Source organism: Oncorhynchus gorbuscha, linkage group LG03 (assembly GCF_021184085.1).
Source record: "Oncorhynchus gorbuscha isolate QuinsamMale2020 ecotype Even-year linkage group LG03, OgorEven_v1.0, whole genome shotgun sequence".
In the NCBI taxonomy this organism is placed as follows: Eukaryota; Metazoa; Chordata; class Actinopteri; order Salmoniformes; family Salmonidae; genus Oncorhynchus; species Oncorhynchus gorbuscha.
The window spans coordinates 77,361,535-77,477,570 of NC_060175.1; the positions used below are offsets into that span (position 1 = coordinate 77,361,535).

Genomic DNA, 116,036 nt, shown 5'->3' on the forward strand with positions numbered 1-116,036 from the left:
AGCAATATTAAAAGGTCCAGGGAGGGGGTGTCAGACAAGGACAGAGGGGGTTGCTCCATCTCTCACTGCTGGTCTGGATGGAGGTTTCATTTACAGACTTTCTGCCGCAGTTTTATACTCTAATGATCTGAAGGGATATTGGGACTCCAACCCTCCCAGCAGACGAAGAGAAGTGGAACATTTCTATTGTTTTAATGAGTCAGTGTTGCCCCTGAGGTTAGTGTCGGCCGTGAAGCGTGGCACTGACTGAAGCATTCTGGGAGCTCTCACATATGTTAGCAATCATCGCACTGGGCCCTTAGGAGTCCTCAGCAAAATAGGCACTAATCTGTAAACCCAAACTGAGGTGGGGGGGTTACGACAACCTTTTAAACCCCCCTTCCGTCATCCGCTCTCTCCCCATCCACACTGGACACGTGGAGCTAAAGATGGGGTTCAAGTCTGAGCTCACCCCCCCCAACCAACCCTCCATCAGTGCAGCAACAGTCTCCAAACCTCCACCCTGTCCTCTGCTGTGTCCCACCCTGTAATCAGCTTGCCCACAGCCGGCACACTGCAGCCTTACTGCAGCCCCAGGCCAAGCACTTTTACTGGGGGTTATATTTAACCCTCTGAGCTACTGAGATGGAATCTGGGCTTTAAATATGGCCCGGTGTCTCCTTCTACTGTATACAAGGGAACTGACCTACAGTTCAGCTGTGATTACTGTAGGAAAGTTACAGTAGTGTGAGAGACTCCAAGTGGGCCTCAAGTAGCTTACCTAGATAATGGGCTAGGGATAGCTTTCAACCAGTTCTAAACTTAATCGATAGACTTGTGGTTCTAGAGCTGTGCTTAGAGTCAGGTCCCGTCTACAGAAGACTCTAATGTATTTTTTTCCTTCTCACAGGGTCTAAGGAAGCCCACCCTGGAGGAGTTAGACCAGGGGAGGAAAGACATTGTGACCCCCTCCCTGTTCGGCAGTGCTCTGGAGGAGATCATGGAGCGTCAGAGTGAGCGGTTCCCGGAGCGCAGGCTCCCCTGGGTGCAGGTGCAGCTGTCCCAGTACGTCCTGGCCCTGGGAGGGGCCCAGACAGAGGGAATCTTCAGGTGAGTAGTCACACCAGCACACCAGGCTGGGCTGCAGACAGAAGGGGTGGAAGGATGTAGGGGGGCAATGTTGGTGGCAATGGATAAACATAGGGTACCAGAAACGGTCTCTGCAGATGAGGATCCCTCTGAGGTATGGGGTAAGTGATGTTATGGGGGTAAAGAAAGACAGGCGTGTAAATACAGTTTAGCCTAGGTGGCAAACATGGGATGCAGAATAAGGGCCAGATTCAATCTGATCTCGTTTTGTCTGCTATACACGTTTTAAAGGGAATGTTCCCGCATTCGGGGAGACCACATTCACGGTAAACGCTGAATATGTCAGCTCAATCGGAAATTACCTTTAAATGTCAATCAAGGTATATGGTCCGGATTGAATCTAGGCGAAAGACTGGGTCAGAGGCTTTGCTTCATCAGTAAGAAGCAGTACAGTCAGGGCTGCTCCTGTTCTGATACTCCTGTCCCAGCCCAAGGCCAGCAGCATTACGGGACCCGCCAAAAGCCTCTATCACATTACAGCATCATTGCGCAAAATGTTTCGCAGCATCATCTTGGTATGTGTGCAACAAAAGTTCATCATTCACCTTCTGCTACTATTTCTGTCAAGCCGTCTACGCATCCAGCTGGATAAATCCAACGTTATGCACCACACAGAACGCTCTGCCTGCAACTGCCTCTGCAACGCAATGCTGCAATGCAAACACAGTGTTCCATTGGAGATGAATGTACGTCTGTACCAAAACGCAATGGCACTGTCAGTGTGATCGAGGTGCGAGACTCCCATTGGCCGGGAGGGGAGCAAGTTAGCCTGAAATTAGAAGAGAAAGAGTCTATGTTAAATCACTTAAACAAACACAGCATCTCTTGAAGGGGTTTACTACAAAGCAGGATCAATGAGTTAGTCAGCAAATGTTGATGACCAACCAGAAAATAACTATTGACTTTCTGGTTCATTAAGAAAGATCAACTTGGATATGTGTTTTTGGTTGTTGAGTGGATTAGCCCATTCCTATTTCAAGCTCATCTTCCTAATGTAAGAACACTTAGGCCAGTTAGTGCTAACTCATTGATCCTGCTTTGTGGTATACCCTTCAGGACCTATGGGCTTTGGTAAACAAACAAGCCATCTGGTTAAACCTGGGGACGTTAATCATTCACTGACTGGGCTGTGGAGAAGAGGAGAGGACTGCACCCTGTTCTCTCTGATTCAGACTCTCTCCTGGAGCATCCATATAGACGTCTGCAGCTCTGACGACCCCCCCCCCCCCCCGGTCTGGCTCAGACTGAGACAGGGTGGTCATCCAGAGAGGTGGTAGTTCAAACAAACATTAATATGTTTGACTTCTACCAAATGATACATATTCAGACTAAATGCCTCTCGCATAACAAAGAGTGAAAATGCACCAGATAAAGCTCTTGCCCTGTCATGCTTCAGATAACATCTAGGTAGTTTTTCCTAGCCACCGTGCTTCGTGCTTCTACACCTGCATTGCTTACTGTTTGGCGTTTTAGGCTGGGTTTCTGTACCGTACTTTGAGATATCAGCTGATGCAAGAAGGGCTATATAAATACATTTGATTTGATTTGATAACAGCATCCAGTAATTAAAGACATTGTTTTATGCGTGTGTAATGTAAATACAGTGGATATAGTTTCCCCTTTCTCTCCCATTCTGTTTGTATTGGAGTACGTTTAGACGCAAGTGTTTTATCTGCACACAATCTCTGTATAAGTTCCTCTTTGTCTAAATTCTCATCACAGACTGACAGATTGTGGACTGTATATAGAACAAACAGGAGATTGATATGAACAAATGTGCACATTATTATTTTAAGCCAGTTCTCATTTTATGAGTCACATCTCCCTTTTGTCGGGTGTGTGATTTGAACATTGACAGGAAATCTACCCTGGCAGTTTATTTTAAAAACCATGCTATGGAAGGATTGTCTTTATTTTTATTTTCTTATTTAGCTTCAGGGTTTATTTATTTTTACTAGACATGGGTCCCTGTGTCAGGGATATGACTGATGTTGTCCTTGTGGCTCTGTGATTTTGCTTAGGTTTTTCTTCTTGGCACAATCAGTTCCCTTGTAATAGATACCTCCGGACGTGTAGCACTGCTATGTCCATGTCTGCGGATATGAAATTACTTTCATACTAATTATATATAAATGGTATTGCATAACCATGTCCACCTGGGTTCACATATCCCCCATGTGTGGACTAGACCTTGGCAACATGCTAAAGTCATGCTGTGGTTGTCCCTGGGCTGCTTAACGGCGTTGCTGCACCACCTAGTGGGGCTATGTCACAATCCAAGAACAATGTCAATACTCTCATACAAGTATTCAGTCATATTGAAATAGGAGATAAAGCTATTGCTTCCTAGTCTCTAGGGGCTGTTATACTTCTATCTGCTGTGTGTCTCTTCCCTCAGGGTGCCTGGAGATATTGACGAGGTGAATGCACTGAAGCTGCAGGTGGATCAGTGGAATATTCCCGAAAACCTTGGCGACCCCAATGTCCCAGGTAAGAAAAAAATCCCTGTCGTTCAGGCTCTATTTCTCCTCTTTGCTGATGTCTTTCTTGGGGTGGCAGGGTAGCCTAGTGGTTAGAGCGTTGGACTTTAGTTAGTAAGCGAAAGGTTGCAAGTTCAAATCCCTGAGCTGACAAGGTACAAATCTGTCGTTCTCCCCCTGAACAGGCAGTTAACCCACTGTTCCTAGGCTGTCATTGAAAATAAGAATTTGTTCTTAACTGACTTGCCTAGTAAAATAAAGGTTAAAAAATCAAATCAAATAAATAAAAAATTGAGCAACTATCTATTGCCTCTTTTCAAATATGTGTTGTAAAGGCTGGAAACACTACTGTATATCATGCAGGCTGCACACCATTGTGTATTGAAGGGAGTGTTTCTCTCTCCTCTAGCGTCTCTGCTGAAGCTGTGGTACAGGGAGCTGGAGGAGCCAGTCATCCCTCAGAGCTTCTATAAGCAGTGCATCAGTAACTATGAGGATCCAGAGGCAGCGATCAGTGTGGTGCAGTCTCTGCCTGAGCTAAGCAGGCTGGTGCTCTGCTACTTTATACACTTCTTACAGGTAACCCTCCTACATATAGGCCTCTCGTCTCCCCTCATTATCGCTCTCTCTCTTTACAGGTTTATCTGTCACTTTGTATGTTTTGCAGTTATAACTACATAATAACTGTAGGTTTTAATATAAACACAATTAACAAACACCACATAAATGTCTCTGAGCTTCATTTTCGCCCTAAACTCACTCCCTCGCTCTCCTGCAGGTGTTTGCCCAGCCCGTCAATGTGAGTAAGACCAAGATGGACGTGAACAACCTGGCCATGGTGATGGCTCCCAACTGTCTCCGCTGCCAGTCGGATGACCCGCGCATCATCTTTGAGAACACACGGAAGGAGATGTCCTTCTTACGCATGCTCATTGTTCACCTGGACACCAGCTTTGTCAAGGGCATCATCTGAGGAGGCCTCCTCTCGACCGCTCACACCACTCTCTACCGCCACCTCACCCACAAGCCCGCTGTTCCTTCACACATGTCACATGTCAACCTTCTCTCTGGTTCACTGACACCACATTCTGAGGACTACAGACAGTGGACTGCCCGGAAAGTGACTGGACATCAAGACAGATTTCCTGCTCTGAATCATCTCGTTTGAGACGTTGGGACAAGCTCACATGTGATGGTAATGGGAGACCGTTCATCAGTTTTAAAGCACACTGCAGGACATACTGTACATACTATATGTATCTCCCCATGTTTCTGCTCCAAACACTGGACCGTGCCGGCGTGAGATTCATATGAAGAGCAGTCACAATAGGAGACTGTGATGCACATTAAGCCAGAGTGCAGGGAGAAATCAAGACAAAATCTCATTTGTAAATATGGGTTTTTAAAGGATTACTTCCTGCTATGATCGCCACATACATATCTGACACTATGGTCATGAATTATGTCTCGTCATGTGTTCTGAAATAACTAAATGAGGGGAAACCCACTCTGTATTATCACCATTCTCTTTCCTTTATTGTAATAGTGTATTCAAGCAATGTTTTCCTTCTCATTCTAAGTTAATTTGGAATGCTTTTTTTGTCTAATTTAATATGAATTCTGTCTGGGTTGACAGAGCTGCAGGATGAGTTGACAAAAAAGGTTTATGCTACTCCTGACCTCTCCACTGGCCTCAGAGACAGGTTCACTCTCGAGGTTAAAAAAAACACATTTATTTCTGAATTAAAGTTTCTCTAGCAGGAAAAATGATTCCCAATCAGTAAGGCATAGATGTGTGTACATGTGTTAGAGATACTGTCTTGGACTAAAATCATTAGGAGCATTTCTTGTAGCACTTTCAGCTGTTTTACTCCAGACACATACAGTGGGCTTATTTCCCATCCGTTCAGAGAAACACAATTATACCTTTGATGGAGCTTGTAAAAAAGCAAAGTTGAGCTATTAGCAGGTCAGGGGAAAAGAATGCAGGAGAAAATGAGAGTGCTGTCGCTGCCTGTAGCTAAAGCCTCACCCACGCCAACAGTTGTGAATTTACAGTGCGAGCCATAGGGAGGGGCCATCTGGCAGTGGTTTGAGGGTCTGAGGTACATTAGTGCCATAGACTGGGAGGAAAACCATTAAGACAAAACACAAGCTGATTTACTATTTTTAGACAGTGTTGCCTAACAAGGACTTTCCTATTCCTCTAAATCTCGTGCCTCATGAGGGGAAGAGGGTTTAAAATCCATATTTCAGCTGTCTTAACGGCCATGCTGTCGCTGTTATATTTAGCAGTGTTGTCAGGGTTTGGGTTTTAGCACCCCACATGTTTTCTCTGTGTCTACCTCATCTTAGTGATGGGCTCTGTGCTGCAAGGCTGTCCGTGTTTGCGGGTGTGTGCGGGTTTGTGTGCACGTGTATGTACGTTTTTGCACATCAGTGTGGGTGTTTGTGTATCGACTGTACGTGTGTGTGTGTGTGTGTGTGTGTGTGTGTGTGTGTGTGTGTGTGTGTGTGTGTGTGTGTGTGTGTGTGTGTGTGTGTGTGTGTGTGTGTGTGTGTGTGTGTGTGTGTGTGTGTGTGTGTGTGTGTGTGTGTGTGTGTGTGTGTGTGTGTGGTATCAGAGATAGAGAAGCTTGTGTTCATACAGCACACTCTCCCTAATTCCTGGAAGCTGGAGCCCCTAAATTAGAGGGTGTGTTTAGCCAGAATAATGTATCTGGAGGCTAGATGGTTGTTAACCCCTTTTCTGCAGTCACAGCTTTTACAGCGGCCGTGACTCTGTGCCTCCATTTCTGCTTTACTGTTCATCTTTTGAAAACCTAAACCCCCAGGGTTGAGTACTCCATAGCCACATTGGAGGATATAACCAGTTTTCCATCACCTCCAGCCAGCAGGGGCAGTGCTGAGGTGGGCAGGGTGCACAATGCCGGTATTTCTGGGAGTGCATCAGGGATATACAGTTGAAGTTCACATACACTTAGGTTGGAGTCATTAAAACTCATTTTTCAACCACTCCACACATTTCTTGTTAACAAACTATAGTTTTGGCAAGTCGGTTAGGACATCTACTGTGTGCATGACACAAGTAATTTTTCCAACAATTGTTTACAGACAGATTATTTCACTTATAATTTACTGTGTCACAATTCCAGTGGGTCAGAAGTTTACATACACTAAGCTGACTGTGCCTTTAAACAGCTTGGACAATTCCAGAAAATTATGTCATGGCTTTAGAAGCATCTGATAGGCTAATTGACATCATTTGATTCAACTGGAGGTGTACCTGTGGATATATTTCAAGGCCTACCTTCAAACTCAGTGCCTCTTTGCTTGACATCATGGGAAAATCAAAAGCCCTTATAAAAAACATGGTAGACCTCCACAAGTCTGGTTCATCCTTGAGAGCAATTTCCAAATGCCTGAAGGTACCACATTCATCTGTACAAACAATAATATTCAAGTATTAACACCAACACCGTCATACCGCTCAGGAAGGCGGCTCGTTCGGTCTCCTAGAGATGAACGTACTTTGGTGCGAAAAGTGCCAATCAATTCCAGAACAACAGCAAAGGACCTTGTGAAGATGCTGGAGGAAACCAGTACAAAAGTATCTATATCCACAGTAAAAACTAGTCCTATATCGACATAGCCTGAAAGGCAGCTCAGCAAGGAAGAAGCCACTGCTCCAAAACCACTATAAAATAAGCCAGATGGTTGCAACTGCACATGGGGAAAAGATCGTACTTTTTGAAGAAAGGTCCTCGGGTGTGAATAGACAAAAATAGAACTGTTTAGCCATAATGACCATCGTTATGTTTGGAGGAAAAAGGGGGAGGCTTGCAAGCTGAAGAACATCATCCCAACCGTGAAGCACGGGGGTGGCAGCATCATGTTCTAGGGGTGATTTGCTGCAGGAGGAACTGGTGCACTTCACAAAATAGATGGCATCATGAGGGAGAAAAGGATATATTGAAGCAACATCTCAAGACATCAGTCAGGAAGTTAAAGCTTGGTTGTAAATGGGTCTTCCAAATGGACAATGACCCAAGCATACTTCCAAAGTTGAAGCAAAATGGCTTAAGGACAACAAAGTCAAGGTATTGGAGTGGCCATCACAAAGCCCTGACCTCAAACCTAGAGAGAATTTGTGGGCAGAACTGAAAAAGTGTGCGCGAGCAAAGAGGCCTAGAAACCTGACTCAGTTATACCAGCTCTGTCAGGAGGACTGGGCCAAAATTCACCCAACTTATTATGGGAAGCTTGTGGAAGGCTACCCGAAACGTTTGACCCAAGTTAAACAGTTTAAAGGCAATGCTACCAAATACTAATTGAGTGTATGTAAACTTCTGATTCACTGGGAATGTGATGGAAGAAATAAAGCTGAAATAAATAATTCTCTCTACTATTATTCTTACATTTCACATTCTTAAAATAAAATGGTGACCATAGTAACTGACGTGAGACAGAGAATATTTACTCTGATTAAATGTCAGGAATTGTGAACTGAGTTTAAATGTATTTGGCTAAGGTGTATGTAAACTTCCGACTTCAATTGTATGCTGAGCATGCAGAACAAGGAGGAAGATGTCATGGACAGAGCCCATACTCTTACGCACTGAACTCCCAAAGCTCTGGTTTAACTCGTCTCCATCCTATGCTCTTCTGTGGATGACGGCTGTACATATTCAGTTTGATATGTGAATAGCAGTATGGTCTTTGGTCACTGAGTGTTCAAACCAATTAGTTATAACATGATTCAACCATATTGTTAAAAAATATCAACCTAATGTTCCATTCTACAGTAATGTCATTATTCACTTCATTTGACTTAAATGCTCGTGGTGCAACTCATCAGTGTCATTTTTCAATTTGATAAATAGCCTAACCTTTGACACGGTCTTCTTTTTTCGTCCTTGGAATGAGTGTTGATAGTGGTTGTTGAGATGATAGAATAACTTAGGTGTGTGATGTTTACACTGTGTGTGGTTACAGTTACAACATGTGTGTGCACCTCATCCATTGCACTTCTATCTCTAATCCCCGGTCCTCACATGATGGATGCTATTGACTATTGTTGTAAATATGCTTGCAGGTCTTTGGGGTATGCTGTTTGAAAAACATTAAAAACAGCAATGGCCATCGTGATTTTGCAGATGCATTTATTTCATGAAATGATTGAAAAAAATCAAATGGACAGTAAAGAAATGTGCTCATTTTGCACGGATATGTGTATTTAACTCTTAACTTTTGTCCCCCATTGACATCAATATGCATTTCACAGTCCAAGTTTATTTGTGACCAACAGAAACATTGAGTAGATGGCTAGAGGCCAGCGCTTACGCAGGATGTGGTTCTGGGTGCCATTAAATCTATGTGCTAATGGTAGAATTATGTCTTTCACTGCATCCAACACATCCGGACCCTGACACATCTGAACGTATGTGTCCCATAAGTAATAAACGTAAACACAACCCCAACAGCAGCCATGGTATCTCCGTGTTAAAGCACACATACAAACCTCTGGACAGTTGTATGCAGGAGGCCAAGTAAGTATGATAAGCAGACCTGCAATTTAGGCTCAGCTGTATTTTCTAAGTGTAGGTGTTTATGTATAGGACACAATTGTTGCAGGGCCAAATCGCCCCCAATAAAGGGAGAGAAAGTGGATGTGTGTTCTTTACCTTTTGTCCTGTAGGCTCTCCGTGAGGTGAGCCAGTGTGGCCCCGTCACATTCCAGGTAGTGTGGGGGCCTTGGATTTTGGTGTGTGAAACAGGAGTTACTTTGACTGTTGGTGTCTCTGTCTCTGTCACATCAGCTGTTCTTGTCCCTTGTTTGTTGCAACCTGCAAGCACAGCATAAGCATGCACAACTCCACAAGGATAAAGCTCAAATTATCTACAGGTTTTCTGTAAAGTATTTGAAAACATTAATGAATTCTGCATAATGCCCATTTCATTTGCTAGCTAGCACAGTGACTAAAACACAATCAAAGGAAAATACAAAAGCACAACTTTGAAGTGGCTTTTAATACACTAAGTTGAGAAGTGGCTGGAAATAACATCTAAAATAACACACTTATGATCAGTGGTTAAATTGGGATTTGGGAGGTGGAGGGTGATATAATTTACTAGCCTAAGTAATATGACACTGACAAACGCACATATTACAGCATACAACAGGTCACGGAAGTGAATGAAAATAAAATGATGCTGACATCTAAAATGTAATTTCCCCCTCCAGAAATGAGCCCAATAATATATTGGTCCATATTATCAGGAAGGTGTCCTATTTAGCAATAATCATTATCACCTGATGTTACCCACCTAATGCAGAATAGTGGCTAGAAATAAATAGGGGTTTTCCATCTGCATTTATCCCAAACTCTAAACATTAGACTCTCTTGTTGCTAGTTAGAAACATATTGATGATTGAATGTCCCCCCCCAAAAAACATTCCACTGGCACTCAGCCAATCATGTACTGTGAATATAATGTAGGCCTAGCAGTTACACCTGACCCTTGTTACATTTATCTTCGGTCTTCCATGTGTATTCATGCCACATACAGTGCCTTCGGAAAGTATTCAGACCCCTTGACTTTTTCCACATTTTGTTATGTTACAGCCTTATTCTAAAATGGATTTTTTTTTTATCTGGAGCAATCGACAAAGTGAAAACAGGTTTTTAGACATTTTTGCACATATTAAAAATACAAAACAGAAATACCTTATCTAAGTATTCAGACCATTTCCTATGAGACTCAAATTTGAGCTCAGGTGCATCCTGTTTCCATTGATCATCCTTGAGATGTTTCTACAACTTCATTGCAGTCCACCTGTGGTAAACTCAATTGAATGGACATGATTTGGAAAGGCACACCTGTCTATATAAGGTCCCACAGTTGACAGTGCATGTCAGAGCAAAAACCAAGCCATGAGGTCGAAGGAATTGTCTGTAGAGCTCCGAGACAGGATTGTGTAGAGGCACAGATCTGGGGAAGGGTACCAAAAAATGTCTACAGCGTTTGAAGGTCCTCAAGAACACAGTGACTTCCATCATTCTAAATGGAAGAAGTTTGGAACCACCAAGACTCTTCCTAGAGCTGGCCGCCAAGAGAAACTGAGCAATCGGGGGAGGTGGTCAAGGAGGTGACCAAGAACCTGATGGTCACTCTAACAGAGCTCTAGAGTTCCTCTGTGGAGATGGGAGAACCTTGCAGAAGGACAACCATCTCTGCAGCACTCTACCAATCAGGTCTTTCTGGTAGAGTGGACCGACGGAAGCCTCTCCTCAGTAAAAGGCACATGACAGCCCACCCGGAGTTTGCCAAATGGCATCTAAAGACTCAGACCATGAGAAACAAGATTCTCTGGTCTGTTAAAAACAAGACTGAACTCTTTGGCCTGAATGCCAAGCAATCATGCCTGGAGGAAACCTGGCACCATCCCTATGGTGAAGTATGGTCGTGGAAGCATCATGCTGTGGGGTTGTTTTTCAGCAGCAGGGACTGGGAGACTAGTCAGGATGGAGGAAAAGATGAATGGAGCAAAATACAGAGAGATCCTTGATGCCTGCTTCAGAGCATCAAGGACCTCAGACTGGGGTGAAGGTTCCCCTTCCAACAGGACAATGACCCTAAGGAACACAGCCAAGACAACGCAGGAGTGGCTTTGGAACAAGTCTCTGAATGCCCTTGATTGGCCCATTCAGAGCCTGGATTTGAACCCGATCCAACATCTCTAGAGAGACCTGAAAATAGCTGTGCAGCAACACTCCCCATTCAACCTGACAGAGCTTGAGAGGATCTGCAGAGAAGAATGAGAGAAATACAGGTGTGCCAAGCTTGTAGCGCCGTACCCAAGAAGACTTGATGCTGTAATCGCTGCCAAAGGTGCTTCAACAAAGTACTGAGTAAAGGGTCTGAATACTTATGTAAATGTGATATTTCAGTTTTTTGTTTTTAATACATTTACAAAAATGTCTAAAAACCTGTTTTTGCTTCGTCATTATGGGGTGTAGATAGACAAGAAAGAAAAAAACAATTTAATCCGTTTTAGAATAAGACTAGTCAGGATTGAATAGAATAAGGCTGTAACGTAACAAAATGTGGAAAGGGTCAAGTGGTCTGAAAACTTTCCGAAGGCGCTGTACATCATGCAGCTGCTTAAAACTCCAGTTCTAAAAACTCAGGTTTTAAAAAAAAACAATTTTAGGCCTACTCATTAATTGAATTTTACAAATATGTGTAGCCTAGTAACACTAGACATCTCTGTGATCCTCAATTAACAGTGGCCATCAGAATTGCTTTCAAAGGTGTGTTTTCCGACTGCATTAAGAATGAGGTTTAGAAATTCTGTAGTTGTTCAATGACTGGGCATGCATATTTCTCTCCCTGTGCGGCTCTCGCAACAGACACAAAGTCAAAATTGTCTATATCGTAAAAAAATGTGTGTTATTAAACATTAGGCCAGACAACTTGATTTACTGTTTACGGCAAAGAACCACAGGCTGAAATAAAACTTTTGTATTTACTTATCAATTTTGAGATTTGTTTGTATTTTGGTCCATTCATTTGAGTATTTTCAAAAAGTATATATAAAAATGTTGTCACGGATCCCTCCAGAAATGTCATTACACACACCTGTCCCCTATTCCCACTTGTTAGTATTTGTATATATGTGCCCTTCGGTTTCCATTGGGGGGGTCGATTATTGTTACAATGTCCGTTGGTGCGTGTGAGTACCTGTGCTGTGTGTTTTGGCTTTCGTGCCATTGTGGATTGCGCAGATGATTACGGGTCTCGTCCCGTGTGTTAATCATTATGCAAGTGTGTTATTTATTCAAGGTACTCCTCACTCTTTTGTTTAGGGTTTCTACCCTGTGTTTTGTTACGTGTTTGTTTGGTCTTCGTCCCCGTGCCTTACACGGCACGCCGTAATTTGGGTAAAAAAATGTAAAAAACTATAACGCATTCCTGCATCTGTCTCCCGAATCATATATACCAACGTGACAAATGTAAAAATAAATAAATCAAATCATATCAAATTACATTTCTCACTATTATAGATATTTAGCAGATGGTATTGGGGGTGTAGCGAAATGCTTGTGTTCCTAGCACCAACCGTGCAGTAGTATCTAACAATTCATAACAACACACACAAATCTAAAAGTAAAATAATGGAATTCAGAAATACATAAATATTAGGATGAGCAATATCGGAGTGGCATTGACTAAAATACAGTAGAATCGACTACAGTATATCCATATAAAATGAGTAAAGCAGTATGTAAACATTATTAAAGTGACCAGTGATTCTATGTCTATGTATATAAGGCAGCAGCCTCTAAGGTGCAGGGTTGAGTAACCGAGTGGTAGCCGGCTAGTGATGGCTATTTAACAGTCTGATGGCCTTGAGATAGAAGCTGTTATTCAGTGTCTCGGTCCCAGCTTTGATGCACCTGTACTGACCTCGCCTTCTGGATGATAGCAGGGTGAACAGACCGTGGCACGGGTGTTTGATGTTCTTGATGATATTTTTTACCTTTCTGTGACATCGGGTGCTGTAGGTGTCCTGGAGGGCAGGCAGTTTGCCCCCCGGTGATGCATTGGGCAGACCACACCACCCTCTGGAGAGCCCTTCGGTTGCGGACTGTGCAGTTGCCGTACCAGGCGGTGATACAGCCCGACAAGATGCTCTCAATTGTGCATTTGTAAAAGTTTGTGAGGGTCGTAGGGGCCAAGCCGGATTTCTTCAGCATCCTGAGGTTGAAGAGGCGCTGTTGTGCCTTCTTCACCACACTGTCTGCGTGGGTGGACCTGTCCGTGATGCGTACAGAGGAACTTGAAGCTTTTCACCTTCTCCACTACTGTCCCGTCGATGTGGATAGGGAGGTGCTCCCTCTGCTGTTTCCTGAAGTCCACGATCAGCTCCTTCGTTTTGTTGACGTTGAGGAAGAGGTTATTTTCCTGGCACCCATCCGCCAGGGCCATCACCCTGTAGGCTGTCTCGTCATTGTTGGTAATCAGGCCTACTACGGTTGTGTCATCTGCAAACTTGACTGAGTGATGATTGAGTTGGAGGTGTGCTTGGCCACACAGTCATGGGTGAACAGAGGGTACAGGAGGGGGCTGAGCACGTACCCTTGTGGAGCCCCTGTGCTGAGGATCAGCAAAGGGGAGGTGTTGGTGAGAAAGGGGTGAGGTGAAGAGAAAGTTTCTGCAAGGAATTTACAACCTGTCGTTAAGTCATAACAACTGACCAACATCTTCCCCTCCCCTCCTTCTCCTGTGGAAGAGAGAGAGGGTCATTTGATCCATAGTCAGGACCATCATGACACTATATATATAAAACATGGGTTTGAATAAGAACCATAGGAATACAGAGGTAGCAATTCAAAATGGTCCTGCTCCATTTTTTTTAAGCTACAAGATCAACTTTAAAACATTCAGGCTATCACATTCTTTAACACTTTTATAAACTTATAGCTATATAAATGTCTACAAATCTGCATAAAATAACCCACCAACAGTAACTCTTGAACCGTGCAAGCTAGGGACACCAAACCAATTTTCACGTATTCAGCCTTTCATATATTCAAATTCTCTACAACATTTGTCAACTATATCTGTTTAAATTAACATAAAACAACCCACCAACAGTAACTCTTGAACCGTTCAAGCTAGAGAACTAAACCAACTTTTACACGTTCAAGCTATTCTTACTTCAAATTCTTTAAAATGCTTAAAATGCTTACCATCCTACCGATCCTCGACTTCGGCGATGTCATTTACAAAATAGCCTCCAACATTCTACTCAACAAATTGGATGCAGTCTATCACAGTGCCATCCGTTTTGTCACCAAAGCCCCATATACTACCCACCACTGCGACCTTCTACGCTCTCGTTGGCTTGCTTCTTACTCGTCGCCAAACCCACTGGCTCCAGGTCATCTAAAAGACCCTGCTAGGTAAAGCCACGCCTTATCTCAGCTCGCTGGTCACCATAGGAGCACCCACCCGTAGCACGCGCTCCAGCAGGTATATCTCCCTGGTCACCCCAAAGCAAATTCCTGATTGGCTGCCTTTCCTTCCAGTTCTCTGCTGCCAATGACTGGAACAAACTGCAAAAATCTCTGAAGATGGAGTCTCATATCTCCCTCACTAGCTTTAAGCACCAGCTGTCAGAGCAGCTCACAGATCACTGCACCTGTACATAGCCCATCTGTAAGTAGCCCATCCAACTACCTCATCCTCATACTTGCACATTCATCTTATGCACATCTATCACTGCAGTGTTTAATTGGTATATTGTAAATAAATCACCACCATGGCCTATTTATTGCCTTACCTCCCTTATCTTACCTCATTTGCACACACTATATATAGACTTTTTCTACTGTATTATTGTTTATTCCATGTGTAACTTTGTGTTGTGGTATGTGTCAAACTGCTTTGATTTATCTTGGCCAGGTCGCAGTTGTAAATGAGAGCTTGTTAACAACTCGCCTACCTGGTTAAATAAAGGTGAAAGAAAAAAAGAAAAAAAGAAAAACAGTTGTTGGTTAGCTAGCTAGCAAATGTTTACCATATGCATTGAAATGAAATCATTCAAAAGATTAAACGAGATGAAATGAGCCACTTATGATTCCTCACATGGCAGTTTCTTGTCATTCTTCCTAGTAATCTGATCATCCAGAATCACAAAATCCGCTGACTTCTGCCTCATGGAAGCACACACATCGTTTTTGTGATGTTTTGAGGTAACCCAACTATTGTGGCTACCATTAAAACAGGGTTGCCAACTTTTGAAGAAAATGAGACTCTGTGATCAAACCATACTAACCGTAATATTTGTGATGTGAATTGAGTATATAGTATGCTAATTGGTCAATGACTTAAATGTAAATGTAAATAGTATGGATATAGTTAGTATGTCAAAAGTTCCCAGATTCGTACTAGATTTGCCAAAATACGAAGTATACGTTCAGTGGACACTATTTCCGTACTTTTAGGGCCCATAATATAATTCTTCAGAAAATGTGCGTGACTTCACAACTTTTTCAGATTTGAAGAAAATGGATGAAAATATGCAGCCAATAAGTCCAACAAGAGAAGATACAAATTCATTGCTTTAACTATAGTAATTATGTCAAATGTTAAGAAAATGTTGAGCAATGTAATAATGTAATAACTTTTCAAACTTTTTTCGTTACACGTTATGTTGGCAGACAATTTGCCCAGCTACGCTATCCTTACGAACCGCATAGAATTACAGCAGTATGTACCGGTATGTTAGCTAGTTACCTAACGTTAGTTGGCTACTCAAACTTGCCAGGCAGTATATTAATTATCGTTATCTAACTAACATCCCAACGTTGATTGACTTGATTATTTACATCATTCTTAGCTAAGTGGTATAGTTGTTGTGCGTTTCAATGGACATTGTTAATTCTGGCTATCTACTCTGCTTTCAGAGCAACACCCATTGAATATGGCCGGTGTAAGTAAACATCCGCAAAAAAAAGTGCAATTAAATTATTGCCAACAGCACAGTTACATTCACCAATGCTCTGGATAACATGAAACAGCCAAACTAGCTCTGCTAGGGCGTGAAAAAATGGTCAGAGTGAGGTGTTCCCTCATTTGTGTCTGGAAGCAGCTAGCCAACGTTAGCCAGTTAGCTTGGGTATATGACTGCCGTTAAATGCTTGGATCAACCCTACTCCTAGGCCAGAGAGTCCATTGTGTGCTTTGAACGCTACAAGAGCAAAATTATCTGAATTTACGAACAGACAATCTGACAATGCTCTGGATTTATAAACACACAGACTGCACTCAGGCACTCCAGATTAAATTTACGAACACACCTGAAATCATAAAACGTTTAGCTAGTCATTTGTTATGCTAACAAGCAAGCAAGAGGTTGCATAGAAACAGCATCAACTTCCAGTAGACAGGCGAAGCTCTAGAACACTCAACGGAAACGATACCATTAATTTACAGTATACTAAAATGAACTAGTATGTAGTATATACTCATTAAGTATGTGGTATATGGTATGTTAGTATGGGTATTCGAATACAGCCATGCCTAGAGTGGGGTCGAGGTGTCCTCCTCCAGGAAAATGTATTTTTACATGGCTTAGCCCTAAAAAAATAAAACACAGGCCAGGGGTACTCAGAATGCTTTGAACATTAAAGGGACACTCAAAATTCGATGCCTTTGTTACTTTGCGATTTTGGGGGGATGAGATTTGAAGTTTTAGGTGGTTTGACACTTTATTCAGACAGTAATGAACTTAGATGGGGAAACAGGGAAATGTGAGTAACAGTGGGAAGGTCTGAAGCAGGGATGGATGTGTATGTGTAAAGCTGTATGTCCTGGCAATGTTATCACTATACCATGTGTCAAACATATTTTCGCATGTACTTGATTGATGAGTTACGATCACTAATTAGTAAAGAACTCCCCTCACCTGGTTGTCTAGGTCTTAATTGAAAGGAAAAAAACTCAAATCTGCAGACACTAGGCCCTGCATGGAATGATTTTGACACCCCTGCACTACACCAATGATCTGCACAGGAAATACTAATCATAAATAATAAATAATAGATAAATAATAGATTGTAGTCTCCTTGTCCATAGACTGCTTTCAAAGTAAGGATACAAACATTTTGTATTTTGTCATTTTGGTGAACTACTGTATCTCTTTAAAATAGGGCTGGAAGAAAATCCTGCTTCCCCTCCAGGAGGGTTGGCCACCCCTGATCTAAGTTTCCCAAGTGCTGGGTGTTTGAAAATGTTCTTGTGACAATTAATTTCTCAAAATCGCCCAACCTTGAAGAAAAATGATCAATTATGAATGATCAATATTCAGGTGGTTTATGCCTACTAATTGAAAATCCTTGCCATCATCTTACTCTTCATAGACAAAATGCTATGTTTTTATGAGTTATGAGTCCCCCTAACGTTACAATCTCTACCTAGCATGTGCACAATGCTAAAATGTCAAACAGTATATTTGAGGTCTGGGGCATTTAATATCCAATGCTTAGTTGTAGGACTTATTAAAAAGTGTCCATGAGAGGCTGCAAAAATACATAGCCTCATATAATTAATTTTCAAAGACACAAGCAGGCATATCAGATTTGAAATATGTGATTTCACTGGCAAATTTGGGAAGACGTGGAATAATAAAATACTGTAAATGTGGGGAGTGTTTTTGCTGACAATCACACTAATTACCCTTTATTTTAGACCATTGCTAAGAATTAGAATTGTTCTACTGATCAGACTAAATGTATTAAATTGATAATAACATCTCCTGAAGACATGTTGACAAATCTGCCCCTACACCTTAACCACGTATCATTTCTAGTCATGTTGAAGAGATGAAGAATATTCCTGGAGTGATTGATGCACGTCGGCTGAACTCAAGTGCAGTTAGGATATATCAACTACAGAGTCAGAGCATTTATCCCAATACCAATGCAGTGGGATCATTGTAAAGCTTTTGGTCATGTTTCATGTTTCATGTTTCAAGTGCAGAAGGGTGAAGCCGAGATGTCCAAGTTGTGGAAAAGATCATATTATGTGTTATAGAAGTGATGAAAATGTGACATGTTTCAATTGTGGTGGGAACCATGAAGCCACGTCTTTTAAATGCCCCACAAGGGTGATAGAGAATGAGGCATCCAAAGTCACAGGGGTGTGAATGGTGCACTTGAAGAGTCCATGGTGGTGAATAGGCCCCCACTGCAGGCAGCAGGCTGCAGGGTTTTCCTTTCACTAGCAGGGTCCTGACATTTTAAAGGTTAAGAAGGTGGACATAATAGCGATGGTGATAGACGGAACTGCCAAGGTGGAGAGAAGATTCAGGAATATAGAAATCATTGTGGAAGCGGCAGAACGGTTCCTGGGGCTGAAAGATTTATCGGAGAAGGAGTTACATGGAATATTGTCACAAGCCCTAGAGCCTGAGAAGGGAGATATGGAGAATTGAAAGAAGGAAAAAGTGAGCGTTTTGTTTTGTCAATGTACTATTTTTATTTGGGTGGTTTAAGTTAGTTTCCCTATCATGTATGGATTTTTTTTATATTTTTTATCTTGATTTGGTTTCAACCCTTCCAGTTGGTGGCGGCAATACACATGTTTGGGTTGTAATCTGCCATAAAACCCACAGAAAAAGAAGAAGAAGAAGAAGAAGAAGAAGAAGAATGAAAAGACCAATCATTTGCTTGAATGTGCATTGGTTCCTTGTTCTGTGGCATGACAGGACAATGATGGAGGTTCTACTCGTGATGTTACATTGCAGTCGCAGATGTTCCGATTTCGAAACGACGTGTCTCACAGTTGAAATGTTAACGTACCATATAGAGATATAAGAGGTGTGAACGTGAGAAGAGGGACAAATGCGTGAGAGTTGGCAGCTCTGATTACATCTCCATCTAGTTGTCGCATTGGGGATAACAGTTGTTGACAACTTCAGCATTTGAGCTAAACTTAACTATTTTTCTAACCTTAAACTCAGTCTCCTAACCTGCAACGTTAATTATCCTAACCGGCTGTCTAAAGTAACCACCAGTGCCGATAAACCATCAGCATCACCACAAGAGCCAGCCTAATTTAACCGGGGTTTATGATCGCAAAACTGGTAGTGTTAGCAAGGAAATATGTTTTAATTAAGTGAAAGCTATACTGCTCTCTGGTGGACAGAAGTGTTAGATCGTTTGTTTACATGTAGACCTTGGTGTCAGAATAGGGCGTTGGGCCGCAAGTACCGCTTCAATGCACCTTGGCATATATTATAGGGGAGGTTACAAAAGTATCCGTACTGGGTGAGCTCCATATGTGAGCGCACCGTAGCGGCTTTGGGTTACAATGTGCTAATTTGTATGTATGCGCCAACTGGAAAAGCACACGATAATTTATCGTGGTAAAAAAAAACGCTCTGATTGGCTTGGTAAATATTATCGGTAAAATAAGCCATTTCAACCATGTCTGCATCAAATAGGGCCTATGTATGCTGCTGAGACAAGGTTGTTTAAAACATGTTCATGGTGACAGCGCTTCAAACAACAGCTCCCCAAAACAAGTCCACGTCGAAGCAAAAACTGAAAGGTCAATTCATGTGCTTTGCATTGCTTAGAATACACTTGGTTATTCCTAATATTTTTAATGATTATTCTGTTTCTTATTATTGGGGGTGCGATTGAGGGAGGGGGTAGATTAGTTACATAGTCATTAAAACACATTTTTCATATCATTTATTGTGGAAAACCCTTAGCAAAATAGTTCTGTTCATAAATATGGATTCCCCCTGTTAAGAAACGTACCGCAAGCGACGCGTGTCAATGTTCAGATTGAGGTTGGGGCTCTTAACAAAACTACCCCGTATAGAAGATCCCTTCATCCAATGACTCTTATGGGTAATGCAGTGGTCACTGACTGGTCGATCTCCAAGGCATTCCTTGTCAATCAACAAATATTTCTGTAAAAAAAACAACGATAAAGCCTTGTGTTTAAAACATGTTTTATTATACTGAACAAAAATATAAACACCATATGCAAACATGTTGCTGAGTTACAGTTCATATAAGTAAATCAGTCAATTTAAAATAAATTCATTAGGCCCTAATCTATGGATTTTAAGATACCTTAAAAAAATGGTAGGGGGTGGATAAGAAAGCCAGTCCGTATCCGGTGTGACCACCAGTTGTCTCATGCAGCAAGACCCGTCTACTTCGCATAGAGTTTATCAGGCAGTTGATTGGGGCCTGTGGAATGTTGTCCCACTCCTCTTCAATGGCTGTGCAAAGTTGCTGGATATTGGCAGGAACTGGAATACTTTGTTGTACAGGTCAATCCAGAGCATCCCAAACATGCTCAATGGGTGACATATCTGGTGAGTATGAAGGCCATGGAAGAACTGGGACATTTTCAGTTTTCCAGGAATTGGGCACTGATTCTTGCGACATGGAGCCGTGCATTTTCATGCTGAAACATGAGACAATGGCGGCGGATGAATGGCACGGCAATGGGCCTCAGAATCTCATCACAATATCTCTGTGCATTCAAAATGCCATCAATAAAATGCTATTGTGTTCGTTGTCCGTAGCTTATGCCTGCCTGCCTGCCCATACCATAACCTCACCAACACGGGGCACTCTGCTCACAACATTGACATACGCAAACTGCTCGCCCACAAGGCGCCATACACACGGTCTGTGGTCGTGAGGCCGGTTGGACGTACTGCCAAATTCTCTAAAACTACGTTGGAGGTGGCTTATGGTAGAGAAATAAACATTTACATTTTCTTGCAAGAGCTCTGGTGGACATTCCTGCAGTCAGCATGCCAATTGCACGCCACCCTCAACTTGAGACATCTGTGGCATTGTTGTGTGACAAAACTGCACATTTTAGTGGCCTTTTATTGTCCCCAGCACAAGCTGCACCTGTGTAATGATCATGTTGTTTAATCAGCTTCTTGATTTGCCACACCTGTCAGATGGATGGATTATTTTGGGAAAGGAGAAATGCTCACTAACAGAGATGTAAACATTTTTGTGCACAACATTTGAGAGAAATAAGCTTTGTGCCAGTGGAACATTTCTGGGGTCTTTTATTTCAGCTCATGAAACATGGGACCAACACTTTACATGTTGCCTTTATATTTTTGTTCAGTGTAGCTTCACACTGTTGGGGGTAGGTGCACTTGATTCAGCAGCCCGAACGCCGGGAAGGCAAAGTGTTCCCATTTTTAACCATTTCATGTGTCTGAAGGTAGAACTCTGCCTACCCAGCAGGCCCAGTGAGCAAATCAAGTGCACCTAAAAGCCTACCGCGTGCCAATCCGATAGCTCAGATCACCGTTGTCCGCAGTTTCCCTGAGCCATACACTGTAAAAATAAGTTTTGAAAGCATGGCAAAGTTAATACTGTGAGATTTCAAAACATTTAAAACCATGATGAGATAGAGACTCAACAAATACAATAATGAGCTGCTGTTTTTATGAGTAAGTTTAAGTTGTTATTCAGTACTGTCAACACATTTACGCCATAAAATGCACGTTCTCCCTACTTCCACTCACGCCATAACCAGCACTGCAGCTGCAATGAATGAGTATAGCAAAGTATTACAATAAGCTTGCGTTGTTATTATTAGTGGCTTGTGTCTTTTTTAATATCAAGGAATATTTAACCTTCTCCTGTCATAGGAGTAACATGAATTGGTGCGTGAGGCAGAAATCATGCAGTGCGACTTGAGATTCACCATTAGCTGGAAGACTGTGTCCCCTTTCCCGTGGAGGCAGGGAGAGTGGAGATGCAGCCTCACTGCTGCTCCCTCCTTCCCCTCAGACTGACCATGAGATGCAGGCCATCAGTCCAGTAAAGAGTAATACACAAATGTTCTATTACCAGTGTGATCGTAATACCAAATGTTTTAACATATCATTTCAAAATGGTCTGAGAAGAACAACATTGGCAGGGCAATTCAAGCATAGCCAATATACAGTGATAATGTATTGGGCCTAAAGTCTACTGCACAAACCTCATTGCTAGGGAACTGTATTTCATTGTTCATGTTGCATAGGCTTACGTTTTTTAAGTCATGTTTAAAAAAATCTGAGCGGTAAGAGCTCGGTTTGCATTTTGACTCACAGTGATCTCAGAAAAGGTTGGTGACCAGAGCCGCCAGATCCCTCACTTAGTCAAGTGTTTCCTTTATTTTGGCAGTTACCTGTACATGTACAATGTAAAACACAAGTCACTCAAATTATGACTACTGAATTTCAATGAAAGTGGACATAAAAAACATTATAGTTCAAGTGTAGGATTAAGGTAAACATTTTTCTTAAGGTCTTGATAGGTTCATCATGCCATCTACCAAAGCCTGTACAGTAGTACAGTGGGATATTTTAGCACAAAGGGGAATTCAAATGGAATAGAATAGAAAAGTAAACTAAACAAATGTATGAATCACCATCACTGTGTAGACTATATTTTCTTTCTCTCTCTCTCTCTCTCTCTCTCTCTCTCTCTCTCTCTCTCTCTCTCTCTCTCTCTCTCTCTCTCTCTCTCTCTTCTCTGAGACAAAAATAATGAGAGCAAGCAATGTGAACCCCATTAAAAACAACTTAATTCTCTACAAAAAAAGTTACATTTCATAATAGAAAGAAATCGAACATTCTAGATCCACTTCTTGTTCTTGAGCTAGGAGGCAGATGAGGGGAATAGCAGTTGCGCACGCGCAGAGGATCGCCACTTGGTAACGGAGGCAGCGCTGTCGGAGTGTGGACGAGAAACAAACTGCGTTGGCCGAGAAGCACGTTGCTCCAAGGAAGGACTTGCAAGTGAAGTAGGCTTCATCCACGAGAAGAAACAACTAGGAGCTCGAGGTAAGCGTCTAGTTTCTTTGTAATGTCAATATGTATCATGTCTTACACAATGTATCATTTAAATGTTAAACTACAATGACATGTTTTTGGTGGCAGACATGCTTCTTCTGTGGATATTAAACTTGTCCGCACGCGTGCGGAATGTTCTGTTTCATGATGGAGTATTGTTAGCTAATGTAACGTTTGCTAGTTACAGCAAACTCATTTGTTTACGTTAAAGTTGATAAACTCAAGTGAAGCATCGAATTGCATTGATTATTTTTGTTTGCGGCATGTTGCAACTCTTCTTCAGATATGGAGTTTTCTGTGTGTTCTCGAGCCGTGGTTAATTGCTTACTCTGCAACTAGACAGTACAGCAGAAGCAGGTCTACAAGGCCCGGGCAAAGTAAATAGCCAATTGACAGCGGCTGCGTCCTATGAAATGTCTGTCTTCGGATCTGTCATCAGCTTCTACCCAATGAGCTTATTCGACATCGGCGGCAGCTGCATTAGCAAAACGCGGACTAGCTTTTTGTTTTTACATAATTATATGGTTTTCACTGTTTAACATCATAATTACGTTATGAGGTTAACGTTAGTGAAGAAAGCGTTATTTGTAAAGGAAATAGTTGTGCGGCAGTTCTGTCGACGTTACACGCACGTTTCATCCGCGAGCTTGTTGAGTCAGATAATTATATAATCTGATCTGTCGCTGTTTTTGAGAACTCAGATTTATTAAAAAAAATGCTATTTAACGTCATCTTAAATGCGCTGTATAATTGCATTTTTTATTCTCGTTAAATCAGTTTTGTTAGAGCTTCTGAGAACGTAAACAACATTGGAACTCATTGTGCGCCATTTGCGTTACTTTTGTCAGGCTTGTTCTATCACTCAATGCTGCGCATGTCATAACAAACTACAGAGGCCTATCATGGCCAGTTTTGGTGTGATTTGCTGCTTTATAAATACTAGCAGAATGTTGTTACTTTCTATTCCTCAAAATGTATTTGATTCCAGTCGTGTCAATGCTTAAAATGGCTAAGCATCACTCATGTACAAATCAGTGTCAGAATCAGCTACACGTCTCCAACTGAAGGTGTCAGTTGCGCTGAACAAAGGAAATCCAACAGTCAGTAGACCCACTGTGGGTATTATGAAATCATTGTTTATGCTAAAATTAAACCAAGTAGCTTTTGCTTTTCATTATAGATATATTGGATTGTTTAAACTATTACCCTGCTGACAGAGAGGATTTGTTTTGTTTGTTGGTTGAAGCCGATCAACTGGCATTCTCCACAATTTATGGCCTGATTGCACAACCTCTTGCTGAAATAAGGTCTAGTCGGCATGTTTGGGAAAATATATTTGATTTGATTACTTCGAAATGAAAATGATTTTGATTTGGTGCAGCAGTTGAATGGGTGTATTCAGTCTGAGTAACAGATAAGTGCTGTTTTAGTTCTCTGCTGACAGTATCATCTGAGCCCAGACAGACATTCCCAGTCAATAAGGCTGCATTTATACAGGCAGCCCCATTTTGACCCCCCCCCCCCACCAATAATTTAACTTTTTACCAATCACATCCGATCGATTTCAGAGCTGATCTGATTGGTCCAAAGACCAGTTAGTGAAAAAAAGATCAGAATTGGGCTGCCTGACATGCACAGCCAAATGCATGCTTTAGTTCTACTTATAACCCCAGTAACACCTCGATCACACCGACAGCGTCATTGTGTTTTGATACACCAGAAGTACATTAATTTCCAATGGAACGCTGCGTTTGCCTTGCTGCATTGCAGAGGTAGATTCAGTGCGTTCTGTGTGGTGCATACGTTGGATTTATCGAACAGATGCGTAGACGGCTTGACAGAAATGGTAGTTAGAGGTGATTGTTGAACTTTTGTTGCACACATCCAGATGATGCTGTGTACCATTTTGCGCAATGACTCTGTAGGTGTGATCAAGGCTTAAGCAGTGTCAATTTACACTTTAGCTAAAAGCATGGGAGTACTGTGTTATTTTGGAGGAATAGCTGTGATCAGCACTTTTACCTGATGTGTTGTGCTGTTAAAAATTCTAGAAGAAAGTTGCTGTTGGGGTAGTAGTTAGGAATATGCATCTTTCCTTTTCAAGATGCGTATCTAGAGACATGGGCTCCGGTAGCATACAATAACGATAAGTTTTAGTTTGAAATGATTCAGTACGATTCGATGCACTAGGGCTGGGCAGTATACTGTATCTACTGGTATTGATGCACAGACCGGTTTAGGTTTTTACTTCACCTTCTATAACAGTATTTGAGTGTTTGGTTTGTTAAATGTGATTCGGTGTGTAACATCCATTTTTATAGTTTACTTTGCTACTTTGAGTCATTTCTCACTGCTCGCTTTCCACGCAGACCTAGCCCCGCCCCCTGTCACTCAAGGAGTGCATTTGTTCCTCGACCACGAAACACGTGCGTTCAGTCTGTATGGTCAATGCAGCACATGCAACAATGTTGATAACAATGCTATTTTCCCTTAGCTTCTTAACTTCTTGATGCTACCTATCCCGTTAGCAGGATAATTCTCATCAACCACCGCTGAATTGCAGAGCGCCACATTCAAACAATATTACTAAAAATATTTATATTCATGAAATCACAAGTGCAATATAGCAAAACACAGCTTAGCATTTTGTTAATCCACCAGTCGTGTCAGATTTTGAAAATATGCTTTACAGCGAAAGCAATCCAAGCGTTTAAGTTTATCGATCACTAGACAAAACATTATGAACACCTAGCATCAAAGTAGCTTGGTCGCAAAAATCAGAAAAGCAATCAAATTAATCGCTTACCTATGATCTTCGGATATTTTCACTCACAAGACTCAGTTACACAATAAATGCTCCTTTTGTTCCATAAAGATGATTTTATATCCAAAATACCTCAGTTTGTTTGGAGCGTTATGTTCAGAAATCCACAGGCTCGAGCGGTCACGACAACGCAGACAAATTCCAAATAGTATCCGTAATGTCCACAGAAACATGTCAAACGTTTGTTTATAATCAATCCTCAGGTTGTTTTTAAAATATATATAATCGATAATATCAAACGGCACTATCTTTTTCAGTAGGAGAGGGAGAGACGATGGCTGCCCAACCTCTGTTGCGCAAGCAAAACTCATGCGAACACATGACGCAATGTTATCTTTCTCGCTCATTTTTCAAAACAAAAGCCTGAAACTGTCTAAAGACTGACACCTTCAGGAAGCGATAGGAAAAGGAATCTGGTTGATATCCCTTTAAATGGAGCGAAGGCAGGCTATGGAACATGGGGCTTTCAAAATAGAAGCCACTTCCTTGTTTGATTTTCCTCAGGTTTCGCCTGCAATATCAGTTCTGTTATACTCAGACAATATTTTGACAGTTTTGGAAACTTTGGAGTGTTTTCTATCCTATTCTGTCAATTATATACATATTCTAGCATATGGGCCTGCGAAATAGGCCTTTTACATTGGGAACGTTATTTTTCCAAACATAAAAATAGTGCCCCCTAGCTGAAAGAGGTTAATATACACCCACTAGTGTTTTATAATTACCCTATTAGTTTGTTACTTACATCTGCAAAAAAATTGTTGGTCTTTTCTTACCAAGTTGGGCTTAAATTGTGTTAGCTGCTAAGCGCTATTTAGTTAGCTGGCTAGCTAGCTAATAAATGTACTGAGTCAGAGCAAAGGTAACTAGCTAAACAAGCATATAATACCAGTAATGGTGTTAACCTAAAAGAGCATGTTTGTGCAACTGCATCTTCTAAATCAAAGAGGAATATGCAAAGCATGAGTATGTTGGCTACTTCATAAAGTAGCTAAGGGAACATTCAATGTAGCCAAAGATTATAGGAAACACTTATCAACACTTTGGTTCCTACCCTGCCACAATGACTCCTCTCTGGCATTTTAATTTGTTGTCATGTCAAACACAGTGCCCATTAGAATAATCATTCTATTTCCATGATTCCAACAGTTCACCAAGGTGTTTTGCTCTAAATCTCAAGTCAAATCAAAATGGCAACATTTGGTAAAAAACAAAGCCTAGATTGTTGGCCCATATCGTGCAGCCCTACGTGGCAGTGTGGAAACGATCTCAAATGAGTGCAGTAAATGTAGAAATTGAAAATACTGAATTATTTGTACTTGAATTGAACAGTAGCCTGTTTTTTGTCTCCCCACTGGTTCTGAAATCACCATCACCCACTAATGAACTGGTCAGATTAAGTGTTTGCGCTAGTAATGTATCAATATTTATTGTTTACAAATTAGCTATGACATGGGCAGTGAATATGTAGCAAAATTTTGGATTTCGTCCGGATCTCAAAATCTAATGTTTGTGACGAGTTTAACGTTTTTACAGAGCGCTTCTTTTCTCCTCTCACTGCGGCCATGTAGTGTGCCTCGCAAAACTGATGGTTCTTTATGGAATTATCAACTTTACACTATGTATATATAAAAAATACTTTATTTTAACTTTAAAGAAAAATTATAGCTGATGTTGAACCTGAACAATCAAAATAACATTTATTTTAATCCCTGTTCAGCAGATGGCCTATATCCAAATCAGAATTGTCTCCCATAGCATATTTTTATTCCAGTGAAACACAATTTAACAGCGCATATATATCAACCTAGCAAATTACATAGGCTTTATTAGAGTCACGACCTAATGTCACCCAAGCCATTTTAGCATTTTAATGCTGAAGGTGTAGCATAGATGTGCAAGATCAGGAACAGGCCGCCTACCTTGCTTTGGTCAGCATGCGAACACTGGGCACTGTTTGACTAGATTACTGATATTGCCTGTGGTTGTTTGGCAAGCATGCAACATCGCTTGTAAATCTATGACTGTCAATGCAGTTACATCAGGCCATGCTCCAGGATGACATGCCTGAGGGGCATTTTAAATCCATGGGGGTGGCGCAACTAGTATTGCTTTAGAGCCTTAACAATATAAGGTATATTGTCCTACTGCTGTTCAAATGTACAAAAACGTACAGTGCATTCGGAAAGTATTCAGACCCCTTCTCTTTTTCCACATTTTGTTAATCTAAAATTGATTAAATTAATGTTTTTCTCATCAATCTACACACAGAACCCCATAACGACAAAGTGAAAACAGGTTTTTATACATTTGAGCAAATACCTTATTTACATAAGTATTCAGGCCCTTTGCTATGAGACTCAAAATTGAGCTCGGTGCATCCTGTTTCCATTGATCATCCTTGAGCAGTCTCTACAACTGGATTGGTGTCTACCTGTGGTAAATTCAATTGATTGGGCGTTTTTTTGGAAAGGCACACTCTTGTCTATGTAAGGTCCCACAGTTGACAGTGCATGTCGGGGCAAACACCAAGCCATGAGGTCGAAGGAATTGTCCATAGAGCGCCGAGACAGGATTGAGACAGGATTGTGTCATGGCACAGATCTGGGGAAGGGTACCAACATATTTCTGCAGCATTGAAGGTCTTAAAGAGAACACAGTGGTGCCCATTCTTAAATGGAAGAAGTTTGGAACCCCCCCTAGACTTTTCCTAGAGCTGGCCACCCGGCCAAACTGAGCAATTGGGGGAAAGGGCTTTGGTCAGGGAGGTGACCAAGAACTCGATGGTCACTGGCAGAGCTCCAGAGTTCTTCTGTGGAGATGGGAAAACCTTCCAGAAGGACAACCGTCTCTGCAGCACTCCACCAATCAGGCCTTTCTGGTAGTGGCCAGGCATAAGATACTCATTAAAAGGCACATGACAGCCTGCCTGGAGTTTGCCAAAAGGCACCTGAAGGACTCTGACCATGAGAAACAAGATTCTCTGATTTGATGATGCCAAGATTGAACTCTTTGGCCTGAATGCCAAGCGTCACATCTGGCAGAAATCTGGCACCATCCCTACGGTGAAGCATGGTGTTGACAGCATCAGGATCGAGTGGAAAGATGAACGGCGCAAAGTACAGAGAGGTCCTTGATAAAAACCTAATCCAGAGCGCTCAGGACCTGAGACTGGAGCCACGGTTAAACTTACAACAGGACAACGACCCTAAGCACACAACCAAGACAATGCAAGTCTCAATGTCCTTGAGTGGCCCAGCCAGAGCCCGGACTTGAACCCAATCAAACATCTCTGGAGGGACCTGAAAATAGCTGTGCAGCAACGCTTCCCATCCAACCTGACAGAACTTGAGAGGATCTGTAGAGAAGAATGGGAGACACTCCCCAAATACAGGTGAGCCAAGCTTGGTGTCATACCCAAGAAGACTGGCAGCGATTACAGCCTAAGGTGCTAAAACAAAGTACTGAGTAAAGTGTCTGAATACTTATGTAAATGTAATATTTTTTTTTTTATTCATCTGCAAAAAGTTCTAAACCAGTTTTTGCATTGTCATTATGGGTTATTGTGTGTAGATTAATGAGTGGGGGGAACATCCATTTCAGAATAAGGCTGTAACGTGAAAAAGTGAAGGTGTCTGAATACTTTCCAAATGCACTGTACACAATTTATACTTTCTAGTTTAAAAGTCGGTGGAAATATCTGGGGTCAAGAAACAAATGGGTTCGTCTACCAAAATGGCAACCTCAACCCCTTAAGTTACTACTGATGCTAGCTTTAGCAACGCCATTTCGCTAGCTTTAGCTGAACAACAAGACCGGATGGAGGTGGTGGCTCAACGTGCGGTTGGTGCAGCAATTCAAGGAGTAAGGGAACAAGTTGCTACCTTGAAAGATAAGTTGGACACCCACATGGGATCAGTTCGAGCGCTAATAGAAACGGTGGATTGCATTCAGACTGAGGAAAGGGGTCTAAAAAGGGATGTGAACCTCTGCACTTTGGAAGTTGAGAAGATGTGGTTCAAAATGGTGTTGTTTGAGGATCAACACAGACACAACGTGAGGGTCTCTGGGATTGCTACAAACCGGGAGGGAGGTGATAAAATTGCTTTCCTGCAATAAATCCTTCCCAAATGGATTCCCTCACTTGGTACTATTCCGATTCAAATGGAACGGGTTTACAACCAAAATGTAAAGGACAACCCCCAGACACATGGTCTTCAATGTTTTCAGATACCAAGACCGCAACAATATTCTACAAGGACCCTGTTGAAAAGGGCAAGAATGAATGCGCCCATCCAAGATGCCTGGAGAACCATACCTTGTTATGCGGACTACAGTGCCTTCACAAATCGGCGAAGAAAAGCATTTGCAGATGTCCAGAGGGAATTGTACCTGTAGGGCATACCCTCAATTCTGATCTATCCTGCCACCCTGCAACTTACTTTCAATGTTGATCAGCTCTCCTTCTGGTCTACAGGCTCCCCCTACAAGCAGTGTGCAACTGGTGCTTTTACATACATTTAAGTCATTTAGAGACGTCTTAGGAAGGGCATTCACCTTAGACATCCAGTGGGACAGTGTGCATCTAAAACTTAGGGGGGTGGGGTAAAGATGCAGCTAACCGGCTAGTTAATGTTTAATTAACTACTAAACTCTTATCCATCTTTGTTTTGGAACTTCAGGAACTTCTCCTAGTACCGGGACTGAATAAAATCTATTCCAATCACGGTATCCAAACAAAAGAACTAAAAAGTAGAAAAAAATGAAAGACTATATAGTCAAGAGAAATTACACTTGAAGGTGTGAAGCCAAACTGGAAAACAAAAGTGGTTTAGGGAAATGGACACATTAAGTGATTAACGTTAATCACCCCAAAAGCTAGCAACATCAATCTCTACTAATCACGTTAACTTCAACATACCTCCATTTAAATATCGGTGAAACTTTATTTTTTATTTTATTTAACCAGGTAGGCAAGTTGAGAACAAGTTATCATTTACAATTGCGACCTGGCCAAGATAAAGCAAAGCAGTTCGACACAACGACACAGAGTTACACATGGAGTAAAACAAACATACAGTCAATAATACAGTATAAACAAGTCTATATACGATGTGAGCAAATGAGGTGAGATAAGGGAGGTAAAGGCAAAAAAAGGCCATGGTGGCAAAGTAAATACAATATAGCAAGTAAAACACTGGAATGGTAGATTTGCAATGGAAGAATGTGCAAAGTAGAAATACAAATAATGGGGTGCAAAGGAGCTAAATAAATAAATGAAATACAGTAGGGAAAGAGGTAGTTGTTTGGGCTAAATTATAGGTGGGCTATGTACAGGTGCAGTAATCTGTGAGCTGCTCTGACAGTTGGTGCTTAAAGCTAGTGAGGGAGATAAGTGTTTCCAGTTTCAGAGATTTTTGTAGTACGTTCCAGTCATTGGCAGCAGATAACTGGAAGGAGAGGCGGCCAAATAAATAATTGGTTTTGGGGGTGACTAGCGATATAACTGCTGGAGCGTGTGCTACAGGTGGGAGATGCTAAGATAAAGGGGGACTTTATCTAGCAGGGTCTTGTAGATGACATGGAGCCAGTACTACTTTAGGTAGTCCGAAGATTGCTGCAAATTCATGGGTTCAAACAGTGAAAACATTACCATATTTTTTAAATAATACGGTACTAAATAATTACATCAAATAATGAATCCAAATAAAGTCAACATGTTGAACCAGCCTCCAGCTCCGCTAGCCAGCTAATGTTAATCCTGGGGTGCTGGATGGCAGTACATGCAGAACTGATTTCAACCATTAGTCAGACACCTGTTGATTTCTGAATTGGCCCTAGTGACTTGGATGATCAACAGACGTATAGTACGTTTTCAGTTGAGTGATGTCAGCAAATGGTGCTTCAAAGATGGGATGTCTTCATAACTCCAGACTGTTTTTGTTTTCCCGTTGAACTTATACAACGTGATGTGTGGCAATGCACTTCCTGCAGTTATGGCCAGTTCATGTGGAGATTTGACATAATGCTAGTCTCTTGTTTGGATGTTCTTCTGCTGTTCTACAGGTAGGCCTTGAATGTGCCCATGATGACCAAGACTCCTCCCGACAGAAGAGGGATCACCTTTGAGGTGGGAGCACAGCTGGAGGCTCGCGACAACCTGAAGAACTGGTCAGTGTCATTTCCATCTGATTACTGTCTGGCCAGGTTTCTAATGTTCATGTCCTATTGTTCTTGTCTACCATTATCAGTCTTATTGAACATCATAACTCTCTACTGCTCAGGTACCAGGCCAGCATAGAGAAGATCGACTATGAGGACGAGAAGGTTCTGATCCACTACCGTCAGTGGAGCCACCGCTATGACGAGTGGTTTGACTGGACCAGCCCATACCTGAGGCCCCTGGACAGGATCCAGTTGAGGAGAAAGGGTCTGCAGGACAAACGGCCCAGCTCGGTGAGAGAGACTAGTACTCTGACATAATGTTGTTATCCAAGTAGTCCCATACCCCTTCAAACATTCATCCTCCAGCTGCGTACCCCTTCTAGCACCTGTGTCACACACACTATACAATACATTTATTAAACATAAGAATGAGTGAGTTTGTCACAACCCGGCTTGTGGGAAGTGACAAAGAGCTCTTACAGGACCAGGGCACAAATAATAAGGTAATAATAATCAATAATTTTGCTCACTCTTACATGGGTATGTGGTTGCAAAGGGCATCAGTGTCTTAAATTCTTATGGCGGAACCCATTGACAACATTCCGGTGAAAAGGCAGCGTGCGAAATTCAAAAATATGTTGTAGAAATATGTAACTTTCATACATTAAGTGCAATACACCAAATGAAAAACTTTTAATTTACCCATTGTGTTCGGTTTCAAAAAGGCTTTACAGCGAAAGCACAACATGATTGTTAGGTCAGAGCCTAGTCACAAAAACACAGACATTTTCCAGCCAAAGAGAGGAAAAATGAATCACTAACCTTTGATCTTCATCAGATGACACTCGTAGGACTTCATGTTACACAATACATGTGTGTTTTGTTCGATAAAGTGCATATTTATATCCAGAAGTCTCAGTTTACATTGGCGTGTTACGTTCAGTAATGTTTTGTTTCCAAAACATCCTCTGATTTTTTTCAGAGCCACATCAATTTACAGAAATAGTCATCATAAACTTTAATATAAGATACAAGTGTTATGCACAGAATTAGAGATATACTTCTTCTTAATGCAACCACTGTCAGATTTCAAAGAAACTTTACGGAAAAAGCAAACCATGCAATAATCTGAGTACGGCGCTCAAACAACATAAATCCATACAGATATCCTCCATGTTCGAGTCAACAAAAGTCAGAAATAGCATTATAAATATTCACTTACCTTTGTTCTTCATCAGAATGCACTCCCCGGAATCCCAGTTCCACAATAAATGTTTTGGTAAAGTCCATAATTTATGTCCAAATACCTCCTTTTTGTTCACGCGTTTAGCCCAGTAATTAATGCGCGATCGCTTAGTTCAAAGTCAAAAAAGTTATTAGTTTGTAGAAACATGTCAAACGAAGTATAAAATCAATCTTTAGGATGTTTTTATCATAAATCTTCAATAATGTTACAACCGGAGAATTCCTTTGTCTTCAGAAATGTAAAGGAACTCAAGCTAACTCTCACGTGAATGTGCGTGACCAGCTCGTGACACTCTGCCAGACCACTGACTCAATCCCCTCTCATTCCCCCCTCCTTTACAGTAGAAGTATCAAACTAGGTTATAAAGACTGTTGACATCTAGTGGAAGCCTTAGGAAGTGCAATTTGGCAAAGAGTTGAACTACAAACCTCAGATTTCCCACTTCCTGTTTGGATCTTTCTCAGGTTTTCGCCTGCCATATATAAGTTCTGTTATACTCACAGATATCATTCAAACAGTTTTAGAAACTTCAGTGTTTTCTATCTAAATATACTAATAATATGCTTATACACTGCTCAAAAAAATAAAGGGAACACTAAAATAACACATCCTAGATCTGAATGAATGAAATATTCTTATTAAATCCTTTTTTCTTTACATAGTTGAATGTGCTGACAACAAAATCACACACAAATTCTCAATGGAAATCAAATTTATCAACCCTGGATTTGGAGTCACACAAAATTAAAGTGGAAAACTGCACTACAGGCTGATCCAACTTTGATGTAATGTCCTTAAAACAAGTCAAAATGAGGCTCAGTAGTGCGTGTGGCCTCCACGTGCCTGTATGACCTCCCTACAACGCCTGGGCATGCTCCTGATGAGGTGGCGGATGGTCTCCTGAGGGATCTCCTCCCAGACCTGGACTAAAGCATCCGCCAACTCCTGGACAGTCTGGTGCAACGTGGCGTTGGTGGATGGAGCGAGACATGATGTCCCAGATGTGCTCAGTTGGATTCAGGTCTGGGGAACAGTCCTTAGCATCAATGCCTTCCTCTTGCAGGAACTGCTGACACCCTCCAGCCACATGAGGAACCCAGGGCCAACCGCACCAGCATATATTCTCACAAGGGGTCTGAGGATCTCATTTCGGTACCTAATGGCAGTCAGGTTACCTTTGGCGAGCACATGGAGGGCTGTGCGGCCCCCCAAAGAAATGTCACCCCACACCATGACTGACCCACCGCCAAACCGGTCATGCTGGAGGATGTTGCAGGCAGCAGAAAGTTCTCCACGGCGTCTCTAGACTCTGTCACGTCTGTCACATGTGCTCAGTGTGAACCTGCTTTCATCTGTGAAGAGCACAGGGCGCCAGTGGTGAATTTGCCAATCTTGGTGTTCTCTGGCAAATGTAAAAACGTCCTGCATGGTGTTGGGCTGTAAGCACAACCCCCACCTGTGGACGTCGGGCCCTCATACCACCCTCATGGAGTCTGTTTCTGACCGTTTGAGCAGACACATGCACATTTGTGGCCTGCTGGAGGTCATTTTGCAGGGCTCTGGCAGTGCTCCTCCTTGCACAAAGGCGGAGGTAGCGGTCCTGCTACGGCCTCCTCCACGTCTCCTGATGTACTGGCCTGTCTCCTGGTAGCACCTCCATGCTCTGGACACTACGCTGAGACACAGCAAACCTTCTTGCCACAGCTCGCATTGATGTTCCATCCTGGATGAGCTGCACTACCTGAGCCACTTGTGTGGGTTGTAGACTCCGTCTCATGCTACCACTAGTGTGAAAGCACCGCCAGCATTCAAACGTGACCAAAACATCAGGCAGGAAGCATAGGAACTGAGAAGTGGTCTGTGGTCCCCACATGCAGAACCACTCCTTTATTGGGGGTGTCTTGCTAATTGCCTATAATTTCCACCTGTTGTCTATATTCTCCACTGGCTTCCAGTTGAAGCTCGCATCCGCTACAAGACCATGGTGCTTGCCTACGGAGCTGTGAGGGGAACGGCACCTCAGTACCTCCAGGCTCTGATCAGGCCCTACACCCAAACAAGGGCACTGCGTTCATCCACCTCTGGCCTGCTCGCCTCCCTACCACTGAGGAAGTACAGCTCCCGCTCAGCCCAGTCAAAACTGTTCGCTGCCCTGGCCCCCCAATGGTGGAACAAACTCCCTCACGACGCCAGGACAGCGGAGTCAATCACCACCTTCCGGAGACACCTGAAACCCCACCTCTTTAAGGAATACCTAGGATAAGTAATCCCTCTCACCCCCCCTTAAGTTTTAGATGTACTATTGTAAAGTGACTGTTCCACTGGATGTCATAAGGTGAATGAACCAATTTGTAAGTCGCTCTGGATAAGAGCGTCTGCTAAATGACTTAAATGTAAATGTATTCCATTTGCACAACAGCATGTGAAATTTATTGTCAGTGTTGCTTCCTAAGTGGACAGTTTGATTTCACAGAAGTGTGATTGACTTGGAGTTACATTGTTGTTTAAGTGTTCCCTTTATTTTTTGAGCAGTGTATTAGCAACTGGTACTTGCAGTAGCATGCAGCATGCAGTACTCTGGGCACGCTTTTCATCCAAATGTGAAAATGCTGCCCCCTATCCCAAACAGGTTAACAGTGCGATTTGCCAAGGCAAGAAACTGTGAGCTCAGCCCTATCCAGAAATCTGTCAGTGGCTTCTGATTTAAATTCACAGAACTGCTTGTTTCAATTTCGATGAGGCTCTCTTGTTCAGAAATCGGTAAGTGGACTGGAGGCAGGGCATGAAAGGGATAACAAATCCCGTTTGTCGTCCATTTTGGGAAAGTACCTGCGTCATTGAGTACCCAGCTCACTTGCGTCACTATATCACATTTGACATTGTCCGTAAGCTTGTTCATTTGCACACAAATCATACAATGATGGAAAGACCTGTCTGTTGTCCTTGTTAATGCAGACAGAAAACTGCTCCAACTTATTTATTTATAGCCTTAATTTTATCCCGCACATTGAATATAGTTGCGGAGAGTCCCTGTAATCCTAAATTCAGATCATTTAGGCCAGGGGTCCCCAAACTTTTTCCTGTGAGGGCCACATAACTTTTCCCTTCTCTGATGGGGGGCCGGTGTCAGTTAGTAACAGAAAAAGTGTGACGATCGTAGGGGAGCTTAAAAAATGTATTGTTTTCCAGAAAGCCACACATAACCAAATAACCCTTTCCAGGTTCTTTACAGAAAAAAAGTCAGGAAACAAATAATAACACTATTAATGAAATAAATAATAACTAAATAACCCTCTCTGAGTTCTTCACAGAAAAAACAGGAAATAAATAATAACTAAATAACTCTCTGGGTTCTTCATAGAAAAAAAAGCCATGGAACATTAACTTTCTGTCGTGCCATGCACAATCTTAACAGATAAAAGTTCAGCTCAGTTGTCAGAGCAGAATCTCTCTGACACATATGAGCAGTCTCTTAAAGTTCTTGTGTTCCTTCCTTATAATCCTTTTGTAGGTTCCAGTAGGCTTGTAGACACTGCTGTTTGCAGCTCTCTCTCATCAACTTCCCTGTGAAAACCACAAAAGAAGCAGGTTGAGAAACTGAACTAAGTGATACAGCACCTACACAGCACAATACATTTCACTACCAGTATGGTTGTAAAGATGGATTTTATCCCAGTAGATTTTATTATGATTATATTTGTTTATGCTCAGAATGACTCATTCAAGTCAGAAAAGTGAGCTTACCTATGTATGTTCATCAGTGTGAACTGTGGGCCTGCATCTGGCTGGTGAGAAGTTGAATATCAGGTTCCATTCTAGTTACAGCCAGTCTCAAGCACTGATGCAAATGTTCATCTGTCAATCTTGATCTCATCGGGGTTTTCAGCAGTTTCATGCGAGAAAAGGTTTTCTCGCAGATATACGTGCTGCCAAAAACTGTGGACATTTTCATTGCGTGTTTTTTGATGTTTGGATATGTGTCGTTTGGGAGGGCGGCATAGAAGTCAATGAGACTGTTGGGCTTGAATGCGTCTTTCAGAACATCAGTTCTGTAACTCAGCCAACTCAAACTGATATGAAGGCTGGGCTTCATCAATGTCGGCAACAAAGGGGTTCTGAAAAAGACGGATTTCTTTTGCATGAACATGTAGTTCACTGAATCGCACACCGAACTCCGCCTTCAGCATTTCCAGTGCTTCCACGCACTTTTCAGCTGGGAACGGGACCGCTGGGTTCTCTGTCGACAGGTTTTGGGTAGCAGGAAGATGGACGAAGTTGCGCTTTTTCACTTGTTCCAAAAGCAGCGCTAATTTCACCTCAAATGCTTTTATGTGTGAATACATGTCGCAAATGAGTTTCCCCTCGCCTTGTAGCTGCAAGTTAAGACTGTTAAGTATTTCTGTCACGTCTGTTAAAAATGCGAGGTGCCATTTCCATTTTGGGTCGATCAGCTCTGGGACCGTTTTGTCTTTTAAATGAAGAAATGCGTTAATTTCGGGTAGCAGCTCGTAAAAACGCCTCAAAACTCTGCCCCGGCTCAGCCATCGGACCTCTGTGTAGTACAGCACATCTCCGTGCGTAGACTCCAGTTCAGACAGGAATTATTGGAACTGCCTGTGTTTAAGTCCCTTTGCTCTGATGAAGTTTAAGCACGACACCACAACCTTCATTACAGAATCCCACGTCAACACTTTGCAGCACAGTGCTTGCTGGTGAATTAGGCAGTGGACTCGTAGCGGGGCGGTGAGACCCCTTTTTTCCAACTCCCGGTTCATGCATCCTATTAGACCGCGAGTTTCGCCCACCATGCTAGGAGCCCCGTCAGTCGTGATGCTAGCTAGCTTTGACCAGTCCAGGTCCAACTTCTCCATGGTTTGACACACTTTGTCAAAAATATCCTCTCCCGTTGTAGTCCCTTTGAGACTTTGGAGGGCTGCCAGCTCCTCGCATATCTCAAAGTTTGCGCTAACTCCACGAATAAAAATGAGCAGTTGCGCTGTGTCTTGCACGTCCGTGCTCTCATCCAGTGCTAATGAAAAAAAGTCAAATTCTTTCGTCTTCTGCTGCAGCTGGGCATATACATTACTCCCGATTTCTTCAACGCGTCTGGTGATTGTACTCGCTGACAGACTTACGGCATTAAATGCATCTTTCTTCTCGGGACACACCTCCTCCGCGACAGCATCCATACATTTCTTAACAAACTCTCCGTCAGTGAAAGGCTTACCGCTTCTTGCTATCAGTTTAGCAACCCGAAAGCTGGCCCGAACGGATGCCTGGTTCAGCTGAGCTTGGCGTACAAATGTATTCTGCTGAGATAGTAGTCCACTTTTTAGCTTTGAGAGTTTGTCTGCTCGTATTTGGCCTTGCAAGCTATCGTACTTGTCTTTGTGACGGGATTCATAGTGTCGGCGAAGATTGTATTCTTTGAATACCGCCACCGTCTCTTGACAGATGAGACAAACAGCCTTTTCTTTGCATTGAACAAAAAAATAATCGTTTGTCCACTGCAGGTTAAATACCCTGCATTCTGAATCAATTTTTCTCTTACCTAACCTTTTCGCCGTTATTCCGTTCTCTCTTTGACAGGGCCGGGCCTAGGATTTTTTTTCTGGAGGCCAAATAGGAAAAAAATTCGATAGAGTCTCTGGTATTGTTCAGAGGGCCGGGCCAAATGTGCTGACGGGCCGTATCCGGCCCGAGGGCCGTAGTTTGGTGACCACTGATTTAGGCAAAGAAAAAACATAATCCATTTAAGCCAGTTGTCTGAGAAACTCGTCATCATGCAAGCTGTCAGACAAGTGGAAATTATGGTCAGTAAAGGGAACTTTAAGCTCATTTCTCAATTCAAAATACCTTGCCTCTTGATAACCAGCGTATATTGTAAAAGTGTTACATGGTCTCTGCCCATATCAATGCATAATGCAGAAAATACCCGAGAGTTCAGGGGCCTTGCTTTTAAAAAGTTAACCATTTTAATGTAGTGTCCAAAACGTCTTTCAAGCAGTCAGGCATTCCCTTGGCAGCAAGAGCCTCTCGGTGGATGCTGCAGTGTACCCAAGTGATGTCGGGAGCAACTGCTTGCACGCGCATTACAACTCAACTATGTCTCCCTGTCATGTCTTTTGTGCAATCAGTACAGATACCAAGACATCTTGACCACAAGTCCATTTTATGTCACAAAGCTGTCCAGTACTTTAAAAATATCCATTCATGTTGTCCTGGTTTGCAGAAGAGGATGTCTTCCTTAATTGACCCCCCCATAAACTTAACGTACATATACCAGGAGCTGTGTCAGGCCCGCCACGTCTGTCTCATCCAGCTGTAACATATAATTTACTGGCTTGTATGTGAAGCAGTAATTGTTTCAAAACATCTACTGCCATGTCACTGATCCGTTGTGAAACAGTGTTTGATGAAGGCATAGTCTGTATAGTTTGTTGGCCTCTTCCTGGCAGCAGGAAGAATGAAGTCCTCCATAATAATGGTATGGGGCTTGCCTGTCCTAGCCACTTGGTAGCTCACATTATAAGACTCTTCCAGCCCCTTCTTATTAATGGTATATGTTGCTTTTTTACAAGTCTTACTACTCGAGAGCCGTCTTAAAATCTCGCTCAAACTCCCGTGGCTTATTTTTCAAATTGTCATGTTTAGTTTCTAATTGTCTGCGCAAGAGTGAAGGTTTCCCATGAGAGAGTAACAGTTATGGGCTTTTTTATTTATTTTTTATTTGTATTTTTACACAATTACATGTAGATTAAAACAATTTTTTTAAACTTTTATATTTGTTGTACCCCCGACGGCATTGCGCGTACCCCATTTAGGGAATACCTGCCCTAGACGATATCAGACGTTAACGCAGAAAACCTAAGATTAAACTGATTAGACGACGACCACAGAGTCTGGTTGAACTTCAGATTAGTGTTTAACCTTTCTTTCCCTTCCAGGTGTTTCGGGTGAATGAGAAAGTCTTGGCCTGTTGGGTAGACTGCCACTACTATCCTGCTAAGGTTCTGGAAGTCAAAAGAGATGGTGGGTCCTACACTTCCACTGGATGGAATCAAATGTTTAATCCGAAATGCATTGCATTCTAGTTACATTGGACAAATATTCTGACCACGTTTGTTCTCTCTTCAGCTTCCTACACTGTGAAGTTTTTCGATGGAGTTGTCAAGACTCTTAAGCCAAACAAAGTAAAGCCATATAAGAAAGAGGTGAGAGCTCCATGTGATTGTTAGTTCATAGTGTGAGAGGATGGTTGATGGGGTTACCTTACAGTTTTCTGTCTCAATGTGAATAGAATGGGAAGGCCAGGGAGAGGGACAGAAGTCAACGTGAGCAGAGCAGTGGGAAAGAGGAGAACGGGAAAGCCCTGAGCGACGAATCCAAAAGCGGCTCTTCAGACCTGGATGGAGAGAGCAACGGAGAGGAAAAGGAGAGAAGAGAAGACGGAGAGGAAAAAACGCTGAATGGCAACTTTGAGACCTGTGGACAGAAAGGGAGCCTAAACGGAGAAAAGGGGGCAGGAGGAGGGAAGAGAGAAGAGCCACAAACCAAAGAGAATGGGCAGGTTGTCCAAACTAAATCGGAAGATGTGAATGTAGAAGGGGAGCGAGTGATGCGCAGTACCAAACAACAGGGGGAGAAGAAAGAAGATTGCGCATCGGGACAGAGTCCCCAGCTGCCCAGGGGGAACCGGTACCGACCCTCTGAAGGTATGTAAGTTACTGTAAGGCTTGGACAGTGAAACAATGGAAAACTCTTTAAAACCTTTCAGAATCATTAGATTGAAATTGAAAGTGTCCCATGGTTGTGCTCAAGTCCTAACGGGGAAGGAAAGATGATAGCTTGGCTTATGGCTTCGCTTTTGTGAAAGTTAAATTGAATCGTTAGAGCGTATTAGGACCGGTTCAGTATCTTGTTGCTTGATGGTTAAGTGAATTAATTCCGTCTCACTGACCTTTCGGTTCTTGTTGTTTACAGAAAGTCAACGTGAATTGAGGAAGAGGAGGGTGTCTCTTGTACAGATGCCACCACCAAAGAGGAGAAGGCCAGACACAAGTAAGGGTCTGCATCTAAACTATGACTTGTTGCGTGTTACTGACATTCAAAGCCCTATGTCCTTTGTTTATAACTCCTGCCCTTCCCTCTCCAGACAGAAACAGCCAGTCTCAGCAAGCAGGATCAGATTCCGTCCCAGCGTCCCCAGCATTAACTCCAGACCAGACAAACACCCAGACACCCACAGACGCTGGTATCGAAGCCCCATCAGATATAGGTAAATAAGATGGAGATGAATATGCTCATAAATAAGACAATCAGCAGGTGTTTAGGAGACTTCTTGAGCTGTCCTAACAACTTCTGCATATTTGAATATGGGTAGGAGTGCTGCTATAGGATACATTTAGCTTTTTAGATAATAATGAGTAACAGAACTTGGACAGGGGGGACCTGATCCTAGATCAGCACTCGGACTGAGTAGCTTTATGAATACAAAAAGCTACAGTTGATCTATTGTGTGTTTCTTTACAGAATCAATACTGAAACGCCAAGTCCATCTGCCTACCACCCACAAGTACAGCAGAGAGCCATGTGAGTACAGCCTCATTCACACACACACACACACACACACACACACACACACACACACACACACACACACACACACACACACACACACACACACACACACACACACACACACACACACACACAACTTCCATTAAATGACATGTTGTTCCTTGTATCTCTACCTTAGTGTATCGAGTCATCAAAAACCAGCCGCCCCCAATCCTCTCCATTGAACTGGACCACAACCCCTTCAAGTGCAAGGCCCCTGGCTGTCTGAAGTCCTTCCGGAAGGCCTCTCTCCTGCACTACCACGTCAAGTACTACCATGCAGACAGCGAGCATGCCTCTGAGGGCAGCATGCAAACCCAGGCCTCAGAGAAGCAGGTTGGCTCTCAGGAGACACCCAGGAGGAGACGCACCATGTCAGGTTCTATACGTGAGTAGTAGCACTCCGCCCCATGGATCAACAAACCTGAGCTCAATCATACTACAGTTACAGTTGAAGTCGGAAATGTACATACACTTAGGTTGGTGTCCTTAACTCGGTTTTTCAAACACTCCACACATTTCTTGTTAATCTTGTGACTCTCAAACCCGGGTCCGGGAGCGTAATCACTGCCTGACACTAATTAGCATAACGCAACGGACATAAAACTTCCTAGAAAATCTTCCTATACATGACAAATCACAAGTGAAATCGATTGGAACACAGCTTAGCCTTTTGTTAATCACCCTGTCATCTCAGATTTTCGAAATATGCTTTACAGCCAAAGCTAGACAAGCATTTGTGTAAGTTTATCGATAGCCTAGCATAGCATTATGCCCTGCTAGCAACAGGCAACCTTGTCACAAATCAGAAAAGCAATCTAATTAAATAGTTTACCTTTTTAACTTCGGATGTTTTCATTCACGAAACTCTCAGGTAGATAGCCAAAGTTCATTTTTTCCCAAAATATTATTTTTGTAGGCGAAATAGCTCATATCAACCGGGACAGTTGGTTTCTCAGGAGAAGCGATTGGAATAATGGCTACCTCTGTACTTTAGGTGAGATTTTCTCCGGGAGCATCATGTGACCACTTGCGCAATGTAGCCCCCTACGGGTGTTCTTCAACATAAATGCGTAAAACTATGTCACAATGCTGTAGACACCTTGGGGAATACGTAGAAAGCGTAAGCTGGTTCATAGCATATTCACAGCTCAATAGGGACTCATTGGCACGCAGCGCTTTCAAAATATGGGGCACTTCCGGATTGGATTTGTCTCAGGCTTTTGCCTACAACATCAGTTCTGTTATACTCACATAGAATATCTTTACAGTTTTGGAAACGTTAGTGTTTTCTATCCTAAGCTGTCAATTATATGAATATTCTAGCTTCTTGTCCTGACAAAATATCCCGTTTTTAAAACGGGGACGTTTTATTCCTCCAAAAAATGAAAATACTGCCCCTAGAGTCGCAACAGGTTAACAAACTATAGTTTTGGCAAGTCTGTTAGGACATCTACTTTGCGCATGACACAAGTAATTTTTACAACAATTGTTTGCAGACAGATTATTTAACTTATTCACTGTATCACAATTCCAGTGGGCCTGAGATTTACATACACTAAATTGACTGTGCCTTTAAACAGCTTGGACAATCCTAGAAAATGATGTCATGGCTTTAGAAGCTTCTGATAAGCTAATTGACATCATTTGAGTTAATTGGAGGTGTACCTGTGGATGTATTTCAAGGCCTACCTTCAAACTCTGTGCCTCTTTGCTTGACATCATGGAAAAATCTAAAGAAATCAGCCAATACCTCAGAAAAAAAATTGTAGACCTCCAAGTCTAGCTCATCTTTGGGAGAAATTTCCAAGCGCCATGTTCATCTGTACAAACAATAGTACGCAAGTATAAACACCATGGGACCACACAGCCATCATACTGCTCAGGAAGGAAATGCATTCTGTCTCCTAGAGATGAATGTACTTTGGTGCAAATCAATCCCAGAACAAAGGACCTTGTAAAGATGCTGGAGGAAACTGGTACAAAAGTATCTATATCCACAGTTAAACGAGTCCTATATCGGCATCACCTGAAAGGCTGCTCAGCAAGGAAGAAGCCACTGCTCCAAAACTGCCATAAAAAAGCCAGACTACAGTTTGCAACTGCAAATGAGGACAAAGATGTACTTGTACTTTTTTTGGAGAAACTGGTCTGATGAAACAAAAATAGAACTGTTTGGCCATCATGACCATCGTTATGTTTGGAGGGAAAAGGGGGAGGCTTGCAAGCTGCAGAACACCATCACATCCGTGAAGCACGGGGGTGGCAGCATCATGTTGTGGAGGTGCTTTGCTGCAGGAGGGACTGGTGTACTTTACAAAATAGATGGCATCATGAGGGAGGAAAATGATGTGGATATATTGAAGAAACATCTCAAGACATCGGTCAGGAAGTTAAAGCTTAGTCGCAAATTTTATTTTTTTATTTTACCTTTATTTTACTATGCAAGTCGGTTAAGAACAAATTCTTATTTTCAATGAAGGCCTAGGAACAGTGGGTTAACTAACTGCCTGTTCAAGGGCAGAACGACAGATTTTGTACCTTGTCAGCTCGGGGATTTTAACTTGCAATCTTTCGGTTACTAGTCCAATGCTCTAACCACTAGGCTACCCTGCCGCTCCAGGGTCTTCCAAATGGACAAATGGACCCCGAGCATACTTCCAAAGTTGTGGCAAAATGGCTTAAGGACAACAAAGTCAATGTATTAGTGGCCATCACAAAGCCCTGACCTCAATCCTATAGAAAATTTGTGGGCAGAATGAAAATTTGTGGGCAGAACTGAAAAAGTGTGTGTGAGAAAGGAGGCCTACAAACCTGACTCCGTTACATCAGCTCTGTCAGGTGGAATGGGCCAAAATTCACCCAATTTATGGTGGGAAGCTTGTTGAAGGCTACCTGAAATGTTTGACCCAAGTTCAACAATTTAAAGCCAATGCTACCAAATACTAATTGAGTGTATGTAAACCTCTGCCCCCTGGGAATGTGATGAAAGAAATAAAAGCTGAAATAAAGCATTCTCTCTGCTGTTATTCTGACATTTCACATTCTTAAAATAAAGTGGTGATTCTAATGGACCTAAGGCAGGGAATTTTTACTAGGATTAAATGTCAGGAATTGTGAACAACTGAGTTTAAATGTATTTGGCTAAGGTGTATGTAATCTTCCGACTTCAACTGTACGTTATTAACTGACCCAGTTGCTTGTGTGCTGTATATCCATCCATGAACAATAGATCCATCACATTTTATCTCTGTGCATTGCTCCACTGTACCACAGACTCTCCCCTGGGTGACAGGCAGGCTGCTAATGGGATGAACAGTAATCGTCGGAGATCACTGAGTGAGAAACGGAAGGAGAACCAGCAAACCAACAGCAGACCCCATGAAGAAAGAGAATGGAGCGCCAGTGAAACTGGTGAGGGACATTTTTATCTCCGATTTTTACCATCGTTCTTGACTGAGAATATCAACTTGGGTGTTGAACTACTTTTTATATCCCTGCTTTGCTTACTCAGTTATTTTGTTTACTTCAGGGGAAAAGATTAGAGGGAAGACTGAAAGAGACTTCCTCTTCAATAAACAGAAGAAAAGGAAGAAGACTGGGAGGTCCAAGTCAGGTAAAATGTTGTTGAGTGACAAAATAAGTGTGTCTGGAGCCTTTATCAGTTGACAGTACTTCTTTAGTGGAATCTGATTTGCCTAAATCTATCTGCCTTTAGAAAGCTGGCCACATTCTAACAAAATATATATTTGGTTTGTAATTCTCAGTTAATGTTCCAGATGATTCAGTATTCCACATGAGCTTTGAATGTACTGACCCAGTCTCAAACCTGCATGTGCTTTCCCCCCTGACAGAGAATACGAATGGTGAGGAGAACATAGGCATCTCCTTATTTAACTCCACTCAGTCCAATCTGGTATCCAAATTCTCCCTCTTGCACAAACACAAGTTATCTTACGACTCAAGTCCAGAACACATCACAGATCAGGTGCAAGAAGACGGTGGGTACCAAGACCTTACATCTTCTTTATACTCCTCACTCTGTCCTTTTTGCTTTATTCAGGTTAGCTATTATTCCCAATCCTCCTTCCTCTCCACTCAGGCTTGAAGTGGTATCATCATGTTTTAGGGCCCTAGTGTTGTCCTATAATCAGCTAATTTAAAATATTTTAAAATGTTAGCCTGATTGTCAAACTACAAATGCTTGGCATATTTGTTTTTCGGTCCACTCAAAATCAGACAATTATGTCAACTAAACATGGTTTTGCTTTCGATCCTCTGAATAGATGAAAGTGATTGGTCCACTGTCAGTGCTGAGTGGAGTGATGAGTACATGGAGGCGGAGTTGGATGTGACCACTCCCATGTCGGAACAGAATGTATCCATGGTGACCAAGGGCTCTGACACAGTGCGCTGTGTCTGTGAGGTGGAGGAGGAGAATGATTTCATGATTCAGGTGAAGCACACAGAGACTCACGTTAGTCACAGAAGAACCTTTAACACAACACTGTTTTGTTGCTTTTAGTTTTTCACGTGTTTTTTCCATTGCATAATCATATGTGAAGTGACAATGCCCTGTCCCTTTCCTAGTGTGATGAATGTCTGTGCTGGCAGCATGGCACCTGCATGGGCCTCTTTGAGCACAATGTGCCTGACACTTATAGCTGCTACATTTGCAGAGACCCACCAGGTAATCACACAGTAAACACCTCAATATAGTATTAGATCGCCAATGGGTTTCCGGTCTTTGACAGTGTACATGAACGTATCTTGCCTGTTCTCTCAGCCCAGAGACCGAGCCAGCGTTACTGGTATGACAGGGATTGGCTGAGCAGTGGTCACATGTATGGCCTGTCTTTCCTGAATGAGAACTACTCCCACCAGAACAGGAAGAAGTTAACGGCCACTCACCAGCTCCTGGGTGACGTTCACCATGTCTTTGAGGTGCTCAACGGCCTGCAGCTTAAGATGAGCATCCTCCAGTGAGTACAATGGAAGTTACTGCAAATACTTCCCATATATGTAATGTTTCACCATTTTGGGTGTGACTGGTTCTTGGATGATCCATCTTCAGTGGCTGTGAATTAGCTCTCACCTCGCTCTATCGTCCTCTACAGGACTCAGACACACTCTGACCTGAAGCTGTGGTGCCAGCCCTGGAAGCAGGAGGAGAAGCTTGGTATGAGCTGCAGTATGGCGACCAGCAGGACCCCTTCACCTGCAGCCAACGACCGAGAGGGAGGCGAAGCGCTAAAGGCAATGTCAGTCTCCGCCCTCTCTGAGAAGGCCAAAAGGGTTCAGATGAGCCCAACATCCTTCCAGGACTCGAACGCTTCCTACATCAGCAGTGAGCACTGCTACCAGAAACCGCGAGCGTACTACCCAGCGGTGGAGCAGAGGCTGGTGGTGGAGACACGGGGAGGCTCTGAGCTGGAGGACAGTCTGAGGAGCACAGAGAACCTGCTCGAACAGGAGCAACGCTATGGTGGCCCACTGGACCCAGACAGAGCCAAACTGTACCCCAGCTCCCTGCTGCAGGACCGGGCCAAGATTCACCCCATTACCCTACAACCAGACGAGGTCTGTACTCTTTCTCTAAAATGATTGTATGGTGAAACAAGTGGTGAAGAGATGTTAGCCGTAAGCTAAAGTCGCTGGATTTATGACAAACCAGTTTCCATTTGACTTAGATGGCTTGTTTTGTTCTTTTTCCAGGGTCTGGATTTGTATAAGAAGGTGTATGTGGGTAGGGAGAGTGAAGTAGAGGTGAAGACTGAAGAGGCTGAACCCAGCCCAGACATAAAGCCAGACCCAGAAAAAGACTATGTGCTGCATCAGCAGTGGCAGATCAACCTTTTGGATCACATAGAGGCCATGCAGAACCAAGTCACACACAGGATGGACCTCATTGAGAAAGAGCTCGATGGTGAGACTTACGCCACACAGATTCTTCATTTATAAAGATACTCAAAAAAAATCCTGTCGAAGAAAGATACATTTCTCATGGATGTAAGGTTTATAGAACTCTTATTTCTCGCTCTTTCGGTCTCTCCCCTTTTCTTCTACCTCCTTCTGATGATTTATCTGCAGTGTTGGAGAGTTGGCTTGACTACACAGGGGAACTGGAGCCTCCCGACCCGTTGACCCGGCTGCCTCAGCTCAAACACCGTATCAGACAGATGCTCACAGACCTGGGCACGGTGCAGCAGATCTCCCTCTGCTCCTCCTAAACATGAGGGCGCCACTGAGCTCAGCACTTCACCACATGCATCCATGTATGGTATCTTGCAACAATGATACAGGATAAATTGGACTACTTTTCTGAAATGCAAGAAAAATAAGAACATAACCATGTTCAGCGCTTTTGATTGTAAGTTAACTCATCCTAATAATGTAGTTCTTGTAAAAAATGATTAATACTTGCTTTGTTTTTGCTAAAATAATCTATCTGCTTTTTTGATTAAAGTTCATGAATGACTTTGCTAAAAGGTTCAAATAAGGTTGAAATGTAGGCCACTATAGGCTTCATTCTACTGTAATTCTATTAAGATTTGTGTTACCTTACCAATTTTTGTTCAATGTAAGCAAATAGGATTTGATGTAGATATTCAAGTTCAAATGCATATTTTGGATCAGGGTTGCAGTTAAATGCATATTTTAAAAAATAGCTTAATGATGTGTTTTAAGATCATAAAATAAGTATTGAAAAAGAGCGAAAGTTTCTTTTTTAAAGGGAGGGAAACTATTTTCATATTTGCAAATAAATATTGTCCTGTCTTGAACTAGTCCAGAATGTTCTTGAACTTAATAAATGTTCCCTTCCTCATAAATATTGATGTAGTACAGTAAGAGTTATTCTTTAAAGTACATTGTTTGCAAAAGCCTCAATGTTGGCAAACTAGATTTTGTAAATTGTAATATTTCTCAGATTTTTAGATATTTAGTTGTGATGTTTGGTTTTTTGTATGTTAGAGAAGTCAATCTTACTGGTTAAGTATCCAGAACTTATTTCATGTTTTTCCATGTGGGCACTGTGCTCTTGTCTTTATTTATTGTGATTCAGAATTTAATTCATGGTTTTTCTTTTTTTTTCTCTTTGTCACACAGTAAGTAATGTGTATGGCACAAGGTGCATAGAGTATAGGACTGTCACAGTATATTTAGTACTGCAATACCTAGTACATGGCCTGTACACTAGTGACTGATGGGTCAGCTTTTCTGTTCACCCGCAATTTCTATTGACTCATCCGCAATTGCTAATAACCCATCTGTAACCACCCGACTGTCCTAAAGAGAAAATCTGAGACCCGCACCCGACCCTAACCTGTAAATATAGAAAGATGTGTAGGTCCCTTTTTCTCTTGAACAATTACATTTTTGTTAAACATTTCTTGAACATTTAGGCCTATTGAATGCCTAATGTTTTGTAGATGTTTTTTATTTTTCTCCCCCAAACAGTAGCCCAACTTGGCACCTTGCGCAAACTTACGCACTATTGCTCGATTAAAAATAAAATAACCTCTACGTAGCCTATAGATATGAATTATACATGTATGAATTCTTTATCTTTGCATGTGAAATGGGTATTGGACATCTGACTTTATTTTGACCCATTTCAGACTTCTTTGTTGTCCCTTACTGTTTGTTTGAATGGTTAATATTTTATTTCAGCTGTACGTTGGCATACAGTGTCAGTTATTTAGATTGTTTTTCAAGAGTACTGAGATGTAGCTTTACCCAGAGTCCCAACACTAGAATGGTGCTGTTTTTAAACTAGTAAAGGTGCAGTAACTCCAGTCAACTGTGGTATTTTGGACGCAGCATACTGCACTGGAACTGCACTCTTTTTATAAGGGTTTGTTTAAGAAATAATTATTTCAGATTTCCATGCAAGAAAATAAACCAGTTTTATCTAAATTACCTGTAATCTGTATGTTGTTACTCTTGAAATGTGGTGAATGAATCAGACTAATACACTATATACAAAAGTATGTGGACACTCCTTCAAATTAGTGGATTTGGCAATTTCAGACACACCCGTTGGTGTATTAAATTGAGCACACAGCCATAGTATCTCCATAGACAAACATTGGCAGTAGAATGGCCTTGCTGAAGAGCTTAGTGACTTTCAACGTGACATCATCATAGGATGCCACCTTTCCGAATGAGCTGTTTGACAGAGCATGTGTCCACATACTTTTGGTCATGTATATCATGCAAATGATCTTACAATACCCAGAATTAGACTAGGGAAATTAACTAAGTCATACAGGTATTCGATTTAAAAACATTTTATTGTACAGGACAGATTTAGACTGCTGAGAGAAGTCATAATATAGCTCCTACCACACTCGTTCTGGTCATGCTCCAGGGGTGGTGAATGAAAAATCATGGGAGCTGCCCCCCTCCCTTTCCGCATTGAAAAGGTCCGCCTTGAATGTATGTCAGTTTAGAGTAGTGTTTTCAGTTGGCATATTGGAATCGAGTGATTCAGAGCACTACGAGACAGCCAGGCAGACCTTGCTATTTCCACGGTTTTATCAAAAGTCAACGGGTGAGTAACATGGCACAAAAGGTAAATTATTGGATATAAAGAGCGTGTAGCCACCTTAAAAGGGCTTCCTAGTGTTACATTTGTGTGGCAGTAGCTATAACGTTAGCTCGCTGATTTTGTTAGCCAAAGGTTTGGTGAAGTGCGTTCTCAAGCCAGCTAGCTAGCAGCTACAGTATGTGTTAGCTAGCTGGTTGTTGCACTGGTTGTTGGTGGCTGGTTAACTATCTGGTTATGAAATCTAACGTTTTTGTCGATCTCATTAATTTACTGTCATTTTCACACATGGTGGTTTAGTTGTCTTGCTACTAACGTCCAGTCGTTACTCAACGGACTATAAATAGCTAACAGTAGAACAGCACAGCAGAGGTTGGTTGGATGAGCATGTTTTTGGAGCTTTTCTAGCTAGCTATTGGACTTGAGATGCTAGCTAGGCGACAGTACACTCCTGACATTAGCCATTTCCCCTATAACTAGGCCCATCTTGGTTGTGTATTAATCTATAGGGTGATAGGTTATTTCTTTCATGATATTCAGAACACCGAGCAAGTCCTATGGGGAGGTGGACTGTCACTGTCTGGTTAGTTAGAGCAAGCCCTTTGCAGAAGAACAATGATGCCCTTTAATAAGTAACTGCCAAAATAAAGGACATTTATTGAGTAAATGAGGGATACAAAGTATATTGAAAGCAGATGCTTTCATACAGGTGTGGTTCCTGAGTTAATTAAGCAATTAAGATCCCATCATGCTAATGGTCATGTACATAACATTTTATGAAAATGTATGCACTCACTACTGCATTTCGCTCTGGATAAGAGTCTGCTAAATTATTTAAATGTATAAATATGCCCAGCTGCCATTTTTTGGGGGCTACCATGGCTAGAAGAGAGCTTAGTGACTTTGAAAGAAGGGTCTCAAAAGGGTTTATACAGTGTGTGTGTCATTAACAAATGATGGATTTTCTCGTGGAAGAATGTAATCGCATCTCTCCAATAGAGTTCCAGACAATTGTAAAGTCTATGCCAAGGTGTATTGAAGCTGTCCTGGTGGCCCAATGCCCAATTAAGACACAAAGTTTGTGTTTCCTTTATTCTGGTATTTACATGTAGTTATGGCATTTGATCCCCCAGTAATGTGTCCCTTGGATTGTGTATTCATGCTGCTAACCAAGATAAATTGAGATCAAAAAACAAATGCCAGCAAAGTCGATGCGATTAGTGACAACTGTTTAGGAGTCCAGATGGCCTCTGCTACTTACCCTACAGTAACTCTACAAACAATTGCCCTTGATGAGGTGTACAGACACACAGGGACTGTTGTTTTTTTTGTACTTTTAAAATATACACTTGTTTGCTTGGGTAATGCTTGGAACTGTTAATGGTCGTGCAACTCGCACTGAATGTGGATATAGCGTTCATCTGGAAATCGCTCAGCCCGCTGTTTTAGGGACCACCCGCTGGAGACGTGTGATTGACACATTGTTTTGTGATTCTACATGTACAATCTGCACTCGGTTCACAAATTACGTTCAGAGGTGCTCTCGGCCAGCAAACGCTATTGGTGTGTCTGGGCTAGAGGTTGACCGATTAATCGGAATGGCTAGTGACGTTAGTCCAACGGTTAACTCTAACCATTGCACTCCACGAGTGGCCTGCCTGTTACGCGAATGCAGTAGAAGCCAAGGTGTAAATTGCTAGTGGCATTAAACTTATCTTATAAAAAACAATGGATCATAATCACTAGTTATAACTACTAATCCAGTTTAGCAGGAAATATTAACCAGGTGAAATTGTGTAATTTCTCTTGCGTTCATTGCACGGAGAGTCAGGGTATATGTAACAGTTTGGTCTGCTTGGCTCATTGAGAACTAATTTGCCAGAATTTTACTTAATTATGACATAACATTGAAGGTTGTGCAATGTAACAAGAATATTTAGACTTAGGGATGCCACCCATTAGATAAAATACAGAACGGTTACATATTTCACTGAAATAATAAACGTTTTGTTTTCGAAATGATAGTTTCCGGATTCGACCATATTTATGACCAAAGGCTCGTATGTCTGTGTTATGTTTTAATTAAGTCTGATTTTGATCGAGCAGTCTGACTGAGCAGCAGCAGGCCCATAATCATTCATTCAAACAGCACTTTAGTGCGTTTTGCCAGCAGCTCTTCGCAAGAACAGCACTGTTTATGACTTCAAGCCTAATGGCTGGTGTAAATCAATGTGAAATGGCTAGCTAGTTAGCTGGGTGTGCGCTAATACGGTTTCAAACGTCACTCGCTTTTAGATTTGGAGTAGTTATTGCCCTTGCGCAGCGGCTTTTGTGGAGCGATGGGTAACGATGCTTCGAGTGTGGCTGTTGTAGATTGTGTTCCTGGTTCGAGCCCAGGTAATGGTGAGGTGGGGGATGGAAGCTATACTGTTACACTGGCAATACTATAGTGCCTATAAGAACATCCAATAGTCAAGGGTATATGAAATACAAATGGTATAGAGAGAAATAGTCCTATAAATACTATATTGACTACAACCTAGAACCTCTTACCTTGGAATATTGAAGACTCGTGTTAAAAGGAACCACAAACTTTCATATGTTCTCATGTTCTGAGCAACAAACTTAAACGTTAGCTTTTTTACATGGCACCTATTGCATATTGGCATATATTACTTTCTTCTCCAACACTTTGTTTTTGCATTATTTAACCAAATTGAACATGTTTAATTATTTATGAGGCTAAATTGATTTTATTGATGTATTATATTAAGTTAAAATAAGTGTTAATTCAGTATTGTTGTAATGGTCATTGTTACCAATTAATCTAACTATTTTTATTTATTTGTATCTGCTTTTTTGGTCCTCCAATAATCGGTATTGGCGTTGAAAAATCATAATCGGTCGACCTCTAGTCTGGGCCCTTACTTACGCTCTACCCAGAACAGGTGGGAGTTTTTGGCAATGGCAAGCGATTATGCCCCCTCCCTCCTCTGCTACAGAAACACGCAAAACCTTCTCCTGTACTTGCTCTGAATTTTCCAGGTTTCTGATTTTGTGTGTTAGTTGTTGCAGTTCTCTGGTGTAGGAAATCTGAGTGGGGATTTGGACTGGGTCCAAATCCCACTCCAAATCTGCCGCTGCTACAACATATGTCCACTAATCCTTCAGTATGTGTAATGTTTGTTTATTTTATAAACCTGGCCTCTCTTTACTCTGCCCATCCTTTCACCTGCACCCTGGCCATGTAGAAGCTGTTGTATGGTCTCTTTCCATTCCATTGGCTGCCCTTGTTACCTCCTCCATCCTTGATTCTATTTCTGTTGCTGTCCTTGGGGAGGTCTTTGCCAAGCTCTGCTCTGAGCTGGTGGGGTGGGGGAAGAAGGCAAGACTACTGTATGTAAACAATAGTGAAAATGTTATCCTCTGGTCCAGATTACATAATGTTGTTCATGTGGTTTATTCGTTTACATTTTTTTCTGTTAACTGCTGGGGCTGGTTGATAGCTGTAATTTTAAGAATTGTGATTAAAGGCTGATCTTGTACCCTTCAGAAATGGACCCTACAGAGCGCAGCACAGTGTTGCAATGTCGCTTTTCATCATAAAAGGGCCGGCATTCAACTTTTTTTTACCTGGAAAATGAGAGCTGATTTATTATTATTATTATAAAGACTGGTCAAGGGAAATACCTAGTCAGTTGTACAACTGAAATGTCTCTTCCACATTTTAATCTGGATCAGAGAGGTGCAGGTGGCTGCCTTAATCCACATCCACATCTTCGGCGCCCGGGGAACAGTGCCTTGCTCATGGGCAGAACTACAGATTTTTACCTTGTCAGTTAGGGGATTCGATCCATCAACCTTCCGGTTATTGGCCCAACGCTCTAACCACTAGGATACCTTCCGGGGCAGTATTGAGTGAGGTTTGCAACAAAGTCCCGCCCCTGTGGCTACATCTTTTTCAATATCCCTTCTGGTATAAACACGCAATCAATGTAGGTCGTGCTACTACTTACTATTCTACTTGCAAGCTTCCTTTTTTTGTGATTTTAGTTTGAGATTTGCTACGTGCAATTATTTTGTGCCTGTGTTATCAACATGATTAGCAGGGCTAGTTCAAACATTTGAAAACAGACAATGGAGTGTGTGCATGTATTAATTAGTTTGAGATGTTTATGGACTCCGTTCCTTTGATGAATCATTTTAACTCTAAGGAGCCCATGGCGATGTTTAAAAGTTATTGCGACGTATTCTAATATATTCACCATCTGCTTTGAGGTGGGTGGTGCTTTTTGCAGCTCATCTAGGGTGGTTCATTGCCCCTTGGTTAATCATCTCCCCGGCCTGGTTCATCTCTATCAACCTCTGACCCAGCTCCAGTGGCCGGAAGAGGAAGACAGCTGAGGATCCTTTGCAGCGGGTGGAAGAGTTACAGAAACAACAGCAGCCGTGTCCAGCAAAGGCAGTCTATGACGTCCTGGTACCATGGCTGGTGTCTACTCCTCCTGAGCAATGTCTCCCAGTTGTCAGGGACATTATGTTTTCCTTTTCTGGGATTTCTTCTTGTGATAGACATTTGCAGACCTTTTTAGATAGTTATTTGTACTAAAACTACTACTGTTCTGAATCAGTCACTCTGTAATTGTGTACTGCTTTGTACATGAGCTAGATGAGGCTAATTTCTTTGGGTTCTGTCCTTATTGTCTGAAGCTGGACACTCATTCTCTCCCACAGGAAGGTCTCCTTTGAAAGGCCAGTACACATGAAAATGTACAGCCTTGTGTTATGTTGATTGGTAAATGTCTTTAGAGTCTAGCCTTACTGTCTACAGCTGGACAACCATTTTCACCCATGTACCATAGCAGGATGCATATAATTGTCTATGTTGGTATACTGTGTGACAGTCTTAACCCCCAACAGAGATGTTCCTTTGATAATATTCATGGTAACTGTTGGGTTATATATGAAGATGTACAGTGCCTTAAAGTATTCAGACCCCCTGACTTTTTCCACATTTTGTTACGTTACAGCCTTATTCAAAAATTGATTTTAAAAAATGTAAAAATCCTCAGCAATCTAATGTCAAAGCGAAAACAGGTTTTTATACATTTTTGCAAATGTGTTATGTAAATAAGGTATTTTGTTTTTAATGGAAGTATTCAGATCAATCAGGGGGAGAAGGGCCTTGGTCAGGGAGGTAACCAAGACTCCAATGGTCACTGACAGCGCTCAAGAGTTCCTCTGGAGATGGTTGTCCTTCTGCAAGGTTCTCCCATCTCTGCAGCACACCACCAATCGGACCTTGATGGTAGATTGGCCAGGCAGAAGCTACTCTTCTATAAAGGCACATGTTAGCACGCTTGGAGTTTGCCAAAATGCACCTAAAGGACTCAGACCATGAGAAACAAGATTCTCTGGTCTGATTAAACCAAGATTGAACTCTTTGGCCTGAATGTCACGTCTGGAGGAAACCTGGCACCATCCCTACGGTGAAGCGTGGTGGTGGCGGTATCATGCTGTGGGGATGTTTTTCAGTGGCAGGGACTGGAGCGAAGATTCACCTTCCAACAGGACAACCACCCTAAGAACACAGCCATGATGATGCATTTGTGGCTTCGGGACAAGTCTCTGAATGTCCTTGAGTGGCCCAGCCAGAGCCCGGACTTGAATCAGATCGAACATCTCTGGAGAGACCTGAAAATGGCTGTGCAGCAACACTCCCCATCCAACCTGACAGAGCTTGAGAGGATCTGCAGAGAATAACGGGATAAAATCCCCAAATACAGATGTGCTAAGCTTGTAGTGTCATACAGAAGATTCTGCTGTAATCGCTGCCAAAGGTGCTTCAACAAAGTACTAGGTCAAAGGTCTGAATACTTATGTAAATGTCATAACATTTGTAAAAATTTCTAAAGCTGTTTTTGTTTTGTCATTTATAGGGTATTGTGTGTAGATTGAGGGGGGGGGGACTTTTTAATCCAGTTTAGAATAAGGCTGTAACCTAACAAAATGTGAGAAAGTCAAGGCATCTGAATGCTTTCCGAAGACACTGTATATGTCATAAATTGTAAAGCTGTTGACACAAGCTGGAAGTCAAATCTAATGAGGACTGTTAAATGTGCTATTGACCTGCAAACTATATGAAAACCTTGCCCCTCACACACAGTAAAATCAAGCTGGTGTGAATGAGGGGGAGCCCAGTGCTGGTGTTTTTAACAGAGATCTGTTTTCTCCATCTCCTCTTGAAGTGTTCAGTGGACGAACCTTGCCTTTTCTCTGTCGAGTTGTAAGAACTTTTCAAGCTGTTGCAATTCATAGGGACATGTTTCCTAGGCTAAAAAGTAGTGTTGAAGCATAGAACACCAGACATGTAAAAATCAAATTTGTCACATTCACATAGTTAGCAGATGTTAATGCGAGTGTCTCAATGCTTGTGCTTCTAGTTCCGACAATGCAGTAATAACCAACGAGTAATCTAACCTAACTATTCCAAAACTACTACCTTATACACACAAGTGTAAAGGGATAATGAATATGTACATAAAAATATATGAATGAGGGCTGGTACAGAGCAGCATAGGCAAGATGCAGTAGATGGTATCGAGTACAGTAAATACATGTGAGATGAGTAATGTAGGGTATGTAAACATTATATATATTAAGTAGCATTGCTTAAAGTGGCTTGTGATATATTTTACATCAATTCCCATTATTTAAAGTGGCTGGAGTTGAGTCAGTGTGTTAGCAGCAGCCACTCAATGTTAGCTGCTCTTCAGTCTCTCGGTCCCTGCTTTAATGCACATGTACTGATCTCGCCTTCTGGATGATAGCAGGGTGAACAGGCAGTGGCTCGGGTGGTTGATGTCCTTGATGATCTTTATGGCCTTTCTGTGACATCGGGTGGTGTAGGTGTCCTGGAGGGCAGGTAGTTTGCCCCCGGTTATGCGTCGTGCAGACCTCACTACCCTCTGGAGAGCCTTACGGTTGTGGGCGGAGCAGTTGCCGTACCAGGCAGTGATACAGCCCGACAGGATGCTCTCGATTGTGCATCTGTAGAAGTTTGAGTGCTTTTGGTGACAAGCCAAATTTCTTCAGCCTCCTGAGGTTGACGAGGCGCTGCTGCGCCTTCTTCACGACGCTGTCTGTGTGGGTGGACCAATTCAGTTTGTCCGTGATAAGTTCCTTGGCATACAGAACTTACTACCCTCTCCACTACTGTCCCATCGATGTGGATAGGGGGGTGCTCCCTCTGCTGTTTCCTGAAGTCCACGATCATCTCCTTTGTTTTGTTGACATTGAGTGTGAGGTTATTTTCCTGACACCACATTCCGAGGGCCCTTGTCGTTGTTGGTAATCAAGCCTACCACTGTAGTGCCGTCCGCAAACTTGATGATTGAGTTGGAGACGTGCATGTCCACGCAGTTGTGTGTGAACAGGGAGTACAGGAGAGGGCTCAGAACGCACCCTTGTGGGGCCCCAGTGTTGAGGATCAGTGGGGTGGAGATGTTACCTACCCTCACCACCTGGGTCGGCCCATCAGGAAGTCCAGTTGCACAGGGCGGGGTCGAGACCCAGGGTCTCGAGCTTGACGACGAGTTTGGAGGGTACTATCTATGGTCTTAAATGCTGAGCTGTAGTCGATGAACAGCATTCTCACATAGGTATTCCTCTTGTCCAGATGGGTTTTGGCAGTGTGCAGTGTGGTTGAGATTGCATCGTCTGTGGACCTATTTGGCCTGTAAGCAAATTGGACTGGGTCTAGGGTGTCAGGTAGGGTGGAGGTGATATGGTCCTTGACTAGTCTCTCAAAGCACTTCATGATGACGGAAGTGAGTGCTATGGGGCAGTAGTCGTTTAGCTCAGTTACCTTAGCTTTCTTGGTAACAGGGACAATGGTGGCCCTCTTGAAGCATGTGGGAACAGCAGACTGGGATAAGGATTGATTGAATATGTCCGTAAACACACCAGCCAGCTGGTCTGCGCATGCTCTGAGGGCACGGCTGGGGATGACTTCTGGGCCTGCAGCCTTGCGAGGGTTAACACGTTTAAATGTTTTACTCACGTCGGCTACAGTGAAGGAGAGTCCACATGTTTTGGTTGCGGGCCGTGTCAGTGGCACTGTATTGTCCTCAAAGCGGCAAAAAAAGTTATTTAGTCTGCCTGGGAGCAAGACGTCCTGGTTTGAGACGGGGCTTGTTTTCTTTTTGTAATCCGTGATTGACTGTAGACCCTGCCTCAAACCTCTTGTGTCTGAGCCGTTGAATTGTGACTCTACTTTGTCTCTATACTGACACTTAGCTAGTTTGATTGCCTTGCGGAGGGAATAGCTACACTGTTTGTATTCGGGCATGTTTCCGGTCACCTTTCCCTGGTTAAAAGCAGTGGTTCGCGCTTTCAGTTTCATGCGAATGCTGCCATCAATCCACGGTTTCTGGTTTGGGAATGTTTTAATCGTTGCTATGGGAACGACAGGTGGGTAGCTAGCTAGCTAGTTAACATTTTAACATTTGTAAACAAAAAGGCATAACCACCGGATCCGGAAGTTTGAATGTCGTCACTAGCTGCAGAGTGCCTTCTTGCTTGGTAAGCTAGTCTGGTTCCCCAATGGCCCCCTAATGGATATACACTAGACAAGGTGGACTTCCTCTGGGTGGAACGCAACGACGATGTGGACAAAAGTGCCCATGCGAGTCGTTCGACTGAGGAAAGCTTGTAACTACCTTAAGCCTACAGTAATGGCAGCCTCAATATTACACTTTGACCTTGTGGAATTGTTTGATACACAATGGAGGTTGACAATCAGTGTGTCATCTCCCCAGGAGTCCTGTGTTGTCCTGAGCTCCAGCTGTTGGGCCTTGGGAAAGGACGCTGCTTGTGGGGAGGTAGCCCAGCCTGTCACATCGGTAGCCTGATATTCCCGCTCTATTTTGCCAACTGAGAATCTCCTCTTCCCCTTTAGGATAACTCCCCAGTGTCAGAGATTGTCATACAATCAGACGTATCAAATTGTCCCCCAGCACCCTGCTAAGGATCTAAAGCCACAGGAAGCGGATCTACCAGTAACGGCACTGCACACAGGTGCCAGGTATGGAGCTGTGCTGTGGCACTTACCAATTAGGCTACCCAAACAAGACTGTTTTGCGCAGTGTTTGTCTTACAGAATAAAGGAAACACTGGCTACTTCCTGACAGTAGCTGAAAAGCTAAAAATAAATCCACATGTAATCTACACTGAGCACAGTAATTTGATTTCTATAATTAGATTTTTTCCTAACCAAATGGCAAACTTGTCAGTTTTGCACTGGAGAAAAAGGTCCCTGGGCTTGTGTATCAGTAAGCCCAGTTAATCAGAGCGACGGGGTGGGGAATTCAAAGCAACGCAAAGGAAGGAGCTAACATTTACACATTACCCTGCGACTCATAATGAATATTCTGTTTTGCTTGACGTTTCACATAACCTTGTACCTCCCCTGTGGCCTATCCTGGCTGCTTTGTGTCAGTGCTAGTCTACCTCTCCTTACCTTAATGGCAGGAATTAACTATTATCCTAACAAATCCAGTGTCTCTATTTTGCCAACCTTTCCACTCTTTTGAAGTAGATATCCAAGTTTCTTCAAAATCCACTAACACTCATAGTGTGGAGGGTTTGATTGAACAGATATAACTGGAACCCTGATCTGCACTGTTGTGTCTTGAATAACAACCTTCAATATTATTGTAGATTATTCGCTTTGCAGTGCTTAGCCTGCCACCCATATGCTACTTGCATCCTGGCTGTCCTGGCACTCATACAGACATGCCCCCTCATAATTTGTATTTTTTATTTAACTAAGCAAGTCGGTTAAGAACAAATTCTTATTTACAATGATTTCCAAACCTGGACAATGCTGGGCCAATTGTGTGCTGCCCTATGGGACTCCCAATCACGGCTGGTTGAGATACAGCCTGGATTCGAACCAGGGTGTCTGTAGTGACGTCTCTAGAACCGAGATGCATTGCCTTAGACCACTGTGCCACTCGGGAGCTGACTATTGTTTTCCCCGGTGGCAGTAGCATACACAGGTGCTTGGCAGCTCTCCACAGGTGGATCCTGTCCTGTGCCCTGCTCTGAGAACATGACCCGGGCTGTCACAAGGGAGCCGGAGGCAAAGAGAAACCTGAGCTCGACCTTGAGCTTAACTCTCTTGGCTGCTGCTTGGCCAGCACATCTGACCCAGGGGAGAAGGGCACCATTTGAAGGGGCTGCACTGGAATAAAGAAGCCCTGCTGTTGAGTGTGACTTGGGTGTTAAAGGGATGGAGCTGGTGAGCTTGCTGGAGTGAAGGGCTACTCTGGCCTGCACTTCTGCTGAGGGGCTGTTAAATATTGTATGGAATACTGATAGTGTGGCTTCAAGTTATAAAAATAAAAAATCTCTATCCAAAATCCAGCCCTTCTACTGAATTTTATTTTGATCTTGCTGTATCTGTGGAATGACAGTTCTTCTTTTGAAATGAACTCCATGACAAAGTGGTTGAATGTTAGTCTCTTTCCCCTCATGCGATGCTAATGGTAACCACCCACACACAGACTTATTTAAGTTAGCCTCTGTCTTCGTCATCTCCCCCCTGGCCTCCATACATCTTTAATAAAGTAACGTGGCACTGGGCTTCAGCCCATACACTGGGTCCATTTACTTAAGCAGCTATGGTTGACAGACGGAACACCTCAACACTAACGGCAGTTGCCGAGCTATTTCACACACTGGTTTGTTTATAGTCTGTGTATATGCCCAATGTTTCTCTTCAAGCCAAGAAGGATCTGTCACATGTATTTTAGGACAAAATATGATGTCTGTGAAATGGGTTTTGACAGTCTGTAAGGTCTCATTATTTTCTAGGCTAAAATGTGGCCAAAGCAGGTTTTGACATGAAGGGAGAAGCATTCGACTGTTAAACAGGGTGTGAATGAATGACTCAGTGGTGTCATAATTCTCATGGAGAAACAGTGAGGGGGAAAAAGTATTTGATCCCCTGCTGATTTTGTACGTTTGTCCACTGACAAAAATGATCAGTCTATAATTTTAATGGTAGGTTTATTTTAAGTGAGACAGAATAACAACAACAAAAATCCTGAAAAATGTATGTCAAAAATGATATAAATAGATTTGTATTTTAATGAGGGAAATAAGTATTTGACCCCCTCTCAATCAGAAAGATTTCTGGCTCCCAGGTGTCTTTTATACAGGTAACGAGCTGAGATTAGGAACACACTCTTAAAGGGAGTGCTCCTTATCTCAGTTTGTTACCTGTATAAAAGGCACCTGTCCACAGAAGAAATCAATCAATCAGATTCCAAACTCTCCACCATGGCCAAGACCAAAGAGCTCTCCAAGGATGTCAGGGACAAGATTGTAGACCTACACAAAGCAAATAAACTCTTAAAGACCTAGTAGTATTTTACATCAATAGCAGTCAATATTAATCGTCACCTTAATTCGGTTTCATCTGAAAGTTGTAAATTCTTGGTTATCTTCACGAACCCTGGCTAACAAGTTGAATCAGCAATGCAAAATTGGGTTTAATTATTTATTTACTAAATACCTAACTAATCACACAGAATTACACATACACATAATTAATCATAACTTGATTACAAATTACGTCATAAAGGAATTCGTCCCTAGCGGGCGGAACAGATATGACAGCTTGTTACACAAAAGAAAAGGGGCTGGGTTTGAGTGAAAGAGCGGGAAGAGAGTAACAAAGGAAGAAGCTGTGCTATCGTAAATACAGTATCTTATGCATTCTAAATTACTGCCCATTTGGAAAAGGAAAATGCAATAAATATTTACTCTGAGCTGGGCTTCAGTAGGTTGGTGGTAGATGGAAGGCTGTGTTGCCAAACAGTCCTTTGTCCTTTGAAGAATGTCTCTGGTGGTCAATTGTATACGTTGTAGTAACGTCGGTGTGTGATAGACGGGATACTCTTGTCTGTTCCTTCCTAACCCTCGTTTGCAGCTGCTGTTGCTAACTCAACGGCTAGGAGGTATCACTTCTGTAGTGAATAAGAGTTTAAAGTTCATAACATTCACAACCAAAACTCACGCTGATGTTTGCTTCGTTCTGTAGTTATTAGCTGATCCATTCTGACATCGGACCGTCGTCCTCACATCCTCGAAACAGGAGGTCACATAGTCGTCATATAGTGGAGCGAGAAGGGTGTGTCTGAAAGGTTTTATAACCCATGACTCTTCACAGGGGTGGGCCACTGATTGAGCAGAGCCCTAACCTTATGAAAACCCTATTCTCACATTTTAGAAGCTAAAATCACATTTCATCCCATGATTTCATATTCAAACATTTTAAATTGAACAATTCCATGTGAATCCGATAACTCTGTGTAGACTTTCCACTGTAGAGTTTGTCATCTTATCATTGATGAGAATGTCTCAGATGACAACCGAACTGACATCATATTCATTAAGTACCACTGCATATGTTCAATTGGTCCGATTACCAGAATATAGTTCATTCCCCCCCCACCTTCTGATGTTAACCAAGGGGTTTGCAAATGTAACATCAGTAGGGTAGAGAGAGGAAAAAGGGGCTGAGGTATTTATGACTGTCATAAACCTACCCCCAGGCCAACGTCATGACACCGGTGATGTCTGGTGAGGACTTGCCTTACAACAGGCCTACGAGCCCTCAGTCCAGCCTCTCAAACACGTATTGCGGACAGTCTGAGCACTGATGGAGGAATTGTGCGTTCCTGGTGTAACTCGGGCAGTTGTTGTACCGATCCTGTGCAGGTGTTGTTACACATGGTCTGCCACTGCAAGGACGATCAGCTGTCCGTCCTGTCTCCCTGTAGCGCTGTCTTAGGGGTCTCACAGTACGGACATTGCAATTTATTGCCCTGGCCACATCTGCAGTCCTCATGTCTTCTTGCAGCATGCCTAAGGCATGTTCACGCAGATGAGCAGGGGCCCTGTGCATCCTTTATTTGGTGTTTTTCAGAGTCAGTAGAAAGTTCTCTTTAGTGTCCTAAGTTTTCATAACTGTGACCTTAATTGCCTACTGTCTGTAAGCTGTTAGTGTCTTAACGACCGTTTCCTCGCCCCTGCCTGGGCTCAAACCTAAATCTTACGTAAATACCTAAATGTTTCAAGCAGACCACCATAGTCCTTGTGCCCAAGAACAACAAGGTAACCTGTCTAAATGACTATCGACCCGTAGCACTCACATCTGTAGCCATAAAATGTTTTGAAAGGCTGATCATGGCTCACATCAACACCATCATCCCAGACACCCTGGACCCACTCCAATTTGCATACCACCCCCACAAAGCCACAGATGACGCCATTGCACTCAACACAGCCCTTTCACACCTGGACACAAGTAATGCCTAAGTGAGAATGCTGTAAACTAACTACAGCTCAGCATTCAACACCACAATGCCTGCCAAGTTCATCACTAAGCTAAGGACCCTAGGATTAAACCCCTCCCTCTGCAACTGGATGCTGGACTTCCTGATGGGCTGCCTCACAGGAAACTGAGGGCTGAGGGCTGAGCTTCAAGTTCCTAGGCGTCCACGTCACGAATAACCTACCATGGTCCAAACACATCAACAGTCGTGAAAAGGGCACGACAACTCCTTTTCCCCCTCAGGAGGCTGAAAGGCTTTGGCCCTCACATCCTCAAAGTTATACAGTTGCACCATTGAGAGCATCTTGGCTGGTTGCATCACCACTTGGTATGGCAACTGCTTGGCATCCGACTGCAAGTCGCTACATAGGATAGTGCGTATGGCCGAGTACATCACTGAGGTCGAGCTCCCTGCCATTCAGGACTTCCATGCCAGGTGGTGTCAGAGGAAAGTCCTATAAATTGTCAGACTCCAGCCACCCAAGTCATAGACGGGTCCCTCTGCTACTGCATGGCAAGCGGTACCGGAGCGCCTAGTCTGGGACCAAAAGGCTCATGAACAGCTTCTACCCCCAAACCATAAGACTGCGGAACAGTTAATCAAATGGCTACCTGGGCTATTTGCGTTGACCACCTTTTTGCACTGACATGCTTGCATTGGCTCTATGCACACTCACTGGACACACACTGACACTCCAACACACACACGCATACATATTGAAGCCACGCTTAGACGCACTTTCGAACTGGTACCATACGCTGCTTCTACTGTTTATTTATCCTCATTGTCTAGTCACGTATAACCTCAACGACCTGGTACCCCTTCACATGGACTTGGTACCGGTAATCCTTGTATATAGCCTCCATATTGTGTTTCTATTTGCAATGGAATAACTTTTTAACTGTTGCTAACGGGGATCCAAATATAAAGTTAATTGAGAGGAAATATTGCTGCCATTTCAGACTATTAGAAGTCAGACAGGTTATCAACCAGTAAAGCCTGCTGTGATGGAGTTTTTTGTTGTTGTTTATTTTGCACTGGGTCATTAGCCAGGATTTTCCTTGCATTGTGGTGGAACCCTTCAGGGCAAGCTCAGTGGGGGTGAGGGTTAGGGGACCCGGTCCATTGACCGACAAGAGCTCAGACTTAAACCTATACTGTCCCCTGCGCTCGTTTGGTACAGTTTCTAATTTTAAGCACAGATGCAGACTGACAGTGGGCCAGGAGAAGTTCAAATGGGCTCTGATTGCACACTGGGTCCAGTGAATGAAGGTAATTGACCACTAGCAGTGCCAGTGGTCCTGCCCCTCTACCCCACGACTCTGACTCTGTCCCTCCCTTTGGTCTGTCTCCCGCCCAGGCCTACAGGGCAGTGTGCTGAGTGGGGAAATTCTACTTTTTGGTCCACCAGCCACTGTGGCAGGTAGATGGAAAAAAATATACCAGTCACTAGTGAAAAGTTAAACAGTTCTACAACTGAACAACAAAATGCTGAGTGATACGGCTTATTATTATTATTATTAGTTCAGGGCTCTAACGCTGACATTTTTTTCAAGGAGTACGGAAGTTGATGTTTACAATTATTTAAGTGTTTTAATTATAATAAATGACAAAGTTGAATGAATTAAAGGTTTTTGGACTGTTCCATGCTCAATTAAGCACAATTTACCCCAAAATATTTGAGTCTTTAGCTGTCCCTTTTTAAGTGGCAGGCCATTATCGTGGTAACTGCACTCAGTGTCTATCAGTGATGTCTGTTCTACTAGCGGTCTTTTGAAGCAAATTTCAAACGAATATTGAAAAACAACCTAGCGTGTGACTAGCCAATTAACACTAGGACAAAGTCACAGTTTTTAGTGACCTATCAGCTCAATTCAACCAACTTCTACATTTGGGCTTTGGATCGAAAATAAATAAATCATGTTCCCGAAAATTGTGACCACCCGCCAATGTGGCCGGTGAAATAGAAATTCTTACCCGCCAATGTGGCCGGTGAAATAGAAATTCTTACCCGCCAATGTGGCAGGTGAAATAGAAATTCTTACCCGCCAATGTGGCCGGTGAAATAGAAATTCTTACCCGCCAATGTGGCCGGTGAAATAGAAATTCTTACCCGCCAATGTCAAAATCTACCCGTATGTGGCGGGTGTTAATAACGCACCCTAGCAGTGTGACCGAGCCATCAGCCCTGTGATTAGGCTGGCAGATTACTGCACTTTAATTGCCCTCTGTCTATATATTGTCTTTGCTTCTCTCTCCTCTCTAGTTTTTCCCCGTCCCGTCTTTTAACATTTCGGTTCCTCTTCTTAATTTCCCTTTTTCATTAATAGAGGTCCTTTAGAATCTAAATTGTGTGGTTGGGGAATGGGGACAACCAACAAAGTCTCTTCTCGTGCCTGATGATGATTGGTCACCATGGCAACTGCCCGCAATGTTTCGTTCGGATAGATGTTGAAATCTGTCTGAAAAATTGGGTTATCAGTCACCATGATCTATCCCCCAGTAGGAATAACCCGATTTGTCCATCTCTGTATGTCGGTCATGACAGGAAGTGATTGATTGGTGCTCCTTAGCTAATGTCTTTAGTCTTATGAATTGTGCCGGGCTGAAAGGGAGGGTAAAGGAGAGACATATACAGTAGGCAGAAGACTGGCTGGGGCATAGATTGGGACTGTCTGGGAAAGGCCTATTACAGCGGCACTGATTGTCTGCACTGGAGTCTCAACTCTGTGTCTCCAACAGTCCTGGCACTGACCCTCTACTGTCTGCTTCTCTCAAACTCTCATTATCAACTCAGCTGACAGACTATTTTAGTCTTCTTATTCTTCCTTTATGAAAATGATGCTATATTAGATTACAATTGACATGTGAGCAGCATACCCTGTGTTGAAAGACATCATGGACAGGACATTAGTGTATATGACTCATGGTTTGTGATTGACATGTTGGGAAATGTAAGTTGTGTGATCTTTCTATGAGAAAGGTAATCTCAGTCGTGTGTGTGTGTGTGCCCTGATTTAGAGGGCGGTCTGTGTTATTCTACCATCACTGACTGACTCATCCAGGGCTCACAGCTTCAGACAAAGTGTCTCTGTTGCTGTGACTCCAGAGCAATGAAATGTGTATGCCATCACTCGGGCAGTGTGTGTGTGTGTGTGTGTGTGTGTGTGTGTGTGTGTGTGTGTGTGTGTGTGTGTGTGTGTGTGTGTGTGTGTGTGTGTGTGTGTGTGTGTGTGTGTGTGTGAGAGAGCTGGGCGATATGAACAAGAATCCATATTGCAATAAGTTGCCTGAATTGATGCGATAATGATAAATACACAGAACAAAAATATAAAAGCAACATGCAACAATTTTAAAATATTTGACTGAGTTATAGTTCATATAAGGAAATGAGTCAATTGAATTAGGCCCTAATCTATGAATTTCATAGGCCTTGGAATACAGATATGCATCTGTTGGTCACAGATACCTTACAAAAAAGGTGTGGATTAGAAAACCAGTCAGTATCTGGTGTGACCACCATTTGCCTCATGCAGCATGGCATATTTCCTTCACATAGAGTTGATCAGGCTGTTGATTGTGGCCTGTGGAATGTTATCCCATTCCTCTTCAATGGCTTTGCAAAGTTGCTGGATGTCGGAGGGAACTGAAACACAATGTTGTTTGCGTCGGTCGAGAGCATCCGAAAAATGCTCAATTAAGGAAATGTCTGAGTATGCAAGCCATGGAAGAACTGGCCATCTCCATAGTATCTCTGTGCATTCAAATGGCCATTGATAAAATGCAATCGTGTTGATTGTCTGTAACTTATGCCTGCCCATACCATAACCCCACCCCCACCATCGGGCACTCTGTTCACAACGTTGACATCGGCCCACCGCTCGCCCAAAGGGGTCCTAAAATTCTAAACCAAATAGCTAAATGTGACCATCCTAAAACAATTCCACATGTTAGCTTAGTACCCACCCCCAAAGGCTTTGACTTTTAGAGGTTAAGTGCAGTCGGATGTAAGGTGGATGATTGTCTTCTCTGTCGATGTAGATTCTCCACCCATGTGACTCGTCATATTCCAGCATGATCCAGATGCTTGCGAGATCCATCGACTTCACTCTTATTCTTTTATTTTTCTACACGTTTTTTTCTCTCCGCAAGCTGCTGTGGCTATTTACTCTCTTGACCTGTGTTGTCTTAAACTAATTTCTTTGGATGCCATCCATTCAGAATTGTTCTCCTTCTGAAAAGCGAATCACTTAGCATAGTCTGACAGAGCCATTGAGCTCATTTTAACATGGTGGGAGAAATAATGGATTCTTCAGAGCATCTCCAATGATCTGTCAGTAGTGTAGGCAGGCTGATTGGCTGTGAGTAGACTGTTTTATGATTCATTTTTTTATCAACCGCCCCTTCCATCCCTCTTCAGTAGCACAAATTATACAGAGTAAGCTCATTTATGGTGCTAGTATACGATATTTTAGAAAATTGCTATTTCAGAAATGTATTTTCTATGTAGTTTGGTTGAAATGGCACTACCCCAAGTGGCCACCCGTGGAAAATATTGGCGTTTTGGTTTCGTATCTCAGCTTCTGTTTGAACGTGCCTATTCCAATTGTTGGGAGGGGCAAAATACTTTTTTAAATGTATCTGTTATTTTACCAGGTAAGTTGACTGAGAACACGTTCTCATTTACAGCAACGACCTGGTGAATAGTTACAGGGGAGAGGAGGGGGATTAATGAGCCAATTGTAAACTGGGCATTATTAGGTGACCATGATTGTTTGAGGGTCAGATTGGGAATTTAGCCAGGACACCGGGATTAACACCCCTACTTTTACGATAAGTGCCATGGGATCTTTAATGACCTCAGAGAGTCAGGACACCTGTTTAACGTCCCATCCGAAAGACTGCACCCTACACAGGGCAGTGTCCCCAATCACTGCTCTGGGGCATTGGCATATTTTTAGACTATAGGAAAGAGTGCCTCCTACTGGCCCTCCAACACCACTTCCAGCAGCATCTGGTCTCCCATCCAGGGAGTGACCAGGACCAACCCTGCTTAGCTTCATAAGCAAGCCAGCAGTGGTATGCTGACTTGGATACTCCACATTCTTTTAGCCTCTTTCTGACAAGAACTTCTACAGGCTTTCATACCAAATGTGAGGTGAAAGCCTGGTGGAGTCTATAGTAACCTTCATTTTCTGGGTCAGGGCATCCATCCTCAGCCCCACTACAGATGTCCCCCTGGCTGTGTCCAACTTTAGCTCTGCCACATTGAAGGAAATGTGGGATCCCACCTCCAATCCTTGAAAGCATGTGGAATATTGCCTCATCTCCTCCAATATCCAGTATACTTGGCTGATCTGGTTTTAGTTGAGATTTGTTATATTTTCCTTTGCCCCCGTCCACTTATAGCTTGCTGTTGACTCAGTACTATGGAAAGAGATTTGAGTGGTAGGCTCTGTTGACTTCTCTGCCCTCTGGTAAGAGCAGCAAAGCTGAAGAGCTCATCAAAGCTCCCATCTAAGCTGCCTTCTATTTTCAGCCTACACTTTCAAATCAGTTGTTTTTTTTCTGTCTGGAAAAAATGCATTCCAGATTATGTGTGAGAGAGCTTGTGAGGGAGGGACTGTGTGACAGAAGCATGCTGGCAGTTATCATCAGGGCAAGTGTTCATCTTGCTCTGGCTCTACACAATGAGTGCTCATCTACCCCACATATAATTGTTTCCCACTGAAATCTGGGAGGGGACTGTGGATCTGTCTCCGTTCGTATGTTAGTCACACGATATCTACAACAGCACTGGGGCGATTTTGACAACTTGGGTGAATGATGCGTCTTGCCTTAGAGATCTGGCATATACAAAATTACACTGATTGGCGGGAGCTAAAGTAATTATTGTCCAATGTGACTTAGTCATGCACGCATACATTTAACATATGGGTGGTCCTGGGAATGGAACCCACTACCTTGGCATTACAAGCGCCATGTTCTACCAACTGAGTTACAAAGGACCAGTTAATCACATGCTGCATAATTTGTGTTGGACAACATGTTCACTGTTGCCTTGTTAGATTTGGAACTGGAACAGACTTGGCAATGTTCACTAAGAAGACAGAGCAGCACAGAGAGAGAGGCGTGTTCACAAAATCACTGGACATTCATCACAGTAAGGAGGACATCCACTGCTTGTGATCCTGTTTCACCAAATTGTTGTCCCATTCTCTTCTGGCTCATTTCACCTCTACTCTACCATTCAGACATTGGTCACACACGCTGTCATATACTCCCCTACTGCGACAGGACAGGGAGATGACGTTGGCTGTCTGAGCACAGCGTTGTCTGCAGTTGGTATGTCAATCAGTGTAATTTATTTTCCCTTTCTTAGTGCACCCTCAGTGTGCAATAATATTAGAGATCCTGGTGCACTGTGAGTGTTCAAATGTCTGCCAGTGAATTGCTGAAAATTGCCCTAGTGTTCCATTTAGGGTTTTACATAAGTAGGCTGTAGTACGGCAATTGAATCTCATTCACATTGGAAATAAAATGGAACTGAGTTATACTGACAATATACAGTGGAGAGTTTGATGGGTCTCCTTTTAATACTTATGCTCCCATCAAAGCTTCCTTTCCATGTTATTACTTCATTTATGTTCTCCCTAGTGCTCTCCATCACTCTTTAACAGGATTCTTCCTGCGCTCTCTTTCACTAATTCCTATTTCTTCAGTTTTCCTCTCACTCTGTGTGTACTAGAACTTCAGAAATATTCAGTCAACACCACTGGGTCGTTCCACCATCAAAAAGCACAAGACAGAGTATTTTGACACCCACTATATAAATATGTTTCTGTAGTTAGAAACTGGTAAGATTGGCATTCCTGACACATTTTTTGTTTAAATAACATTTTATCGCTGAGAAATTAAACTAATTGATTGCACCCAAATTGGCAATTTTAATTCATAGGATTCAGATCATATTCAATAAATACTGTACCCAACATCTGATTTGGACAAAACTTTTTGCTACAAATGAGTAAGCCATGAGAACCCCATCCAAAACGGGAAAAAGCCACCCACGGACACCCCATGCAAACTCAGCCCAATCGGTATACAGTATCAGTTTTCTGATTAACAAATAGTAGAAAGCTGTAATGTATTCCCTATGAATCTGGTGACTGGCTGTGTCTGTCCGTCTGTATTCAGTCAGCCACCAATTGTGCAAGTTCTCCCACTTAAAAATATGAGAGAGGCCTGTAATTTCCATCAATGGTACACTTCAACTATGACAGACAAAATGAGAAAAAAAATCCAGAAAATCACATTGTAGGATTTTTAATGAATTTATTTGCAAATTATGGTGGGAAATGAAGATGCCAATCTTACCTGATTCTAAGTACATAAACTATTTAAATCTGAGATTGTGGGTGTCTTGGCTTGCTGAAATGACATCACTGGAGTCGTTCCATATGTCATCCCTTTTCCTATATTGTCAGTGAACAATGTTTTTAAAGGGCTCCATTATCAAATGTTGGCTGTGTGCCACACTGTGTCCATAGCAACAGAGCCGCTGGTTTCTCCTTTGTTGGAGTTTGCTGTCCTCCTCTTCAGACTTCTTTTGATGATGGAAGGATAGTGGATATCATTTATCGAGTTGACGCCAGGGAAATAAGTTAGTGGTGGTAGTAGTAGCTTACAACTGCTTCCTGTGAAGAAGACTGACACTCCTCTCTGTCTTCCCCAAGTGTGATTGACAGCTGTCAGACCTAAGTTACGATGGATGAGCTCCAGGATGTGCAGCTGACTGAGATCAAGCCCCTGCTCACAAATAAGGTGAGTGGACAGAAAGATCACACAAATGTACATTTTAGTCATTTAGCAGATGCTCTTATCCAGAGCGACCTACTTAGTGAGTGTATACATTTTCATACCGGTCCCCCATGTGAGTCGAACCCATAACCCTGGCATGGCAAGTGCCATGCTCTACCAAGTGAGAGAGAGATACGCGCGCACACACACTTTCCTTAACACTTGCTAGAGAAAGTTGTCAGCTGTCTTCATTAGCATACGCATCAGATTCATCTACTGTGATCAACCTAAATAAATACCATCGAAAAAAACAATTGATTGAATGTAGTCATGTCTTAAGAATATTTTGTTTATATTGAATAATGATATATATTTAATTTTTTGAAGGACATAAAATGCATGTAAGTATATGTTTTATTCCACAAAGAAATAGGCTACTGCAACATGTAGGCCTCGCATTTTTTTGTTTCTCTTACATTAAAAACAGTGTAATACATTTAATTTAATTTGTAGATTCGATTAGTACTTGAGTTACAGTAAGTAATAGTCTTGTTACAGCGAAACGAAGTAGAAACGAAAGAGTTTATAAGCAACGGGAGCAGGTCAAATTATTTGTCGTTTAGGTAGGCCTTAACACCAATATTTGATAAATAGCCTAGTGCATAAACAATTGTATGCATAAACAATAGTGTTGCATGGTATTCTGAAACTTTTGAACGGTTTGGTACTATAATTTTTGTTACTTTTGGTACTTCTGTGCTGCCCATTTCCCCCTTATAGGGTGAGCACTCTGGTCTGCGTGGGCTGCATCACTCATGCTGCACAGAAGTTGACACACTTGCGACACGTAATGTAGAACTGAAACCGTTAGGACATTGTTTTGTGAACAGTAACTAACAGGCTAGAACACTTTACAATGCAAGAAGATAAGCTATTGGTAACTTTTCTTGCTAACTTACAGCTGAAGCTAACCTCAATTCACTACCCCTAGTACCTTGTTTGTGATAATAGGCAAACCATAATGCAAAATATGCTAATTTCAAAGCTGATTTGCCCCAAACTCTTTATTAAGGGAAGATGAAGGGAAGAGGAAGAGCAGTTTGCGCTGCTGCCACAATTCTTACACTATTGTTCTAAATTCAATCACCCTCTTCATCCTCACCATTCAGTTAATTCAATCGTGAAGTCATGCACAATTATTGTTTTCGATCTGGTTTCTGTCACCCATTCATCCATTGACGTCATTCATTCAGTGTGGTGTCGTGACTTTACTTACATTCAATCTTTTAAATTAATCATGTAACAATTAACTCATTAGGGATTTGGGGCACCACGAGCGGTTGTTTAAGGAGTTACCATCTCCCGAATGAAACTCTAAAGGTCTACCTATCACATCCATAAAACAGTCAACGTAAACTTTGTAACATTCTTGGATCTGCAAAAACCCAGCCTTACTCATGACTCAGTACTACACAAATTGGTTTAATTATTTATTTACTAACTAGCTAAATAATTACACAGGATAACATACACTTAATACATGAGAACAAGGTCCTTAGTGGACTGACACAATTGACACTTATTGTTGATACATTTTAGAACTATTCTCACAGTAATCATATACTTTGCACATGAACCGCTACTTGTTTGGAGTAAGAAATCATGAATGTATTTATGTGTGAATACCGTTCGGCCTTTATCTCTGTCGGAACCAGCCCTCCTTAGGAAGTTTGATGGCCTTTTCAGCGGCATGCTTGTAAGGCTTTGATTGTCCGAAGGGTCCGGACCCTTCTCTTCTACTGTTGTTCACTCTGGAAGATGCTCCTGGCAAGAGCTTGGCTAGCCAGCCGTGTCAATGGTTCCCACTGGGTGATGAGAGTAGCATAATAAGGTGATTTGAGAAGAGTTGTACAGCAGGATAATTTGAAGAGTAGTAGGATGGTCCCACTTAGTCGCTTTTCTACATATTTGACTTAAGACAGCTAATCAGCTGTACCAGTGATTGTCTGAGAGAGGAGTTTTCTCCACCTTGGGTCGAAAGTCAGATTTTGAACCACTTTACAATCGCAGCTGCAGCCTGGCGATGTTCTGGTCTAGTCTGGGAGGTGAGTTGATTTTCTTCCCCTCATGTTGAGGATCAAAGTTCCAACCATTTAAAAAAAAAAATGTAGGCTACTGCCTCACATTTTTCTGGTGCAATATTAATTTCTGTTCCAACCCTTTTTTGCACGCTGGCTGTTCCATCAGTCTGACATGCTCTCTGACCTCACTCGGGCATGGCTACTTACTGTGCACAGTTTATAGAAGACGAATGCTCTTATGGCTCCTAAAATCACATTCCTCAAAAATAATTTAATGTTTTATATTTCATATACAACGTTAAGGATGGAAAGGGAACATACTTTCCAAGGTACAGTATTTCCTTTATAATGACATCACAAAATATAAACCAATATGATATTTGTTTTCTGTAGATCATCTCTGACCATTCCCCACATTCTTATGTTAGAAATATTGTTCCAGTATTCGCTTTAGAAACTGTTAGTCTTTCCACCGAAACACTATCTGTTAACAAAGACATTCCTTTGATTAATACTGGAGTGGAAAATAGTCTTCTTTAATTTATTACAGGCTGTGAGCTGTCAACCCCCACCAGCTCGCTCCCTCCCATCTTCTGTGGGTGAGAGAGGTTTGGTTACGGTCAACCATTGTCAAGCTGATCTAACCCATTGGCTCCTCACAGGACAGTCATGACAGGACACATTAACGCCTGGGTACCAACGCCTTACGCGGCATTTGTCTTGACCCCTTAAGGTAGTAATAGGTCTGTGGGGGGGAACTGGCAAATAACCTCAATACTTTTCTGCTTGTGATTTTAAACAATTCTGACAACTTAAATAATGTAAAATACAAATATTTAGGTAAAGTAAGGGAAGGAGCAGAGTGCCCTTTGGTGGTTCTAGTGTTAACTATCACTTTCACACTCCTTTACTCCCACATAGGTTCACCTTTCACTAGCCTCGCTTGATCATTTAGCCATTGCAAGAACTACATCTAAACAGAGGGTCCATGCACTGCTCTGTCAATCTCCACATCTACATGTTATCAGTCTGCTGACATAGCCCATACTGCTGCTCCGTTGGTAACCTTTGGAAACCAGGCTGGAGGAGATGATATGAGAGGCTGAGCCAAAGTGTAATGATATTGGCTTTACATTTGCTCAAGGGCACATCGACCGAGTTTTCATCGAGTCGGCTCGGGGATTCGAACCAGCAAACTTTTTGGTTAATGGCCCAACGCTCTTAACCGCTAGGCTACCTGCCGCACTAGAAGTAATGGTAGATTAGATGAGACTGTATTGGTAGTTAGCAGGTACTTGGAGCTGATAAAAGATTGACATTGTCAGGAAGAGGGCTTGCATAGTGGGCTATATTTGATCTCACAGTGAATCAACCATAAGTTTTAAAACAGCATCTCACTTTGCTTACTACACTATGGTGGGTGGCTGAGGCACTTGAACCACTCCTCAAGCTTAAACCCCTTGACCCTGCCTTGTTAGATATGGCCTGACTAACTGTAGTGGGGAATGTGACCGTGAGTGAGAGCATGTTTGTTCTGACTGTGTAAGGGTCTGCAGTAATGATCCTGTATTAGCTCTGCGACATCTGCTCAGTGTCTCCACTCTCCTCTCCAGCAGTACATCACTGTTAATGATGAGGGTGGGTGGAGGGCTCAGTATGAGGACAGTAATGACACAAACAACACAGGGTGAAACACACACACAGAGAGAGAGGCAGGACTTGGCATCAGCCACTAGAGGTAATCTACTCTACACAGTGATCTGAGACGGCTCGTGGTCCCCTCAGCCTCCGAGTGAAGGCTGTGGCTCTACAGGCTCTTCAGAAGGCCTTGGAGCAGAATGGAGTACTGAGGGATAACGAATGAGGAGAGAAGAGGAGCTTTTTACCCTCGTGCTTACTCGGCTCTCTTTTTCTCACACTCTAGATTAGAAGGTTAAGAGATCTGGCACTCGTTTATGACTTAAACTCATCAATAAATGTTCTTCTCTCTGCAGAATGGGCGGAACTTCCAGGACTTTGACTGTCAGGTGAGTCAAACATCTCTTAGATGTATGAAATGTGCCTAAAATATCATGGAATGGCTGGGCACATTTGGGTCCAGGCCAGACTGCTCTCTCTGGATCTAGGGCCTATTGGCCAGGAGTGTGTTGTCTACGTTAGGCTGGTCAGTCTGTGAGATTGTTGCAGCTTTGATGCTGTGCTAATTACTCTTGTCTTTGGAGAAAGCACAGTTGTTTTGTGGTTTCTGGGTGGCAATCTGACCAACACCATCATGGTAAGTGATAATGGCTGTGTTTTCAAAGGCAGCCTAATTCTGATCTTTTTTCACAATTGAAAATATCAGAATTGCGCTGCCTGTGTAAACACAGCTATTGTAATGTGCATCTATCTACCTGATAGTTAGCTTTGTTTCCTTCTCCTTATGATACATGGTTGACTTATTTCCACGCGCACACTCTCTCCTCTCATGCGACCTTGTAAGACACTTCTCTGATTGGTGATTGATTGGCCAAGCAATACTTGTGGCAGATTTGACAGGGGCGCTGTATGTTGTTAGCTCAGCCACTCGTGTCCGCTGGGTTGGTGTGCTGTAGATTGCTGTTATTAGACAGTGGATGTATTCACTGAATCCTAACAACCCATAGGCTTTGCAGTGTAATACAGCCAACCTAACCACCTACAGGGGCCTTGAGAGAAGCCTTGCTGGATCTCATTCCGTTAATGACTCTCCTCTCCCAGTCCTTCAGTGCTATTCGGCTTCCTAAATGAACATCCTGCGCCTCAGCTGGCTTCTGAAGCATCATTTATTTCGAAGTCTACCTCGTCTTCACGATTTCCGAGACGGATAGACCCAGGCATTAATGGAACAGAAAATAAACAGCCTTGCAAGTTGCCAATCCCATCAAGGGCTGGAGCTAAATATAGCAGCAGGTAGGGAGTTGCGTTGAATCTTGAGTGTGCTCAATAGAGCATTCTCTGTTATCTACTCCTCGTCTCGTCAGCAGAGAGCAAGGACGTCATGGCAACGCATGCCCTATGGATGAGGGGTGACGAGGGATGTTGCAGTGACCGTATTACCGCCACACTGGCAGTCACGAGTCATGAAGGCAGTCAAATTCCACATGACCGTTTAGTCACAATACGGCAACTGCACCGCAGGGCTCTCCAGAGGGTGGTGCGGTCTGCACAATGCGTCACCGGGGGCAAACTACCTGCCCTCCAGGACACCTACAACACCCGATGTCACAGGAAGGCAAAAAAGATCATCAAGGACAATAACTAGCCAAGTCACTACCTGTTCACCCCGCTTCCATCCAGAAGGTGAGGTCAGTACAGATGCTTCAAAGCTGGGACAGAGAGATTGAAAAACAGCTTCTATCTCAAGGCCATCAGATATTTCAACAGCCACCACCTCCACAGAGAGGCTGCTGCCTACATAGACTTGATATCATTGGCCGCTTTAATAAATGGAACACTAGTCACTTTTTAATAATGCCACTTTAAGAATGTTTACATATCTTGCATTACTCATCTCGTATGTATGCACTGTATATTGTATCCTTCACTATCTATTCTTTACTATCTATTGCATCTTAGCCGCTCTGTCACTGCTCGCCCATATATTTTATACTTCTCATCCCGTTCCTTTATTAGATTGTGTGTATTAGGTCTTGTTGTGGAATTGTTAGATACTGCTGCACTGTCTGATATAGAAGCATAAGCATTTCGCTACACTCGCAATAACATCTGCTAACCATGTGTATGTGACCAATAAACTTGGATTTGATTTGACAGTAATTAGGTTTCTCCAAGCTCTGATGCTGGTCATTGGTAGCCTACCAAACTTGCTAACTTCCTGGTGCTCAGCACTTTTTTGTCGCTCTAATCACTCTGACATCAATGCAAATGTGTTCGAAAATCTCATCAAACAGCCCATGAGCTCATGTTGCTCTACATTTCTATAGGTTATACAATTGCGTGAGAAAACCAACTGATGGCCGCTAATAGAAAGACGAGGTTCCCATCAACTTTCTACAGGCTAGACCTACTATATTTATTTTTCAACTTTCCCAATATTAAGCACAATGCTTATATTTTACAACAGAAGTAAAGCCTACCTGGCTGGCATGAAAATGAACCATGTGGAAAGTGTCCTCCATTTGCTATTTAATTGCATAGATTACATGATTACATTTTTTTCCCCAGCTGCCCCTGTTTCCATACAGGTGCATGATAATGGTCCATTCTAAATCAAAACAAATGTCATACATATATTATTTAGTATAGAGTACCAGTCAAAAGTTTGGACACCTAGTCATTGCAGGGTTATTCATTATTTTTTTTACTATTTTCTAAATTGTAGAATAATAGTGAAGACAACAAAACTATGAAATAACACATATGGAATAATGTCGTAACCCAAAAAGTGTTAAACAAATCAAAATATATTTGAGATTCTTCAAAGTAGCCACCCTTTGCCTTGATGACAGCTTTGCAAACTCTTGGCATTCTCTCAACCAGCTTCACCTGGAATGCTTTTCCAACCGTCTTGAAGAAGTTCCCACACATGCTGAGCACTTGTTGATTGCTTTTCCTTCACTCTGTGGTCCAAGTCATCCCAAACCATCTCAATTCGGTTGAGGTCGGGTGATTGTGGTGGCCAGGACATCTGATGCAGCACTCCATCACTCTCCTTCTTGGTCAAATATCCCTTACACAGCCTGGAGGTGAGTTGGGTCATTGTCCTGTTGTAAAAACAAATGATAGTCCCACTAAGCGCATACCAGATGGGATGGCGTATAGCTGCAGAATGCTGTGGTAGACATACTGGTTAAGTGTGCCTTGAATTCTAAATAAATCACTGACAGTGTCACCAGCAAAGCACCATCACACCACCACCTCCATGCTTCACGGTGGGAACCACACATGCGGAGATCATCCGTTCACCTACTTTGCGTCTCACAAAGACACAGCAGTTGGAACCAAAAATCTAAACTTTCGACTGCAGACCGGAGGATTCTTGGTGATTCTTGGCCCAAGCAAGTCTCTTCTTATTATTAGTGTCCTTTTAGTAGTGGTTTCTTTGCAGCAATTCGACCATGAAGGCCTTACTCACATAATCTCCTCTGAACAGTTGATGTTGAGGTTTGTCTGTTACTTGAACTCTGTGAAGCATTTATTTGGCCTGAAATCTGAGGTGCAGTTAACTCCTCCTTTCCTGTGGCGGTCCTCATGAGAGCCAGTTTCATCTTGAAGAAATAGTCTAAGTTGAGTTTTTCCGGATTGACTGAGCTTCATGTCTTAAAGTAACGATGGACTGTTATTTCTCTTTGCTTATTTGAGTTGTTCTCGCCATAATATGGACTTGGTCTTTTACCAAACAGGGCTATCTTCTGTATACCACCCCTACCTTGTCACAACACAACTGATTGGCTCAAATGCATTAAGAACTATGAAAAATCCACAAATTAACTATTACAAGTCACACCTGTTAATTGAAATGCATTCCAGGTGACTACCTCGTGAAGCTGGTTGAGAGAAGCAAAGAGTGTGTAAAGCTGTCATCAAGGCAAAGGGGGGCTCCTTTGAAGAATCTCATTTGATTTGTTTAACACTTTTTTTTGGTTACTACATGATTCCATATGTGTTATTTAATAGTTTTGTTGTCTTCACTATTATTCTACAATGTAGACAATGGTAAAAATAAAGAACCTGCAATGACTAGGTGTGTCAACTTGACTGGTACTGTAGGTAAAGACAACATTAAATCAAGAATAGTCTGATGGGTGACAATATTAGCCTACCACTTGTGAATGATGACCAGTATAAGAAAGAATGCCTTTTTTTGTGCGATATGTTTTAATACGGTTTGTATCAAGGTTTGTAACTTAAGTGGCCAAATAACTTGTTCGAATTTAGCACATTAAATCGCTTTTCAAGGGGTGTAGAGCCTAACTGGCAAATGTTTATTTTATTTTACCTTTATTTAACCAGGTAGGCAAGTTGAGAACAAGTTCTCATTTACAATTGCGACCTGGCCAAGATAAAGGAAAGCAGTTCAACACATACAACGACACAGAGTTACACATGGAGTAAAACAAAAATACAGTCAATAAAACAGTAGAAAAATAAGTATATATACGATGTGAGCAAATGAGGTGAGATATGGGAGGTAAAGGCAAAAAAAAGGCCATGGTGGCGAGGTAAATATAATATAGCAAGTAAAACACTGGAATGGTAGATTTGCAGTGGAAGAATGTACAAAGTAGAAATAAAAATAATGGGGTGCAAAGGAGCTAAATAAATACAGTAGGGGAAGAGGTAGTTGTTTGGGATACGTTATAGATGGGCTATGTACAGGTGCAGTAATCTGTGAGCTGCTCTGACAGCTGGTGCTTAAAGCTAGTGGGGGAGATGCGTGTTTCCAGTTTCAGAGATTTTTGTAGTACGTTCCAGTCAATGGCAGCAGAGAACTGGAAGGAGAGGTGGCCAAATGAAGAATTGGATTTGGGGGTGACCAGAGAGATATACCTGCTGGAGTGTGTGCTACAGGTGGATGCTGCTATGGTGACCAGCGAGCTGAGATAAGGGGGGACTTTACCTAGCAGGGTCTTGTAGATGACATGGAGACGGTGGGTTTGGCAACATAAAGAAGCGAGGGCCAGCCAACGAGAGAGTACAGGTCGCAGTGGTGGGTAGTATATGGGGCTTTGGTGACAAAACGGATGGCACTGTGATGGACTGCATCCAATTTATTGAGCAGGGTATTGGAGGCTATTTTGTAAATGACATCGCCGAAGTCGATGATCGTTAGGATGGTCAGTTTTACGAGGGTATGTTTGGCAGCATGAGTGAAGGATGCTTTGTTGCGAAATAGGAAGCCGATTCTAGATTTAACTTGGGATTGGAGATGTTTGATGTGAGTCTGGAAGGAGAGTTTACATTCTAACCAGACACCTAGGTATTTGTAGTTGTCCACATATTCTAAGTCTGAACCGTCCAGAGTAGTGATGCTGGATGGGTGGGCAAGTGCAGGCAGCGAACGGTTGAAGAGCATGCATCTAGTTTTACTTGTATTTAAGAGCAGTTGGCCACGGAAAGAGTTGTATGGCATTGAAGCTCGTCTGGAGGGTTGTTAACACAGTGTCCAAAGAAGGGCCAGAAGTATACATAATGGTGTCATCTGCGTAGAGGTGGATCAGAGACTCAACAGCAGCAAGAGCGACATCATTGAGGTATACAGAGAAGAGTCGGCCCAAGAATTGAACCCTGTGGCACCCCCATAGAGACTGCCAGAGGCCCGGACAACAGGCCCTCCGATTTGACAAACTGAACTCTATCAGAGAAGTAGTTGGTGAACCAGGCGAGGCAATCATTTGAGAAACCAGGGTAATCGAGTCTGCCGATGAGGATGTGATGATTGACAGAGTCGAAAGCTTTGGCCAGGTCAATGAATACAGCTGCACAGTATTGTTTCTTATCAATGGCTTTAAGATATCGTTTAGGACCTTGAGCGTGACTGAGGTGCACCCATGACCAGCTCTGAAACCAGATTGCACTTGGCTTTCAAAGACCTTAGAAAGGCAGGGTAGGATAGATATAGGTCTGTAGCAGTTTGGGTCTAGAGTTGGGTCTAGAGTGTCCCCTCCTTTGAAGAGGGGGATGACCGCAGCTGCTTTCCAATCTTTGGGAATCTCAGACCACACGAAAAAGTTTGAACAGGCTAGTAATAGGGGTTGCAACAATTTCGGCAGATCATTTTAGGAAGAAAGGGTCCAGATTGTCTAGCCCGGGTTATTTGTAGGGGTCCAGATTTTGCAGCTCTTTCAGAACATCAGCTGACTGTATTTGGGAAGGGGGGGAAGGCTTGGGCGAGTTGCAGTGGGTAGTACGGTGCAGTTGACCGTGGTAGGGGTAGCCAGGTGTAAAGCATGGCCAGCCGTAGAAAAAATGCTTATTGAAATGTTCAATTGTAGTGGATTTATCGGTGGTGACAGAGTTTCCTATCCTCAGTGCAGTGGGCAGCTGAGAGGAGGTGTTCTTATTCTCTGTGGATTTTAGTGTCCCAGAACTTTTTTGAGTTTGTGTTGCAGGAAGCAAATTTCTGCTTGAACAAGCTAGCCTTGGCTTTTCTAACTGCCTGTGTTGGGTATATTGGTTTCTAACTTCCCTGAAAAGTTGCATATCACGGGGGCTGTTCGATGCTAATGCAGAATGCCATAGAATGTTTTTGTGTTGGTTATAAGGGCAGTCAGGTCTGAAGAGAAACGAGGGCTATATCTGTTCCTGGTTCTACATTTCTTGAAGGGGGCATGCTTATTTAAGATGGTGAGGAAGACATTTAAAAAATAAAATAAAAAACAGGCATCCTCTACTGACGGGATGAGATCACTATCCTTCCAGGATACCCCGGCCAGGTCGATTAGAAAGGCCTGCTCACTGAGGTGTTTCAGGGAGTGTTTGACAGTGATGAATGTAGGTCCCTTGACCGCTGACCCATTACGGATGCAGGCAATGAGGCAGTGATCGCTGAGATCTTGGTTGAAAACAGCAAAGATGTATTTAGAGGGCAAGTTGGTTAGGATGATATCTGAGGGTGCCCGTGTTAACGGTAGGTTCATTTGATAATTTTATATATATTTTTAGCAGTGCTTGTGTTTCAAGTTTGGAGAAGAACATTTTCACCATTAAAAATGTACCTTTTTTATAAGAAAATAATTACATGCATAATTGCATTTGTGGTCACTTTTGATTGCGTTTTCCTGCTAATAGAACATTTGCACTTTTAGCCTACTACCATGTGCGCATTATTGTGCTTATAATGTGAAGAAATAGCCTAATCGTTTATCAAGATTTTAAACTAAACGTTCTGATCTGTTGCATTAGCCACATTGCTTAAAACTGTTTTTTGATAGTGGTTGTATTACTCTGGGATCTATCGCATCCCACAACTGTCTCAGCCTATGTTTGGAATATTTATTTATTGCACAGAATAGAATAGCCGACTTTTGCACTATGGGGGATAGTAGATTGGCATAGGCAAGTGCTTTTGCTGTTCGTTAGGCCTACTCATCTTGTTGGCTGACAAAGTACAGGTGGACAGTTCTTCCAATATCTTAAATATGAACCTAAAAATTGGATAAGGACACTTGCCTTTGCATCCCCAATGTGTCTGTCTTCACTTGTAGCCTGTGAGAAAGACCCGATAACGTGACAGAGAGGCTTGTGAGTGAGAGGCGCTTCGGATTGTGCAGCACACTCAAGGAGAATTGTATTCTTCATACTATAAAATATAAAAATAATCCCATGGAATTATAAGCAAATCTTGTCTGCTAAATGAAGCCTGCAGCTATTTGGCATATCCACATCAGGACCTAACGTAAGGACAACTCAAGAGTATGCAATTTTTTTTATTTTGAAATAGACCACATTTTCTTCATGCTTCTTTAGATCTAAAATAAATAATGGATTTATTGTGAAAGTTTAGGCTATATTACATATATTTATTAGAATCTTTTTAAATGGCATGTAGACTATGTGTGGAAGCCAGGAGATGCTAAATGTGTTTGGTAATGAACAGTCAATTACCTACAGTTATTTGCTTGACAATCACCGTCTGACAAAATTTAATCACGGCCACAGCCCTAGGGGTGACATCTAGGGTTGCACATTTTGGGAAAAATATGGGAATTAACAGCAATGCATGCAAATTAATATTAATACCATTTAAATGTAGATGTTTTTTGCATTGGATATGTTTACCATGTAATATGGAGACAGAAACATATACCGTATCGTAAGTAGACATAATTGCAAATGATTGTATCCTTCCAAAATAAATAAAACTATTTAGTTACGAATTGAACTTAAATTAAATGAAATTGACTCTCCACATGGGGGATGATTTCACTCAACAACAAAAGGGAATATTGAATGATCCCCAATGTTCCATGTCCCAAAAACGTTTTCAACATACATCTAAAAAATGAAATGAAAATATAATGAAAGTCAAGAAACTAACGCTTTGGTTGTCTTCCTCTCTCCCTGGACCTCCTCAATGTTCACCTCCTTAAACATCAGCCTGAGGCCTCATCTTCACTGTCACTTTCCAACCTTGTTGAGGATGGCTCGTTGTCAGGCTCAAAAAGCCTCAAATTTGCCCGGATAGCCACCAATTTTTCAACCCTTTTATTGGTCAGCCTGTTGCGTGCTTTGTTATGTGTGTTCCCAAACAAGGACCAGTTACACTCTGAGGCGGCTGATGTCGGTGGGATTCGGAGGATGATGGAGGCAACAGGGGAAGAGCCACAAAGTCCCTTCCATCAGGTGGCTGACGAGATATGTTGGCACGACTGCCATATTGCATCTCCATCCTAAAGCCCTTGCTTGGAAGTATAATTCGCCAGACTCAAGAACATTGCCCTCATCCAGGCCAAGGTGGCGAGACATGGTAGTGATGACACCATAGGCCTTGTTGTTATTTCAGAACTGCTTGGAGCAACAGTGAAGTGGGCAGGGCAGTATGGATTTCTTATCTTATATCTGCAAGCAGAGTCTGAACATCAGACAGGATGACATTGAGGGAGACAATCTGTACAATGGCTACTGCTATAGGTTTCAGGAGTTTCAGGCTGCTTACCACTCTCTCCCAAAATACATCATCCAGGAGGATGCTCTTGATGGGGCTGTCCATATCGGCAGACTGTGATATGGCCATTTAAAAAATAAAAAAAATGTACCTTTTATTTTACTAGGCAAGTCAGTTAAGAACAAATTCTTATTTTCAATGACGGCCTAGGAACAGTGGGTTAACTGCCTGTTCAGGGGCAGAACGACAGATTTGTACCTTGTCAGCTCGAGGATTCGAACTTGCAACCTTTCGGTTACTAGTCCAACGCTCTAACCACTAGGCTACCCTGCCTCCCCATTTTCTTGGAGAGACTCCTTCCCCTCCAGGAGACTGTCTAGCATGATGACATCACAACGTCAATGGGTGTTGCGGGCAGCTTATTCTTCTCGCTTTGCTAATTGAGGTAGATTGCTGCTGCAACTTGATGACCCTTCACATACCTAACTATTTCATTGGCTCTCTTGTAGAGTGTTTCTATTGTTTTCAGTGCCTTGAGGAACAGATTCATGATGTGAGGGTAAGTCTTCTCCACTTTAGACCAAGCATCCTTCATGTTCGCAGCATTGTCTGTCACCAGTGCAAATACTTAATATATAATAATAATAATAATACTTTCAATGGTCCAAGGTCATTGACTGCCTTCAGCTCATCTGCAATGTAGAGACCAGTATGTCTGTTGTCCCTTGTGTCTGTGCTCTTGTAGAAATACTGGTTGAGGAGTGGAGATCTAGTTAATTATTCCTTGCCCACAAACATTCGACCACCCATCAGAGATGATTGCAATACAGTCAGCTTTCTCTATGACTTGCTTGACCGTCACTTGAACTCTGTTGAACTCTGCATCCAGCAAAATATTAGATAAAGCATGTCTAGGTTGGAGGGTGCAGAGTGAAGAACATTCAGAAATATCTTCCAAAACACGTTGCCTGTGAACATCAGAGGTAAACCAGTTGCAGATAAAGCTCAAGCAAGACATTCATCAGCATTTCTCTGACTACGTTCTTCCATTGAGTCAAAAAAACTGATTCCAGGAGGACCATGAGCTGTTGCTACCGATAAGGTGTCTGATTCATCATTTTCACCTCGAATAGAATTAGGGGGACTTTTGTCAGATGTTGTGAGTGCTGAGGGAATTGTATGCACTTGGCCAGATGATTCTGCATCTTTGTTGCATTCTTCAACAAATGTTTTGGCACAGTATTTGCAAACGTACCCAGCTTTTCCTTCTACATTAGCTGCAGTGAAATGTCTCCACACATCAGATAGTGCCCATGGCATTTTCCTGTAAAGATTTTATTTATTTAAATGTAATAAAAAAACAATACCATTCCATGTTACCCTCCGATCCAACAGGTCCCAGACATGCTCAATGGGATTGAGGTCCGGGCTCTTCGCTGGCCATGGCAGAACACTGACATTCCTGTCTTGCAGGAAATCACGCACAGAACGAGCAGTATGGCTGGTGGCATTGTCATGTCAGGAGGAGCTGCAGGAAGGGTACCACATGAGGGAGGAGGATGTCTTCCCTGTAACGGACAAAGTTTAGATTGCCTGCAATGACAACAAGCTCAGTCCGATGACGGACTCTCCACCTCCAAATCGATCCCGCTCCAGAGTACAGGCCTCGGTGAAACGCTCATTCCTTCGACGATAGACATGAATCCGACCATCACCCCTGGTGAGACAAAACCGCGACTCGTCAGTGAGGAGCACTTTTTGCCAGTCTTGTCTGGTCCAGCGACGGTGGGTTTGTGCCCATAGGTGACGTTGTTGCCGGTGATGTCTGGTGAGGACCTGCCTTACAACAGGCCTACAAGCCCTCAGTCCAGCCTCTCTCAGCCTATTGCAGACAGTCTGAGCACTGATGGAAGGATTGTGGGTTCCTGGTGTAACTTGGGCAGTTGTTGTTGCCATCCTGTACTTGTCCCGCAGGTGTGATGTTCGGATGTACCGATCCTGTGCAGGTGTTGTTACATGTGGTCTGCCGCTGTGAGGACGGTCAGCTGTCTGTCCTGTCTCCCTGTAGCGCTATCTTAGGCGTCTCACAGTGCGGACATTGCAATTTATTGCCCTGGCCACATCTGCAGTCCTCATGCCTCCTTGCAGCATGCCTAAGGCACGTTCACGCAGATGAGCAGGGACCCTGGGCATCTTTCTTTTGGTGTTTTTCAGAGTCAGTAGAAAGGTCTCTTTAGTGTCCTAAGTTTTCAAAACTATGACCTTAATTGCCTACCGTCTGCAAGCTGTTAGTGTCTTAACGACTGTTCCACGGGTGCATTTTCATTAATTGTTTATGGTTCATTGAACAAGCATGAGAAACAGTGTTTTAAAACCTTTACAATGAAGATCTGGGAAGTTATTTGGATTTTTACGAATTGTCTTTGAAAGACAGGGCCCTGAAAAAGGTGTGTTTCTTTTTTTGCTGAGTTTATAAAATATATTCACCCCACCAAGTATGTTAATCAAAACTTGTAGTCCTTGGCTCAGACAGTGCTGTAGTGTGGGCTCAATAGCATCTCATTTGTGTGCAAGATCTTGAGAATCAGCTGTACATGTGATGGAAGAATGCACTGTACATGCAGAGGGTTGCAATTCCATTGAATTGGGGATAGTTTAACCAAAATATGCCACAAGACCTAGAATTGCCTTATGTGTATCCCACAAAGAAGGTTCACTGTTAAAAGCTAAAGTTTTTGAGGAATTTAAGCAAAATTCCCCAAATTCCAGGGCTTAATTTCCCATGGGAAAATTCCCAGAAATTTACCGGATACTTTCCAACCCTTTACAACCCACCATCTCCTCTTCTCATTTTCCCTCATTACACCTAAGAATATTTCCCTATTTTTATAACCGTACACAGGGGTTGGAAATAGGTTGCTGTACTCGGTCACTTAATTTAGTCTCCTATCCGTCATGGTTAGGAGGGAGAAATGGAAAGTATGAACATTGGTTTAGGATGGAATGAAGGACAGTGTTGTCGGTGTGTGTTCTGTTTGCCTTTAAAAAAAAACTCTTACCTCTTTCTCCCCACTTTTCGTGGTATCCAATTGGTAGTTCCAGTCTTGTCTCATCGCTGCAACTCCAGTACGGACTCTGGTGAGGCGAAGGTTGATAGCCATGCGTCCTACATAACACGACCCAACCAAGCCGCACTGCTTCTTGACACAATGCCCGCTTAACCCGGAAGCCAGCCAACCAATGTGTCGGAGGAAACACTACACCTGGTGACCATGTCAGTGTGCATGCGCTTGGCCCGCCACAAGGGGTCACTAGTGCGCGATGGGACAAGGACATCCCTGCCGGTCAAACGCCCCCCCCTAACCCGGACGACCCTGGGCCAGTTGTGCGCCGCCCTATGGGTCTCCCGGAGAGCATTCGGTTCAACTGGGCTGTCGTTAGGTGAGACAGAGTTGTGGTTATGATAATGGAAACAGGCAGTGCATCACCATTCACCATTCTGTCACAAAACATAAAAAGGCATGGTTGTCATGGCAATCCTCTTACCTCTACACAGTAGCTATATTTTTCCAGTCCAGTGATTGAGTGGAAATTATGTAATATTAGTGTACCTCAAAGCACCAGTGATTGGCCTCCAGAAGATGGCATCATTAGCACACGTTTGAGACTCTGACTAAACCCCAGGGAACAAGGGTATAGAATTGCAAAACCATCAGTTGATATAATTAAGTATTGCTGACAGAGCTAAATTCAACATTTCTTTGCTTTAACCATGACAAGTGTTCTTTAGTTTGATGATGGTGTCCTTGACTGGCCATGTGTAAGCAAAATTTTGGGCTTTGTTTGTTTGTGTTCGGGGTTAGCCTACTCGTTGATGTTATTGATGTGACTGCTTGACACCATCCTATCCTGTCACCCTGGCATGTCATGTGGTCTGTCTGTTTTCAGCATATAGCATATGGCAATGGGCACTTTGACTGGCACAAAGCCTGGAAATAAGGTATACAGTGCTGACGACAACCTTCCTTATCATGTCCTCTCAGTGTTTTTCCTATAGGTCGGTCATGCGGTCTCCCCTGGTGTTCTGTGACCTAGATGACAGGGCAGGGTCCTGACTCCTTACGACAGATGTTGGGCGCCCGCCGAGAGACAGATTTAATGTGAAGGAGTCATTTTTGGCGGGTCGGGTATTTATATCCCAACACGGCCATCAGGGGTGGTGGGGAGGAGATTATGGTAATGGAGAGGAGGGGTAGATGAATGCACAGGTTAGTGTAAACACTTTGGTTGATATGGAAAATGTACAACTCACTATCTTATGGTAATAAGTAAGTATGTAGCGCCCTCTTAGGCTGATGCCCTGAACTGCAATTTTCTGAAGAGACATTTTTCTATGCAGGCATGCAGTTGCTCTTTCTTGTCTCTTTTTGAGCTGATAGTTCAGTACTGTACACAACGAGTTGACAGTTTGTTGGCTGATCATGACAGTTAGCAGTTATTGTAAACTAGAAACCAACTTGCTCGCATTGCACAAAACACCTGGTTTTAGTCTCTCCCACAGAAAGCATGTACCCTGCAGAGAGGGGGCTGTATGTTGCTCAGGGAACCCTCATTTGCAGAGATACCCTCTCCCCCTCACAGTAATGTCACTATAAGGCAGGTGTTTCCTGTCAAGAAGCTTGAAGTACGCTCATCTCAAAGAACCCCACCTTTTAGAGCTCCGCTTTAGAAGCTATCAAATGTCAATGATGCAAGTCTGCTCAGAGCCTGGCCTAGTGATCTACACAGTTGTAGAATGTTCAGGGTAATTTCCTTTGTCTTAAAAACTTCCAGGTCAAGTAGGTAGTACGTACAGCTTTGTCTTTAAGACAAAGTTAGTCTGACATGGTTCATTAACATTCCACTTGAACAAAGAGTTATTTGACATTTGTTGTGTGATTCCAGGACTGCCACTTTACTTCAATGAGTTAAGGTTGTTCTAACTCCAGGAACCTGCTCTTATTTGGGGTTCATCAGTCCTCGCCAGCCTCCAAGGCTGTGGTGCATGGTTAGCCTACTGCAGACCAGAGTGGCCATGGCAGCCAGGGATCCCAGGGTTGGGTCTAGGTAGCAAAAATGGCACTGACCCAGTTTGGGATATGGTTTTGGGCTGCATTCCCTGACCTGAATCGGCCCTAATCTTGCCCTCAATCCATTTGGTACTAATGTTATCAAAGCTATTTTCTGACACAGGGGTGTGTGTGTGTGTGTGTGTGTGTGTGTGTGTGTGTGTGTGTGTGTGTGTGTGTGTGTGTGTGTGTGTGTGTGTGTGTGTGTGTGTGTGTGTGTGTGTGTGTGTGTGTGTGTGTGTGTGTGTGTGTGTGTGTGTGTGTGTGTGTGTGTGTGTATGTGTGTCCATTTGGTACTAATGTTATCAAAGCTATTTCTGACACAGGGCTGTGTGTGTGTGGGGGGGGTCCATCTTTAGTTTCTTGTCTCTAGACTAGATTCTAAAGTGTAGGAGATGGTGAAAGATATCATCATCCATGAGAGCCTATGGTTAAATCACAGCCTATTAGTGCAAATTGGTTCTGAAATAAACTGCCATCACAATAAGTCTACTAATAAGTCTACTAGAGATTAAGGAGAGTTTATTCTTCCCTTTTAATGAATGCATTATGTTGTAGGCTCTCCTGACATTTATTGCTGAAAACACCAAATTGAAAATGGGCCATAATGGAACAATGGGCCACAAACACTGATGGCCCTACTGGCTGGTTGGATTACCCTCTGATACAGAACAGTGTGGACAAAGAAACTGAGTGCACATGAAAGATGGGGAGCAAGGTCCGGAGTTCTGGCTGGCTGGGAAAGACATTGTCATCTTAAGCGACTCTCAAACCCGGATCCGGGAGCGTAATCATTGCCTCAAACTAATTAGCTTAACGCAGCGGACATAAATCTTCCTATTCATGAAAATCACAAATGAAATGTATTGAGACACAGCTTATCCTTTTGATAATAACACTGTCATCTCAGATTTTCAAAATGTGCTTTACAGCCAACGCTAGACATGCATTTGTGTAATTTTTGTTTTTTGTCATTGCATAATGCTATGCTAGGCTCTGTTAGCAGAAGGCAACATTTTCACGAAAATAAGAAAAGCAAATCAAATTAAATCATTTACCTTTGAAGAACTTTGGATGTTTTCACTCAGTAGACTCCCAGTTAGATAGCAAATGTTCCTTTTTTCCCAAAATATTATTTTTGTAGGCGAAATAGCTCCCGTTTGTTCTTCACGTTTGGCTGAGAAATCGACCAGAAAATGCGGCCACTACAACGCCAAACTTTTTTCCAAATTAGCTCCATAATATCGACAGAAACATGGCAAACGTTGTTTAGACTCAATCCTCAAGGTGTTTTTCACACATCTATTCGATAATATATCCATCGGGACAATAGGTTTCTCATTAGAAGCGATTGGAATAATGGCTACCTCAGTACTTTACGCAAGATTTTCTGCGGGAGCCATCATGTGACCACTTGCTCAATGTGGTCCCTTACGGCTATTCTTCAACATAAATGCGTAAAAAGATGTCACAATGCTGTAGACACCTTGGGAAATACGTAGAAAGCGTAAGCTAATTCATAGCCCATTCACAGCCATATAAGGAGTCATTGGCATGAAGCGCTTTCGAAAAATGTGGCACTTCCTGATTGGATTTTTATCTGGGTTTCGCCTGTAACATCAGTTCTGTTGCACTCACAGACAATATCTTTGCAGTTTTGGAAACGTCAGTGTTTTCTATCCAAAGCTGTCAATTATATGCATAGTCGAGCATCTTGTCGTGACAAAATATCCCGTTTAAAACGGGAACGTTTTTTATCCAAAAATTAAAATAATGCCCCTAGAGTCGCAACAGGTTTTAACGTCCCAAATCTGCAGGTAATTCCCCCATTTCATGCTAAGCTAACGCTCCCTCCATCTCTGTGCTGGGGCTGCAGGCCTGGGAGGCAGAGCAGACAAGACTGTTCCCCATGAACAGACTGAGGATTAAACCCAGGCCTGCCCAGGCTCCTCAGAGTTGGCAACCAGGCTTCGAACAAAGCCCCTGCCTTCAAAAATAAAGGGATAATGTGTACTTGTTTAGGCTCATGAAATATTATATTTGAATAAAAAGAAAATAATACATTAAAAAAATCCATTAATATATCATACTTGTGCAATTCATATCTATAGGCTACATTGAAGTTCTTTTATTATTTTTATCTGGCATTAGTGCACAAGCCAAAGTTTTAGGGCCTCACTGGACGCATACCAACTGAAACCTGGCACAGTGGATGCTATTCTGTTTCTCAACAAGGCTGCAAAAGAAAGTAAGACAGAGTAGGCAATTATAGCCTCATAACTAGACAGTGGGTACTTTGATTTTCAAAACTTTTGTTATGTTTATTTTCTAAGCCTATTTATTTTTGTATTATTATAATGTTGCTGTAAGGTATTAGCCCATACAGGCAGTCAGCTTACAAGATGTACATGTATTTTTTCACATTTTGTTTAGTTTCAGCAAAATTATAGGCGGCTGACTGTTCAATAAGCCTTTCAAATGAATAGGCCTAAATGCTCATGAAAAAATCAAATTGTTCAATAAATTGTTCAAGGACAAAGTAGCCTAGTTGTACAGTGCATTTTCACAAAAACATGCGCAAGTGTCAATTTAGGCTATTGTTTGAACTTTTTTCTTTCAGCAAAACATTATGCTACCTACTGTTCAATAGGCCTAAATATGTAAGTCCCATGCAGCCATTATTATCTCTATCAAATAATTTCTGGGTTAGAATTAAGTACCTCAGTGTGATGCATATTTTATTTATTTTTTCATTTAAAATGTTAAACAAGCAACAAATGGCTTCTTAGGAAAGAGCAATTTTTCAAGCCATAATTTAGTTAGGACTGTCTGGGAGTGGTCTTCGTGAGGAGGGGAAAACTAGCTGTTATTGGCAGAGGTTTGAAACGTTCTTATTGGTCTATTAACTACTTTACCGCCTTGCCCAAACTCCAGCCCACCAAAACTATTCAAACAGCTCTTACACAAAGGGTATTATCATTTTCACAATTTCACAGTATTATTCCAACCTTGTGTTTAGAATATATATAAAACACAGACAATCATGTTTTTGACTGAAATAAATACATGTTGAAGAAAACCTATGTTCAAGGGGGGCTGTACAGTGCATTTTCTATATATGCGTGTCGGGTGAACATACAGCTAAACTAGTGTTCACTGCAGATTTGACAATCATGCTCAAATCAACCACTAACATGGCATTTGTCTAAGAACTGGATGGATTGGAATGGATTAGACATCTACCGTTGAAGTCGGAAGTTTACATACACTTAGGTTGGAGTCATTAAAACTCATATTTCATGGCTTTAGAAGCTTCTGATAGGCTAATTGACATAATTTGAGTCAATTGGAGGCGTACCTGTGGATGCATTTCAAGGCCTACCTTCAAACTAAGTGCCTATGTGCTTGACATCATGGGAACATTTAAATAAATCAGCCAAGACCTCCACAAGTCTGGTTCATCCTTGGGAACAATTTCCAAACGCCTGAAGGTACAACGGTTATCTGTACAAACAATAGTACGCAAGTATAAACACCATGGGACCACGCAGCCGTCATATTGCGCAGGAAGGAGACGCGTTCTGTCTCCTAGAGATGAACGTATTTTGGCGCGAAAAGTGCAAATCAATCCCAGAACAACAGCAGAAGACCTTGTGAAGATGCTGGAGGAAACCAGGTACAAAAGTATATCAACAGTAAAATGAGTCCAATAGCGACATAACCTGAAAGCCTGCTCAGAAAGGAAGAAGCCAATGCTCCAAAACCTCCATAAAAAAGCCAGACTACGGTTTGCAACTGCACATGGAGACAAAGATCATACTTTTTGTAGAAAGGTCCTCTGGTCTGATGAAACAAAAATAGAACTGTTTGGCCATAATGACCATCGTTATGTTTGGATGAAAAAGGGGGATGCTTACAAGCTGAAGAACACCATCCCAACCGTGAAGCATCAGGGTGGCAGCATCATGTTGTGGGGGGTGCTTTGCTGCAAGAGGGACTGGTGCACTTCACAAAATAGATGGCATCATGAGGGAGGAAAATGTATGTGGACATATTGAAGCAACATCTCAAGACATCATTCAGGAAGTAAAAGCTTGGACGTAAATGGGTCTTCCAAATGGACAATGACCCCAAGCATACTTCCAAAGTTGTGGCAAAATGGCTTAAGGACAACAAAGTCAAGGTATTGGAGTGGCCGTCACAAAGCCCTGACCTCAATCTTATAGAAAATTTGTGAGCAGAACTGAAAAAGTGTGTGCGAGCAAGGAGGCGTACAAACCTGACTCAGTTACATCAGCTCTGTCAGGAGGGATGGGCCAAGATTCACACAATTTATTGTGGGAAGCTTGTGGAAGGCTACCTGAAACGTTTGACCCAAGTTAAACAATTTAAAGGCAATGCTACCAAATACTAATTGAGTGCATGTAAGCTTCTGACCCACTGGGTATGTGATGAAAGAAATAAAAGCTGAAATAAATCTCTCTACTATTATTCTGACATTTCACATTCTTAAAATAAAGTGGTGATCCTTACTGACCTAAAACAGGCCATTTTTACTTCAATTAAAATGTCATGAATTGTGAAAAACGGAGTTTAAATATATTTGGCTAAGGTGTATGTAAATTTCCGACTTCAACTGTATGTGAGGTAATTACCATAGTATGCCTAAACCTGGTAGTTTAGGCAGATGTTCAATGTCAGCCAATCCACAGGTATTTTATTGATCCTCTTCTGTGTTCTTCCTCTGACACGCTGTGGTGATGTGTGTCAGGGTTGGTGAGCTCCGCCCTTTCCCTGACACTCGTTCTGCCCTCCTCAACCCTTCATTACCCCTCTCCCGCCTCCTACCAGCCCATCTGACCTTCTAAGTCCAATTAGAGGGTTGCTGAGCGTCCAGACGGCCCTGAGAGCTTTGCGCTTACCCAGCGAGGAACGCACCCTCCCTCTTTCTTTCTCTACACCTTCTCCACGTCTCTCTCTCTAGCTCCCATTAACACGTGCCTCTCCCTCGCTCGCTCCTTTAGTTTCCCTCCTCTCCCTCTTTCACGCATTATCCTCCCCTCATTTGGTGGGACCAGCTGCTGCTACCAAACATTTCAGTCGTTCCTTGTAGGCTCCGCGCTCCATTCTGCTGCTGCCCCCCTCCTGCAGCCAGCTCTCCGCTCTGCTGCCAGCGTCACCACCACCGCCCCTTTTCAGACAACACAGGGACAGACCAACAGCACTCCTCTCTTCTACTGACAAAATGACAGCCGTTCTGGACCTCAACCAGATTGCCATTGCTTGTTCGACCATTGACGTAATGGTGAGTGGGACTTTGTCGGTTTGTGTGTGGGGTTGTGTTTTGCTGATATGCCAGTCACCCTGTGGCCTGCCTGTTGATTGTGTGCTAACAAAGCTAACAGCAAGCTGTCGGGTGTGTGTGTATGTGTGTGTGATTTTCTCTGCTCTGGCATGTGAAGGTGTGTTAGGTACTGTGGCGATGTGGGCGAGCGTATGACTGAGGGAACGAACAACCTGCTTCGCAAATTTGGGACCAGTACCACTGCAGGCATTGTTTACCCCAGCAGGCGGAGTGGATGAATGGTGGTGAGGGTGGGAGTTCAGCACTGGGAGGGGTGCGGTTTAGACGACAGAAGAAAGGTATCTCTCCTTTGAGATGAAGGCCCTCTCCTTCTCTGCATTCCCTGTAATTACAGGAATCGAATATGGCACGGTTTGTTTTCCAGTCCCACTGACTGTTTTTGTGTGCAGCATTTCTCTTAGAAAGGAGAAATTAACCACCAGCTAGGACAAGGTTTATTTTTTAAATGGCTGCTCTTCTTGCTTGTGGAGTCACGGCCTGGTGCCACTGTGTGGGCTGGACCAGACTGGTTCCTTCCTCTTCTGGGATCAGTGTCTGTGCTCCTGTCTGTGGCCAGGCCAGACTGGGGAGGCTGGAGCTCTAATCTTAGAGAGAAACAGACTCCTACCATATAATTTGCAGGTTATCCATCTCTCCTCCTCCCTGTGTCTCGCTCTGTCGCCACAGGTTACGGGGGGGATGTAGCCAAATGTTGGCACAGAGCAGACTGTTGAATGTTTATCAGAGCCCTGCTGAGACAACCTTGAACCTTTCTTCCTCATTTAGCTCAGTGGCTCTAAAACAATACCACTGATATGATGACAATGTTGCTTTTCTTTCCGTATTATGGAACAGTGTCATTTTGTAATATGTAACTAGTTTCAACTAGTTAACACAGCCACAAAGTCAGAATTGGCTTCAAAATGTTTGTTTTTTTGTCTTCATTTAAGGTTCGGATTAGGCATAGGGTTAGGTTTAAAATCACATTTTAAGAAAAATTGTAGAAATGGGTGGTGTTTAGTCATAATTATGACTTTGTGGCTGTGGGCTCTGTTGTCGTGGTAACCAATAGTGTTCAGCGTGTGTGTTTTCTTTAAAGTGGAACTGATAGCATTTTAACTACTTTGCAGATATCAAACAGACAATCATTATATCAGTTAATCACAAATTCCCAGTTTATGCTACAAAACCAACTTTTTATAAGAGGTTTTAAAATTAGATTTAGTGATGAACACTAAAACATTGTTGGCAGAATAGATGGATGCAATTTAATGCATGATTAATGTAATTCACCAATACATTTCTTGGTAAATCACAGCTGGCCTGGTACATTGTTTGTTGCCTCCATTTGGGATGCACCGTTTCAATGACTCAATATTTTGGACAAAAACGGACGAATGTAACTAAGGCTGGGAATGTCAATACGATCAAACTAGCAAGGGCAATGATCACAATCTGTCATAATGTGGCTAATAGGCTAGCGTATTTATATAGAAGGCCAAAAACACGGAGCGTAACGTTAGTTAGCTAGCTGGCTGCTAGGAGGATGTCATGTCAACGGAGGAGTGACTGAATTTTTCTTAATTGTTTTTCGGTGGCTAAACACAGCTAGAGATGCAGGCATCATTTGGTTAGCTAGCAAGAACTTGAATGACTTATCCAGTTAGCATATCTCTTGTATTCGCAAATTCACTGGCTATCTACTCCGATTTCAGAGTACTCTCATCTGAGTGTAGAATAACTGATGAATTTACAAACAAGCAACACCCTCTGAATATGACAGTGTCAGTAAACATAGGCAAAAAAAAGTAATAGTCAGTCACGAATGCTCTAGATAACATGTAAAAAGCCTAACCAGCTCTGCTAGGGTGAGTAAAATGGTCAGAGTGAGGTATTCTCTCATTTGTGTCTGGAAGTAACTAGCAAGTTAGACAACTTTAGCCAGTTAGCTTGGGTGCTTGGTTGGGACAAGCATGCTTTGGCAAGCAAGCTGCAAAAGGACGAGGAGGATACATTTCCCCATTGTTTATTAGTGCAATTTTGATGGCCAACTAGCTGAAAAAGTATGAGGTTTTATCTAATGTTCCTTTGTTAGATATTAGCTCATCTTGCTCTGGCTAGCATTAGTTGTTGATCTTGTTGTTGATGTGCATACTTGAGGTAGAGAGAGCCTACCTTTTCATGGTTGTTTCATCAATAGGAATGTAAAGTTCCAAATGTAAGAGAACTCGTGGTATTTACAGAATCCATTCAGGTGTATTTTGTGACCATCGAGAGCATCCTGATTGGTTGCATCACCGCCTGCTATGGCAACTGCCACCCCCCCTTCTTTGTTTTTACACTGCTGCTACTCGCTGTTTATTATCTATGCATAGTCACTTTACCCCTACCTACATGTACAAATGACCTCGACTAACCTGTACCTCTGCACATTGACCCTTGTATAAAGCCTTGTTATTGTTATTTTACAGTAATACTTTTTTCACTTTAGTTTGGAAATATTTTCTTAACTGCATTGTTGGTTAAGGGCTTGTAAGTCAGCATTTTACAGTAAGGTCTACACCAGTTGTATTCGGCGTGTCAAATAAAGTTAGATTTTTGGCGAATGCGTTCTGATGATCTAAAGTCGTGCTGTTGCAACTGCCTGTAAACACACAGTCCAGTTCAAAGTGAATGATGGCAGACCCTACTGCCTGTTATCACACAGTCCAGTTCAAAGTGAATGATGGCAGACCCTACTGCCTGGTATCACACAGTCCAGTTCAAAGTGAATGATGGCAGGCCCTACTGCCTGTAAACACACAGTCCAGTTCAAAGTGAGTGATGGCAGGCCTTACTGCCTGTAAACACACAGTCCAGTTCAAAGTGAGTGATGGCAGGCCTTACTGCCTGTAAACACACAGTCCAGTTCAAAGTGAGTGATGGCAGGCCTTACTGCCTGTAAACACACAGTCCAGTTCAAAGTGAGTGATGGCAGGCCTTACTGCCTGTAAACACACAGTCCAGTTCAAAGTGAGTGATGGCAGGCCTTACTGCCTGTAAACACACAGTCCAGTTCAAAGTGAGTGATGGCAGGCCCTACTGCCTGTAAACACACAGTCCAGTTCAAAGTGAGTGATGGCAGGCCTTACTGCCTGTAAACACACAGTCCAGTTCAAAGTGAGTGATGGCAGGCCTTACTGCCTGTAAACACACAGTCCAGTTCAAAGTGAATGATGGCAGGCCCTACTGCCTGTAAACACACAGTCCAGTTCAAAGTGAGTGATGGCAGGCCCTACTGCCTGTAAACACACAGTCCAGTTCAAAGTGAATGATTACAGTCCTGTGTGGCAAAATACTTATTTGCATAAAGGCCTACTGTAGCTCTAATGGGCAATGGGGCACCTGTCTGCGTTGACTCCGGTCCTGGACGAGAGGATGTTTTATTTCTTGCAAGTGTCTATTAATTGTCCAAACACACAGCTGCTTTCCCACTCTATATTGCTATAGAATTTTCACAAAGGCCTTAGTATACATAATTCCAAAACATTATAAGAATTTATGAAAATGACTATTTCACATTTTTTACATGTCATATTCCTCCTGGGAGTGTATATGAACAGATTAAAATAAGATTTAATGTTGGTAAAATGCTGTCAGTTCCACTTTAACTAGGAAATTACTCCTGTTGCCATTTAGAGGGGGTAAATTGCAGCAGCTGAGCCCCTCTCCCCATCACCTGACCCATCCACTGTTGACAACCTCTGCAGTGCTTCCCTCTTCTTTAGTCACAACAAGCCAAATATCAGCAGTGCACAACACCCTTGACCTTGTGCCAGGAACACACAAAAACAAACAATGAGGCAGATAGGCCTATGTCTGTTTTCAGAATTTTTAAGAATGCTGCTGGTTTCAATGCATTGAGTGCTTTGTTTACAGTCTTTTTTTCCGTCAGGCTTCCATTTCATCTGGTAGTTAAAAGCCTTTAAGCTACACAACACATTTTTGTTTTGTAGGTTAGACTACAGTTGTGGCACAGAAGTGGCAACCTCTACTGGAGCCTCTTTGGTCAGTGACTAGGCTGTGTGCTCTGAAGGCACCTCACATGAACAACCTTTCACACAGCCTGGCCTTTCAACCGTCTCTTCTATTTTTACTCCTCCGCACCTAGATACTGTAGAGTGTCAGTCTTCCAGGTGTCAGCTGGAGGAGAACAACCACACACCATGAATTATGATTTGAGTGACGTTATTGTCCTCATCTGTGTGTCTTCCTTCTCCAATGTACTGATTATCATAGGGTGTGTGTATATGTTGATGCTTTTTTAAGACATGGGGTGTGTATGCAGCCAGCAGGCTGCTGAACAGCCTGGTTTAGCCTAATCTCCCCTACGTCTGTGTGGCAGCCATCCAGTGAGATCTGACGCAGTATGGGCCCTCAAAACCACCCTCTCTGTGCTTTTCAACTGCACCAATGAACGGAAACTGAACACTGAAGCAGGCACACATATTTAGCAGTCCTATATTTGGGTCTCTGCTTTTCTATTACAGTATTAGATTATGAAATACACATCACACCATTATTGCTACCAGACAAAAACATGCATCACACACACAGTTATTGAAACCACAACACCAGTTTGACTTAACAGTAAGCCTACTAGTAGGGATGTCCAACGTTCAGCCAGCTGCATGAGCCTGTGTCTAGAGTGCCTGGTTAAACTGACCTTAGGACCATTGTTAAGTCTCTCCGTGGCTAAAATTGGAAGAAATAGATGGAATTGTTGTTAGAATGTGAATGTGCTACATTTACTATCATGTATTGATTTACCCGACAGACACATGTAGAAAACCCAATTTCATTGAGGTTTGTCTGTTAGAAGAGCACAAACGGTACATGTCGCTGCGGTTATTGTCCCAGTTCTATTGATTTCAATATAATATCGACGTGAGTGATTCATTTGCAGGCGCTATTGATTACAGTAGAACAAGCTAATCAATTCCAGTCTTTATGATCGCATGGTAGATATTGGTGAATGTGTGTGAGAAGCAACTTATGTATTAGTCTTCAAAATATCACAACTTATTTCAGTATATTAATTATTAATCTTAAACTGGTGTTTTGACACTCATCCATAAACCAAAAAGCAATGACGACAGGAAGCAGCAACAGTATCATTTACAATGTATGTTTTTAGGAATATAAATGGTATATAAAAAATAAACAAAAAATAAACAATGGATTCAACTTTCAGTAAAAACTACTGAATGAGCCCAAAAATGTGCTATGATTTATTGATTTTGCTGATGATAGTGAAATATTGAAAATATGTTTGTCCTGGCTACTACTAGAGTATGGTTGTTTCTCTATATGTATTGCCTTCATTTATCGTGTTATGCTGATGGTGTGTGTGTGTCTGGAGGAAGTTGTGATCCGTTAAATGACATTCATGTGGAATTAGAGGCAGGCCTAAGGGCTGTGGACGGACTGCTATTTCCATCCTTAGATAATTAGATTAACCAGACATCAGCGGAGGCTACCTTGTGGCAGGCAGTGCATCTGTGAGACAGGACATGGAGCGGGCCCTGCTTCCTTAATCCACACAACATCTGTGTGTGTGTCTGTGTGTGTGTGTGGCAGTGGTGCGAGACTGAACAGTGTGGACACGCATGCAGAGTGGTGCAGAGCCACTTACACATTGTCATTGTCACCACAGCTTTATGGGTCATGATCCAGCCTCCATTATCAGTCTGGATCATCAGTGCCTTCAGAAAGTATTCATACCCTTCGACTTATTCCACATTTTGTTGTTACAGCCTGATTTTCAAAATGGATTACATAGTCTCACCCATCTACACACAATACCCCATAATGCCAAAGTGAATACATGTTTTTACAAATGTTTGCAAATTTATGAAGAATGAAATACAGAAATATCTCATTTACATAAGTATTCACACCCCTGAGTCAACACTTTGTAGAAGCACCTTTGGCAGCGATTACAGCTGTGAGTCTTTCTGGGTAAGTCTGTAAGAGCTTTCTACACATGGATTGTACAGTATTTGCATATTCTTTAAAATATTCTTCAAGCTCTGTAGAGTTGGTTGTTAATCATTGAAAGACAGCCATTTCAAGTCTTCCCATAGATTTTCAAACCGCTTTGTAAGTCAAAACTGTAACTAGATCACTCAGGAACATTCAATGTTGTCTTGGTAAGCAACTCCAGTGTATATTTGACTTTGTGTTTTAGGTTATTGTCCTGCTGAAAGGTGAATTTGTCTCCCAGTATCTGATGGAAATCAGACTGAACCAGGTTCTCCTCTAGGACTTTGCCTGTGCTTCGGGCTATTCCGTTTATTTTTATCCTAAAAAAACTCACTAGTCCTTGTCGATGACAAGCATACCCATAATATGATGCAGCTAATGCCATGTTTGAAAATATGTAGTGGTACTCTGGTGTGTTGTTGGATTTGCCCCGAACATAACTCTTTGTATTCAGGACATATAGTTGATTTCTTGGCCAAATGTTTTTTGTTGCGAGGCTTTGGAAAACATCCCTGATCTTTGTGGTTGAATCTTTGTTTGAAATTCACTGATCGACTGAGGGACCTTACAGATAATTGTATTATGGAGTATTGTGTGTAGGCTAGTGACACAAAATCTAAATTTAATCCATTTTAAATTCAGGCTGTAACACAACAAAATGTGTAAAATGTCAAGGGGTGTGAATACTTTCGGAAAGCTCTATAGGCTACCTGCTGACTGTTCCACTGAAGAGAACCCTGTTTTAATGAGTTCTACTGTATGAAACGCACATCCTTTAAGAGAATGATTGATTTTCTGTCTACTACTGGCACTTTGCCTCACTGAGAAAGTGTCCTACTCAGTATATGAATTATGAATTGTGTTTTTCCTGAAATCTGCACCTCCTTCTGTAGCTCAGTTGGTAGAGCATGGCGCTTGTAACGCCAGGGTAGTGGGTTCGATCCCCGGGACCACCCATACGTAGAATGTATGCACACATGACTGTAAGTCGCTTTGGATAAAAGCGTCTGCTAAATGGCATATATTATTATTATGACTGTCACTAAAAGGCTGGCTCCTCTGAGCTCCACAGACACCCCAGACCATGCTCTCTTGTGTGTTCCAGGAGCATGACATCGAGACCCCCCATGGTGTCCTGCATGTGACGATGAGGGGCAGCCCCAAGGGCAACAGACCGGTCATCCTCACCTACCATGACATTGGACTCAACCGTGAGTACAGCATCACACACAGACAGACACAGGCTCTTATTTCAAAGCTTAGCTCGGCTAATCTCTCCAAACACACCTAATTACACTAAACAAAAATATAAACGCAACATGTAAAGTGTTGGTCCCATGTTTCATGAGCTGAAATAAAAGATCCCAGAAATGTTCAAATGCACAAAAAGCTTATTTCTCTCATTTTGTACACAAATTTGTTTACATCCCTGTTGGTGAGCATTTCTCCTTTGCCAAGATAATCCATTGTTGTTTACATGTTATCTAATCCAATCCGTTGTGTGGGCGAGCGTTTTGCTGATGTCAACGTTATCAACAGAGTGCCCCATGGTGGCGATAGGGTTATGGTATGGGCAGGGATAAACTATGGACAACAAACACAATTGCATTTTATCGAAGGCAATTTGAATGCACAAAAACACAGTGACGAGTTCTTGAGGTCCGTTGTGAGGCCCAATTATATTATTGTCATTTAATTTTTTTAAGGTACCTGAACAACAGATGCATATCTGTATTCTCAGTCATGTAAAATCGATAGATTGGAGCCGAATGAGTTTATTTCAATTTGACTGATTTCCTCATATGAACTGTAACTTAGTCAAATCAATGAAATTGCCGCATGTTGCGCTTTATATTCTTGTTCAGTATATAATATCATGTTCTCATTACAACAGTTGGAGATGATGTAAGAAGCTGGATGGTTGAATGTAGGCCTCTTCTTTGGCTGTGGGGATATGAGCCACTAGATCAGACTGGATCGCACCAACACTTGGATGCCTCAATGGAAAACAACACTAAGAGTGTTTTAGCATCAGTGGATTTTTGTTGTTGATTACGATCAGTGTTGCAGTTTCTGTTAGATATTAAGTAGTATGTGCCTCAATGAGGTGTCTTTTAAACTTGCCGTGTCTCTTCCTCCCTGCAGATAAGTCCTGTTTCAACACCCTGTTCAATTTTGAGGACATGCAGGAGATCACATCCCACTTTGCTGTGGTCCATGTGGACGCCCCTGGACAGCAGGAGGGTGCTCCCCCATTCCCCACGGGGTGAGAGACCGGTTCACTCCTCAGTCCGTCGTCCTCAACATCATCTCAAATATGACAAAGTATCACCACAATCATGACTCATATGTTATTATTATTTTTGGTATTTTATGTCCGTCCCAGCTACCAGTACCCTACCATGGATGAGCTCTCTGAGATGCTGCCCTCTGTCATGGCTCAACTGAAGTAAGTTCTCCTGCAGTGTTTCTATAACTAACTCTTGCACTGTCTTTTAGGAAAGCTTCAAAATGACTTTATTATTGAGTTTTCGTCGAGGCCTATATTGTTCTCTTCCCTTTCCCCAGGGTGAACAGTGTGATTGGGATTGGAGTTGGAGCTGGAGCCTACATCCTTTCCAGACTGGCTGTAAGTCACCATTCGTCTTAGTCCCCCACATACCACATGCACTCCTGCTCACCCCACAGTAGATGGTGGTTTCTAAACCTCTCCATAAAACCACACCATTAAACCTCATTCCCCATCTTCCTCCATCTCCAGCAGCTAATCTCAACATGTTGACCAGCAGAGTCATCACGCTCCCTGCTCTTATTACCAGCTTCATTTAATCTCTCTATAAAAAGGTAGAAGATTTGGATGAATCAGTTTCTCTAAATATATATTTTACTCAACAATCTACACTACATTTCAGCTTTTCATTTTTTATTCATTTGTAGTAAAAATTCTAAAAACATAATTCCACTTTGACATTATGGGGTATTGTGTGTAGGCCAGTGACACAAAATCTGAATTGAATATATTTTAAATTCAGGCTGTAACACAACAAAGTGTGCAAAAAGTCAAGGGGTCTGAATACTTTCTGAAGGCACTGTATATTACTGTACAAATGTTTGTTTGATGCTTAACATCGACCCTATTTCCCACCATGCACTGCACACCACAGTGTGCCTTGGCGGAGATAATGCATTCTGAAGGTAGGTGTGAGTGAGAGGAATACATTAAGAGCAGAGATTACTTGAAGAGGGGTGTTAATTATAGTTAATTTAAGCCCTGCTAACATCGGGCTCAATGTGGAAGGAGGAGAGAGAAACAGGAGTTGGAGAAAAGATAACACTTAATTTATGTGTTCATACATGCTCTCAAGTGGGTTAACACCTAGTTTGTTTTATCCATCGTCCTCACTTATCTGTGGAAGTGAATTAGATGCTGGGTAATTGGGTGGGGGATGATGTGGCTCTAATTTGTTGCTAAGAGCTGTGAAATATGTCAAGTGCTGGGCTATATAACATGAATATTTAAGTGTGTGTGTTGACCTTGCTGCTTGCCCTGGCTATAAAGTGGGAGGGCCTGGGTTCCTATCCAACCCAGCACAGTGTGGTCAGTGTACTGTCAAAGTAACCCCCCTCTTTCTCTCTCTCTCCCCTGCTTAATGAGCCTGCCCTGGTTGAAGATCTGGTTCTCAGCAAAGTAACCCCCTCCTCTCTCTCTCTTCCCCCAGCTTAATGAGCCTGCCCTGGTTGAAGGTCTGGTTCTCATCAAAGTAACCCCCTCTTCTCTCTCTCTCTTCCCCCTGCTTAATGAGCCTGCCCTGGTTGAAGGTCTGGTTCTCATCAAAGTAACCCCCTCTTCTCTCTCTCTCTCTTCCCCCAGCTTAATGAGCCTGCCCTGGTTGAAGGTCTGGTTCTCATCAAAGTAACCCCTCCTAACTCTCCCCTGCTTAATGAGCCTGCCCTGGTTGAAGGTCTGGTTCTCATCAAAGTAACCCCGCCTCTCTCTCTTCCCCCTGCTTAATGAGCCTGCCCTGGTTGAAGGTCTGGTTCTCATCAAAGTAACCCCTCCTCTCTCTCTTCCCCCTGCTTAATGAGCCTGCCCTGGTTGAAGGTCTGGTTCTCATCAAAGTAACCCCCTCTTCTCTCTCTTCCCCCAGCTTAATGAGCCTGCCCTGGTTGAAGGTCTGGTTCTCATCAAAGTAACCCCCTCTTCTCTCTCTCTCTCTCCCAGCTTAATGAGCCTGCCCTGGTTGAAGGTCTGGTTCTCATCAAAGTAACCCCCTCTTCTCTCTCTCTCTCTTCCCCCAGCTTAATGAGCCTGCCCTGGTTGAAGGTCTGGTTCTCATCAAAGTAACCCCCTCTTCTCTCTCTCTCTCTCCCAGCTTAATGAGCCTGCCCTGGTTGAAGGTCTGGTTCTCATCAATGTAGACCCCTGTGCAAAGGGCTGGATGGACTGGGCCGCCTCCAAGGTGAGAACGTGCTCGCACACTTCAATGCTAACTCTGTGCATTGTTTTCTCATCATAGAGCCATAATAGATTGGCACCTTGAAACGTGTTATTTATTCTTGTTTCAGATGTCCGGCTGGACTAGTAACCTGGTTGACATAGTGATGGCCCACCACTTCAGTGACGTGAGTGTGGGGCAGTTTTGAATGGTGGGAGACTAGGACCGGGGCAGAGCCTACTGGAGGAATACTGTGGGTGGTTGACAGTGATGTAACTATCTGTGCCATCTCCTCAGGATGAGCTGTCTGACAACCAGGAGATCACCCAGACATATCGCCTGCACATTGCCCAGGATATTAACCAGGACAACCTGGCCCTCTTCTGCAACTCCTACAACAGGTACTGTACATATAACCCCAAGATGAACTGTCTGTGTAGTTGGGTTGAATTGATTGATTGATGTATTTGTTTGACAGCCGCCGGGACTTGGAGATCGAGAGGCCCATCACTGGTCTGACTGAGGACACAGTGAACACGCTCAAGTAGGTTTATAACTGTGTATAACTGTATCAGGGTTTCCTTTAGGAAAATGTGGCGCCGGACAATGTGACCAGGAAGATTTTAATTTACCGCCCATTCAAGAAATTTACCGGCCCCATATGCATTGGGTGCGTAACCCATTAGGGCGTCCACCTATAGTACTCAGAATGACAGAAATCACATTTCAATGATGGTCATTCATATTAACAGAACATGCAACTCCTGTAATGAGGCAGCCAATAAAATATATTTTTCAAACATTTTCCAAAATGCAATTTGTGGGAAAACACCATTCTAAACAGCCGTTCCATACGTGACCAAGACGAAAATTAGAAATAGGGGGGAAATCTAGAGATGCAGCAACTAGGATGGGTTGTTAAAATGACTACGATTGTGCCTTTGGCTTCTGGACAACAACAAAAAAGTTGAAATATGAAAACCAATAGAACAGGGGAAAATGCTGGTTTCAATGGAATATGAAGTGAAGTTTCAAGTTTAAATGTCACGTGCACAAGTGCAGTGAATTTCCTTTCTTGCGAACTCCAAACCCAGCAATGCAGTAATCCAATATCAATGTAGTACTAACAATAACATAAGGTAGAACAAAAACACACAAGAAATAAGAACAGGAGAAGTAAGAAGCTATATACAGGTTCCGTTTTAATACCATATTTCCAATGTGCAGGGATACTGGAGTGATAAGAGGTAGATGTATAGCCTTGAGGAAGTCTTTATAAAATAATTGCCTGTTTGAATGGTGGGGTTTTGCCTATAGGCTACTCTGAAGCAAGGTAAGACATACATCGTAATAAGAAGGAAAACGTTCAGGTTTCAAACAATTACGTATCAGTTTTCACAATGTATACTGACCCCAGCTCACATTGTAAAGTGGTTATTATGACTCGCATGGCGAATGGGAGGCGCACTTCAATTACCAGTTGAGGAATAAAAATGGTAGCCTAGCTCTTTTAAATCCTGTCTATGTTTTTAACACGCCATTGCATTTAGAATTGTTGCACAATGACAGGGCTTATATTAAAGCAGGTTTCACTCCAGCAGCAACGATCTAAGGAGGTGACGTTGAGGGGATATTCCGCTCACAATGGGCTCTGGTCATAAATAAGCTGCATGACGACTAACGACACTACACACCCGCCAATTTAGTGCCACTCAGTTATCCAAATGAACCTATGGACCGATGAGCATGACTGTCAAATGTTATCACATTGACTCGTATTTCATCAAAGAATAAAAATCATTAATTAATCGTTATCTCCCGGTCAATTTGGCCAGCAACAATTCTATTTATCGGCTTTTCATTTTTTTGTTGGCCAAATGCTGGCAATTACCAGCTAACTTGCCTTAATATTTTGACAGCTTTTTATTATTTTTATTATATAAGCTTGAAATGGGCATGGTCTAATTGATTAAACAAACAACAACAAGGCTCTGTTAATGAACCAGAAAATCTATAGTTATTTCTGGTTGCTTATTAAAGTTAGCTGGCTATCTCATTGATCCTGTATTATACCCCTCTGCTTTGTGTTGACTCTGTTTGTCCCTCCTGTCTCTCCATCCAGATGCACTTCTCTGCTGGTGGTTGGTGACACGTCCCCTGCTGTTGATGCAGTGGTGGGTGTCCACTATCTCCATGGCAACACAGTAAAGAATGAGTCAGGGGATCTAATTCTAATACAAAGTATCTTTAGAGATGATACTGGCCTTTCTAAAGATGAGGGGCTAGACTCTAAACTGTCTGAACTTCCATTGTCTCATCTCTCTCTCTCCCTTGTATAAAGGTCGAATGCAACTCCAGGTTAAATCCAACCAAAACAACCCTTCTTAAGGTGTGTCCAGTTATTTGTTTCTTTGTAGCACTAGGAGTGGTAAATGCCCCTAATGTGGTCCCTGCTGTTCTGCTCTTTAGTAATGCACAAGATCTGGATGGTGTGTAGATGAGTTTCAGCATTCTTGGAAGTGTTCGTAGGCCAGTGAATGTGTTCTGGCTAACGGCACAGTCCTCTCTGTGAGTTTGTTCACTCTGGGCATGTTCCTGATTCTCTCTTTACTTCCCTATAGATGCAAGACTGTGGCGGGCTTCCTCAGGTCATCCAGGTGAGTCATGAACAAGTTTTGTTTAGTTTAAACTACTAAATCTCAATGGCCAAGACAACTGTATTTTAGTCAATGCCACTCTGACATTGCTCGTCCTAATATTTATATATTTCTTAATTCCATTATTTTACTTTTAGATTTGTGTGTATTGTTGTGATTTGTTAGATATTACTGCACTGTTGGAGCTAGGAACACAAGTATTTTGCTACAACTGCAATAACATCTGCTAAATATGTGTATGTGACCAATAACATTTGATTTGAACTCTTACTTAATTCAGTTTTCTTTTTAAATGGCTCAGTTTTCTGTTTGTGTCTTACAGCCGGGTAAACTCGCGGAGGCCTTCAAATATTTTGTCCAGGGAATGGGTTACAGTGAGTACTGCTCCTCTATCATCTCTCCTCACAGTACTTCAGTCCTCCAGTGTCAGGCGTCATGTTGGATTTGTGTATCTTCATGGTCTGGTTGTGTCAATCTGTTGACATGTTTACTGAAGTCCCTCTGTCTCAGTTTGAGTCCTCAGTCCAACTGAACGATAGTCCATAGAACACTACTCTTTCAGGCAACAGCCCTCCCCACGCGCACACACACTTCTGACCTAAACTAAGACTCACACCTAATGTAGAGTTCCTGTAGCACTTTAAGAATAAAGAGGAACCACAGTAGCTAGCTACTTAATAACATTTAGTGGATGTGCAAGGCTGAGGTTACTGAGAGCCAGTTATTGTATAAGCATGCAAACCATTATTCGTAACTGACCAGGGAACTAACCTCAAGCTAACCTTGTTTCCTGTCTGTTTGCAGTGACTTTTAACAACGGGTGTAAGTAGTTGTTTGATGCTGAGTAAATAAATGACATGTAGTAAGCATGATGGTCTGCATGGTCTCCTCTCAACACTCCTTGGTGTGCTGGATCTCTGAACACACTTGGTGTGTGTGATGATCTGTGAACACACCTGAGAATGGTTCCCCCAGGTCTTAAGATACAGTGCCCTGGACAGGGAGGGTGTTTACAGGCCCACATTTAAGGCCGTGGTTCATTTAGGCCACGTGTCAAACACGAGGCCTGCGAGCCGAATCTGGCCGGCGACACATTTCTATCTGGCCAGCACAATGATTTGGGTTGTTAATTAGTTTTGGCCCTTTTTCTTACCTCCCGCGATGCGCTGTACTGCACTACAAGTCACAGCAAGCGCCGGCAGAGCCAGCCAGCGCACTACCATATTATCACTAATGGCACTGACCTAATCTTCTACCAGACTGAACTTTTAAAGGGTCATTGCTGTAGCCTACAGAAAATGTCATCTTGATTGTCAAAAAGTAAGTTAAAGGATTTACACGTGGGTATAAATGACTACTAAAGGACAATAGGACACACAAGCTAGTATAAATGAGTATAAAAACAGTTGAGTCATCTACTTTATGAAATTGTTTTGTCCAATAACCTGTTGCACCTACATCGGTGAATTCAATGTCAATCATGCTGCTTTCGTGTGTCCCGTTTACAGCGTACAGCGGAGGGAAAGTGTACAGACACTTGTCACAGTCCTAGCTAGGCTACTAAAATGTTGTAGTCTGACTTTGTTTTTAAAGCTTGACCATGAATAACCCAAAAGCTAAACCTGCAACAAAACACCATGCAGAGGACAAACATGTAGACTGTTTTTATTTGGAGATATTCCATCCTTTTTGATTAGGGTCACAACATATTATGCACATCTGCAAGCATAGCAGGAAAGGCTGGACAAATATAATCTCTTTTTGTTTCAATATGTTAAAATGGTATATACAGCATATGGCCCTTTATAAGCGGACATAATAAAGAGCCATATTTTTTCTAGTAAAACGGGATCTGGCCATTTGGTGTCGTAGTTGTAGGCCAATGCACATTTTATGGGATAAAAACAAACATAACAGTCTGGCCCTTGAATTCGTTGTGCTTTTTCAAAATGGCCGTCTTCTGATTTTGAATTTGACACCCCTAATTTCGGCCTACTGGGAGCAGGTCTGGCTTGTTGAATGATAATCATATTGTATAGACCACTTTCATAGAGTGAATTGTATTTACATAATGGGCACTGTATCTTATAACTTTGCCAAATTCCATTGGCTTTCTTTGATCACTGAGATGATTGAATTGTTTTTTTAGCATTTCAAAATGTTTATATTTTGTTCATATAAACATTGCACAGTAAGGTTTGAGTTGCTAGCTCACAGAGTGGAAAATGGAAGGTGTTACATAATGAAAGCTGCTTGATTAGAGTCTTACAATAGTCTGAGTTATTATTGTTCTCTCTCTGGAATCTTTTCATCAGAAAGCCCTCTCTGTACCCTTGTAAACCTTTGACGTTATTGGTTTCTGAGGAGAGAAAAAAACTCACTTACATAACCTACCACCCCTCGCCTGGCCCTCACTCCCCTCTCCCCGTTGCCATCACCCACTCTACCCTGGTCCTCACACTTCCAGTGAGGGCTGCTTCTCCAGGTATGTTAATCTCAGTGGCAGATTAGTGTATTCATTAAAGGCTGCTCCAAGCCACACAGCAGGGCCTGGCCCCCTGCCCTGGGGACCTGAACTCCCATGAGCCCAGAGCCGCCTGGCTGACCTGTTGTCCTCCACTGCTGAAATGTGCTGCTGCCACAGGGACACTCATGTGGGCTGCTGGAGAGCAAAGTTAGGACAGCAGGGCCTCTACACAGGGAACCATGTTGATACTGCACAGCACTGAGAAGGAACATTTGTTTCTCCCTTCTTCCAAATCCTCCCCTCTGAAAGTTACCCTTGGATGTTTTGTCTGCAACATGTGACTACAGAGAGGCGATCCAAGCGGCCCCAGCTCCCCAGGCTGGCCCCAGCTCCCAAGCGGCCCCAGCTCCCCAGGCTGGCCCCAGCTCCCAAGCGGCCCCAGCTCCCCAGGCTTGCCCGGGACTAGGTGGTGCTTTATTACACGCTCCCTCACTCCTCCACCTCTTGGAAATGTTTGCTTTCCTGCTTGAAGAGACTGGGTCCTTACTATATCAACTCACTTAGTCTGGATACCAAATCCTAGTAATTAAAATGAAATGGGTTACAGTATAGGCTTGAAAAACTATTTTCACTCATTGCCTGATGGCTCTCCCTGCTCTTGTCTTTCTTGTGAACCCTCTCTCTGAGGTTTAAATAGGTTGGTTTCCTCCCTGTCTTAACTCTCCCCTCACACACCACTTTATGCTCAGGCTTTTCACCCACACCAGAAAAACAATGGCAAGTTCCAGAAAGTACCTCCCCTTTCTGATAATGCCTAAACATTGAAACAGTAGAGGGACAAGGCAATGAGTACATTACGAGCCTTCCCAAACACATTTTAGCATACTGTTGGTTTGTTACTCTGTAGCATTCAGACTACTATACCTTGTGTCAGTTGGCTTGTCCCGGAAGGTCAGTGTTGTGTTGAAAGAAGCGCAGTAGGCTACCAGGAGAGTGGTTTGTGTGAATAGATGGAGCCCCTGTTTGAATGGAGTTTGAAAGGTCACTTTAGCTCTGTACACTTCAGTCCCATTAGGGAATTATTGCAGTGGGGGCACATTCTGCTAACTGAACTGGACCAGACAATGTTGACTAGTTGTCATGGAGCACACCTTGGTACAAAAGTCCTCTTTCAGGAATCTCAGGGCCACAGGTGGCATTCTCTTTAGTTTAAGAGAACAGCGAGAAAGCCTTGGAAGAGGCACATCCTAGCTATTTTGACAACTGTTAGGTATTAGCTGAATGTAAAATTAGATACAGTGATAGAATGATCTGTTCCTGGTGCTGCTTCAAATCTCTCCTAGGTGAAACTGGAGGACACAATTTGTTTCTTTTCTGATCTTCATTTGTGAAGACTGAGCATTAATCTGACAGTCTCGCCTTCATTTCTTCCCTCTCCATTAATGCAAACAGTCCCTCATGTACTGCTCAGCCACCTGGGCAGCGAATCAGGTACCAGGACCATAGGTAGCAGCCTCGGCTGCGCCGGCCTGCCATCTACGCCTACAGTGCTCTGCCTTCCCCACCCTGTTTGCCCATCGCTGGTTGCCAGCTCACATTTTAGCCATCCTGTCAAGTCTTTCTGATTTGGCGCCATAAGATTTGAAGCATGACAGATTGTCATTATTTTGTAAGATTTATTTTGTGTCTCTAAATGTGTGGTTTGAGAGAGTGTATGTCTGTTTATCAGGTAAAATGGTTGTCATCTGTCTGTTTGTTGCTTTCTTCTTTTTGTCTTCTGCACAGATGGCCCTCAAATCTCTTGTGCATGCTGCATTCTCATATTGGCCTTTCCCATTTATTCATTTTTTCTCCAACAGTAAAAATGAATTGGAACGCGACCTGATCAGGCAATCTATTTTCTTTGTGGGAGAATAATGAACACTGGGTAGGGATTCAGCTCAGACATTTCAGGCCCCAACCACTTGAATTAGATGCATATATTCATACAGTACATTCTGAAATATGGTGTGGATTCCAGTATTCCTGCTTATCATTCTACTTGATCCTAACTAAATGGCAGCGTAGCTAGCATGAGGTAAACTGTATTTATTGTGATCAAGTTATTGAGTCTTTAGGTTATTAGACTTCATTATTCTCCCTGGGCTGCAGACCACCCCATCTTGAATTGGGAATGTTGATGCATTTATGATTGTGGTATGATCACCAGCATCCTACCCCTAGCCACATTCCCTAAAGCAAGCTACCCCTCCCCCAAAACATTCCTACACATATAAACAGCAAATATCCTCATACCTGAATTCTTACTGTAATTGCTCTCCTCTTTCTCTCTTGTCTGTAGTGCCCACGGCCAGTATGACCCGGCTGGTGCGTTCTCGCACCCACTCTGCCTCCAGCATGGGCTCTGTGGAGGGCACCCGTAGCCGCACCCACACACAGCTAGAGGGTGCCACTGCCGCCGGCCCGGCTGTTGAACAGGCCAGGCCACAGACCATGGAGGTGTCCTGCTAAAGCACCATGCCCAGAAAACATCTTCCTCCCTCCCTCCCTCTCTCACTTTTTCTCTCCCTTTCCCATGCTCAGTCAGAGAGGATTGGAATCCTGAGGGGGCGTCTGAAACGTGTTCGGAAAGATCATTTATGAAGCAGTCCGGTCCTCTGCTGTGTTCACTCTCACTGTTTCCTGTTGTTGTCTATCTATCATGCCTTTCTGTGCATGACTGCGGTGGTACGGCAACCTGGAAGTCAGTAAGCAGCCGGGCGATGCTGCTTTTCTTTGACCTATTTCACATTTTGGTGTCTACTGCCTCTCTTTTTTTTGTGGGTTTTTTATCCTTAAGATATATATGAGCTATATTTGTATTTATAACTACTATTTGGATCAGTGTGTCAGTTTAAAGAGGAGCGTTTGGAAAAGCATCAGGCGTTTTCTCTTTTAAAGTACTCTTTAAGGCGTTAGGTTCCCCGTTTTTCTCTTTTTCCCTCAGAGGTCTTCCTCACCTTGTGTGCAGATCAGACCAAATCACAACATCCCTCTCTACCTCCTCCTTAATGGTCCATTCCTAAATCAGTCTCATGCAGACTCACTTGCACACCTTTCCGACTACTTACAAAATCTCTTCATTTCAGTGTTTTTTTATAATTGTTATTATGTTGTGATTTGTGAAATACCTTTGCTTTCCTGTATTGCAAAATGATGTGATAAACCCACTCTTGTTCTGTATCTTTATACCAAGAGTATCTGACAGCATGACCCTCTTGTATATGAAACGTAATGAAGGTGTCTGTAAAATTGCTTTTGTCTAGATGGATCTAGAAATAGTTACCTTGTGGTGTTATTGTTGATTTTTCTCCTTCAAGCAATTTATTTGAAATGGCAGGCAGGGTTGTTGATACCCCCATTGTTACTGACAGGCAGAGAAAAGAAACACCATTTCCTGTAGTTTATTTAAAGTTCAGAGCAATCACTTGATAATGTTCTAAGTCAGAGAACCCAAGCTAGCCCCCAGCTCAGTGAGTTAGGCGTTTAACTGTGTGCCAGTTGAGGTACAGATAACATGACTGCCTCCTCCCTTGTATAAAACGTTCTAACTGGAAGCAAGTCATGTTTTCCATTCTAATTCAATAATGACGGGGTGAAAACAGCAACTGGTCAGATGCCTGAGGGACTGTGGATAGTGTAATAAACTGTTATTATTAATATTATTGTTCATTTTCTCTCTGTGGTTTTTCTGCGTTTCTCTCTGATTGTACTACAGCTTGGGTGAGCTTGTGGTGATAATGCATTGTGCTCTGTCCCCATAGTATGGGTGTGTGCTGTAAGTCATACTGTCTGCTGACGATATACATTTGTACTGATAATAAAATAAAGCTAGAAGTTGTACATTACATTTGACTGGACTTCCTTCCGTCACTGGCCTGTGTATTTTCTCACTTGGTAAACTAGCCTAATAGCATGTGATTTGAAACCTAATCCAGCTAGCCTTATTGTGCTAGAAGTAGTCGTCACACTGATCAGACCATTGCTTAAAGCTAGAATCCTTAGTTGTTACAAAAATGAATGATGGATGATATACCCATTGATTCTTGAAGAATATAACTTATGAGCCTAGTGAGCTTAGTTCAACTGTCGAACCCCATCAGAACCCAAAATACAGTTGAAGTCGGACGTTTACATACACCTTAGCCAAATGCATTCAAACTCAGTTTTTCACAATGCCTGACATTTAATCCTAGTAAAAATTCCCTGGCATAGGTCAGTTAGGATCACCACTTTTATTTTAAGAATGTGAAATGTCAGAATAATAGTAGTGATTTATTTCAGTGTTTATTTCTTTCATCACATTCCCAGTGGGTCAGAAGCTTACATGCACTCAATTAGTATTTGGTAGCATTGTCTTAAGATTGTTTAACTTGGGTCAAACGTTTCAGGTAGCCCTGCACAAGCTTCCCACAATAAGTTGGGTGAATATTTGGCCCATTCCTTCTGACAGAGCTGGTGTAACTGAGTCAGGTTTGTAGGCCTCCTTGCTCGCGCACGCTTTTTCAGTTCTGCCCACAAATGTTCTATGGGATTGAGGTCAGGGCTTTGTGACGGCCACTCCAATACCTTGACTTTGTTGTCCTTAAGCCATTTTTCCACAACTTTGGAAGTATGCTTGGGGTCATTGTCCATTTGGAAGACCCATTTGCGACCAAGCTTTAACTTCCTGACTGATGTCTTGAGATGTTGCTTCAATATATCCACGTAATTTTCCTCCCTCATGACGCCATCTATTTTGTGAAGTGCACCAGTCCCTCCTGCAGCAAAGCACCCCCACAACATGATGCTGCCACCCCCGTGCTTCACGGTTGGGATGGTGTTCTTCAGGTTGCAAGCCTCCCCCTTTTTCCTCCAAACATAATGATGGTCATTATGGCCAAACAGTTAGATTTTTGTTTCATCAGACCAGAGGACATTTCTCCAAAAAGTACGATCTTTGTCCCCATGTGCAGCTGCAAACAGTAGTCTGGCAATTTTTATGGCAGTTTTGGAGCAGTGGCTTCTTCCTTGCTGAGTGTCCTTTCAGGTGATGTCGATATAGGACTTGTTTTACTGTGGATATAGATACTTTTGTACCTGTTTCCTCCAGCATCTTCACAAGGTCCTTTGATGTTGTTCTGGGATTGTTTTGCACTTTTCGCACCAAAGTACGTTCATCTCTAGGAGACAAAACGCGTCTCCTTCCTGAGCGGTATGACGGCTGCATGGTCCCATGGTGTTTATACTTGCGTACTATTGTTTGTACAGATGAATGTGGTACCTTCAGGCGTTTGGAAATTGCTCCCAAGGATGAACTAGACTTGTGGAGGTTGAGAATTTTTTTCTGAGTTCTTGGCTGATTTCTATTGATTTTCCCATGATGTCAAGCAAAGAGGCACTGAGTTTGAAGGTAGGGATTGAAATACATCCACAGGTACACCTCCAATTGACTCAAATGATGTCAATTAGCCTATCAGAAGCTTATAAAGCCATGACATCGTTTTCTGGAATTTTCCAAGCTGTTTAAAGGCACAGTCAAGTTAGTGTATGTGAACTTCTGACCCACTGGAATTGTGATACAGTGAATTATAAGTGAAATAATCTGTCGGTAAACAATTGTTGGAAAAATTACTTGTGTCATGCACAAAGTGGATGTCCTAACCGACTTGACAAAACTATAGATTGT

General features: G+C 42.6%; 3 protein-coding genes across 16 annotated transcripts in view; all 3 read left to right on the forward strand.

The window, feature by feature from the left end:
- The window catches only part of arhgap46b (Rho GTPase activating protein 46b), a 94,314-nt gene extending 87,626 nt beyond the window's left edge, over positions 1-6,688 (forward strand). For all 5 annotated transcript variants that reach the window (XM_046343789.1, XM_046343790.1, XM_046343788.1 and 2 more), the window contains 4 exons: positions 890-1,089; positions 3,527-3,618; positions 4,018-4,187; positions 4,387-6,688. In XM_046343789.1, the coding sequence (XP_046199745.1) occupies positions 890-1,089; positions 3,527-3,618; positions 4,018-4,187; positions 4,387-4,581 (657 nt within the window). In that variant the 3' untranslated portion in view covers positions 4,582-6,688. The remainder of the gene's footprint in view (positions 1-889; positions 1,090-3,526; positions 3,619-4,017; positions 4,188-4,386) is intronic.
- Positions 6,689-22,852: 16,164 nt separating this feature from the next.
- On the forward strand, positions 22,853-49,790 carry LOC124031950 (PHD finger protein 20-like). Of its 4 annotated transcripts, none has more exons than XM_046343794.1 (19): positions 22,853-23,007; positions 31,907-32,011; positions 32,125-32,296; positions 40,199-40,283; positions 40,389-40,465; positions 40,552-40,966; positions 41,235-41,318; positions 41,407-41,529; positions 41,784-41,843; positions 42,010-42,258; positions 45,147-45,284; positions 45,403-45,486; positions 45,725-45,871; positions 46,157-46,326; positions 46,461-46,560; positions 46,657-46,852; positions 46,988-47,450; positions 47,586-47,796; positions 47,961-49,790. In XM_046343794.1, exons 2-19 carry the CDS (start codon positions 31,926-31,928, stop codon positions 48,098-48,100), a joined length of 3,000 nt encoding a protein of 999 aa, XP_046199750.1. In that variant the 5' UTR covers positions 22,853-23,007; positions 31,907-31,925; the 3' UTR covers positions 48,101-49,790. The 4 variants fall into 4 exon arrangements, with proteins under 4 accessions (XP_046199750.1, XP_046199752.1, XP_046199751.1 ...); XM_046343796.1 differs by having other exon boundaries at positions 45,725-45,736; XM_046343795.1 differs by having other exon boundaries at positions 41,235-41,312.
- Positions 49,791-50,280: 490 nt separating this feature from the next.
- Positions 50,281-114,216, forward strand: LOC124031951 (protein NDRG3-like). 7 transcript variants are annotated; one of them, XM_046343798.1, is made up of 18 exons: positions 50,281-50,424; positions 71,561-71,648; positions 75,700-75,732; positions 101,875-101,980; positions 102,915-103,035; positions 103,156-103,218; positions 103,338-103,398; positions 105,143-105,229; positions 105,336-105,392; positions 105,503-105,606; positions 105,684-105,749; positions 107,328-107,379; positions 107,547-107,594; positions 107,827-107,862; positions 108,185-108,236; positions 108,667-108,684; positions 111,782-111,820; positions 112,671-114,216. In XM_046343798.1, the coding sequence occupies exons 2-18, from the start codon at positions 71,592-71,594 to the stop codon at positions 112,838-112,840; spliced, it is 1,170 nt and encodes a 389-aa protein (XP_046199754.1). In that variant the 5' UTR covers positions 50,281-50,424; positions 71,561-71,591; the 3' UTR covers positions 112,841-114,216. The 7 variants fall into 7 exon arrangements, with proteins under 7 accessions (XP_046199754.1, XP_046199758.1, XP_046199756.1 ...); XM_046343799.1 differs by having other exon boundaries at positions 50,423-50,445; XM_046343802.1 differs by lacking the exon at positions 111,782-111,820.
- Positions 114,217-116,036: the final 1,820 nt, after the last annotated feature.

Excerpts from the sequence above, each read along its gene's own strand:
- LOC124031950 (XM_046343794.1), top strand. The coding sequence starts at position 31,926 with ATGATGACCAAGACTCCTCCCGACAGAAGAGGGATCACCTTTGAGGTG. Across the intron at positions 40,967-41,234 it reads CCGGTACCGACCCTCTGAAG|AAAGTCAACGTGAATTGAGG; the intron begins GTATGTAAGTTA and ends TGTTGTTTACAG. Across the intron at positions 46,561-46,656 it reads CATTTGCAGAGACCCACCAG|CCCAGAGACCGAGCCAGCGT; the intron begins GTAATCACACAG and ends CTGTTCTCTCAG.
- LOC124031951 (XM_046343798.1), top strand. The coding sequence starts at position 71,592 with ATGGATGAGCTCCAGGATGTGCAGCTGACTGAGATCAAGCCCCTGCTC. Across the intron at positions 105,393-105,502 it reads TGGCCCACCACTTCAGTGAC|GATGAGCTGTCTGACAACCA; the intron begins GTGAGTGTGGGG and ends CCATCTCCTCAG. Across the intron at positions 107,380-107,546 it reads CCCCTGCTGTTGATGCAGTG|GTCGAATGCAACTCCAGGTT; the intron begins GTGGGTGTCCAC and ends CCTTGTATAAAG.